At 44.2% G+C, this 127,651-nt stretch overlaps 1 protein-coding gene across 1 annotated transcript; it reads right to left on the bottom strand.

Annotated features, from left to right (window-relative positions):
• Window positions 1-7,454: 7,454 nt before the first annotated feature.
• On the bottom strand, window positions 7,455-124,990 carry LOC137352322 (hepatoma-derived growth factor-related protein 3-like). The gene is made up of 6 exons (XM_068017613.1): window positions 124,508-124,990; window positions 51,541-51,617; window positions 49,202-49,340; window positions 26,811-26,969; window positions 10,265-10,420; window positions 7,455-7,948 (listed from the first exon to the last, which is right to left on the bottom strand). The coding sequence occupies exons 1-6, from the start codon at window positions 124,589-124,591 to the stop codon at window positions 7,934-7,936; spliced, it is 630 nt and encodes a 209-aa protein (XP_067873714.1). The 5' UTR covers window positions 124,592-124,990; the 3' UTR covers window positions 7,455-7,933.
• Window positions 124,991-127,651: the final 2,661 nt, after the last annotated feature.

The raw sequence follows: 127,651 nt of genomic DNA, 5'->3' as shown, positions 1-127,651 counted from the left end.
AAACTTTACACTGTAATCCTTCCCACCATCCCAATGATATTACTTTGACCCTGCTCCCCCCACTCCCGCACTGAGACACTTACCTCCTCCCACCTCTCCACCTGTGTTACGCTTCGGTTCCCCGGATGGGGATCCGAAGGCATGGGAGTGCTGGCCACTGGCATGAATATTACACCAGAACAGACGGCGGGAATGTGAAGGTAATAAATTCATTAATTTACATTTATTTCAATATGTTAATGGAAGTCTCGTCGTTGAGCAGCAGTGGGGCCGCCACGAGGCCTCGTCGCCACCGGCAATATTGGGCCGGGCCCTTATGACGTCAAACTGCATGGTGGCCCTCTCCCGGAGGCATTTTGTAGCCCCTCCCCCCCACCATGACTCCTAACGGGGGTGTCTGTAAAACTCAGCCCAATAGTAGCCTTCATAAATACATGAAGGAGAAAAAAATTGCAGGGATAAGGGGAAAGAGTGGCAGAGTGGGACTAACAGGATAGCCCTTTGGAAGAGATGGTGCAGACTCGATGGGCTGAATGGCCTCCTTCTGTGCAGTACTGTACTACCAGTGTTGTCCCCCAGGAATCTGTACTGGAGCCTTAGCTTTTCATGATGATGAAGGATAGGAGAGCTGTATATCCAAATTTGTTGATAACACCAAGTTAGGTGCCATAGTAAATAGTGTAGATGGGAGCATAAAATTGCAAAGGGAAATTGTTAGATTAAGTGAGTGGGCAAAACTGTGGCAATGTGAGGAAGCATGAGGTCATCCCCTTTGGATCTAGATAGATCTAGTATTTTATAAATGGTGAGAAGCTAGGAACTGTGAATAAGCAGAGAGATTTGAGATCCATGTGCAGAAACCATTAAAAGCTAGTGGGCAGGCATAAAAAATAGTTAAAAAGGCTAATGGATTGCTGGCCTGTATCTTAAAGGGGGCTTGAATACCAACGGTGCAAGTTATTTTACAGTTAGATAAAAGTCTTGCAGACCCCATTTAATGTATTATGTTAAGTACTGGGCACTGCACCTGAGCAAGGATATATTGGCGCCGGAGTGGGTGCAGTGTATATTTGTCAGAATAATGCTGGGGCTAAAAGGATTAAATTATGAGGACAGGCTTCAGAGACTGGGCTTGTATTCCTTTGAGTATTAAAAAAAATTAAGGGGTGATCTAGTTGAGGTGTTTAAGATTATTAAAAGAGTTGATTAGAGAGAAACCATTTCTCTAATCTTGCGCTGCCTTTTTCATTGCTCCACCATTGGTGGCCGTGCCTTCAGGCGCTGAGGCCCTAAGCCCTGGAATTTCCTGCCTAAACCTCTCTGCCTCTCTAACTCTCTCTCCTCCTTTAAGATGCTCCTTAAAATATTTGACCAAAGTTTTGATCACCTATCCCATTATCTCTTTATGTGGCTTGGTGTCAAATTCTGTCTGATAACGCTTCTGTGACGTGCCGTGGGATGTTGTCACTACATTAAAGGTGCTATATAAATCCAAGTTGTTGTTGTCTAGTGAAGGCTAGGGGGAAGTCACGTCACAAGACTGGAATACTTGAAATTTGAAGCCAGTGATTTTATATTGGAGCAATTCCATCTGTTTCTTTTTATTGCTAAATGTTAACCTGCAAGAAGAATTATAAATGAATTTCAATATCTATTTGCTTCCCATGTTGTACTGTTGAGGTACTGACCAGATCAAGTAAATTAAAGAGCTGACTTATTAAAGCCAGAATAGCCTGGGGAGATTTACATGTTGGGTTTCAGAGCAGAATAGCCTGAATGCTCACTGGATTCATGGGTGCAGCCCCACACCAGCTGTTACAGATGGGCCATCATAAGATTTATCTGCCACTTATCCCCATCTCCCAGATAAAAATTCTTTTACAGTCTGGGAGATATGCTGTTGACGCAGCCGAATAAACTAACAACACCATTAGATCTGGCTCTGCAGATTTACAGCGAGCAATAATTAAGGCACCGTGACTCAGTATAAACATATTCTTCAGCTCCCTCGTGTGGTTCAACCCAGTTATCTTTACCATCGTGCCTTCAACATTTACATATTCTGGATTAAATCAGCAGATTCTTTAAACTGGTGGGGGTAGGGTGGGTGATGGTGATAGTTTATAGATTGGAGAAAGACAAATGAGAATAATTTCCTAATGGTGAGACACTAGGAGCTGTGGAGGAGCAAAGGAATTTAGGTGTCTGTGTACACAAGGAACTAAAAATGAGTGGGCAGGTACAAGTAAAATCATCATAAAGGCTCATGGAACGTTGGCCTTTGTTTCAAGGGGCTAGTATACAGAATGAGGAGGTGATGCTTCAGTTGTATAGAGCTTTAGACCCATCTGAAGTACTGCATTTAGTATTGAGCACAAACTAAGGCAAGATATATTGGCCTTGGAAGGAAGTGGTGCAGTGCAGATTCACCAGAATGAAACCAGGGCTTAGACCAGTTGTAATATTTCAAAGTTCGCGGATGACACAAAACTTGGTGGGAATGTGAGTTATGAGGAGGATGCAAAGAGGCTTCAAGGGGATTTGAACAGACTGAGTGAGCAGGCAAGAACATGGCAGATGGAATATAATGTGGATAACTGTAAGGTTGTCCACTTTGGTAGGCAGAATGGAGGTGCAGAGTATTTCTTAAATGGTGAGAGATTGGAAAATGTTAATGTCCAAAGGGACTTGGGTGTCCTTGTTCATAAGTCACTGAAAGCTAGCATGCAGGTGCAGCAAGAAATTTGGAAGGCAAACGGTATGTTAGCCTTTATTGCAAGCGAATTTGAGTACAGGAAGAAAGAAATCTTGCTTCAGTTGTTTAGATCATTGGTGCGGCTGCACCTGGAATATTGTGTGCAGTTCTGGTCCCCTTGCCTGAGGAAGGATATACTTGCCATAGAGGGAGTGCAGTGGAGGTTCACCAGACTGATTCCTGGGTAGGTGGGATTGTCCTATGAGAAGAGATTGAGGAGACTGGGCCTATATTCTCTGGAGTTTAGAAGAATGAGAGGCGATCTCATGGAAACTTATAAAATTCTTAAAGGGGTAGACAGGGTAGATGCAGAAAGGATATTTCCCCTGGCTGTAGGGTCTAGAACCAGGGGACACAATCTCAGAATAACGGGCAAGCTATTTAGAACTAAGATGAGGAGGGACTTCTTCTCTCAGAGGGTGGTAAATCTTTGGAATTCTTTGCCCCAGAGGGTGGTGGAAGCTCAGTCTCTGAGTAAGTTCAAGACAGAGATCGATAGATTTCTAGTTGCTAATGACATCAAGGGATATGGGGACAGAGCGGGAATATGGTGTTGAAGTAGACGATCAGTCATGATCTAGAATGGCGGAGCAGGCTCGATGGACTGAATGGCCTACTCCTGCTCCTATGTTCCTTAAAGGGTTAAATTGAGGATAGGTTGCGTAAACATGGTTTGTATTCCCTTGAGTTTAGAAGGTTGAAGGGTGATCTAATCGAGGCATTTAAAATAATAAAGGGATTTGATAAAGTAGATATAGAGAAACTATTTCCTCTGGTGGGGGAATCCTACATAAGAGGGCCCAACCTTAAAATTAGAGTGAGGTCATTTAGGAGTGAAATCAGGAAGCACCTTTTCACACGTAGGGATGTGGAAGTCTGGGACTGATTGTGGGTCAATTGAAAATTTCATGACTGAGGTTTTTTTTTTAGCAAAGGGATATGGAAGAAAAGTGGTAAAAAGAGCTGAGGTACAGATAAGCCATGATTTAATTTAATGTTGGAACAAGCTCGAGAGGCTGAATAGCCCAGTCCTGTGCCTGTGCACATACTGTATGAATGTAAAAATTATCATCTTAACCCTTGGTTTGCTGTGGATAAGTTATCTTGTTCAGATACAATTGCAGTACTGGTGTTGAATATATGGGGCCTGATTTGCAAAGGGCTGTGGGGTTGGGAACCGGAACAGACGCAATTTGAAAATCACGATCCCAGAGATTGTCTCCGGAACCTGACGCCTCCATGACGATCCACGATTTTCAATCTGGGGTGGGGGGGGAGGGGTGATGGAACAGGGAAGCTGCTTGCCTCCAATTAAAGGCCCATTCAGCTCCTTTCGGAGCTTATTAAGGGGCAGGGGAGTTCGGGAAGGTAATTTTCAATTCTGATTTCGGCAATCCTGACCAATCTTTTGCACATTAGTGCAGAGCTGACTGGGTTGCTGTGTGGCCAATGCTTAGAAAGTGTGATGGAAATAAATTTAAGGGGCCAACCAGTACTGAGTCAAGTGCTGTACCTTGACGTGGTCTCCATGGCAACTTTCCATCTTTGTCACCATCTTGGCCTTTGCATGAGCTGCCTGCAGTCCACTGCAAAGCAGCAGCAGCCCCCAACACGGCTGCCACCTGCTTCTGCTGCTGGCCCCAGGCAGGCAGCTCCCACTTCGTCGAGGTACTCGGCGCCTCTAATTGGACGCTGAGCTCATCTCCTGCCCAATTAGGGCAATTGCATTCCAAGATCGTGTCACAAGAGCGACACTGCTGAAGCATGGGGTCGGGACCCTGAAATGCTCCAGGCATCCGGTTCCTATTACCCTGGAATGAAAATCTATCCATGTGAACTTGTCTGACTCCATCCCCCTCCCTGGCCGCCATCTCAGACTAGATTTTTTTTAACCTCCGCATCCTATTTGACTCTGAGTTGCTGTTCCCATATCCTCTCCATCATAAAGTTCTCCCTAATTCCACCTCCATAATATCACCTGTCTCCACCCCTATCTTAGCCTATCTGCTGCTGAAACCCGCACCCATGTTTTTGTTACCTCCAGACTTGACTTTCCCAGTGCTCTCCGGGATGACCTCCATCTTCCATCATAAAAGTTGGCGCTCATCCAAAACTCTGCTGCTTGTATGCTAACTCGCAGCAAGTCTACTTCGCCCATCGCCCCTGTGCTTGCTGACCTACATTGGCTCCCGGTCCACCAATGCCTCAATATTAAAATTATTTTCCTCGTTCAAATTCCTCCATGGCCTTGTCCTTTCCTATATCTGTAACCTTCTGCAGCCCAACCACCCTCCAAATTCTCTGCACTCTTCTGATTCTGGCCTGTTGAGCAACCCCTACTCCCATCACTCCACAATTGGCAACTCTTCCTTCAGCCTTTTAGGTCCTAAGCTCTTTAATTCCCACCCTAAACCTCTCTGCCTCACTCGCCTCCTTTGAAATGCTCCTTAGAACTTAACTCTTTGACCAAGCTATTGGTCACATGTCCTAATGTCTCCTTCTTTGGCTTGGTGTCAATTTTTGTCTGATTACACTCCTGTGAAGCTGCTTGGGACATTCTACTACATTTCAGGTGCTATATGAATGCAAGTTGGTGTCTGGTGAGAGTGGGTCTGATGTGAGGAAATCAGGTCAATAGCAATCATTCTGGGTCCTAATATAGCTCCAAAGCTGGGCTTTAGAACATTTTTTCCAGCCCGTTAGATAGAGGGTAATGTTTGTGTGTTGGTTGCATTGTCAACATTTGACAATGCAACCTGGCAGACAAAGAAAAGAGTTTTGTTTAAAAATGGAAAAAAAAAAGCATGAGGGTGGGATAGTACAGTGGGTTAGAAACTGACCCTTCTCTGGAAGTCAAGTTAATTTCTGACAAAGATTGATGGGATAAAAGTGTTCCTTGCTGGTTGTAAGTTTCATGAGTTTGGGACAAAGTTGAGCGTACTATGTAATTTAAGTAAAAGCTGAAGGGATTAGTACTTTTTTCATCTTTGGCCTCCTTGTCTCGAGAGACAATGGGTAAGCGCCTAGAGGTGGTCAGTGGTTTGTGAAGCAGCGCCTGGAGTGGCTATAAAGGCCAATTCTACTGACAGACTCTTCCACAGGCGCTGCAGATAAAATTGGTTGTCGGGGCTGTTACACAGTTGGCTCTCTCCTTGCGCTTCTGTCTTTTTTCCTGCCAACCGCTAAGCCTTTGACTCGCCACTCTTTAGCCCTGCCCTTATGCTGTCCGCCAGCTCTGGCGATCACTGGCAACTGACTGCCATGACTTGTGGTCAATGTCACAGGACTTCATGTCGCGTTTGCAGACATCTTTAAAGCGGAGACTTGGACGACCGGTGGATCTGATACCAGTGACGAGCTTGCTCTCCAATGTGTCCTTGGGGATCCTACCATCTTCCATGCGGCTCACATGGCCAAGCCATCTCAAGCGCCGCTGACTCAGTAGGGTGTATATGCTGGGAATGTTGGCCGCGTCGAGGACTTCTGTGTTGGAGATACGGTCCTGCCACCTGATGCCAAGGATTCTCTGGAGGCAGCGAAGAATAAATGAGTTGAAACATTGCTCTTGGCTGACATATGCTGTCCAGGCCTCGCTGCCGTAGAGCAAGGTACTGAGGACACAGGCTTGAAACACTCGGACTTTTGTCAGTGCGCCATTTTCCCACACCCTCTTGGCCAGTCTGGACATAGCAGCGGACGCCTTTCCCATGCGCTTGTTGATTTCTGCATCGAGAGACAGGTTACTGGTAATAGTTGAGCCTAGGTAGGTGAACTCTTGAACCACTTCCAGAGCGTGGTCGCCGATATTGATGGATGGAGCATTTCTGACGTCCTGTCCCATGATGTTTGTTTTCTTGAGGCTGATGGTTAGGCCAAATTCATTGCAGGCAGCTGCAATCCTGTCGATGAGTCTCTGCAGACACTCTTCAGTGTGAGATGTTAATGCAGCATCATCAGCAAAGAGTATCATCACCTCATTCCATGATAATATGAAAGGCACAATTCAGCATAGTGGTGCCTCATCAGACCCCTTTCCTATCCTGAGTGGCATGAAACAGGGCTGTGTTCTCGCACCTACACTGTTTGGGATCTTCTTCTCACTGCTGCTCTCACATACGTTCAAGTCTTCAGAAGAAGGAATTTTCCTCCACACAAGATCAGATGGTAGGTTGTTCAACATAGCCCATCTTAGAGTGAAGACCAAAGTACGGAAGGTCCTCAACTGGGAACTCCTCTTTGCTGATGACGCAGCACTGACCAGTTCTCATAGATACAGGTGACCGTGCATATTTAATTCAATCATGATTGCGATTTCCGGGTAAAGTGGGGATGGAGGTAAAGGACAGTTAGTGGGCGATGAATATAATTGCTGCTCATGATGCAGCACTGGCTTCAGTATCATACTTCAGTATTACGAAGTATGTATTACTTCAGTATTCCCAGCTTATTTCAGACAGGGCTGCAGTCCTGTAATCAACTGGAGAAGACTCAGACTGCACACTTGCATCACTTTGCACTCTCTACGAGACTGCACTCGCTACATGACCTCTTCCACCTGCTTTGCTGGCGGTGACTGATTCTGCCTGGATGGTCACTTGCCTAATACTGGGAGGAACTCATTCTTTCATGCCAAGATCTGTCCCAAAGTGTCTAACCTTCCAGGCAGGAGTAAAATAAGTAACACTAAAATCTGTGCATTCCATAAATTTTATTCTACTAGACAGTCATTTCTGAACAGCAGTAGAACAGACATTTTTGTGTAAAGGTACTAAATAAATGCTTAAAAAAATCCCATAGAACAGATGGCACAGGGAAGAATAAAACTGAGCTGAGTACAAGAAGAAATGTTATTTTTCACATTTAAAGCAAGCATCAAAAATAAATATCATATCCTTTCTCAATAACAGAGCAGCAAGACGATTATAAGAATGAAGTACTGTCGAGTGTGGGTGGAATGCTGCTCCCAGCATTCCAAAAGGCGGAGAATAGAAAATAAAAGGCATTTTCATTTTGTTTTTACTGACTGGCATGTGCGCAAAACTATAATCAGTAGCATGATGAAGAAAAGCCTGCACGAACTGCAAATTGATGTTGATAGTGGCAGAAGGAATGATTGTATGTACAATATCCAATACTTGACAACCAAGGACTTTTCCCTCCATGGTTAGTGGCCAGAATTCAGATGATTGAAGTCTGAAATGAAGAATTAAAAGTAGTTAAAATATAAGCAAAATACGGCAGATGCTAGAAATCTGAAACAAAAACCAAAAATTCTGGAAACAGTAGCTTGGCAGCATCTGTGAAGTAAAAGAGTTAATAGTTCAGGTTAGTGACTGGTGAAAGGTCATCAACGTGAAACATTAACTCTCTCTTCACAGATGCTGCCTGACCTGCTGAATGTTTCCAGTTTTTAAAATTAAAAGTAGTTATTTGCTTATAGCAAGTTTTATAGGTGTGTTTCTTGTTTAAAAAAAAACCTTTCCAATGATGGAATATGATCTGTGCTTAACTCAGCGTTGCTTAAACTCAAATTATCTGCCACTTCCATTTTTGAGGGCCAATTTCCCATTTTTGTACATTATCTTAATTCAGATTATTGGATAATTCAAAAAGTAAGGTCAAAAATTGACTGAATTATCAACACTAATCAAAATTAAAATAAATTCTCCAGGACTTAAATACATCACAAATTTGATAAAGGCAACTTTTCTTTGAAAAATGAACATCAAACGGAGTAAGATGTTTCCCTTCAAAAACTGATACCAATGCCTTCACAAAACATAGAATAAAATTCTAAAGAATGCAATATCTGCAAGTCATAATATTTTTGTCATTGTGTGAATTTTCTGAAGGTGGGAGATGAACAAAAATTTAAAAAAAAAATTCTTTTGACTTTTCCCCTTGGATGATATGGACCCATCCTGACATTTTGTGGAGACTGAACTTCAGTTAGTTTAACAATTTTTCCTCTTTCAATTTCCTCCTCCTCTCCTGGACGTGGTAACTCGTGCTGGAACAGGAGTTCTCATGGGTGCCAGGAGTCATCCTTCATGTGCAAGTATAAACAGAGTCACCATATTATGCAAACATGGGGGCTGTCATAGTGAACTGGTGCTCAGGATTGGGGCTAGTGTCTGGGTTTCTGCTAAAACAAACCTCAAATCTAATTTGATTTATAGATGAGGCTTACGCTATAGCTGTTTTCTTGTCACATACATTCTATGCAGATCGTATAAAGTGTAATCAGAATAAGAATCAGAAGTACATGGGTCCTTTTTAACTAAAACCCACAGACGGTCAATTGCATCCTAAAAATCCATTCTTTTACAGCTGCACTTCCTTTTGCACATCCATAAATGGTACAAAAAATTCACATTAAGTTGTACAAAAAAATACCGTTGTATATAAAGTTGATAGAGATTGATTGCTATGATTTGCCAACAACTCAATATCATACAATTGCCAGGATTGTTGGAGGGCAAACTAGATGGACCTTGGGTCTTTTGTCATCTAGCAATTCCTATGTTCCTATACTGCAGAATGTTCCTGATGTGGGGAAAAGTGAAGGACCCACCAATGAGACTAAGGAATATATCAGGATATATTAGGTTAGAGCAGGCCAAGTCTGAGGTAGAACTGATCAATAAAATCACAGAGAAACAAACACTAATGATCCCTAAAATAAAAGCAAAATACTACGGATGCTGGAAATCTGAAATAAAAACAAGAAATGCTGGAATCACTCAGCAGGTCTGGCAGCATCTGTGGAAAGAGAAGCAGAGTTAACGTTTCGGGTCAGTGACCCTTCATCGGAACTAATGATTCCTACTCTCTCTAACATTTGGATTTGGTTTTCAGTTAACTGATATAATCCACTGACAAGGAAACTTTCCCTCTGACAGTTTGGAATGTGAATATCAAAGAAAGACCTTCTTTAAAATCAATTCAAGAAAGCTTTCGATTTTGATAATGTTGGATGCAAAACGGCTTTAAATCATGATTTGTTATTTTGCTGGAGCTCTATATTTTGTTGAGTCAGGTATCCCACAGCTTTACGAGGAGTGGGTTATTTAGGAGCTAGAAGCTTGCATGAAGACTGCAGTGCAAGATATGAAAAGGCAGTTATTATGATTTGTTATGTTGATGTTATGATCTGGAATGCATTGCCTGAAAGGGTGGTGGAAGCAGACTCAATAACCTTCAAAGGGAATTTGCTAGGTACTTGAAAATGAAAATTTTGCAGGGCTATGGGGAAAGAGAGGGGGAGTGGGACTAATTGGATAGCTCATTCAAAGGGCCAGTACAGGCACAATGCACTGAATGGCCTCCTTCTGTGCTATAAAATTCCATGGCTCTTTAAGGATGAGAATGTGCAGAGTATTTCCCATTCCCATAACCATCAGTCTCCCGTGAGAGGCAATAAACCAGCAGCCAATCCAGAAAAATCGAGGGAATTCCTCCTGAAAAATCCCTAAAGCAATTAACTGCCAATGGAACGAATTGCTTTACCTCTTCATTCGTTTTCTGATGCTCAGCAGTGTTTTTTGTATCACCGTCTGCCTCTCCTGCTTCTGAACCACTCTTGCTTTCCTCCTCCTTGAAGTCCTTATCACCTTCGTCTTTGCCTTCCTGATCGGAGGATTTCCGCAACTGCTTTGCAGATTTCTGGAAAACATAATGTCGGTGATAATAAAAGAAAGTGAATGGGTTGAGTGCGCTCCCCATCCGTCACTGCAGAAACCCGTGGACTGACACATCAATAATATTCTGCTAAAGTTATGGTGGTGATCTGGAGAAGCTCTGAGATAAGGTGATATCCAAAATGTGAAATAGCAACATCATCTACTAAAGGTCACATTTTATGCATCCTTGATAGTTCACTCCATTGGACTCTTCTGATTTCTTAAGTAACTCCAGAAAGTGAGGTTAGGGCAAATTTGTTCTCTGGTTTATTTTTTTGTTAAAATTAGTTTGTGGAAGTACATCAGAGTCATTTTTTTTTCTTGGAGAATAAAGGAAAGTATATCCCTAAAGATCAAGGCTCAGTTATGTATAAGAAATAGCCAGAAGGTAGAGAGGTTAGCGCTGTATCCCTGGGAGAACTTAATTTGCCATATGACATGGTAATTACAATATGATTTCAAGAACACGGCTTGTGAAGCAACCAAATCGGGCGGCACAGTGGCGCAGTGGTTAGCACCGCAGCCTCACAGCTCCAGCGACCCGGGTTCAATTCTGGGTACTGCCTGTGTGGAGTTTGCAAGTTCTCCCTGTGTTTGCGTGGGTTTCCTCCGGGTGCTCCGGTTTCCTCCCACATGCCAAAGACTTGCAGGTTGATAGGTAGATTGGCCATTAGCAATTGCCCCTAGTGTAGGTAGGTGGTCGGGAAATATAGGGACAGGTGGGGATGTGGTAGGAATATGGGATTAGTGTAGGATTAGTATAAATGGGTGGTTGATGGTCGGCACAGACTCGGTGGGCCGAAGGGCCTGTTTCAGTGCTGTATCTCTAAACTAAACTAAACTAAATCCTATTTAGAAATCATCAAACTTTAATGACAGGCATCGTCTAATGCGAGCATTCTGATGGCCTCTCTCAATGACTAGACTGAAAAAGTTGGCTTTGGGCATCTGGTTTACAACTGACATGGCATGTTTGTCCTTCAATGGTAACTATCTGTTTGGAGGCAAGGTAAAGAAATCCCTAACTAATTATCAGGACAGTGGACCCTAAGGACAATAGGTACATGGCTAACCATGTTCTGGCCTCAAAAGATCAAACTCTCATAACTACCTTGGATCTGCAAACAGGAATTTGACAGAAACAGCCCTTTCAAGTCAAGGGTTCCTTGTACATTGGTCCAATTACATCTGTTGTCCATGTGCAGTGATACCAATGAGTTGACACATCTAACAAGGACTAGACATTCTTGGTTCTTTTGTACAGGCAAGGAAGGGGCTTAACCCCTGAGCAGATGCAGAAAGTTTTGTGTTTCACCTATGCACATAATTATGAGTATGGGAATAAGCCAAGGTGACCAGTGGCATGCTATGCATAAGCACCAATCTAACTGATCCATACCGGAAGTTTGCTTGCAATGTGCACCCAAAGCCATCAGATACCCAGCAGATGATATAAGAACTTGCATTTATATAGTGCCTTTCACAACCTCAAAACATTCCAAAGCACTTTACAGTCAAAATATATTCACTGTTGCAATGTGGGAAACAAGGCAGCCAATTTGCGGAGCACGATCCCATAAACAGTAATGCAACAAATGACCAAATTTTGTTTTAGAGTTGGTAGAGGGATAAATATTGGCTGGCACACCAGGAAGGACTCCCCATCCCTTCTTCAAAATAGTGACATGGGATCTTTGTCTATGCTCTCTGGTGTGTGTAATTTAGTTTAACGTCTCATCCAAAAGATGGCACCCACGGCAGTGCAGCACTCCCTCAGAGCTTCACTGCACCGTCAGGCTAGAGTATGTGCTCAAAACTCTGGAGCTGGACCTGAACCACACTCAGAAGTCAATCAGATGTTTGGAAATTTCTGATCAGCCCTGTATGTTTAGACTTGAATGTTGCAATTTATAGCATCAACGAATACTTGAAAGAATTCTACATTTACAGCTTAGAAATATCTTGGTGTGGAACAGTTGTTCTCCCCCAATTCTTTGGCAAAAAATGTTGCTGGCTAGTGACGCTCCACAGCACCTGGTCTGGTCATTTATGCCAACAAATTTTTCAAGAAGTTCTTCTCTGAACTAGCACCTTTATGTTGGATATGATTTAAGACACAATTAAAACTAACATACTTCCTGATACACCTACAACTGATCTTGTTGCTTAATCCTGATTCTTAGACATGGCTTATACTTACCATCGGAGCTCCAGCAACACAGGGCTACTGGAATGCTAAAGACCAGAAGCAGCAGGCTATAGACTGAGCTGAACTGCCCAACAACCCAACAGATCAGAGCAAAGATCTGTAGTGATTGCACATCCAATCAAGAGTGATGGTGAGCAATCAGGGAACTAAAAGCAGGAGGAGGCTCCACAAGCATTGCTAGCCACAAGATTCATTAAGCCCGGCGTGTTAGTGCAAGAGATAAAGCTGAATATTTTTGCAAGCACCTTCAGTCATGTGGGCAATTCCATTCGGTGTCCTCCTGCAGACTCCAGTTGCTAATATCCAGCCAAATCATTTCATTCCACATGCCATTAAGAAGTGGTTGAGTGTACTGGGCCCTGATGACGCCTCAGCTGCAGTGCTGAAGATCAGTGAACCAAAACTAACTGCTCACACTGCCACCTCTCCCACAACCAAGATGTGCCAATACAGCTATGATATGTGCATCTGTCCAACAATGTGAAAAGTTGTCCAGGTAAATATTATCTATAGAAACCAGGACAAATGTAACTCAGCCAAATTACTGCCCTATCAGCCTCTTCCCAATTATCAGCAAATTGATGGGAAGAATCATCAATAGTAGTATCAAGTGACATCTCCTTACTAATTTTTACTGCTGTTTATCCTACATCAGTCCTGGATGAGGAGCAATTTCCTCCAAATAAATATTGGGAAAACCAAAGGCATTGTCTTCAGTCCCCACCACAAACTCCATCCCTCTCCTTGGTCACTGTCTGAGGGTGAACCACAATGTTCACAACCTTGGCGTCCTATTTAACCCTGAGATGCGCTTCTGATCCGTTATCGACACCATCGCCATGACTGCTTATTTTCACCTCCATAACATTGTCCATCTCCGACCCTGCCTCAGTTCATCTGCTGCTTAAACTCTCATCCATATTTTGTTACCTCTGTACTTGAATAGTCAAATGCTCTGCAGGCCAGTATCCCATCTTCCACCCTCCATAAACTATGTCCATCTCAAATTCTGCTGTCCGTATCCTAATTCGCACCAAATCCCAATCACCCATCACCCCTGTGTTCATTGACCTACATTGGCTCCTGGTCTGGCAATGCCCCAATTCTAAAATTCGCAACCTCATTTTCAAATCCTTCCTTGGCCTTGCCACTCCCTATCTCTGTAACCTCCTTCATCCCTACAACTCTCCAAGATCTCTCTGCTCCTCCAATTTTAGCCTCTTAATCATTCCTGATTTTAATCACTCCACCATTGGTGGTCATGCCTTCAGCTGCCTGGGCACTAAACTCTGAAATTCCCTCCCTAAACCTCTCCACCTTTTTACTTTTCTCTCCTCCTTTAAGACACTCCTTAGAACCTATCTCTTTGACCAAGTTTTTGGCTAGCTGTCCTTAAATAAATACAGAAAATGCTAGAAATATACAGCAAGTCAAGCAGTATCTCTAGAGTGAGATAAAGATAACGTTTCAGGTGGCTGACCTTTCATCAGAATAAGTGCCTCAAGTGCCAAATTTTGTTTGATAATGCTCCTTATTATAGGTGCTATATAAATGCAAGCTGTTGTTGTAATAACCTGCTCACTGAAGCTCAGTTCAGGGCCCACCAGAACTGCTCAGTACCAGACCTTGTCAAACCTTGATGAGACGTGGATGCTGGAGGAGAGGTCAGAGTTGCCCTTCACATCACTGAGTTTTACACTGAGTGTGGTGCCAATGAGACTTGGCTAAACTAACATCAATGTAGGTAAAATCAATACATAGCAGTGACACAAAAGAAGATGGTTGTGGAGCCCCAGGACATCACTGCAGGAGTTTCTCAGGGAAGTGTCCTCAGCTCAATCTTCAGCTTCTTCATCAATGACCTTCCCTCTGTTCAAAGGCCAGTAGTGGGATTGTTCACTGACAATTCTACTGTGCTCAGCTTCATTCCAGGCTGGAGCAGGATCTGGACAGCATCCAGGATTGGGTGGAGAGGCGGCATTCATGCCACATATGGGCCATTTAATGGCCATCTCTGAAATAAGAAAGCCAAACCACCTTCTCTGACCTTCAATGGTACCACCAGCATTGTGCCCCTGAACAATGCACCAAACTTTTTAGACAGCACCTTCCAAACCCACGACCTCTACCAACTAGAAGGACAAGGGCAGCAAATACATGGGAACCTGCATGTTTCCCTCCAAGTCACACACCATCCTGACTTGGAAGTATATCGCCGTTCCTTCACTGTCATTGAGCCAAAAATCTGGAACTCCCTTCCTAACAGCACTGTGGGTATACCTACCCCACATGGACTGCAGCAGTTCAAGAAGGCAGCTCACCACCACCTTCTGAAGGGCAATTAGGGATGGGCAATAAATGCTGGCCTGGTCAGCGATTCCCATATCCTATGAATGAAAAAAAAACCTCCTGAAGGTCAACACTGACCTGAACTTTAACTGGATCAACAACTTGATTGCAAGAGCAAAGACAGTGGCTGGGTACTTTGTGACCAGTGACTCATCCCTGATCCCTCAAATCCTCTCCGACATTTACACAGCTCAAGTCAGGGGTGTGATAGAATGCTCATCACTCGTCAGAGAGGGTGCATCAACACTCAAAAAGCTCAAGACCAGTCCGGACTGAGCGGCCCACACGATTGGTGACTCTACCACTGGATTCAGTATCCTCTCCCTCCAACAACAGAGCACTGTGGCTACACTAAGTACTATCTAAAGATTGCATTACAGCACTTCAAAAGCTTATCTCGATTGCACGTCCCAGCCTTGTAACCTCTACCACTATGGAGGACAAGAACCTCAAGATCGTAGGAGTGGCTGCATGTCCCCCCTCCAAGTCACACAAAGAAGGCCATCCCATATGCTTTCTTAGCAGCCTTATCTACTTGTGATGCCATCTTCCAAGATTTCTGCACATATATCCCCAGTCTCTCTGTTCCTAAACCCATTTCAAAATTGTACCGTTTAATTTATATTGCCTCTCCTTATTCTTCCTTCCAAAATGCATCACTTCATTCTTGTCTGCATTAAATTTGAGTATTGCTGAAAAGAGAGACATACTGTCAAAGCTTTTCATCTTGTACTCATCTGGATAGTTCATACCGCATGAGAAAAGGCTTGTAATATGGCTCACTTATGTTTACTAGAAGCTACATATAAGCAGGGTCCTGTCCTCTGCAGGTAAAAGGAACATGTCCAAGTCTTGTGTCTTTTTTGAATTAAACAAATGCTTGGGGACAATAGTTCCCTGGTGCATTCTCCATGGCAACACCTCGACCAATCAAAGTCGACTTGCTAACCAATCAGCATCCTTTTCTCATGCTGTATAAACTGTTGCTCCCTTTGAAATTTGGCATTCCTATGTCTGTCCTGATGAGTGCAAGATGACAAGCTTCAAGAGCATGTCTCTTCTTTCAGCAATACTCAAGCTCTGTAGTACCAAGTGACTAGAAATTTAATTTGCCACATATCTGCCCGTTTCATCAGTCTGTCCACATCCTCTTGCAGTCTGCTAGTATCTTCCTCACTGTTTACTATCTTACTGAGTTTTTTGACATGTTAAAACTTTGAAATGATGCCCTGTACACCCAGGTCCACACCATTAATATGCAGCAATAAGAGCAATCTTTCTAATGCCGACTCTTGGTGAACACTGCTGCATACTTCCCTCTGGTCTGAAAATCAACCAGTCACCACTACTCACTGCTTTCTGTCCCTTCGCCAATTTTGTATCCATGCAGTCACTGTCCCTTTAATCCCATGGGATTCAATTCAGCTAACGGGCCTATTATGTGGTACTTTATCAAAAGCCTTTTGAAAGTCCACACACATCAACTGCACTACCCTCATCAACCTTCCCCATTCCTTCATCAAAGAACTCAATTGAGTTAGTCAAACACGATTTGCATTTAACTAATCTGTACTGGCTATCATTGATTAACGCCTGTTTTTTCAAGTGACAATTAATTTGGTCCCGGATTATTGTCTCTACAAGTTTTCTAACCACTATCGTTAGGCTAACTGGCCTGTAGTTACCTGGTTTATCCTTCTCTTTTTTTAAACAAGGTTGTAACATCTGCAACCCTCCAGTTCTCTGGCGGCCCAGCTTACCTAAGGAGGATTGGAAAACTGCAGCTTGGACCTTACTTGGACAGGTACTGCTATGGAACTTACAGCCCAAAGACTTCAGTAATTCCAGGGACAGGGCCGCCAGTACTTTCTCAGAGCTTGGAGAGATGGGAAATAAATGTGACTTTGCCAGCGTTGCCCGCATCCTGAGAACAATTTGCTTTTGAAAAATTGGAGTGGGCAGGAACGTCCAGCAACCAGTGCAACTCTGTCACAGATTCCTGGGGAGGGGAAAGTGATGTATTCAGGGAAGCCGGTCAGCGCTAATGGTTACAGCGCAAAAGGAGGCCATTTGGTCCATAGTATCTGTGCCAGCTCTCTGCTGCGAACAACTCAGCTTCTCCAACTCTCCCACCTTTTCCCCATACTGGTACTGCTCACTGGGAGTCTGCCTCTGAATATTAAAGGTATTAAGTGCTGCTGTAGCCTTTCATTCCTTGCAACTGGTTAAGTGGGTAGGCCTACAGCTGGGAAAAATTGAGCTCCCCTAGTTTGACTAATGTTTGACTACCACTGCCAAAGACTGAGTGCCTCTTCAGTACTGCTGCTTTGCCCAGGAAAATGATATAAACAGTTTATTCCGTTTCCTTGGACCTTCCATCAAAGTATGTCAGACAATCTGGAAATTCAACCCCATAATACAAAAACAAAGTAAAATTGGTGGGGGAGGGCGTTTGCTTAGCTTAGAGTTAGATCACTTGACAGACTCAACAGATTAACAACTGGGGCTACTTGTAGAACCTTGTTTTTAATCACACAGTTTCTCACTTGGGGCAGTCCATTTACAATACTCTTCTTTAAAACTAGTTCAGTTCAGACCATCGATCAGATGTCACTATAATTCAGACAGGTCATTTGGATCCTCAGGCTATACTGGCTTCGGAGGGGGTACAAGGCAGATTTTGTTTTAATTCATTCATGGGATTGGGTGTTGCTGGAGGCCAGCATTTGTTGCCCATCCCGAATTGCCCTCGAGAAAGTGGTGATAGGCCACCTTCTGGAACTGCTGCAGCCCATGCAATGTAGGTACACCCACAATGCTGTTAGGGAGGGAGTTCCAGGCTTTTGACCCAGCAACAGTGATTGACCAGAATAACAGGGCTTAAAGAGTTAAATTACGAGGACAGGTTGCATAGATTAGGCTTGTATTCCCTTGAGTTTAGAAGATTGAGGGCTTATTTAATCAATGTATTTAAAACAATGGAGGGACTCGATAGGGTAGATACAGAGGAACTATTTCCTCTGGTGGGGGAATCCAGAACAAGGGGACTTAATCTTAAAATTAGAGTGAGGCCATTTGGGAGTAAAATCAGGAAACACTTTTTCACACAAAGGGTAGAGGAAATTTAGAACTCTCTTCCCCCAATAGGCTCTGGCTGCTGGGCAATTGACATTTTCAAGACTGAGATCAATAGATTTTTGTTGGGTAAAGTAATTAGTTGATATAGAGAAAGGTGGCTAAATGAAGTTGAGGTGCAACTCAGCCATGATCTAACTGAACGGCACAACAGGTTTGGGGGCTAAATTAAGTCCCAATGGAAAACGCTCCAGGTGTTTATGTCGGAAGGTGTCATGTTCTTTTCATGGCAGAGTTAATTGTGCATTTTGTTCATTGAAAAATAAGAAAATTACGCGTTAAAAGTTGCAGGAAAGTAACCACTTTGAATCTACAAAGATCAGTGCCCACCGAAACCACGCCATCTGCCAATTTTTCTTTACGATGCTGACTGTGAGATGACTGTCCCCTTTATTGATAATGGATTCAGACACAGGCTTCAACAATTTGAGGCACATCAGACGTACCAATTTATAAATATCTGTCGGTGTACATTGCCGTACAAAGTGGCTGTGTCCCTCTGATGGTTTGGCCATACGCTGGCTGATTTAATTTACTTTTCCTTCAGCTTTGGACAAGGGTGAAGAATCTTTAATGTACTACACCAAGATGGCCACCAGATAGCAGTACTATAATACATTCTCCATTGTAAAGTATGGCCCAGCATTTCCTGGACTGGGACATCTCGTTTGTCAGACTTTGTCCCACAGCTCGAAATATTTTTCCTGTACCTTACTAGAAGTGTGAGCTGGTAAAGGCAGAGTTAGAGCAACAGGGCATCTGGGACTGTGGTGAACGACGGGATCAACAGTCTATCTCCTTAACCAATGGGAATTAAGGATTAAGAAAGGAACAGGAATGGTGGAGAAGGAAATAGGATGAATTCGAGTCAAATCAAGTACAGAAAAATAAAGGCACAGAATGAAAGAAAAATGTTTGGATTATGAGAGAAAAAAAGAAACTGAAAGGAAAAGTAAGAGCTTTAACTTCTTCTGAAATCTCTAAAAACAATTTACTAGGTGCAGGAATGAGACCCCACAGTTTCATTGTTCCATTTCTGGGCTCCATTGAGTGGCATTGCAGGAATAAACATCTCTTCATTAAAAAGATACTAAAGCTGTTCACTACCAGCCCTAGTTTTCTGTGGGGAAATTAATTAGCAATTAATGTGCAAATGCAGCAACATCGCAAAACTCACGAGGAGGTTGATGGTGAGTTGCTGTTTTCGCGAGGCTAACAGTGGAGCAGCTCAAATCGTCCAGCAATTTGTGGCAATTCCAAATTCATGACGTATCTCTTCCTTGCCACAAATAGCTGGACAATTTACACATTAATAATGCTGAGCGCCATTAATTTTGCCCTTTTTTGACAGCAAACTTTGAGCTACATTCAGAAATATCAGAAGGTGTGCACTGTCAAACAAAGTGTGTCTGTCTCTCTGATGATTTGGCCAAACGCTGGTTTTATTTACTCTTGCCGAACAGGCTCTGGATTAGGAGGAAGAATTTTTCTTCTACTTACTCGGAAACAGCCACCAGATGGCAGCACTAAATATGGTGCTGATTGTAATAGTTTAATGGCTTGTTTGAGCTTTATGTCTCCCAGGTTGATAGGAAAAGCTGCTTTTTGTTGGATTTGGAAGATAGGAGAGGATCAGTTGCAGCTGGTTTCAAATGTTGCTGTTAATAAAACCTGAGTTAATAATCTCCAACATTTATCAATGTTGTTCATTCAACCAGGAACTGATGCTTTGCATTAGTAAATTAATCGATGTAAAAATGGGGATATTTTGAAAAGATCCAATTAATAACACGGTAACTCTGAGAACCTGGTTTAGGTTGATTGCTTTAGGAGTGTAACACCCTTGGCTGGATGTTTAAAGTTTCACAGTGGCGCAGTGGTTAGCACTGCAGCCTCACAGCTCCAGCGACCCGGGTTCAATTCTGGGTACTGCCTGTGTGGAGTTTGCAAGTTCTCCCTGTGTCTGCGTGGGTTTCCTCCGGGTGCTCCGGTTTCCTCCCACAAGCCAAAAGACTTGCAGGTTGATAGGTAAATTAGCCATTATAAATTGCCCCTAGTATAGGTAGGTAGTAGGGAAATATAGGGACAGGTGGGGATGTGGTAGGAATATGGGATTAGTGTAGGATTAGTATAAGTGGGTGGTTGATGGTCGGCACAGACTCGGTGGGCTGAAGGGCCTGTTTCAGTGCTGTATCTCTTAAAACTAAATTAGCATTTTGACTTTTGTGTTTTATGTTTTCTTAATTCGTTTATGGGATGTGAGCATCGCAGTTAAAGCCAGCATTTGTTGCCCATCCCTAATTGCCCTTGAGAAAGTGGTGGTAAGCTGCCTTCTTGAACTATTGCAGTCCGTGTGGGGTAGGTACACCCACAGTGCTGACAGGGAAGGAGTTCAAGGATTTTGACCCTGTGATTGTGAAGGAATGACGAGGCAGAGAGGAGCGGAGCCCGAGGAGCAGCAGGACCGGAGGTAATAAAAACGAGCCAAAAAGCTGTGTGGGAGAGAGGCAGAGAGCAGCGGAGCCCGAGGAGCAAGAAAAAAAAATCGAAAAGTGACATCAGAGTGACGTCACATTGAACAGCGAGAGCAGGGAAACAAAAAGCAGCTGGGGTCAGTATTCAGGTAATTTAATTTAATTGAATCAACATAGAGTAAGACTTGATTGATTTATAATATATAAACTAAAGACTAAAGCGGTTTAAAAAAAAACTAAAGACCAGTCGGAAATTTAAATAACAAATAAAAATTTAATTGTATAAAATAGAGATGCAGGGCCAGGCGATGTGTTGTACCTGAATGATGTGGGACCTGGTGGACCCCATTGTGGTTCCTGGTGAACACATCTGTAGCAAGTGTTGGCTGCTCGAGGAACTCTGGCTCAGAGTTGATGAGCTGGAGTCTGAGCTTCGGACACTGCGATACATCAGGGAGGGGGAGAGTTACCTGGACACTGTGTTTCAGGAGGCAGTCACACCCCTTAGATTAATGACCTTGAATTCGGCCAGTGGTCAGGGACAGGAGGGTGTGACTATGAGTGAGGCAGGTAGAGGGATCCAGGAGGTAGTGCTGCAGGAGCCTCAGCCATTGTCCTTGTCCAACAGGTTTGAGATTCTTGTTCCCTGTGTGGACGGGAGCAAGGACTGTAGGGAGGATGAGCAAACTGACCACAGCACCGTGGTACAGGGAGCTGTTCAAGTGGGGGAAGAAAAGAGAAATGTAGTCGTAATCAGGGATAGTATAGTTAGGGGCATAGACACTGTTCTCTGTGGCCAGGATCGAGAGTCCCGAAGGCTCTGTTGCCTGTCTGGTGCCAGGGTTCGGAATATCGCATCTGGGCTGCAGAGGAACTTGGAGAGGGAGCGGAAAGATCCAGTTGTTGTGGTCCACGTAGGTACCAATGATATAGGTAGAACGAGGTTAGAGGTTCTGCTGAGGGAATATGAGCAGCAAGGGGCTAAATTAAAAAGCAGAACCAAAAAGGTAATAATCTCCGGATTACTACCTGAGCCATGAGCAAATTGGCAAAGGGTCAATGAGATTAAAAAGGTAAATGCATGGCTCAAAGATTGGTGTGGGACAAAGGGTTCAAATTCGTGGGACATTGGCACCAGTACTGGGGAAGGAGGGAGCTGTTCCAATGGGACGGGCTCCACCTGAATCATGCTGGGACCAGAGTCCTGGCGAATCGTATAACTAGGGCTGTAGATAGGGCTTTAAACTAAATAGAGGGTGGTGGGGGGGGGGGGGGGTTCAGTTGCATGGAAAAACAGGAAGTTAAAGGAGAAGGTAGGAGTGCAGGTTAGTGGTGAGGTTGATTGTTACCAAACTGCAAGAGATATACTGGTTAAACCAGAAGAGAGAAATAATGAACAGGCGAATAAAGCATCAGTGCTGAGGGACAGGTTAGGGGGTATAGCCCAAATAAGTTCTATATACAAATGCATGGAGTGTAAGGAATAAATTAGATGAACTGCAGGCGCAAATTCAAATGGAAGATTATGATGTGGTGGCCATTGCGGAGACGTGGCTGCAGGATGGTCGGAACTAGGAACTAAATATACCTGGTTATAAAGTTTACAGGAGGGACAGGGAAAATGGCAGAGGGGGTGGAGTAGCCTTACTGATTAGAAATAATATCACCTCATTGGTGAGGGAGGATATAATGAGGGGAAAGCATCCTGTGAAGACCTTATGGGTGGAATTGAGGAACAGAAAAGGATCTAAAACTGGAATGGGTGTTGTGTATAGACCCCCTGGTAGCAGTTCTGAGGTGTTAGATTGTATAAATGCACAAATTAGGCAAGTGTGTAACAAAGGCAGAGTAGTATTAATGGGGGATTTTAACTTACACATCGATTGGGAGAGGCAGACTAGCACCTGTCAAAAAGGTAGTGAATTTCTGGAATGTGTCCGGGATAGTTTCCTACAGCAATATGTCCTAGATGTAACAAGGGGACAGGCAATATTAGATTTAGTTATGAGTAATGAGCCAAATTTAATTAGTAGCCTAACTGTGCGTGAACCTTTATCAAATAGTGATCACAACATGATCGAATTCAAGGTAGCGCTTGAAAGTGAAAAGCACGAAGCACAAAACCCTGGTTAGACCGCACATGGAGTACTGTGAGCAGTTCTGGGCACCACACCTTAGGAAGGATATATTGGCCTCAGAGGGAGTGCAACATAGGTTTAAAAGAATGATACCTGGACTACAGGGGTTAAGTTACGACGAGAGATTACACAAATTAGGCCTGTTTTCGTTAGAATTTGGAAGGTTAAGGTGTGATCTGATTGAAGTCTTCAAGATATTAACAGGAAACGACAGGCTAGATAAAGATAAACTATTTCCACTGGTTGGAGATTCTAAAACTAGGGGGCATAGTCTAAAAATTAGGACCAGACCATTCAGGAGAGATGTTAGGAAGCACTTCTTCCCGCAAAGGGTGGTAGAGGTTTGGAACTCTCTCCCACAAACAGCAGTTGAAGCTAGAACAGTTGTTAATTTTAAATCTGAGATAGATAGATTTTTGTTAAGCAAAGATATGAAGGGATATGGGCCAAAGGCAGGTATATGGAGTTAGGCCACGGATCAGCCATGATCTCATTGAATGGCGGAACAGGCTCGAGGGGCTGAATGGCCTACTCCTGTTCCTATCTTCCTATAGTTCCAAGGCAGGACGGTGTGTGACTTGGGGTGAACTTGGAGGTGGTGGTGTTCCCATGCGCCTGCTGCCCTTGCCCTTCTAAGTGGTAGAGGGCTTGGGTTTGGAAGGTGCTGTCGAAGGAGCATTGGTGAGTTGCTGCAGTGCATCTTGTAGATGGTACACACTGCTGCCACTGTGCGCTGGAGTGAATGTTTAAGATGGTGAATGGGCTGCCAATCAAGGGACTGTTTTGTCCTGGATAGTGTCAAGCCTTTTGAGTGTTGTTAGAGCCGCACTCATCCAAGCAAGTGGAGAGTATTCCATCCCACTCCTGACTTGTGCCTTGTAGTTGGTAGACAGGCTTTGGGGAGTTAGGAGGTGGGTTACTCGCCACAGGATTCCGAGCCTCTGACCTTCTCTTGTAGCCACATGGCTGGTCCAGTTAAGTTTCTGGTCAATGGTGACCCCCAGGATGTTGATGGTGGGAGATTCAGCAATGGTAAAGCTGTTGAACGTCAAGGGGAGACAGTTAGATTCTCTCTTGCTGGAGATGGTCTTTGCCCGGCACTTGTGTAACACGAATGTAAATATTAATGAACTGAGAGTACGACAAGAAATACTTTGTGGGCTATTTTTGGACGTTCATGTGTGTGACACTTCGGGCAGTTTTGCATGGCTCAGTATTACTCAACCCTGAACACTGCGTATTCTGATATGAAGCATTGTAACGTACCGTCAGCAGAAAGTGTCAATGAAAATCATCCTAATTTGCTGCCTTGTCCACTGAGAAAATCAGCTTGATCTATGCTAATGAATGTGACATCATGCACTGGTAAAGGATGGAAAATAGAGACCCCAACAAAAGTGTGAAAGCAACCACATTTTTCTGAAACTGATATGGGAATTTTGAGGTGAGTAAATTACCTCCTAACTCCCCGGAGCCTGTCCACCATCCACAAGCAACAATGCAGGAGTTTGATGGAATACTCTCCAATTGCCTGGATGAGTGCAGCTCCAATAACACTCAAGAAGCTCAATACAATTCAGGACAAAGCAGCCCGCTTGATCGGCACCTCATTCACCACCTCAAACACTCACTCCCTCCACCATCAGTGCACAATGGTAGCAGTGTGTACCATCTACAAGATGCACTGCAGCAACACACCAAGGCTCCTTCGACAACACATTTCAAACCGGCGACCTCGACCACCTTTAAGGACATGGGTAGCAGACGCATGGGAACGCCACCACCTGCAAGTTCCCCTCCTAGTCACACAACATCCTGACTTGGAACTATATCGCCGTTCCTTCACTGTCGCTGGGTCAAAATCCTGGAACTCCCTCCCTGTCAGCACTGTGGGTGTACCTACACCACATGGGCTGCAGTGGTTCAAAGGTAACGAGGGATAGGCAATAAATGTCAGCCATGCCAGTGATGCTCACATGCCGAGAATGAATTAAAAAATGCATCTTCTCTGGCACAAAGACTACTTTTGTAATCGCTGAAGGGTGAAAGATGGCTTGGACTGTGATAACACATTTATTCCACTGCTAAGGCGTGCACAATCCATTTCATATTGGCCTGCTCCCCTCCTTGCACTTTCACAATTGCAGACATGCGAGAAACCGCAGCTTTACTCATAGAATATCCTCCGAGTTCAGCCTTGAGGAACAACCTGTTTTACCCCTTAAAAGATGCTGTAAATATGAATAACACTCAATGCATCAGAGCATGCAGATTGCAGCAAGTGGAGAGTAAAAAGATCTGTTTTACTGAATTACGGAAGGGATATTTCAGAGTACTGTGGATTGTGTGGAGAAATGACACCTATCACCACCTAGTGAGTTGACATGGGTGGGAGGCAATTGGCTGGGAGTTCAGCGGAGTGTTGACAGCTGCTGCATGTACAAGGTGTTTGATTTGGAGCGAAGCACCAAGGCAGCCAATTCTCATGAACAATATCATGTGCTATAGATGGTGTGACTGTCAGTTTAAGCGACATTGCTATCTATGAGTATGAATGCTAAATATTGTAGACTGGTAGAAATGCCTATTTAAGGAGGCAGTAGGTATTAGTGTATTATTAACGTGAAGCACCTTGAGATGTTTTCCTAAGTTAAAGGTACTAGATAAATGTAAGTTATTGTTGTTGTAAAATGAGACAATAATACTTCAGTTTGCAAACTGTAGCTACGGGCCTTGAAAATACACAGGCCTTACAGGACATTCCCACCATAACTCTGGCAGGAGTGCAGTGTAAGGCTTGGGCAGTAAGCCAGGACCCAGATAGCAGGTCAGGATCTGGCCTGCAATGATAGCTTTCAGGGATCCTTGTCTGTTCCCAACTACTAATAGACAATCACAGCTTCCAGCAGACGTATGTTAATTCATAAACTTACCACTTTTCTTCAGAAAGCGCCAGATCAAAATCCTGTCCTATTACCTGAAGAAAATCGAAGCCTTTCTGACTCTCCCATAGCACTTTAAAAAAATGCTGCCCCTTTAATGGTGCTGGTGCCTTTAAGGCCCAGGCATCGGCCAGACATCCTCTTCTGTCTGTTCTGCAACTGAGTGCACATTTGCTTCATTATAGTGAGTTCCCAGAGAAAGTGCAGCCACTGAAGTTGTCGGCTTAGTGGAACACTTTGCACTAATTGCTCGCAGACAGCAGTGGGAGAGGGGCATTCATTTTTATTTCTCCCTCACTTTCTGTTACTCACCAACCACCCCCATTCTTACCACAGTATCCCAGACCATACAACTGTATCTAGATTATCCTTACAGCACTGACCTGGGATTTACCACTCTGCCCCAACTACCCTTACCCTATCATTGGTAGCTGTGCCTTCAGCTGTCTAGTCCCTAATTGTTTGAATTCCCTCCCTAAACTCTCCACCTCTCCTCCTTTAAAGCATAACACAGCTCATCCGCTGACTTGCCACAAGGAACTCCACAGACATTCACAGAGGATATATAAAGACGCAATGTTGCTACAAGCACACTTTCTTGAAAAGACCTCCAATGGTGAAATTCAGGATACCGGAGCCCTCCAAGATGTTGGTTCAGGAGACACAGGAAGGACATTTTTTTTTGTAAGCCACTTTGAAACCCCACACTTAAACTGGGGAACAATTTTAAATGGGATGGGGAGGAGTTACCGTATAAACAGGAGTCTTGAAGGGAAACCTGACAATAACCTGCAAAGAGCAAATGAAGAAGAATGTAAATTCTTACACAAGATGCTAAAGATAAGAGTGGGTTACTTTGTTTGCTGTGATATATTGATAAGCTGATACAGCCCAGACTGCAGCTCTGATGAGTCTAATTAAACTTAAGGTCAAAACATTTGTGTACAAAACAATTTCTATTTACTGCATGTTAAATATTTTGGGTAAGATCAACTCGAGAAGATTCATTCCTTATAATTTTCTTTCAAACAAGACATAATCTTGAGGGGGGCTTTAACCTAAAACAACACAGAAACACATACATCACAGTATACCAAGAGCATATGGAAAGATTCTATTCCTTTACCTTAAAAGCAGCTTTTTTTCGTTTGGCGCCTGCTTTTTCATTTCTGCGTTTAGCTTTTCCCTCCTCATCTATTATTTCACCCCCTTCGCCTTCGCTACTGGCTTCTGCTGTATTCCCTCCCTCTCCTTCTGCCTCTGGAGAACTCTGCTGCTGTATTGCCTGAAACAAAAACACAGCACGATAGTGAAAACATGACATATGGTATCAAACTCAACATGCTCAAAAATAACAGCAATGATTACAGGCTTAATTTGTACATACAAAACCTACATCGCACTTGGTCCATTCAAATTGGTAGAGCTGCAGCCGATTTCATTTTAGCTGTGATAGTGTCAACTCTTTCTAAAGAAAATGTCCCTAGTTGCCTTCTGCACCCTAAAGAACCGATGGTAATGTCGAAGGATGATCTCATGGATCTCTTACCACTACTCAAATAGAGACACCACCTCACCAAGCAAGCCCAAATTTTGAGATTAACCAGAATTTAAATTTTCATAAATCTGATTGCGTGTACAATATTAATAAATAAAAGGAAAGTGTTGTGAAAATGCATTCCGAAAAATATAAGGAAAGACTTGCATTTATATAGAGTCTTCACAACTTCAGGACATCCCAAAGTGCTTTACAGCCAATGAAGTACTTTTAAAAACTGTAATCTGTTGTAATGTAGGAAATGTGGCAGCCAATGAATGCACAGTAAGCTCTCACAAACAGCAATGAGATAATGACCACATAATCTGTTTTTTGGTGATGTTGGTTGAGGGATAAAGTTACAAGTCCTGACCAGTTGTGCATTCACTGAATCATATACAGCCCTACAGGCATGCACGGAGCAGATGCACATTCTTGCGGAAATGCCAGATAAACTCGCAATTCGTTTACTCGAGGAAATTCACCATGCTTACACTTTTTATCATAGAACCATAGAATGACACAGCACAGAAGGAGACCATTTGGCCCAGCGTGCCTATGCTGGCTCTTTAGTGCAGCGAGCCAACTAGTTCCACTTGCCTGCTTAGTTCAATAGTATTTTCTGGTAACTAATTCCATATAACTATTACTCTCTGTATGAAAGTTCTGTCTGACTTTTCCATTTTACCCTATTCTCCTAATTTCTAAATCAATGTTTCCTACTTTTTAAACCCTATGTCAGGAAGGACATGTGTGCATTACGTGAAGGTGCTGGGAACATATACGGGAGAGTCCCAGCTATACAACAATACCAATGTAGCAAGTATATGTCCCAAGATCACATTCCAACTTGTTCTACATTCACTGCTCACCCATGTCAAGCACAACCTTAAAGCTCTTTCACAGCAGCTCATGTATACCTCTGGGCATATCTATATCTATCTATATCAGCTGGGCACACATTCAAACTGCAAGCGACAGACCTTGCCACCCTCGCATCTTCCAAGGACTTCACCTGTCGTAACAAAAACAAGGCCACAGAACAAACCCAGGGCAAGTCTCAAAGAATTTTGCAAGGTGTTTATTTGCATTAAAATTTGGGGCCTTTATGAGGCTAAGGCATGAAATGAGAGCACGCGTTTCAAGATGGCAGTGTGCAACAGGTCATATCTGGCGTGTAAGCTCCTTTTATCCGACCTCTGCTTCTTTTCAAATGAAATGTGCAAAGTCGGTTTCAATTAAAGTTCATTTCATTGGGAGCTGAAACCATTTCTGAAATTGGTTTTTTACACTTAATATAAGGGGAAGCGAATGCAGCTCTTCAAGTGTCCCAGAGGCCTAGAAAAGGCCATTCACCCCATTGGCCTGTGCAGCTCTTTCAAAGAGCAATCCAGTTACTCCCACTCCCCCCACTCTTTCCCCATATCCCTGCTTCAAAGATTTATCTAATTTCCTTTTTGACGGCTACTATTGAATCCATATCCACCAACCTATAAAGCAGTGCATTCCAAATCCTAACCACTCATTGCATAAAGAAGGTTTTCCTCATGTCACCTCTAATAGTTGAGAAATATTGAATTAGACCTTGCAGTCTTGCCATCCTATGCTACCTCCCAGACCATATCGTCACCCATCACTACTTTCTGAAAGTAACTAAGTGATTTAAGCATCTCCCTCACTTTTGATGCATCAGTGACTGTATGGTTTGAACTTTCTGGTCTGGACTGAAAGAGGGGCGATTAGAACAGAGATGTGATGAGTGCATGCTATCATCTGCTGATATCCGATACCTTCAAAGAGATACATTTCAGCCACAGGAAAGCTTTATGCAACTCAGATGATGTCCTGGAATAGAGAAACTAGAACTGATAAGTTACCAGTGCTGGTATAACAAATGATATAAACAACAAGGGGCAGGAAGAATTAAGAATTAATATAAAAATATGGTGGGATATTATTAAACCAAAGGGTACAAATGTAGAATCACAGGGCTGGATTTGTGCTGAAGACGGAGCTCCCGGTGCCAGGCCGAAAAGGCGGGTAGAATGCCGCCTCTGCCTTTTTCTCCCCGATTGGAGTGATCCCCCTGTATTTTTGTGTCAAAGTTTTAGGAGGTGGGATCCCTGTTCCTTTAAAGACTTTATCAGGATGGGGATCCCACCTCCTAGGGAACCCTGGAGAAGAAATAGGTGAGGCGGTATCACCAGGGCCAGTCCGGAAGGCCCTGACGAGGAGGGGTGGGGGGTGGTCTTGAGGTCCAGAGGGAAGGGGTCTCGGAGGAGGTGAATTGGTTCCCAGTGGGGTCCTCTGTGAAACACAAATTGCCCACAAAGGAGGGACACCCTCCCAATCCCACAGGGAGGCACCTCGTTTTACAAGGCGTCCTCCCCGCGCCGCAGAGGCCCCACCCCCCCCACCCTTGGGAAGATCCCAGCAGCGGCGGGAAGAGGCCCTTAATAGGTCACTTAAGGCCCTCAATTTGCCTCTGGGCGGGAAGGCCGTCGTCATCCTATCACCGGGAAGATTGCTGGGTGATGGGTTGGCAACAGATCCTCTCCACCACCCCCCCCCCCCCCGTTGCGATTCTCTGTGCCTCCTCGGGGTGGGGGTGGGGGGGCGTAAAATCCCAGCCACAGAATGATATAGCACCGAAGGCAATTTGGCCCATTGTGCCTGTGCTGGCTGTTTGAAAAAACTTTTTTTTTTAGTATTCATTCACAGTATGTGGCTGTCACTGGCAAGGCCATCATTTATTGCCCATCCTTAATTGTCCTTGAGAAGGTGGTGGTGAGTCACCTTCCTGACAATTGTGTGGTTTGCTAGACCATTTCAGAGGGCAGTTAAGAGTCGACCACATTGCTGGGGTCTTGAGTCACATTTAGACCAGGTCAGGTTAGGACAGCAGATTTTCTTCCCTGAAGGACCATACAATAGTTACATGGCTTCCATTACTGATACTAGCATTTTACTCCAGAATTAATTAATTGAATTTAAATTCTCCAGCTGCTGTGATGGGATTTGTACTCATGTCTGCAGATCATTAGTATAGACCTCCGGATTATTAGTCCAGTAACATAACCCCTGTGCTACCATACCTACGCCTCTGCTTGTTCACCAGAGCCCTGAAAATTTTTCCTTTTCAATTATTTATCCAATTCCTTTTTGAAAGTTATGATTGAATCTGCTTCCACCACTCTTTCAAAGCAATGCATTCCAGATCACAACAATTCAGTACATCTTGAGTTGTTTGCAGTGTTATTTGAGGCTATGGAAAGAATCAGTGGGATATCTGACTACAATGAGTGATTACTAAAATGCTGTTAATAGGGGATAACTGAAACTTATTTAGGAACAATGGCTGCACAGAAGCAAACAGGGAGTTAAGCTGTTGGCATAAAATGTAAAAACAGTAACTGGAATTTGGAGGAGGTGAACACTTTCATCAGCACAGATTCATAAATATTTATTACTGTTACGACCGAGGCAGGAGTAATGCACTGTCAATTAAGTCCCAATACTCCACAGGTCGAAGCATATTATTAAAGTTTTCCCACCCAACTGGAAAACAGCTAAATTAAACACTCTAGTAACCCCCAGAATAAAACAGACCAAACCAGGTATCTTTAGAGAACAACAAATTAACTATTTATTAATAAACTCAACCTTTAAACATAAATTTATCTTAATAGTGTTTAAGATTGAGTTTATTAATAAATAACTTAAATAAATAAATAACCTTATAACTTCTTATTCATTCTAACTCCCCCATTCACACACATATATTCAAAAATCAATGGTTAACCGGTTTTAAAAATGGTGTTTTAAAAATTAGCTGTTTCTTAAGTATAAATAAATAACTGGGTTGTAAATCTTCATGAGTTACGTTTCTGGTTGATGAGGTGTCCAGATTAGAACTATCAGATGCCACTCAAAGTCTCCATGCGAATTTGACGAAACAGTCTTTTATTAGATTGGCATTCAAAGCACTTCGGCTGCAGCAGGCATCACACAGTTCCTCCAACAAGGAGCACAGCAACGGGTCCACTCGGATTTTAAAAAACCAGCAGTAGAAACTTTACTGAAAATTCCAGCAAACACAAACAGATGACAGAGTCAATCTTGAAGCAAAGACTTCTTAGATTGGAAGTAATGAAAAGGAATTTTGCTACCTCCAGCAATACAAATGTTCTCTTCAAAGGGGCTTTTTTCTCCTTAGGTAATTAACATGGCATGTAGCTCATTGTAGAATTTCTGATGAGAAAAATGGACAGCTCCTTGCTCCAGTAATCACGCTTCGCAGGTGTCCCTAGTTCAAACTGGTTGGAGCTGATTTTTACACAGTCAGAAGTTACAGTACACCATGTGACCTCCCCCTCCTGCTGTGGCCTAGGAACAGGTGCAGCTGGCACACTGTTTTAATCAGAAGAGGGAAAAAAATAGTTCTGTGATATTACTGATAAGAAAAAGTTGGGGTAAATAACAAAATGCAAATATTCTCAGGAGAAGTTAGAAAAGCATGAAGAATAAGTTTAGATGATATTAATGTAAGGAGCATTAGGGATGAAGGACTGAAATTAGAAGCTAAGAACATAACTGACATTATTGGTGTCACAGAACCAAGACTGTGACCAGGAGATTGACAAGATGGAGCAAAGAGTGTTGAATGTTGCTCAAAGCTACAGCCAGTAGAATTGTGACATTGTTGGTAAGGGACAGCTTAACACACACCGACAGCGGAGTTCCGGCAGTGGTAGAATTAATCTGAGTGAAAATTAGCAATAGGGCAACAAATTAAAAGTGAACATTAGAAAATAAGAAATAGGAGCAGGAGTAGACCATACAGCCGTTGAGCCTGCTCTGCCATTTAGTATCGTGGCTGGTCATCTGCCTCAACTCCATTTTCCTACCCATTTCCCATATCTCTTGATTCCCTGAGAGATCAAAAATCTATCTATCCCAGGCTTGAATATTATAGCTTGTGGTATAACCACAAGCTCAAGGTAAACCGAGCACATAAGTGAAAGAGATTGTAACAATCACAGGATAAAACAGGAATATCGGGATAACTAAAATACACAGTAGAAGCACAAGCAATGTTATCAGAGGCGATGAGTGACTGGGTCCAATATATGTGAAGCAGGGGATTAAGATTTGCTAGATTTAGAATTACACAATGATTAGTCATCTGGAAATGATCACTGTCAAGTTATAATTGACATTGCAACAAAAGTCCTGGCCAAAAATAACCATACTTATGTGTTGGTCTGTAGTGATGCAGTTGAAAGAATAGTATTTGAAATTAGGAGAAAATGCGAGGAGTGGAACAAGAAAATAGAAAATAAAAATGGAATATGTTAAGACCACCTTAAAGAGTGGATTTTATAGTATCATATTCCCAGTAGCGAATGAGTCAGTAGTGAATGATGCAGGAAATGCACAGGTACACGTCCCATGACTTTCCATTCATTAAAATTAACACATTCTTGAAATCAGCCTGGAAATGTGTGCGAGAGTCCCAATTGGAAAAGGGACAGTCAAAAACCAAAGCCAAGACCAGTGTGGCTAATTTAGGAAATCCAGAAATATCCTGAACGTTAAGAATTAATTTAAATGACAAAGAACAAAAAAAAAGTCAAATAATCACTTGAGGATACCTAAAGATGAAGATTATAAAGCAGAAGAGGAAAGCTGAATGTTGATGATAACGAAAGCAATTCAAATACATTACTTAACCATTGCAGAACTACAGTGTTAAAAGCAACACAAGGCCTTTCAGGATGAAAGTATTTTTGAGTAAATCAGGAAGTGGCATGTGTGTTCAATTGATTCTCCATGGCTGACTGCATGATTTATCATCCAATCACACTGTGGGTAATCAGAGGTAACTTTAACCTAACCCACCCAGAGTGAACAGATGGCGTTTGAGTTGAATATCTGTTTCCACCTTACCCAATTTTATGTTCCAATGAAGTCAATGAACTGTATAAACAAATGTCCGACTTGAGCCCATCCCATTCCTGCTGGGTGAGTAACATTAAAATTACTCCCTTATGCAGATACCAGTGAAAATGCTCAGACCATCAGTGAAGCAAGAAGTACATTTCACTCTGAGGCATGAAGTATTCTTTGTGTAGCTAATGTTGCTCAGTATATTATGATATTGGTTTAATTTTTTATGGTCAATTAGCAAATTAATGTCAGTAAATGTAGACAGTTGTTGGAAAGGGGGTGAATTTGGATGCATAAGTACCTCATATTACCTGATATTTCAAACTATTCCCACCTATCAGATTCCAATTTAGTTTTAATACCAGCAAAACTGTTAAATCCATAGGGTCGATTTTACTGGGATTAGCAGCTGAGAATCCTCCGTCCACCAGGTGTGAAGCACAAGAAATTGGGTGAAAAATTGGGATAAGGGATCTATACTCCTTTATATTGCTCTGAGATTTCCAAGGCTTCTCTTGTGGATGAGGAGAGGAGAGGAGAGAAGGAGGGGAGGAGAGAGTGAGGGAGGGGGAGCGGAGGGGCAGGGGAAGCAATGTGACTGCTTGTAAACACAATACATGGAATCATAGAATGGTTACAGTGCAGAAGGAGGCCATTCAGCACATCATGTCCATGCCAGCTCTCTGCTGACAGCAACTCAGCTGGTCCCATTCATCCGCCTTTTCCCTGTAGCCCTGCAAATCTTTGCCATTCAGGTAATTACCCAATTTCCTTTTGAAAGCCGCGACCGAATTTGCCTCCACCACATTCTCAGGCAGTGCATTCCGGATCCTAACCACTCACTGCATAAAAAGGATTTTCCTCATGTCACCATTGGTTATTTTGACAATCATCTTAAATCGGTGTCCTCTGATTCTCCCCCTTCTGCCAATGGGAACAGTTTCTCCCCACCTACTCTGTCCAGATTCCTCATGATTTTGAAAACCTCTGCAAATCCTCTCTCAACCTTTGCTTCTCTAAGGAGAACAGTCCCAGCTTCACCAATCTATCCACTGAACTGAACTGAAGTCTCTCATCCTGGGAACCATTTTCGTAAATCTTTTCTGCACCTTTTCCAATGCTATCAGATCCTTCCTAAGGTTCAGTGCCCAGATTGGACACAATACTCTAGTTGAGGCCAAACCAGTGTTTTATAGAGGTTCTCTATAACTTCTTTGCATTTTTACTCTATGCCTGTAGTTACAAAGCCCAGGATCCCGTATGCCTTATTAACTGCTTTCTCAACTTGCCCTGTCACCTTCAACGATTTGTGCACATATACCCTCAGGTCTCTTTGCTCCTGCACCCCTTTTAGAATTGTATCTTTATTTTATATTGCCTTTCCTCATTCTTCCTACCAAAATGTATCACTTCACACTTCTCTGCATTATATTTAATCTGCCATGTGTCCACCCATTCCACCAGCCTATCTATGTCCTTCTGAAGTCTATCACTATCTTCCTCACAGTTCACAATACTTACAAGTTTTGAGTCATAGAGTCGTACAGCATAGAAACAGGCCCTTCAGCCCACCGCGTCCATGCCGACCATAATGCCCGTCTATACTAATCCCACCTGCCTGCATTAATTCCATATCCCTCTATGCCTTTCTCATTCAAGTACCTGTCCAGATGCCTCTTAAATGCCGCTACTGTTCCTGCTTCCACCACCTCCTCAGGCAGCTCATTCCAGATACCCACTATTCTTTGTGTGAAAAATTTACCCCTTTGATCCCCTTTAAACCTCCTCCCTCTCACCTTAAATCTATGCCCTCTAGTTTTAGTCACCCCTACCATGGGAAACAGACTCTGGCTATCTACCCTATCTATGCCTCTCATAATTTTATATACCTCCATCATGTCCCCTCTCAGCCTCCTTCATTCCAGGGAAAACAGACCCAGCTTATCCAATCTCTCTTTATAACTCAAGCCCTCCAAACCAGGCAACATCCTGGTGGATCTTTTCTGCACCCACTCTAGCTTAATCACATCTTTCCTGTAGTGCAGCGACCAGAACTGCACACAGTACTCCAAGTCCGGCCTAACCAACGTTATGTACAACTGTAACATGACGTCCCAACTCTTGTACTCAATGCCTCGGCCGATGAAAGCAAGCATGCCATACGCCTTCTTCACCACCCTGTCTACCTGTGTTGCCACTTTCAGGGAACCATGTACTTGCACCCCAAGGTCTCTCTGCTCAACAACACTCCCCAGGGCCCTGCCATTCACTGTATATGTCCTGCCCTGGTTTAACTTCCCAAAATGCATCACTTCACACTTGTCTGCATTAAATTCCATTTGCCAATCCCTTACCCACTTTCCCAGTTGATCTATATCCTGTTGTAACCTTAGACAACCTTCTTCACTGTCTACTATACCACCAATTTTGGTGTCATCTGCAAACTTACTAATCATGCCCCCTACATTCACATCCAAGTCATTAATATATATGACAAACAACAGAGGGCCCAGCACCTGCAGCACACTACTGGTCACTGGCTTCCAATCTGAAAAACAACCCTCCACTACCACCCTCTGCCTCCTATCACCAAGCCAATTTTGTATCCAATTGGCTAGCTCACCCTGGATCCCATGTGTTCGAACCTTCCGGACCAGCCTACCATGCGGGACCTGTCAAAGGCCTTGCTAAAGTCCATGTAGACAACGTCCAGCACCCTGCCCTCGTCAATCCTCTTGGTCACCTCCCTAAAAAACTCAATCAAATTCGTGAGGCATGATTTCCCACGCACAAAGAAGTTTTTGTAATTGTGTAAGTTTTGAAATTGTGCCCTGCACACACAAGTGTAGGTAATTAGTATAGATCAAGAAAAGCACTGGGCCTAATACTGAAGCCCAGGGGAACCCCACTATATACCGTCCACCAGTCTGAAAAATGACTGTTCAGCATTACTGTCATTCAGCCAACTTTGTATCCATGCTGTCACAGTTCTTTTTATTCCGTGGACGTCAATTTTGCTGACAAGACTATTATGTGGCTTATGTGACTGTATCTGAACTATCTCCTTTTTAAAGGCAGCCCTTTAAGAAGTAACAGTTCTGCCTGTTACAGTTCTGCCGGTCAATCTTTGATTCCAATTTACCTGGGCTAGATCCATTCTCGCTCCATTGAAATTGGCCCTCCCCCAATTACTTGTTTTTGCTCTGGATTGCTCTTTGTTCTTTTCCAAAGCTAACCCAAACATTATGATATTATGATCATTGTTCCCTAAATGTTCCCCTACTGACACTTGACCCACATGTCCCACCTCATTCCCCAGAACCAGATCCAGCAATGCCTCCTTCCTTGTTGGACTGGCAACATACCGATCTAGAAAATTCTCAACACACTTCAGAAACTCTTCTCCAGCTCTGCCCTTTACACTGTTACTATCCCAGTCTAGATTAGGATAATTAAAGTCCCTCATTAAAACTGCTCTATAGTTTATGTATCTCTCTGTAATTTCCTTGGAAATTTATTCCTCTATAACTTTCCCAATAATTCATCACCTATAGAATACATCCAGTAGTATAACGGTACCTCAATTGTTTCTTAGCTCTAACCAAACAGATTCTGTCCTTGACCCTCCAGGACATCCTCTGTCTCCAACACTGTAATATTATCCTTAATGAATACTGCCACCCCTCCTCCTTTCTTTCCTTCCCTAAACACCTTGCATCCAGGAATATTTAGTACACAGGCCTGCCCTGTTTTGAGCCAAGTCTCTGTTATCATCACAACATCATATTTCCACGAGGCTACCTGTAGCTGCAGCTGATGAACATTATTTACCACATTCCGTGTGTTCACCTACATGCACTGAACCTAATTTAGGCTTTATTGCATTTCCTCTTTCTCTGACCCCCCCTAATATCTGACCATTTCCTACTCTATTGCTATCTTTCTCCCAGTTCTTTGTCTACCTTTGCTAAAGCTACCTCCTGGTTCCCACCCCCGCCAAGTTAGTTTAAACCCTCCCCAATAGCACCAGCAAGCTACCCCGCAGGGACACTGGTCTCTGCTCTATTCAGGTGCAATCCATCTTGCCTGCACAGGTCCCATCTGCCCGAGAACCAGTTACAATGTCTCAGGAATCTAAAGCCCTCCTTCCTGCACTGGGCACACATTCATCTTATCTATCCTCATATTTCTATACTCATCAATGTGTGGCACAGACATTACTACCTTTGAGGTCTTGCTTGCTAGTTTCTTTCCTAGCTCCCTAAAACCTGCTTGCAGGACCTCATGTTGTTGTTGGTACTGATGCGAACCAGGACTGCTGGCTGTTTACCCTCATCACTCAGAGTGCTCTGCAATCACTGACATCCTTGACCCTGGCATCAGGGAGGCAACATACCATCTGGATTCACGTCTGCGGCCGTAGAAACATCTGTCTGTTCCCCTATCAAATCCCCTATCACAATTGCTTTCCCAATCTTCCTCCTGCCCCTCTGCACAGCTGAGCCAGCCGTGGTGCTATGGACTTGACTCTGGCTACACCCCCCAGAGGTACCATCAGTCTCACCAGTATTCAGAACTGAATACTGGTTGAACAGCAAGAACCACTCAGGGGACTCCTGCACTACCTGCCAGCTCCACCTTGACTGGCTGGTGGACACCCATTCCTTTTCGTCAAAATGCAGTAGCTAGTTAGCATTAATGAAGTGGGTGTTAACTATAGCCAAAGCTCCTAATACTGTTTCTTGAAGTAAACCAGTCTAACAAAAATTTGTGCAGTGATCCAGGGTTAATTTTCTTTTACTTATTAAGCCACTGTTAATAAAAAAATGGGCAAATTTATCCAGATTTACTTAATTCACACACTATCCCAATTTACAACAACTAAAGCTGAGGTCAAAGCACCAGAGAGAGAGAGAGCAGGTGGAGTTCAAGAGCTTATGAAACTAATCAAGGACAAGTCTTTTGGTGATCAGAGCAGCACCAAGTCTCTGCTGGACAGAAGGGGCAGGAAAAACAGGTGATTATGTTCAAGAACATAGGAAACAATCTTTCAGGAACCATTCTTGACTCTGTAATATGAAAACTATAGATGTGCCACCTACTGGTCCTCTGTAAGGGATAATGTACAAGAATACTGTGCCTCAACCATGATTCAATTCCCGACCTGTGCCAGTTTCTGTAACTTCTGCAACCGTGTAGGAATATCTAGAATGCATTTTCAGTGGAAATGAAAGTGATGACCACAGCCAACTTCCTGCTGAGGGTTCCTAAACTGTTCAAGGAGACAGAAAGACTGCAAGTTTGGCTCCTGAGAGACATGGGTTACCATGCACAAATGTAGCTGGTAACAACTCTGACCCTTAAAGACCCTACAATAACCCCCTGTGGATTATCTTGCCCTGGGGTGAATTCAAGACACAGGTCATTAGCATGGGTAGAATGGTGGAGAATGCATGATAGATCTTTTGAAATGTGGTGTGCTCCCTTTCACTAGGCTTCTCCGTGATGTCCTAACCAACTTTGCTCTCCTCCAAAATGATAAAAGTGTCTTCATATAACTCCAAAAAGCTAAATGTGGAGACATGAAAGAATAGTTCCATTAGCTGATCTTGGTTAAAGCATCAACTTCAGAAATTTCTGCAATGGAAGCTTTGCAGTGGCTTGTACACCAAAAATGTACTTACTTCAAGCATCAAAAAATGAAGTTCTTTTAAAATATCTTGCATCTGCATGCACTTCACGTCAACATATTTGCCATTATAAATTCCTATGTCTGTATTTAGAATGGAAACTGTCTATGTAAACTTGTCATGTTGTAATTACACCCTCCCCTTCAGTGATGGTGCATGGTGCTGTGATACTTTAGTTTTGCATCTCCTAGCCTCTCAGTTTATACTGAAGAGAAACTCCTAATCTATTATCCAATCTATTATATTCACTGCTTCCTAAACTGCCACATGCTTAGCTATTTAGCAATAAATACTACAAAATCAAAGTATTTAATATTAGCAGAGAAGATGGCGATTGAATTGCATATGTGTTTTAGTTCAATTATCCATCACCCTCTAACTCTAGGCCTTGTCTCCCCTTGTACAATACCATGGGAGATTGACTCATACATAAGAACAGGAATAGGCCATTCAGCCCCTCGACTGTGCTCTGCTATTTAATTAGATCGTGAGTGATCTGCACCTCAACTCCATTTAACCCCCACTTTGATCCATAGACCTTGATACACTTACCCAAGTGAAATCTAGTAATCTCCTCTTGAAAGCTCCAACTGTCCTGCAATAACAGCCTTTTAGAGAAGGGAGTTTCAGATTCCTACTTCCATTTGTGTGAGAAGTTGCTTCCTCATTTCACTCCTAATGGTCTAGCTCCAATTTTAAGATTATGTCTTCTTGTTCTTGATTCCTCCGCCAGAGATAATAGTTTCCCAGTATCTAACCTATCAAATCCTTTTAACAGTTTAAACACCTCAATCAGATTCCCCCTCAATCTTCTATGTTCAGGGGAAATACTGTAAAGTTTATGCAACTTGTCCTAATATAACCCCCTTAAGCCCCTGTATCATTCTACTGGAATAAATATATGTAACACACAACATTATACATACTGACAAAATATTATTTAATATTGCTGGCAGGCCGACTGCAGAAAACTTAATGAATAAAATTATTCACTAAAAAAATTCAAAGAAAAAAATCTCTTTATAATACTTACTGGAATTGGAAGATCATGGATGGGCTGTGGCCCTCAGCCAGAAGATAAGAAAGCTTTGGAACTATGGCCATATTTCCCACTGGGTGTTAAGTTTAATGAAAAAGTAGACACTAGTAAATATTTTGTGCAGGAGAAGTAAACAGTAGTAAGCAACAGATTAACAACCTTGTAGAGTTCTCTTCAGTGCTATCACAATGTTGCAATTATGGTCTACTCCCACGTTGTGTAAAACCACAGGACTGATGCCTTAGTGGTGATTCATTTTGATCCGACACTAACAGAAACAGAGTAACAACTGGCCTATAAGATTTCCCTCCCCACCAAAGAAATTACACATGTGGAAGGATGGACTGGAGAGAGTGCTGAGGTATCATTCAAAGACTGGAGATCATCCTACAAGGTATGTAATCTCCTTCTCTTCATTAAGCATCCACCATATGAGATGGAAGCATAGCAAATCAGCATCATTCATTAGCAGGAGGTGGCCAGAATACGACAGCATAGATTTTCGGCATGGAATGAAAATCAGGTGAGCCAATAAATGGCAGCTCATCTACTCCATCAGCTTACTTGCCAGATGGTGTAGCTGAAAATTGAATCCTGGCTGTCAATATCAATCTGCCTAAGGTGTTGTCATGTGTTGTTGTTAAATCTAAACATCGATGCTTTGGAAATGTACAAGGATTTCGCCAAGTGACATTAAATAATGTTAATCAGAACTGATCCAGAGATTCACAGGTAGAAGTGGTGGAATTGATGGAGTGACTCTTCATACTATAGGAAAATACTAACTGGCAGGACTTTCAAACTTATTCTATACAAGAGACATATATCCCTTAGGGCACTGTAAATGTCTACATACTGGAGGTTAGATACCAATTCTGAGCTGTGTGGGTAAAATGATGGAGTAACAATTTCCTGACCCAAATGAAACTGCCTTTTGGATAAAAACTTCAGGTTTGTTCTCAAGCCTGTCTGGTCACAGTACCACAAATAGCTCAATGGCAAAAAAAAAAACTACAGTTCACCAGCTCTGTGAGCTGAAATAGTGCAGTGTAATTTTCCAAGTAAAATGCTAAAAAAGAAAGAACTTGCATTTATATAGTGCCTTTCACAACCTCAGGACATCCCAAAGTGCTTCATGACAGTAAAGTACTTTTGAAGAGTAGTCACTGTTACAATGTATGTAACACAGCAGCAAATTTGCACACAGCAATGAGATAATGACCAGATAATCTGTTTATTAGTGATGATAGTTGAGGGATAAATATTGGCCAGGACACCAATATCCATCCACCCGTGAGGGCAGATTGGACCTCGTTTTAACATCTCATTTGAAAGATGGCACCACCAACTGTGCAGAACTCCCTCAACACTGGCACTGAACTGTCAGCCTGGATTATGTGCACAAGCCTCTGGAGTGGGTCTTGAGTACACTAATTTGCAAAGAACTAAATCGAGGACCCCACCAGAAAAGATTTTTGAAGGACTATGTTGGTTCCTGATTTTCCCTTAAAAATAAAATATATCATGTAAAAGATGTAAAAAAAAATAGTTACTGAAAAAAATCATATACCCCAGCTCCCAACATATCCAGCAATTGTCTCTTGCATAATCGGAGACCTTGGTCTTGCCTTCCGCGTCATTCCCAGAGCTTTGATTCTTATGCTGGGATATGAGTCAGAATGTTATTTGTACCTCTGTCTACACACAACCTGAGACCCTGTGCCCTTCACTGCCACTCTTTACCCCTTCATGGTGTAGGTATGCGTAAGGTTTTTCCAGTTCTCATGAATATTTACCTCCCCATACAGATTTTGGCAAACATTTGGCGGCACCATAAAGTCTCAGAGATTTGATCCCAAAATGGAGTGATTTATTTTTGAGTTTCTGCATCCTTCTGAATGTGAGCTTTTGGTTGCAAAAAGATAAATTGGGTTATTAGCTTTTCTGAAAGAGTATGGTATTGTATTTTGTACTTTGAGCATTGTACTTTGTACTGTGACACATTTTTATTGTGTTGTATTTTAAATGCAGCCATTTAAAATCATTATTGCAGTTCATGCAGCACTCTGCATTCCTGATAACTTTAAAAACCTGGTTGACCCTTGTTGACTATGATTTCCCAGGCTGTATGACAATCACCTGCAGAAAATGTAAATTTAAATCTGATGAATTGGTTTATTGAAGCAAACTAGGCAGATTTTTTTGAGATGTGGATATATTTAATCTGGTTCTATGTGGGAGACCATTTAACAAGATAAAGCTCACAGTAGCAAGTTAATTAATGAGACAGATAATTGGCTTGACTATAGGAAGTGTAAGTGGTAACAGATAGAAAAGGCTGTGTCTGTTTTCGGTCCATTCCTGTTCATAGATAATACTGGGAAGGACAGTTGTAGTAAGGACGATTATCTGCCATTTACTGATCATTTCAAAAAAGCGTACTGGGATTACATGTTTGAATAACTGCAACAAACACCAGATTGAATAATGACTCGCTTATTACAAAAAGTAAGTTAAGCAACAGTAAACTGGAATACTTGGTGTTAACAGTACACAGATATACATACACAGGTAATGCTGTATAAGTGTTTGAAGTGCTTTCACACCCATTATACAAATGATCAGTCTCCAGATGTGAACAGAATACCTGGACCACATTAGGAGGGTTGGTGGAGGAGGTTTGGGGGGGGGGGGGGGTGGTGTTTATTCATTCAAGGGATATAGGCATCATTGGTAAAGCCAGCATTTATTGCCCCCATCCTAAATACCCTTAAGGTGGTGGTGAACTGCCTTCTTGAACTGCTTCAGTTTAAGTGGTGAAGGTACTCCCACAGTGCTGTTTGGTAGGGAGTTCCTAGATTTTGACCCAGTGATGATGAAGGAACGGCGATATATTTCCAAGCCAGGATGGTGCATGGCTTGGAGGGGAACTTAGAGATGGTGGTGTTCCCATTCGCCTGTTGCCCTTGTTTTTCTAGGTTGCAAAGGTTACAGGTTTGGGAGCACTGTCGAAGAAGCCTTGCCGAGTTGCTACAGTGCATCTTGTAGATGGTACACATACTGCAGCCACGGTGCACCAGTAAACATTTAAGTTAATGCATGAGATGGGATACATCAGAGAATCTGCAAGAAAATAGGCAAGATTGCAGTTAGTATTTCAGGAATTAGACATTTTACGAGGAGGGTGTTGGTGAACGGTAGTACAGCTAATATGACCCTGACGTTCAAAAGAGTCACAAGATGAGAATCAGTGAATTACAAAATGTATTTATAGTGGGCAAAATGCTTTGAAGTATTTTATTGAATATTATTAATGTTATATAATGACATAGCTTTCATTAGGACTATCCTGCGTAAAAGATAAAAGACTTGCATTTATATAGTGCCTTTTACCACCTCAGGAGTCCCAAGTGCTTTGCAGGCAATGAAGCACTTTTTAATGTAGTCATTGTTGTATTGTAGGGAAACGTGGCAGCCAATTTGCACACAGCAAAGCCCCACAAACAGCAATGTGATAATGGGCAAATAATCAGTGATGTTAGTTGAGGGACAAATATTGACCAGGACACTGGGGAGAACTCTCCTGCTTTATTTCAAAAGAGTGCCAGAGAGCACAGACCGGACCTCAGTTTAACGTCTCATCTGAAAGAAGGCACCTCCGACGGGGCAGCACTTCCTCACTACTGCACCGAAATGTCAGCCTAGGATTTTATGCTCAAACCCCTGGAGTGAGGCTTGAACCCACAGTCTTCTGAGAGTACTACCATTGGGCCAGAGCTGACATAATTTTAAATCTACTGGAATTCTTTGAAGAATTAAGCAAGTCTCCATAAAAATCTGTTGCCAGTCGTGCAGAGATTGACAGGGACCTAAAGTATTTGTACAAAGCACCCGCGTGAAAAAAAAGACAGATGGATTTTGATCTGGATGTAGGTATTGACCATTCACTGAAATTATTCAACAGAAAGTTGAGATCAAAGCTAGTCAAGTATTGGGATGCACAGCAAGGGCATTTTATAGCATGTTGGAACAGACTATATATATGTAAGCTATGAGACCACATTTGAAACTTTGAGCAAGATTTTAACTCATTCTAAACCCATCCCCTTACACAGAGTTAATATCGGACCCAATCCTGTGTGCAATTTTGAGCACTGTACTTTCAAATAGACATTGACACATTGAAGAGAGTTCAGAGGAGAACAAGAATGGTGATTTGGAGGCATAATTTGTTAAGTTATGAAGCAAGGCTAATAGAATTGATCTTGTTCACTGGATCAAAAGGAAGATTGAAAGGGGATATGTTCCAGGTCTTTAAAATGCTGAAAGGCATGGTTAATATAGGCGTGAGCAGATTATTTAAGTTAAACTATGATCACAGCACAAAGAGGACAGGAATACAAAATTAGCAAGCCTCAGTGAGATTAATGATCTGAAGAAATGTGGTTCCCCACCTAGAAGTAGATCTGTGGAATAAAGTCCCATCAAAAATATTTAACGCATTGTCTATCTACTCCTGTATGAATAGCTGGATGAATATCTGGGCAGAATTTTCGCCCCAATATGGGGTGGGAACGGAGGTGGGTGCATGATTTCATGCCGCCTGCTGTTGTGCCCATTCGTTATCGCCGTTCTGACTGTCAGTGACTGCTCTGGTGATGACGGGGGTGGGGAAGGTGTAACCCGGCAACCCACCTGATTTGGTTCAATGGCCAATTAAGCTTGTGAACGTTTTTGTTGTTGTCAGCTCATCAAGGGCCAGCTTGGTATTTTTGTGGTTAGGCACGGGTTACATGATGGACCTGGAACAGTGCAAGTAGAAAGAAGCAGCAACACAGTGGGGAGCCAGTCATGGCCACGCCATTCAATTTGGTGAGCCCATAAAGGGTGAATGGCTGAGAGCGGCACTCATTCATTGGCACACGGATGCCATTGGTGAGCAAAGTTAGTGGAGCAAGTGGTCTGTGCACACTTGGTCACTGGAGGGGTCGTGACCCTCCAGTGATCGCAGGGTCATAAGAGGGCAAGTACAGTAAGCATTTTGAATGTAGCTGACCAGAAGCAAGGCAACAGCTGGACATGGATTAAGGTACTTGGAGATAGGGATGAGTAGTGATGAGCATCTACATCCTCATGAGCAGATGCAGAACCCTGGGCATGAGGAGGGCAGAGAAGAGGAATGATACCCACAGCATCGAGTGTACCAAGGAAAAGCTACCTGGACATGTTGGAGAATCAGTGCTGCAGGAGACTGTGCCTATCCAGCCAGATGATAACTGAGATTTGTGCCTTTGTTGAAGAAGACCTCAGACCTTGCATTACTGCTCACCATGATTGCACCCGTGTGGCCATCAAGTCATCAGGTGAGTGGCCAGTGAGATTCATCAACAGAAAGGGCTCCAACTCCCTCAATATTCATCTGGCATACAACCACAACAGGAACTTTATACATGTGTGTGCTCGTAATCCTGGCAGCTGCCATGATTCCTTCGTCCCTAAGCAGTCCATGATGCTGCAGCTCTTCATGTCACTACAGAAACTCCAGGGATGGATTCCAGGGGACAAGGAATGGCTTGAAGAGCCACGAAGAGCCTGGAAGAGATAGCTACTCATCCCTATACACGACCCAAAGATGGAAGCACTGAGGTGCTACAACTGAAGCCATCTGCTCATGACAACCATCAAGCAGGCCATCGGTCTTCTGAACTTGTGGTTCTGCTGCCTGGTTGGCACTCTGCAGTATACTCCTGCAAGGGTCTCGCGCATTATGATGGGTTGCTCTCCATAACATGGACCTCCAGGGAGGTGTGGACCTTGAAGAGGGTGAATTGACACAGTCCATCAGAGGAGGAGGAGGAAGATGCAAAGCAGAACGGCTCCGATGTTGCACAGGGAGATGGCTGGAGCCAGCTAAGGGGTCAAAGTTCTCATCAGGATGGCGTAAAGACCAGGGAACATCTGATCCAGGCAGGTTTCATCTGAGTGCAACTCATCCAGCAGGACTGCATGGTCTGGCATGTGAGAACACATCCATTAAACACACGATCTTCAATAGATCCATACTTACCGGTAGTGCATGGTAAACATCTCCCCAGCAGTCTCAGTGTCCCTGTTCAAAGACCACTGCTTCCCTTCAGCACTTCTTCCCTCTTTTCCAGGCTTGGCATTAAAACTGGAAGCTCACATGTCTGGGATTATGGTTCAACATCTCCAGTGTTATTCATAAATTAAAACGTGCACAATCACAAGTGAAATTAACTCCAGTGGCCCATTCAGTGCTATGACTGATGCGGTGGCCTTCACTTTCAGCCAATTCTATACAGTGCTCCCCCTTGTGGCCTTGGATGAGGTGGAGGCAGCCTGCCCGCATGTGTTTGCTTGTAGCTGAGATGCATGTGGTGGTTGTCCTCGTCGTGGAGGTGCCAGTGGGGGCACCTCCAAAGGTTGCTGCACTGACATCAATGCAGGGGCAGCCTCAGTTACATGGCCCTGCTGCACAAATGTTCCCTCAGTCAGAGGGGCCAAGGAGGCCGATGATGATGATGCCAGTAAGAGGTGGCACCCTCATCCTCTTTGGTGACTGCCTCAGCCCTTTCATGGCCCTCTGGATCGCTGGAGAGCAACTGGCATCCACTTCATGTACCTGTGCATTATTAAGTGCCATTTACCTGGGTCAATGCTACAGAGCGTGGCATGAATTCTGTGCATGTCAGTGTGCTATTCCTGCACTCTGAGTGCTGCTGCATGTGGCTCTCCATGAGGTTGGCCACTCTCCTGTGGAAGAGCTCATGCAATAAAAGCCCTGAGCCATGGTGACACACATGAGCTGAATGGACTCCTCCATTCTCAGCCCATGACCCCGCACTGCCCCAGGGAATTCTGACATGTGGGCACACTTCTCACACCGCTGGTCAAAGTAGAGCCACCTTGCTTGTGACTCCTGAGGCTTTGTATCTGCTACAACTGAGCATGACTGTGTCTGTCCTCCATCCTCTGAGGGGGACTGTTTACAGCTGCCTCTGTCTCCGTTACCTCCTCCTGCTCACTCGTGAAGTGCTCCTCACCTGCTGCCACCCTTTTTCATCCAGCTTGAGGGCCCACTGATGTGAGCGTATCTGCGCTGGTGGAGGGAGCGCTTGAACGATGTGATGGCGTTGGGTCTGTTGGTTCCGTCTCATCAGAGGCCCCCAGTGGTGCTCCAGCAGTGTTGACATGCTTCCCCTCCACACCTGGCCCTGTGGGAGACATAAGAAGGCGGTCATGAGAACTCCCATGTGACAGCAGATGCCTCTGCAGTGCTGAGGCTTCCCAATGCAGCAGTGTCTTTGGCATGCTGTCGGACGGGAAGAGTGCACTCTACCCACTTCATCTACAGAGTCCAATATCTTTTCACTCTCTCCTCCAGTTATTCCCATCACTCACTTCTTCATGAGGCGCCACCCTCGCAATGTCCACTGCCGCCTCCCCCATAGAGGGAGTATGGCTAGCTGGCGCACTCCTCCTCCTGTGCCACCATCTCCCTCGCAATGTGTGCCTTTTTCTCCTGCAAGGACAAAGAGAGAGAAAGAGATAAGGCAATGCTGGCTTCTCTTGCCAATGCCAGCAGCTCATTTAAATAAGAAGCTGCATGTATCAGTGCTGCCAGGTTCTCAACAGTGCTAGGACTCTGGGCCTTGCTGAGGGGTCAGTGATTACCCTGGGCACACATTTCTCCCATGTTCAGGAGCACCATGCACCCTCAGGCTGCTCAGATGGTGTGCCTGCTACTGACTGCAGAGCTGAAGGCTTGTCATCTGGGACTCACCTTGCCAGAACGAAGAAGGTCATTAAACCTGCTGTGGCCCTGCACCCAGGTCCTCCAGATGACATGTCCTGCCACCTCCAGCCAGGCCTGCTTAGCTTGGCTGGGTGGCCTTCTCCTGCCGCCCTCCGGGAACAAGACCCATTGCCTTTCACGTACTACCTCCAACATCACCTCAAGGCTGCATCAGTAAATCATGGGTCTCTACCTCTCCACCTGCTGACTTCTGTCTTCCAATGATATGAAAGATGGCTGCCCCTATAATGGCTGCCACGATGCCTTTAAATCAGGCCCGTGCTCTTAGAGTCCCGCCTCCATCCTGCGCCCGCCACCGCTAATTGGCCGCCAAACCCGCCCTCCAGCCAATTAGCTACTGACCTTGGGGAAAATCGCGGACTGTGACTACTTCCCCCTCATCAGACCGGGGTCGGGACCTGGAAATGGCTCCGTCGTTGGGGTCCCGACCCCCAACAGAAAATCCTGCCTCTAGTTAAAAATAGGACTGCAGGTTATGACTGCAAGTGAAGGAACAGATGATTAAATACCCCATAATTCACAGTGGCCTCCATCCTTCTGGAAACATAAGTCTTTTAAAAATGTCAACTGGGCCAGTGCTAATTGGTAGTTTGGGAATATTTCCCATAGAATGTCAGCAGTGATTTTTGCAGAGCTTTCTTTGCTCGGTAATTTTAACTTTGAATACTCAACTAATTCCAATTACTAACTGTTCAAGATAGAGGCTGTAAGGGAATCAAAGGATATTGGGATAATGCAGGAAGGTGGATATGAGATAGACCAGCCATGGTCTGTTATATTAGGGCGGCACAGTGGCGCAGTGGTTAGCACCGCAGCCTCACAGCTCCGGTGACCCGGGTTCAATTCTGGGTACTGCCTGTGTGGAGTTTGCAAGTTCTCCCTGTGTCTGTGTGGGTTTCCTCCGGGTGCTCCGGTTTCCTCCCACATGCCAAAGACTTGCAGGTTGATAGGTAAATTGGCCATTATAAACTGCCCCTAGTATAGGTAGGTGGTAGGGAAATATAGGGACAGGTGGGGATTGTGGTAGGAATATGGGATTAGTGTAGGATTAGTATAAATGGGTGGTTGGTGGTCGGCACAGACTCGGTGGGCCGAAGGGCCTGTTTCAGAGCTGTATCACTAAACTAAACAAGATTTCATTGAATGGCAAAGCAGGCTCTAAGGGCTGAATGGCCTATTCCTGCTCCTATTTCTTCTGTTATTATGTTCTTAATATGTGGTGCAGTTATGAATTGTGTGTGAAATGTAACCATTAATTCACAAATATTGGCTAAATAAAAAAGTTAGGTTGAGAAGTATATATGTTCACAGTTCCGTGTTGTACTGGCATTTAAATGTCAATAATGAATTGTCAGCCTCGCTCTTTGCCTGAATTTGCTGATACGAAACTGCCAATGAACTTTGATTTGCTTAATGTGCAGTGGAACATTATTAAAATAGTGGGGCAACCAAAAATAGTCACTACCTGATATCCTGTAAATTTGACGCCAGGATTATTTTCGATCTCCCACAGGCCTTCATTGAAACCTTTTCGCTTGTTCGATTTTCCAAATTTATCTTTATATTCTTTGTAGGGTAAAAGGTCTTTTGGTCCCAGAAAGGCACTGCAATAGAAAATGTAATTGCTGATCCCAAAGAATTTCAGCCAGTTTCACAGGTTAAATAAAGTACACATCAAAGCACGATACCACAATATAACAGACTGATTCACCAACTGGTACATGTCGCAAAGCTGGGTGCTTGTTAGTTGGTTAATTGAAGGCTGATATTTCAAGATCATTCCCCCATGTTCGCTTGACCTCCCTGTGGCAAGCCACAGGGAGTGGTCTACTGGGGTACTAACAGCAATATAGGGAGGAAACCCCAAGGTGCTTCAGAGAGGTGTAAGAACAAAATTAAAACCTAGCCAAAAAAGGCGATATTAGAAAGGATGAAGAGGTGGGTTTTAAAGGGGAAAGAGTGGGGGAGAGGCAGAGGGCTTCAGGGAGGGAATTCCAGAGCATAGAGCCAAGGCAGCTGAAGGCATGACCTCCAGTGGTGGGTGAAAGGGGGAGGAGAGATGCACGGGAGACCAGAGGAAACGGAATGGGGAGTGGGGGAGGTTGTGCAAGATGTGTCAATCAGAGAATGAGCCTGTAGGGCTGGAGGAGATCAGAGAGATAGGGAGAGGCCATGCAAGGATTTAAACTCAAAGATGAGAATTTTAAAAGCAAGGCTTTGTGGGACTAGTAGCCAATGTAAGTCAATGAGAACAAGGTGATGAAAGAGTGGAAACTGATGAGGGATAGGATAAGAGCAACTGAGTTTTCGATGAGATGATATTTATAGAGTGGGGAGGATAGGAGCTGGCCCAGAGAGCATTGGGAATAGCAAAATCTGGAGGTGATAAAAGGCATGGACAAAGGCTTCAGCACATATGAGCTGGGGTTGGGGAGGAGGGCAGGGCAAAGAGGCAGGCCACGTTACAGAAGTTATTAAAATATTATCAGCCCTTAATGCATTAAATTATCCGCTGGAGAACCAAATAGAATTTGTATTTAATTAAACATAATGGTCGACATTATTGTTGGGATGTACAACGCTGTTATTTTAACAGGCATTAACTGAGTTAAAATTAATGGCCTAACGTTTCTGGTAACATAGCAACAGAAGAATGTCGCACAAGAGCATTCACAGTTTGTTCACTAATATTGCCAACAGCGGCTTCTGGCCTTTAACTGCCTTAGTTTTTAATTTCTATGTATTAATATTAAAATATTAATTGTAATTTTTATGACATTATTTGTGATTTCTGGCTCAAGCATTTTAGATTTAAAAAAAACTCAGATGTAATCAGTTTTCTTTTTTTACATTTTTTCTTACACCTCTTGCAATCGATGGCTTTCAGAAATGCTATGGAGGACCTGCATTGAATTTTATGTAGCTTTTTGCTGTTTTCTCCAAATTTCTTCCTTCTTCTCTCCTGAAAGTGCCACTGTGCACTGGGCTACAAGTGCACAGGGTGCAGCAACCGCCTCACCCCAAACAGTTGTTCTTCATACGCTAGCCCAGGCAGTGTATTGGCAGGCTACTGGACCAGGAGGGGCATCAGAGACAGACTCCATTCTGCCGTCAGCCAACACCCACAATCGAGCTGCAGTCAAGGCGAGCAAGCAAGAGTGGGAAGCTGGTCCATTCTTCTCCTCCATTGCCCATTGGTGCTCAACCAATTGCAGCACCCCTTTCCCAGCCCCACTCGTGTCAGACAAGAGATCAAAGCTGTGATTGGCCTGTATGAGTTATTTCATTTGGCAGCGCATTTACTAATGGAGCCATGTAGGCAAGCCTAGTGTAGAATTTTTAAAAGCAATATGTGAATTAATAATTAAAAAGGGTAAGTCAAACACATCTTCATGGAAGAAAATAATCACTGCACAGTATTAGCCTAGAATTTGTAGAATGACCCTTTATGGGGAAGAACATGATAAAATAAATAATTTATCCTAACAGACACATTGAAAGCGCCTGAACAGTTTTTATTACAAATATTTCTGCACTACCTATATTTCAGCACCATTTGCCCTGAAAAACATCTTCACTTAATACTAAACTGATTTAACTCAAAATCTGAAACCTCTAGCTGCACATTATTTGTTTTTAGGTTTACAGTCCTAATAGACGTGACTAGAATTTAATCAAAAAAGGCCTTCATTCAGAAATATATGGACATCTAACAGCCCAGATCCACTTTCATAACAGTCTCTGTCGTGCAACCAAATGTACAGCACTAATCCCTGTCATCCTCTTGTCTTTAAGTGCACTTACGTCTCATGAGTTCCAAAGAAGAAAATAGGATATTTATTTGCTGGTGGTTTCACAGCTCCCTCTGGGAGCTCATCGATCTGTTGGACAAGAGAAGAGGACTTAGTATGATTATTACTGTGAATAGAAACTTTCAGACTTCAGACTTCCAATATTGTACAGTTCATGAGTATCAAACAGAAACTAAAAGGAATATTTTCCCTCCTACCCCTGCCTGGTAGGAACGAGGGCAGGGGGTTTAAGACGATGGTGAGGGGGTGGGGGGGGAGCGGGGGGTTCATCTGGTTCCTGCCCGTTACAACTTTCCTGGCCTGAAATCAGGCAAGACAAGACCACTTTTCACAGAGGAGCGGGAGCCTAATTCAAACAGCAAAGTCACCTCTTGAAGTCATTGGAACGTGTACCCTGTTTTAATCCTGAGCCGCACGGTCTCAAACCCATCATGAAAGCTAGCAGGAGCTGAGATCATGGTCACAGGAGGAGCAGGGAAGTTTATTTTTTAATTTTTAAATTAATCTAAAGCTGTGCTCCTCCTTGTCCACAAGGACACCCTGGGCCTCCCCTGTCCAAGGCTCCACCCCTAATTTCCCAATCGCTCCCAGCCCCCATTCCTTACTTACCTCCCCAGGAACTGTTTCCCTGGGACCCTAGCAACAGCCTGTCCCAGCCCCTTCCCAGCCCTCCGCGCCCCCAACAGAATTCAGTCTCCCGACCGCTGGCGTTGATGTCATTCCCATCGGCTTCAGGCAGGAGTCAAAGTCAGAAAAAGTTAAAATCTCCCTGATCTCACGCTGAGGAAGTTCACTGCCCAGCTCGATTCCTGCATCCACCCCGATTCATGCCCCAAATTTAAAATCGGAGCTTGAATAATTTTCCAACAGTGGCCCAAATACTTTAAGAGCATTGCTGAGATCTGTCAGTGGCAGACAATTGTTGTGTCTAATTTTTGTTAGCACTACTTCAATCCTTGGTTAGTAAATTTGCTGCAATGATATTTTCTTTCCTCACTCACAAAGGGGTGAATTTTAACCCACCCCGCCAATGGACGGCGCTAAAATTTCAAAAAGATGGAACCTGCTAACTTCTAGTTTTAACAGAGGCGGATGACTAACCTGCTCTTGAGAGGCAGGCCTGCCATTTAAATATGCTAATAAGGCTGTGTGCTTCAAATTTTATCAGAGGTTCAAGCTTAAACTCTGTGGCCTGGGTTTCCCAGGGATTGGGAAACCCGGCAGCTGAAGGGAGGCACGAGCAGTCGGATACAGCGGCTAAGTACCTTTCCAGCATTGCTTGTGGACCAAGAGGTACAGGAATGCTTTCCTCTGGCCCCTATGTTCCTCCCCACGATTGGATGAACCAACGCACCTCCCCCCTCCCAGGATCCACAATCTCTCCTCCCTCCTCTCTGCTCCTGAGCTGCAGCCTACCAGCACAGGTCTTGCCACTCGACAGCCAGCCAGCCTGTCTCACAACCTGGCCAGGAAACAGAAGTTTTGTTTGTTAAATGAGATAAGGTATTGTGGGGAAGGTGCAAAATCTGACCTTTCTAGCCTCCCTTCAGTTGCCGGATTTTCTGAGTCCTGGGAATTTTGTGGCAGGATTTCCGCAGTAGCCACATTTCTGGGTTTCTGGTCTGTACGCGACCACCTTGCCCCTTCCACTGCTCCGTCCCCATCTCTAAATAAATATCAGGGCTAGAGTCTCAGCCAGGTTGAGGAGAAGTTGAGCCTGATAGAAGCCCAGGTACATAGAGGACTGGAAAAGATCACTGTGGTCCAATCGGTCAGCCCCAGTATTTATAAAATATCACATTCCGCATTCCTCAAACACCTCTCTATAAATTTTTTCTCCAACTAATTATCCAACTCCATTCTGAAATTGCTGATACAATTGTTCCTGTGATAGTTTGTTGCATATATTCAACAACCCTCTGCATAAAGGAATCAAATCAAACATTTTCTTTTCACCCAGGCTCTGTAAATGATCAAGCTTTACAGACTTCCTCACAGTCTCCATACGGCACAAAAGTGTGGGACAACACTCAATCCATAGATGCAATCATGGAATCCATTACTTAACGCATCTCACTCAAGGAGCACTGTGATGTGGGCCGGATTAGTTTCGATGAATGTGTGGATATGAACTTGTCAGAGCAAACAGAACAACATTAATAGATTTACTTTTCAAAGAGGAATTTCACAGTAAGGTTCAAATAGATGCATTTGGTTTAATTATAACCCACTGTCTGGGTGGGATTTGAACATGTTGAACAGCCTCCTCACTCCATGCACACCCATCCCCCCACACACTACCCCCTCCCTTCACATTCACCACAACCCCCCATACTCCCCCTCCTCCGACTCCTCCTTCCCCTTCATACTCCCCTCATACTCCCCCACTCCCTCTCCATCCCCCATACTCCCCTTCCTCTACACTCCTCCTTCCCCTTCATACCCCCCTCACACTCCCCCTATACTGCCCCCACCCCCATACTCCCTGTCCCCCACTCCCCACTTTCCCCTCACCTCCCATGTACCCCTCCTCTCACCCCTCAAAACTCTCTCATTGTTCCAGATGTTAGCACAATCCTGAATGCTCACTTCTGTCCAGTGAGAGCCACTCAATCTACCCCTGGAACCAAATGAATGCAATCAGCAAGTTCTTCAACAATTAATGGGCAATAAAAGTTCTGTAGCATCATCCTTAAGAGACTGCAAGAATCATAGAATGAAAGAAAAAATACTGAGATTTTACAAGGTAAAACTGGTATCAAACCAGTAGACGCAAGTGCCTAAGTTTATTACGTATGACTGACTCAAGTCAAATCACCGAATAAATTTCATATGTAAAAGGAGTCTGACTTTCAATATGTTTATTTTACAGACATAAAATCTAAAAGCAGCAACTGTGCAAAAGTAGTCAGTTACAACAAACTGCCAATCAAAGCTAATTATAGGTGACTCCATCTGAGGCCGTTCTCACAACTCATCAAATCCATGGAATCCACGTTAATCCTACAGCCTATTTAATATTTAACAACATTCCTATGCTTAGATCACAATATTAAACAATATTGTGATATGGGTGTTACAGTGTTACACGATGAATCTTTTACTGCAACTTAATTGCTTATTCATGTTGGTTTTTGTTTCTGCAAAAGGCAAGGCTGAAGCATTTGCAACAATCTTCAGCCAGAAGTGCCGAGTGGATGATTCATCTCGGCCTCCTCCTGAGGTCCCCAGCGTCACAGACGCCAGTCTTCAGCCAATCCAATTCACTCCACATGATATCAAGAAACGGCTGAAGGCACTGGATACTGCAAAGGCTATGGGCCCTCACAACATTCCGGCAATAGTACTGAAGACTTGTGCTCCAGAACTAGCCGCGCCCCTAGCCAAGCTGTTCCAGTACAGCTACAACACTGGCATCTACCCGGCAATGTGGAAAATTGCCCAGGTATGTCCTGTCCACAAAAAGCAGGACAAATCCAAGCCTGCCAATTACCGTCCTATCAATCTACTCTCGATCATCAGCAAAGTGATGGAATGGGTCGTCGACAGTGCTATCAAGTGGCACTTGCTCCGTAATAACCTGCTCAGTGACGCTCAGTTTCGGTTGCACCAGGGCCACTCAGCTCCTGACTTCATTACAGCTTTGGTTCAAACATGCACAAAAGAGCTGAATTCCAGGGGTGAGGTGAGAGTGACTGCCCTTGACATCAAGGCAGCATTTGACAGAGTATGGCATCAAGAAGCCCTAGCAAAACTGAAGTCAATGGAAAATCAGGGAAAACTCTCGGCTGTTTGGAGTCATACCTAGCACAAAGGAAGATGGTTGCGATTGTTGGAGGTCAATCATCTCAATCCCAGGACATCACTGCAGGAGTTCTTCAGGGTAGTGTCCTGTGCCCAGCCTTCTTCACCTGCTTCATCAATGACCCTCCCGCCATCAGAAGGACAGAAGTGGGGATGTTTGCTGATGATTGCACAATATTCAGCACCATTTGCAACTGTTCAGATACTGAAGCAGCCCGAGTCCAGATGCAGCAAGACCTGGATAACATCCAGGCTTGGGCTGATAAGTGGCAAGTAACATTTGCACCACACAAATGCCAGGCAATGACAATCTCAAACAAGTGAGAATCTAACCATCTCCCTTGATGTTCAATGGCATTACCATTGCTGAATCCCCCACTATCAACATCCTGGGGGTTACCACAGACCAGAAACTGAACTGGACCAGCTACATAAATACTGTGGCAACAAGAACAGGTCAGAGGCTGGGAATTCTGTGGCAAGTAACTCACCTCCTGACTCCCCAATGCCTGTCCACCATCTACAAGGCACAAGTCAGTAACGTGATGGACTACTCTCTACTTGCCTGGATGGGTGCAGCTCCAACAACACTCAAGAAGCTCAACACCATCCAGGACAAAACAACCAGCTTGATTGGCACCCCATCCACTACCCTCAATATTCACACCCTCCACCACCAACACATCACAATGGCAGCAGTGTATACCATCTACAAGATGCACTGCAGCAACTTACCAAGGCTCCTGAGACAGCAACTTACAAACCCATGACCTCTACCAGCTACAAGGGCAAGGGCAGCAGATGCATGGGAACACAACCAACTGCAAGTTCCCATCCAAGCCACACACCATCCTAACTTGGAACTATATCGCCGTTCCTTCACTGTTGCTGGGTCAAAATCCTGGAACTCCCTTCCTAACAGCACTGTTGGTGTACTTACACCCCAAAGACTGCAGTGGTTCACTTTCAGCACTTTCTCAATGGCAATGAGGGATGGGCAATAAATTTTGGCCCAGCCAGCGACACCCACATCCCACGAACGAATATAAAAAAAAGTGTGAGATGCTCTATTTTGGGGATTGAGCTGGTCAAAGTTCAGGATGACACGAGCTTCTACAACAGCTTTGGAGGTTCAAAAGATTATTGGTAGAAGATGCTGTTGATTCCTCCAATTACCCAATGTTTCAACTGGAGAAGGATGACAGGTTAACTGACATAGATATGATTTTCCTCATGATTAGAATGTAGCTTCAAACACCATCTATATCTTTCAACCCACAGACACTGTCTGTTTCATCCCATGCACAACCACTTTGGCCATGATATTTTGCTTACCTTTTTTTTTAATGTAAGGCCTATTTTCAAGCTTTCTTTTGCCAGAAGACAGCAAAGCCGGTGATGAATAGGGAGAAAATATGAGGTCAATCTTTGTCTTTGCCACTTGGGTGATTATCCAGCAGAGCTGAACACCTGCCCTTTATAGAACCCACCTGACTTTCATTCCATTCATATCTCCAATCGGGAGCAGGAGGTGTCTCTCTGTGGAACTCAGCTGGAAGTTGGGCTTTAAAGGGTTGTGGAGAGAGGAGTGAGGCAATTACAGGAGGCAGGCATGGGGGGAATTGGCAATGGGTGGGAAGAATTTTGTGGGTTAAGGAGGAACATATGTTGTCCAGGCCTCGCTGCTGTAGAGCAAGGCACTGAGGACACAGGCTTGATACACTCAGACTTTTGTGTTCCATGTCAGTGCGCCATTTTCCCACACTCTCTTGGCCAGTCTGGACATAGCAGCGGACGCCTTTCCCATGCGCTTGTTGATTTCTGCATCTAGAGACAGGTTACTGGAGATAGTTGAGCCTAGGTAGGTGAACTCTTGAACCACTTCCAGAGCGTGGTCGCCGATATTGATGGATGGAGCATTTCTGACGTCCTGTCCCATGATGTTTGTTTTCTTGAGGCTGATGGTTAGGCCAAATTCATTGCAGGCAGCCGCAAACCTGTCAATGAGTCTCTGCAGACACTCTTCAGTGTGGGATGTTAATGCAGCATCGTCAGCAAAGAGGAGTTCCCTGATGAGGACTTTCCGTACTTAGGACTTCGCTCTTAGACGGGTTGAACAACCTGCCATCTGATCTTGTGTGGAGGAAAGTTTCTTCTTCTGAAGACTTGAACTCATGTGAGAGCAGCAGGGAGAAGAAGATCCCAAACAGTGTAGGTGCGAGAACACAGCCCTGTTTCACGCCACTCAGGATAGAAAAGGGGTCTGATGAGGCACCGCTGTGCTGAATTGGGCCTTTCATATTGTCATGGAATGAAGTGATGATACTTAGTCGCTTTGGTGGACATCTGATCTTTGCTAGTAGTCTGAAGAGACCACGTCTGCTGATGTGGTCAAAGGCTTTGGTGAGATCTATGAAAGCAACATAGAGGGGTGTCTGTTGTTCACGGCATTTCTCCTGTAGCTGGCGAAGGGAGCACTGCATGTCAATGGTGGATCTCTCTGCTCGAAAACCACACTGTGCCTCAGGGTAGATATGCTCAGCCAGCTTCTGGAGCCTGTTTGAAATGACTCGAGCAAAGACTTTCCCCACTATGCTGAGCAGGGAGATTTCACAGTAGTTGTTGCAATCACCACAGTCACCCTTGTTCTTATAGAGGGTGATGATACTGGCATCACACATATCCTGTGGTATTGCTCCCTCATCCCAGCACAGGCAAAGCAATTCATGGAGTGCTGAAAGTATAGCAGGCTTGGCACTCTTGATTATTTCAGGGGTAATGCCGTCCTTCCCAGGGGCTTTTCCACTGGCCAGAGAATCAATGGCATCACTGAGTTCTGATTTTGTTGGCTGTTCGTCCAGCTCATCCATGACTGGCAGAGACTGGGCTGCATTGAGGGTGGTCTCAGTGACAACATCCTCCCTGGAGTACAATTCTAGGTAGTGCTCCACCCAGCGGTCCATTTGCTTGCTACGACAGTGAGGCCTGGACAATTTATGTCAGCCAAGAGCGACGTCTCAATTCATTCCATCTTCGCTGCCTCCGGAGAATCCTTGGCATTAAGTGGCAGGACCGTATCTCCAATGCAGAAGTCCTCGAGGCGGCCAACATCCCCAGCATATACATCTTACTGAGCCAGCGGCGCTTGAGATGGCTTGGCCATGTCAGCCGCATGGAAGATGGCAGGATCCCCAAGGACCCATTGTATAGCAAGCTCGTCACTGGTATCAGACTCACCGGCCGTCCATGTCTCCGCTTTAAAGACGTCTGCAAACGCGACATGAAGTCCTGTGACATTGACCAGAAGTCGTGGGAGTCAGTTGCCAGTGATCATCAGAGCTGGCGGACAGCCATAAAGGCGGGGCTAAAGAGTGGTGAGTCAAAGACTTAGCTGTTGGCAGGAAAAAGACAGAAGCACAAGGAGAGAGCCAACTATGTAACAGCCCCGACAACCAATTTTATCTGCAGCGCCTGTGGAAGAGTCTGTCACTCTAGAATTGGCCATTATAGCCACTCCAGACGCTGCTTCACAAACCAATGACCACCTCCAGGCGCTTACCCATTGTCTCTTGAGACAAGGAGGCCAAAGAAGAAAGAGGAACATTCGTGCTCATTCTGACCCTTAAGAAAATCATTAAAACTACAGAATCTTACCATTTGGAAAATGGGGCGTTCAGTAGTTGGAAACGGAAAGAAATTCCTTGCCCATTAGCCGCCTGATGAAACTTTCAGGCAAGCTGCAAATGGGCAGCCACTACTCCAGCCTATAACAGGTATGAGCCAAGCTGAATATGCAAAGAGTGGTTCTGCTCCAGCTGTAGGACACTGTTTGCAATTTTCAGCACCAATTCATAGATCATCGGCTACACACACTCTTCCCAGTGGCACCAGGCCTTCAGTGGCCTAACTAAACAGCTATTATTCATTTACACCTCCTCCAGACCCATCTTTTATTTCTTTACTCATCCCATTACCATCTTCTTTGGCTTTCTACAATCATCCCTTTTATCACAAACCTTATGTTCGTTCCTCACCTCTCCCTTTTCCTTGCCTGTGTACTTGCTTAAAACCATTTACATCTTAGATGTTTTTCCACTTTTGATGAAAGATTATTGACCTGAAACGTTTAACTTTGTTTTTCTCCCCACAGATGCTGCCTGACCTGCTGAGCATTTCCAGCATTTTTTTGTTTACATTTCAGAACTCCAGCATCTGTAGTATCATGCTTATGTATTTGCTGTTGTAGCCACTCATAATTTTTCTGTGTATGTTTGCGGAGCAGTAATGCTCCTCTGCGTTCTGTTGGCGGCCTCTCTGTGGGCCCTCCCATTCTGCCCCCTTCCCTTTTTCCAGCTTGCTTCCAGCTGCTGGATTGCCCAGATCCCTCTACCGCCCCCCACCCTCAGATCAGGAGAACCTCATCAGTGTTCACTGAACCCTTGGTAGCTCAATGGCTCAGTAAAAATGAGGGCGAAACTGAAAGATGGTTCACGCCTCGTTCTCCTGATAACAGTCTAGAGATGTGATGGTTCCTCTCCACCCACCCTGCAATAATAGCCAAGGCTGAAAGTTGCTCTTCTGGCATTTCAATATCTTTCGATCAGGCGCTGTGATATTTGAGCTCCTGTCTTCTGATACCATCAGTTTTGCTCTTTGAATGAATGATTTTTGTCTCTACAACTATTTTTTTCCCCATTTGAGCCTGCATCTTTTGCTTCCATTCTGACATTGATTCTCATCAATTTCACCTTGTAGTTTGTCAGAGGATCAGCAGTTTATGTAAAAAGAAACTAATGTGAAATATGCTGACAGATCTATTTTAAAAACAGGATACACCTTGCCTTATTTTCCGTTTATCACACAATACAATTAATTAAACAATTTAACAATGATGTCCAACTACAATCACAATTTATTGTTGAAAGTTGCACACTGGTTTTTGGTTTTGGTTGCTTGCTGAAAATCTCGATGTGTCTTGCAATACCTTTTATTTGCCAATTAAAATGGGCCATTACTTCCCCAAAGGACATTTAGCAAGTATCTGCTTTCTGCAAATCTGCATAGCATTGTTTAGAATTCTATTTATTCACCTATCGAAACTGTGGGGAAAAAAAATTAAAGAAATAATTCAACTGAATGAAGATGCAAGGAAGTAAATGGCCTGACATCATTCTCTGGGACGCAGCCTGTGAATCATGACAGCAGCCCTGCTGGCTGTGCTTCAACAAGAGTTTAATTGTACCTACATCAGTAAGCAGTAGTAATTTTTAAAGTGGCATGCAACAGATTATATTAAACTGTGTCAAGTTCCCTCATGCACAGTTCCAACAATGTGAAAGAGTTGACAAAAAGTCTGGATTCCTTGAGCACTGTATGTCTGGGGAGAAAATAACGACTTTATGCAACAATGAAAAATGGGCATAAGCGAGGTGGCAGCCCATTTTACATCTCTCTTGATTTTGGGAGACCAGTTTTACACTATCAACAACAACTTGCATTTATATAGTGCCTTTAACAAAGTAAAAATGTCCCGAGGCACTTAACAGGCACATCATCAGATAAAATTTGACGCCGAGCCACATAAAGAGATATCAGGGCAGATAATTAAAAGGATCGGTTTAAACCGAAAAACATAAGAAATAAGAGCAGAAGTAGGCCATTTGGTACCTCGAGTATGCTCCGGCATTCAATTAGATCATGGCTGATCTTCCATCTTAGCTACACCTTCCGGCACTATCCCCATATCCCTCGACTCCCTTAGTATGCAAATATTTATTGACCTGTGACTTGAATATATTCAAGGACTGAGCATCCACAGCTCTCTGAAGTAGAGAATTCCAAAGGTTCACAACCCTCTGAGTGAAGAAATTTCTTGTTATCTCAGTCCTAAATGGTCGACTCCTTATTCTGAGACTGGGACCCTAGGGGAAACATCCTCCCAGCATCTACCCTGTCAAGCCCTCTCAGAATTTTAGATGTTTCATGATGCCACTTCTCATTCTTCTAAATCTTTCCTGTTAGGACAATCCCCTCATCCCAGGAATCAGTCTGATGAACCTTCATTGCATTCCCTCTAAGGCAAATGCATCCTTCCTTAAGTGAGGAGATCATAACTGTACACAGTGCTCTTGGTGGGGTCTCATCAAGGCCCTGTAAAATTGCAGCAAGACTTCTTTCTGTCTATACTCAAATCCCCTTGTAATAAAGACCAACATCACACTTGCTCGCTGTACCTGCATCTTAACTGTGTGTGATTCAGGTACAAGGGTACCCACATCCGTCTGAATACCAATATTTCCCAATTTCTCACCATTCAAAAAATATTTTGCTTATCTATTTTTCTTACCAAAGTGGATAATTTCACATTTCTCCACATTATATTCCATCTGTCATGTTCTTACCCACTCATTTAACCTGTCTAAATCCTTTTGCAGTCTTTGTGCCCTCCTCACAGCCTACTTTCTCACCTAACTTTGTATTGTCAGCAAACTTGGATACATTACATTTGTCCCCTCGTCTAAGTCATTGATATAGATTGTAAATAACTGAGGTGCAAGCACTGATTGACCAGCTACAGCCTGCCAACCTGAAAATGATCTGGTTATTCCTACTCTGTTTTGTCTATTAACCAATCTGCAATCCATGCTAATAGTTTACCCTTACTCCCATGAGCCCTAATTTTGCATAATAACCTTGAGTGGCACCTTATCAAATGCTTTTTGAAAATCCAAATATACTGGTTCTTCTTTATCCAACCTATGAGTCACAACCTCAAGAAACTCTAACAGATTTGTCAAACACAACTTCCCTTTCATAAATTTGTGTTGATTCTGCCCAAACATATTACAATTTTCTAAGTGCCCCATTATCACATCTCTAATAGATTCTAGCATTTTCCCCACCAAAGAAGTCAGGCAAACTGGTCTACAGTTCCCTGTTTCCCCTTCTCATTCTTTCTTCAATAGTGAGATTAGGTTTGCTACCTTTCAATTCACTGGGACCATTTTAGAATCTAGGGAGTTCTGGAAAAATCATCGACTATCTCTGTGGACTCCTCTTTCAATATGCTAGGTTGTAGGCCATTAGCTACCAGGGATTTGACACCTTTTAATCCCATTAGTTTCTCCAGTACTATTTTAAGGAGGCCCAAAAGAAGAAGAAGAAGAATTTTTGTACTAATACTAATATCCCCAAGTTCCTCATTTTCACTAGACCTTTGGTCTCCAACTACTTCTGGAATGTATTTTGTGTCTTATTCCATGAAGACAGATGCCAAGTGTTCATTTAATGTCTCTGCCATTTCCCCCAAAAAATCTCTCCCGTAAGGGCCCCTCTTGCTAATTTCTTCCTTTGGATTTACCTTTAGAGGTTTTTAACCATCTGCTTTTATGTCTCTTGCTCATTTATCCTCATATGCGTTTCTCTTTCTTTATCAATTTCTTGGTCATTCTTCATTGAATTTAAAAATCCTCCCAATTGTCAATATTATAAGCTTCTTCCTTTAATCTAATGCTATCCTTAACTTTTCCTGCTCGCCATGGTTGGACCATTTTCCTGTGGGATAATCGTCACAGCTTATGAATTCATTCTTTAAATGTTTGCCATTGCCTAGCTGCCATCATATCTTTTCAATGTAGTTTCCCAATCCACCTTAGTCAAGTCGTCCCTCATACCTATGTAAAATGCTTTATTCAGATTTAAGACCCTAGTTTTGCCCTTAACTAAATCACTCTCAAACGCAACATAAAATTCTATCATATTATGATCACTCTTCCTCAGAGTCTCCTTTACTGCAAGGTTATTACAGGGTGTCTCATTACACAATATTAGATCTAAAGCAGCCTGTTCCTTAGTTTGTTCCTTGACATACTGATCTAGAAAACTATCTTGTATGCATTTCATGAACTCATCCTCCACACTATTTGGTTTGCCCAGTCTTTTTTTTCATTCATTCATGGGATGTGGGTGTCACTGGCTAGGCCAGCATTTATTGCCCGTCCCTAATTGCCCTTCAGAAGGTGGTGGTGAGCTGCCTTCTTGAACCGCTGCAGTCCATGGGAGGTAGGTACACCCACAGTGCTGTTAGAAAGGGAGTTCCAGGATTTTGACCCAGCGACAGTGAAGGATCGGCGATATAGTTCCAAGTCAGGATGGTGTGTGACTTGGAGGGGAAATTGCAAGTGGTGGTGTTCACATGCATTTGCTGCCCTTGTCCTTCCAGTTGGTAGAGGTCGCGGGTTTGGAAGTTGCTGTCTAAGAGGCCTCGGTGTGTTGCTGCAGTACATCTTGTAGATGGTACACACTGCTGCCACAGTGCATCGGTGGTGGAGGGAATGAATATTTGTGGATGGGGTGCCAATCAAGCGGGCTGCTTTGTCTCGGATGGTGTCGAGCTTCTTGAGTGTTGTTGGAGCTGCACCCATCCAGGCAAGTGGAGAGTATTCCATCATACTCCTGACTTGTGCCTTGTAGATGGTGGATAGGCTTTGGGGAGTCAGGAGGTGAGTTACTTGCCACAGGATTCCTAGCCTCTGACCTGCTTTTATATGCACGGTATTTATATGGCTACTCCAGTTCAGTTTCTGGTCAATGGTAACCCCCAGGATGTTGATAGTGGGGGATTCAGCGATGGTAATGCCATTGAATGTCAAAGGGAGATGGTTAGATTCTTTCCTGTTGGAGATGGTCATTGTCTGGCACTTGTGTGGCGCGAATATTACTTGCCACTTATCAGCCCAAGCCTGGATGTTGTCCAGGTCTTGCTGCATTTTTACACGGACTGCTTCAGTATCTGAGGAGTTGCAAATGGTGCTGAACATTGTACAATCATCAGCGAACATCCCCACTTCTGACCTTATGATTGAAGGAAGGCCATTGATGAAGCAGCTGAAGATGGTTTGGCCTAGGACACTACCCTGAGGAGCTGCTGCAGTGATGTCCTGGAGCTGAGATAATTGACCTCCAACAACCACAACCATCTTCCTTTGCGCTAGGTATGACTCCAACCAGCAGAGCGTTTTCCCCCGATTCCTATTGACTCCAGTTTTGTTAGGGCTCCTTGATGCCATACTCGGTCAAATGCTGCTTTGATGTCAAGGGCAGTCACTCTCACCTAAACTCTTGAGTTCAGCTCTTTTGTCCATGTTTGAACCAAGGCTGTAATGAGGTCAGGAGCTGAGTGGCCCTGGTGGAACCCAAACTGAGCGTCACTGAGCAGGTTATTGCTAAGCAAGTGCCGCTTGATGGCACTGTTGATGACACCTTCCATCACTTTCCTGATGATTGAGAGTAGGCTGATGGGGCGGTAATTGGCCGGGTTGGACTTGTCTTACTTTTTGTGTATAGGACATAGCTGGGCAATTTTCCACATTGCCGGGTAAATGCTAGTGTTGTACTGGAACAGCTTGGCTAGGGGCGCAGCAAGTTCTGGAGCACAGGTCTTCAGTACTATTGCCGCAATATTTTCAGGGCCCATAGCCTTTGCAGTATCCAGTGCCTGCAGTCGTTTCTTGATGTCACGCAGAGTGAATCGAATTGGCTGAAGATTATATGAAGATTCAAGCTCCCATGATTACTGCCTTACCCTTGTTTAAGTTCAGATCCTTTTTATTTACTGTGTTTATCCCATCCTTAACTATCAGGGGAATCCCTCTATCTTTTCTAAGAGTTAAGTATCACAGAATATTTAATTCTCAATCTTGGTCACACTGTAACAACGTCTCCATAATGGCTATTAGATGAGGTCCCTTACTTTCTATCTGTGCTATTAGTTTATCTATTTTGTTGTGAATGCCTTTAGCTTTATTTGTTTTCTGCTTTTCCCTGATGTTATCCCAGTCACTAATGCGCCAGTACCTTTGTAAAGGTCTCTGTCCCTTCCTAACTCTGCTTATTTTTTCATCAAATTGCTACTCTACTGTATCAACATTTCTCTTATAATTTTTTTAATTTACCCTTTCCTGAATCCTCCCACTCCACCTTCATTAGCTTAAACCCTTATCTACTGCCGTCATTATTCAATTTGCCAGGACACTGCTCTCAGCTTGGTTTAAGTGGAGCCCATTCCAACAGAACAGCTCCCTCTTTCCCCAGTACTGGTGCCAGTTCCGCATGAATCAAAACCACTGCCTCCCACACGCTACTCTTTTAGTCACACATTTAACCTTCTAATCTGTTCCTATGCATGTGGCTCAGGTAACAATCCAGAGATTATTACCTGTGAGGTCCTGCATTTTAATTTTGACCTCAGCTCCTCAAACTCCCTCAGCAGAAGCTATGTTCTACCTCTATCATTGTCTCTATCTGTGTCAGGATTCCCCTGATAGTAAAGGATGGGATAAAGACAGTAAAGAAAAAGGATCTGAGCTTAAACAAGGGTAAGGCAGTAATCATGGGAGCTTTAATCTTCATATAGACAGGGAAAACCATCCTCCTCCTCTCACTCCAAGTGTTTCTCCAGCAAGATGATGTCCTTAATCCTGGTACCAGGAAGGCAACACAACCTTTGGAATTCCCAGTCGCAGCTGAGAGAACAGTATCTATCCCCCTAACTATACTGTCACCTATCATGATCACATTCCCTTTTGCTCCCTCCACTTGAATGGCCTCCTGTACCATGCTGCCATGGATAGTCTGCTCATCCACCCTGCAGACTTTGCCCTCATCCACACTGGCAGCAGGAACCTCATACCCGTTGGATAAGAGCAAAGCTCGCGGCTCTTCTAGCACCGCACCTGGAATCCCCTTACCTGCCTGACTCGCAGTTACACCATCCAGTCCCTGACCACTAACCAGACCTGCACCACTGCCTAAGCTAACGGATGTGACTGTCTTCTGCATGAAAGTGTTTAGGTAACACTCCCCCTTTCCCGATGTCCCACAATGTCTGCACCTCGGATTCCAGCTCAACAATTCTGAGCCGAAGTTCCATGAGATGCAGACACTTACTGCAGATGTGATTGTCTGGGATCACAATGCTCTCCACAAACTCCCACATGCTGCAGTTGCAGCACACCACCTGCACTGTCATCTCTATCTAACTAATTAAATAAATAAACTAAAGTTTATATATTTAATCAACTTAGCTTATTTTTAGTTTTTAACCACGCCATCCTCCTCCATTGTCTCTCCACTGTCGTCCAGCTGGGTGGGTTTGCACTCACCTGGATCTGTTCTTATCCATTTAATTGTAGCCAGAGTATCACTTACAATGGCTTCTCTTTCTGCTCCATTACCTCTGATGCCCCCAAGGATCTGTCTTTGGCCCCCCTCCTGTTTCTCATCTACACGCTTCCCCTCCGCAACATCATCCAAAAGCACAGCATTAGTTTTCAAATGTACGTTGACCGCACCCAGCTCTACCTCACCAGCACCTCTCTCGACTCCTCCACTGTTGTTAACTTATCAGACTGCTTATCTGACATCCAGTGCTGGATAAGCAAAAATTTCCTCCAATTAAATATTGGGAAGACTGAAGCTATTGTTTTCAGTCCCCACTCTAAACTTCGTTCCCTAGCTACCGATTCTATCCCTCTCCCTGGCAACTGTCTCAGACCAAAACAAGCTTTTTGCAATGTTGGTGTCATATTTGACCTCAAGATGTTACCTCTAGACATGGCTATTCCAATCCACTCCTGGCTGGTGTTCCACATTCTACTCTCTGTAAATTTGAGGTCATCTAAAACTCTGCTGCCTGTGTCCTTACTCACACCAAGTCCCATTCACTTATTACCCCTTTGTTCGCTGACCTACATTATCTGCCGGTCAAGCAATGCTTGAATTTAAATTCTCATCCTTGCTTTCAAATTTTTACATGGCCTTGCCCTCCCTATCTCTGTAATCTTCTCCAGCCCCACAACCCTCTGAGATATCTGCACTCATCTAATTCTGGACTCTTGAGCATCCTTGATTTTAATTTGCTCCACTAGTGGTGGCCGTGACTCCAGCAGCAAGGCCCGAAGCTCTGGAATTCCCTCCTTACACCTCTCTGCCAACCTACCTCTCGTTCTTTCTTTAAGACCAAGCTTTTGACCATCTTCCCCAATATCACCTTATCTGGCTCGGTGTCTAATTTTGCTTTATAACTCTCCTGTGAGGACCTTGGGATGTCTTATTACGTTAAAGGCACGATATGAATATAAGTCATTGTTGTTTGATCTAGTTTTAGTTATAGTTGGTTAACCTAAGCCTTTACCAGTAAACATACCCCCTCTGCCCCTTCTTGTGCTATGATGTCACTTTGTGATTTTTTTTCTCTTGTGTAGTTCACCTCTATGAGCTTCTGTGAGCTTCTATTTAAATTCTTGGGGCCACTCCCATGGTGCTCCTCACTCTTCCGACTCTCTCCATTTTTGCCCTGCTGCACTTCTGTTTAAATGCTTCAGGATGCTCCTGGGGAGAAAGAGCTACAGAGACAAAGAGGTTTGATGAGAGACTTCCATACTTCAGGCCTAGACAGCTGAAGGCATGGCCACAAATGGTGCAGTGATGAAAATCGGGGCTGCAAAAAAAGAGGCCAGAATTGGAGGAGTGCAGAGATCCTGGAGGGTTGTAGGACTGGAGGTGGTTACAGAAATAGGGAAGGGTGAAACCATGAAGGGATTTAAAAACAAGGATGAGAGGGGTAGGGGGAAAAGGAAGCAAAAACATTTCAGACTGTTTACTTATTATTCTTCAATAGTGCCCCATATCTTCCTCTGAGATCAACGGACTGTGGGCCTCTGCACAAAATCCATCATTGATGCCATAAAGCAAACAACCCAAAGCAAGGCAATCCAGTCGGGTTTCTTTTGTACCGGCACACTACAGTTCACCTGATGACTCAAGAGTCTAATGCTCTCTCCAGTCCCTAATGCGTTGGTCTGAAATTTGGCTGTGTGGTAACGCATTAATAAGATGGTTCAAACTGCGATTCTAAAAATAGGGATATCCAGAAATATATGACCTGATAGTGCTTCCTGTTTCCATGGTGCAGCACTGACAAATATATTTATATCAAGGCTAAAAAGTCCATTATAACTTGGGACTCAAACTTCCTCTGTTCACTAAATTCGGCACAAGAGTAGACATAAGTATAAAATAGCAAACACTGCATTAGATAATTGCATTTATTCACAAATGTAGTGAAGAGAGAAAAATATATCTTTTTGAAGGCTAAACAATGTATAAAACTCTATTACCAATATAAAAGAATTTATGAATTTTTGTGTGGTCAAGGGCTGTAAATTCCATGATGTGTTACAACTCATACTCAGAATATTTCTTCTCATGCCCAATGCAAAGACCATTAATACAATAAAGCCCATGCCTTCTATGAACTGAAATGTGACTGTATGCATAAACTGATCTTGGAAAGAAAGACCTGTGTTTATATAGTGCCTTTCACAATTTCAGGAAGTCTCAATTAAGCACTTTTGAAGTCTCAAAACCGTTGTAATATAGGAAACACAGCAGTCAGCTTGCATACTGCAAGCTCCCACAAACAGTAAAGAGATTAGTGACCACATCATCTGTTTCAGGTGTTGGTTGATAGATAAATATTGGCCAGAACACTGGGGAGAACTCCCCTGTTGTTCTTCAAATAATATTGTGGGATTTCTTTACACCCACCTGAGAAGGCAGAGCCAATTATAGTGTAACATCTCACAACAAATTCCAAAGATTATTGCAGTTTGCAAACCAAATGTTACAACATTCACCTAAAATGTCCCAGAAGATGCCACTTTAAGTGAATCTAGACATTTAGAAACCATTGTTGTCAAACCCATGCTGTTGGTATCTTTCTACATCACACTATAGCCATCTAGCCAACTGAGCTAAGTAACACCCAATTACGAAACCATATAGCCTACTAATAGTATAATGTTTTATACACATTCCATGGGCGGCACAGTGGCGCAGTGGTTAGCACTGCAGCCTCACAGCTCCAGCGACCCAGGTTCAATTCTGGGTACTGCCTGTGTGGAGTTTGCAAGTTCTCCCTGTGTCTGCGTGGGTTTTCTCCGGGTGCTCCGGTTTCCTCCCACAAGCCAAAAGACTTGCAGGTTGGTAGGTAAATTGGCCATTATAAACTGCCCCTAGTATAGGTAGGCGGTAGGGAAATATAGGGACAGGTGGGGATGTGGTAGGAATATGGGATTAGTGTAGGATTAGTATATATGGGTGGTTGATGGTCGGCATAGACTCGGTGGGCCGAAGGGCCTGTTTCAGTGCTGTATCTCTAAACTAAACTAATACTGGGGGAGCACACAGTGAACAGTAACTGGAACCAATTACACCATATCTTTATAACCAACTGACAAATAATTGTGTGGCTACCAAGTATGAATCAGGTTTATAAAGAAGTAAAATAAACCAGAAACAAATGCCAAGTAGCAACAATCACATGAATCACAGATGTTGACTTCACTTTCAAAAAGCTGTTGCAGAACAGTAAAACATCACAGAGCTTGCACAGATTTCAGGAAAAACACTCTGACCAACATTCATGAGGCAAACTTCATACATGATCTTGGATATTCGCTGGTCCCAATTATCGCCATTTGACGACCGGTAGTGGAACTTTCAGTCCTCCACATCCCTGTACTCTAGAATTATCTTTTGAAACCTTTTCAGCTCTTAAAGCCTTTTGAAGCCTTTCATTCAGTTATCTCCCTTACTTTTTGCTTGTCATCCACCACTTCTGTAAAGTGCCTCAAGAGGTTTTATGTGAACGCACTATTGGGGTAATATTGTGACATTCAACAGCATGCAAAGTGAACCCCTTATATAAACACAAGTTGATGTCATTTACATGGTGTGGGGTATATTCAGGTTTCATTATTATTTGCTGCACTCATCATTCCGGATTGGATTTTAGCACATTTTTAAATTGGTGGTGAGGCTCCACATGCTCTTTCTCTCCATGGTTGATGAGACACATTTGGGGGCAATAAAATGTTCCAGTTGTGACTCAATGAAAGCATGTCACTGAACATAAGTGACAATGAAACATGACACATTTGGTGTGTACATTTTAACCACACATCAGTCACGACAGATATCTTTCATAACCAGTGGCAAATCTCAGCCATCTGGAGAGATACCAAAGGAAGCCAAGATGCTTCCCTTGAGGGACAGAGGAGAAACTTTAAGGAACAACCAAGTCATCTCCTACTGAACAGTTATGTACCGACCGAGGATTTTGTTGATGTGGAAAATAGGTATTGCTGACAATAAAAGATCAAGGATGGGCGGCACAGTGGCGCAGTGGTTAGCACTGCAGCCTCACAGCTCCAGGGACCCGGGTTCGATTCTGGGTACTGCCTGTGCGGAGTTTGCAAGTTCTCCCTGTGTCTGCGTGGGTTTCCTCCGGGTGCTCCGGTTTCCTCCCACATGCCAAAGACTTGCAGGTTGATAGGTTAATTGGCCATTATAAATTGACCCTAGTATAGGTAGGTGGTAGGGAAATATACAGGGACAGGTGGGGATGTGATAGGAATACGGGATTAGTGTAGGATTAGTATAAATGGGTGGTTGATGGTCGGCACAGACTCGGTGGGCCGAAGGGCCTGTTTCAGTGCTGTATCTCTAAACTAAACTAAGGTCCATTTAGTTTGTCTTCAAACATACTGGTAGTCACATGACACAATGCTAATGGAGTTGTTGACTAAACATAGCAATATGTCGGAAGATATTTAAAAACTAAGCCTCTCCCCCCCCACCCCCCCAAAAAAAAGTCAGTATTCAATTTTAGCTGTTGGAACAATATGGTGGAATTTCCTTTTTCATCACTTTTTGAGTTAATGTGCAAAACAGAAAATGCATATTATGGGAAATCTGCAGTTGGCAATTACTGATATAGGATTATATGCAACATATGGCACTGGGCCACAAAGATTACACTTCCTATTTTTCTAAATTAGGACCTGATGTTAAGGAGATATGACAGACACATTTTTCCATCCGTTTCTGATTACTAACACGCTATTTGCTTGTTTGAATAGGATTTTAGACAATTTAGACAAAATTTAAGGATGCAATCACAGTTGGATCATGTCTTCAGTGTCAAGTGGTTTTGTTTTGCACCAGCACTGCAGTTATAGTACAAATCCAGAGTTGGGTCTTGTCTTGATAGCAGAGCAAAGATTCTTGGATGAAAAGCTCTCTGTTTGGACCTTCACACCCGACTTACTTTGCACTGATGCTGAGCTTATGTGACTGCACCTTTAGAATTGGAGCTAGATCTGTGCTGCTAATACAGCTGATACACAGAGCTCAGTAGCAATGCAGTTTTAGTCAATCAGTGCAGTTTGATAGCTCATCAAGGAGGAGCCAGCAGATAGCGCAGTGGGGGCGGCACAGTGGCGCAGTGGTTAGCACCGCAGCCTCACAGCTCCAGGGACCCGGGCTCGATTCTGGGTACTGCATGTGCGGAGTTTGCAAGTTCTCCCTGTGTCTGTGTGGGTTTTCGCCGGGTGCTCCGGTTTCCTCCCACATCCAAAGACTTGCAGGTGATAGGTAAATTGGCCGTTGTAAATTGCCCCTAGTGTAGGGAGGTGATAGGGAATATGGGATTACTGTAGGGTTAGTATAAACGGGTAGTTGTTGGTTGGCACAGATTCGGTGGGCCGAAGGGCCTGTTTCAGTGCTGTATCTCTAAATGAATAAAAAATAAATAAATAAACAGCACCAATCTCTATGAACAAGAGCACAGCCAACCACTGAAGGCAAGAAAATGTTGGCCTCTTCAAATAGTGACTGAGTTCTTTAACATTTATCTGAAGAGGCAGATTGAAAGGAGCTCAATTTAACAAAGCAGACCCACAATACAGCGACATCAAGTACCTTGATCCTTTATTGTGCACTGCCCCAGGGTCAGCTACATAGGTCTCAGAGGAGCAGTGCCTTAGGAGGCTAAGTAGGGAAAGAGTCATTGTCATACCTCACCTGTTAGAAGAGAGCCTCAAGTTACAGTCAGCTATTAGGGTCTTTCCAGTACACAGAGCATATCTCTAGATTTAGCCAATTTACAGTTTGCCAAACTATTAGGGATGTAACATATACCTTGTTTAAATACATAGATACTTCAGTTCAATTCCCAGCACAGAAGCAGGGAATGCAATAACAGGATTTTTTCATCAAAGGTGGGATTTATAATGTGGAAGGTATTAGCGACTATTGTAACACCAACCCCCACATACCCTACTTGCACGTAGAAACCTAGGATGTAGGAGCAGGAGTAGGACATTCAGCCCTTCGAGCCTGCTCCGCCATTCGATAAGATCATGGCTGATCGGGCTGTGGTCCCGGCTCCACTTTCCTGTCTGCCCACCATAACCCTTGAAATCTATCTAACTCAGCCTTCAATAAATTCAATGACCCAGCCTCCACTACTTTATGTGGAAGAGAATTCCACACACTGAGAAAAGGAATTTCTCCTCATCTCTGTCTTGAAAGGGAGACCTCTTATTCTTAAACTATGTCCCCTAGTTCTAATCTCCCCCACAAGGGGAAACATCCTCCCAGTATTCACTCTATCAAGTTCCCTCAGGATCTTATATGCTTCAATAAGATCATCTCTCATTCTTCTAAACTCTAATGGGTATAGGCCCAAATGGTTCAACTTTTCTCCATAAGATAAGCCCTTTATCCCTGGAATTAGTCGACTGAACCTTCTCTGAATTGCTTCTAATGCAATTATATTCTTTTTCAAATAAGGAGATGAAAACTGTACACAGTACTCCAGATGTGGTCTCACCACGGTCCATTTGCTTTCCTAATCACTTGCTGTACCTGCCAACTAGCCTTTTGTGATTCATGTACCAGGACACCCAGATCCCTCTGTACCACTGAGTTCTGCAATCTCTCTCCATTTAAATAGTATACAGCTCATCTATTCTTCCTGCCAAAGTGGACAAGTTCACATTTTCCCACATTATACTCCATCTGCAATTTTTTGCCCACTCACTTAACCTATCTATATTCTTTGTAGACACTTTACCTCCTCTTGACAACTTACTTTCCATCCTATCTTGGTGTCATTGGCAAAGTTAGCTACCATACATTCAGTTCCTTCATCCAAGTGATTGATATAAATTGTTAGCAGTTGGGGCCCCAGCACTGATCCCTGTTACTCCACTGGTGAACTCCACTAGTTACAGCTTGCCAATCTGAAAAAGACCCATTTATCCCTACTCTCTGCTTCCTGTTAGTTAACCATCCTTTATCCATGGTAATATGTTATCTTGTGCAGTAATCTTTGATGTAGCACCTTATCAAATGCCCTTTGGAAATCTAAGTCCACCACATCTACAGGTTCCCCTTTATCCACCTTGCTTGTTACTTCCTCGAAGCACTCTAATAAATTAGTTAAACATGATCTCCCTTTCACAAAACAATGTTGACTCTGTCTGATTCCATTATGATTTTCTAAGTATCTTGCTATAACCTCCTTAATAATGGATTCTAGTAATTTCCCTATGACTGATGTAAGGCTAGCTGGCCTATAGTTGCCTGCTTTCTGTCTCCCTCCTTTCTTGAATAAAGGTGTTACATTTGCTATTTTCCAATCTGCTGGAACCCTTGCAGAATCTTAAAAAATTTGGAAGATTATAACCAAAGCCTCTACTATCTCTGCAGCCACTTCTTTTAAGACCCTAGGATGCAGGCCATCTGGTCCTGGGGACTTGTCAGCCTTTAGATCTAATAGTTTTCCCAGCACATTTTCCCTGGTGATGCTAATTGTTCTAAGTTCCGTCCTCCCTTTCACCTCTTGATATTCAAGTATCTTTGGCAAGTTTTCTAAGTCTTCTATAGTGAAAACAGACACATTTACATTACTAGCTAGTTTATTCTCATACTCTACCTTCTCCCTCTTAATTGTTTTTGTCATTCCTTTGCTGGTTCTTAAAATCTGTCCAATCTTGTGACCTACCACGAATCCTTGCAGATTTGTACAGCGTTTCATTTAATTGATATTATCCTTAACTTCCTTATTTAGCCATGGATGATGCATCTTTCTCTAAGAGTCTTTCTCACTGGAATAAATCTTTGCTGAGAGTTATTAAATATCTCCTTAAAGTCTGCCACTGCATCTCTACTGTCCTACCTTTTAGCCTAGTTTCCCCAGATCATTTTAGCCAGCTCTAACTTGTATTTACCTTTATTTAGGTTTAAAACACTAATCTTAGACCCACACTTCCCTCCTTCAAACTGAACATGAAATTCTATTATGTTATGATTGCTGTTGCCTAGAGGCTCCTTTACCATGAGATTATTGATTAATCCTGTCTCATTGCGCATTACCAGGTCTAGAATAGCCTGCTCCCTAGTTGGCTCTAGAATGTTGGCTCTAAGAAATTGTCCCTAATACACTATGAGTTCATTTTCCAGGCTACCTTTGCCAAACTGATTCGCCGAATTTACATGTAGATTTAAGTCACCCATGACAATTGAGGTACCTTTCTTACACACCCCATTTATTTCTTCCTGTATACGCTGTCCTACAGTGTAGCAACTGTCAGGGGGCCTATAAGCTACTCCCACAAGTGACCTCTTACCTTTCCTATTTCTTACTTCTACCCAAACTGAATTTTAAATCTTGCTCTTCCAAGTTAAGGTCATCTCTCGCTACTGTACTAATGACATCCTTAATTAAAAAAGCTACTCACCACCTTTTCCTAGCTTCCTGTCTTTTCAAAATGTTGAATACCCTTCAATATTCAGGTCCCAGCTTTGGTCACCTTGCAACCATGTTTCTGTAATGGCTATCAGGTCATACATATTTATTTCTATCTGTGCTAATAATTCATCCATATTGTTATGAATGCTTTTTATAATTTCTGCAATCTTTGGCCTTATCTGCGGGTGCAGTCTTACATTTGTACGCTCTGTCCTTTCTTGCCACACTCTGGTTATCATTACCCAAATCGTTACTCTGCTCTATTACCTCGTTGTTTCCCTTTGATTTACCACATCTCCTCGAACATAATCCCTTCCCCCCATTGTTTAGTTTAAAGCCCTTTCTACCACCCTAGTTATACGACTCTCCAGAACATTGGTCCCAGCATGGTTCAAGTGATGACCATCCCAACGGTACAGCTCCCACTTTCCCCAGTACTGGTCCTAGTGCCCCAAGAATCAAAACCCATTTTTACCACACCAGTCTTTGAGCCATGCATTCACCTCTCTAACCTTATTTACTCCATGCCAATTTGCTCATGGCTCAAGTAATAATAGAAATTATTACCTTTGAAGTTCTGCTTTTTAATTTAGCCCCTAGCTGCTCATACTCCCTATGCAGAATGTCTTTCCTAGTCCTAACTATGTTGTTAGTACCCACGTGGACCATGACAACTGGCTCCTCCCCCTTCCACTGCAAGTTCCTGTCCAGCCCCGAGCAGGTATCCTGAACCCTGGCACCAGGCAGGCAACACAGCTGTCTGGACTCTTGCTCTTGACTGCACAGAACTGTGTCTATCCCCCTGATTATACTATCTCCTACTACTACTGCATTATTATTTATTCCCCCACTTGAATGGCTTCCTGTACCACAGTGCCATGGTCAGTTTTCTCATCCACCCTGCATCCATACAAGCTGAAAGAACTTCAAACCTGTTGGACAATTGAAAGGGCTGAGGCTCCTCCACGTCAGCCTTCTCGATCCCCTTACCTGCCTCACTTGCAGTCACACCCTACCCCACCGCCCCCCATCCCTGACAACTGACCAAACCAGAAGACGTTATCCTATGGGGTGTGACTGCCATCTGCAACAAAGTCTCCAGGTAACTTTCCCCCTCTGTGATGCATCACAGTGTCTGTAACTCAGCCTCCAGCTCATCTACTCTGAGCTGAAAGTCTTCGAGCAGTAGACACTGCCGACATTGCCATGGATCACATTGGTGTCCACGAGCTCCCACATACTGCAGCTGCAACACATCACTTGCCCTGCCATCCTGATTGCATTTTAATTAACTAATTAATTTTTCTTTAATTAATGCATTTCCTCACTAGCACTACTGTCCTAATTTAAACCTTGGTAATACAATAAACCTAAAGCGTAGAAGGATGAGAGGTGACTTGATAGAGGGGTACAAGATGATGAGAGGCATAGATAGAGTGGATAGTCAGAGACTTTTTCCCAGGGTGGAAAGGGCTATCACCAGGGGGCATAATTTTAAGGTGATTGGAGGAAGATTTCGGGGAGATGTCAGAGGTAGGTTCTTTACACAGAGAGTGGTGGGTGCGTGGAATGCGCTGCCAGCGGTGGTAGTAGAAGCAGATACATTAGGGGCATTTAAGCGACTCTTGGATAGGTACATGGATGATAGTAGAATGAAGGGTAGGTAGTTAGTTTGATATTCGAGTTGGTTAAATGTTCGACACAACATCGTGGGCCGAAGGGCCTGTACTGTGCTGTACTGTTCTATGTTCTATGTTCTAGACTCACCAGCTTCTTACTTCTGCTTGCATGTCTTAATTAATTATAAGGTAGCTATTTAACTTTTATTTTACGTTTTTCTGATTTCCAGCTATTAACACACACACACTAACAGCAGTGTACTAACCTATCTATTTATAGATACTCCCAAACAGTAGTTACCAAGCAATCACTTTACAGCTTTCCTGTGATGTCACTGTCTCTAGGTTACCCTCCATTTCTGGGAAGCAACTTGCGTCTACAGCTACTGGAGGCTGTGAAAGGATCATCGAATTCCCAAATGAACCATATTCCCACCTTCACACTCTATGTCTCAATCAGGCAAAGTCTCCTCTCCACGCGGCTGATGTGAACCATTCACTATCGCAAAACATTAATCTTACATAAGACCATCAGTGTTAACATGCAGGACAGAACATTAAGAAATGCAGATTCATGCTCAAGAATCAATTCAGCATTTAATTACAGGCTCCTGAAAATTTGCTAAATAACGTACAAATTCCTCATTTTCCATGTTAAACTTTCATGCTCATACTCCCAGCCAAACACAGTTACCTTGTCCCAAAGCACAAAAATCCATATCCTGATTTCCCTGCGACTGCAATCAATGATAGGCCAACAGTAAAGACTGCTCAGGGTGTACAGCTTGCATTATTTCTTTAGATATATGGTAGCAGTAGTTAATTTGCCTGTGATCCGAATGAATAACATATGTATAATCCACTTCCTTATTCCCAGCTCTGCATGCCTGTCCCTCCCTAATTACTCTAAATTGAATGAAAAGCAATTGATAACTCTAACTTTAAAAAGCAAACCACTGTGCAAAGCAAAACAAAGCCTCACAAAGCAAGGAACACTCTGACATACGCAACGGCAATGTAAGTGCGCTCATGAAGAAATTCTTTACTTGGTATTTCTAGCAGGATTGCAAATATACCCAAGGAAATTCAAAAATGCATTTACACTCTTGTTACACAGTGAGCAGAGCAGTTTATTCTCTCAACAGTAGGCTAAAAATTACAGAGTCAAAGAATAATAGTTCTTGACTTCATGCGGTCGTTTCAAAATTGCATTTGTTGTTTGAGAATTAAAAGATTGGCCTTTATTTAGCACTATCACATCTTTCAAAATTATCTAAAGTATCTCACATTCAATAAACTACAGTAACTGTCGCTATGTATGCAGAGAATGCAGCCATTTTGCCCATAGCCAACATGTGATGAAGATCAGTTAATTTGCTTTGGTAAGTTTTATTGAGGAGCAAAATGTTGGCCTCTTCAATTGGTAGTTGAGATCTTTAACACCTATGTGAACAGGTAGACAGGGCCTTGATTTAACATACTTTGGCAATGCACCTTTCCCTCAGTGCTGCATTCTGATGACAGTTTGAGATGATCTTGGTGTGACCCAGAACGCTGCTAACTGATCCCCAGCATAAAGTCTTGAATAAATCCTACAAATTGATATTTCGCTTGTTCACTATTCCTGTATTTGAGCTCTGGGACCTATTACTCCAGACCCATTAAATTACCAGTGCACTGATTAAACAATTGTCAACTTTGGGGACTGCTCAGCTCTAGTGGCACTTTCGCTGTTAACAACTCCTGTATTACGATTGCAACATTCATTCACAAACTCATTCGTACAATTATTAGGGGCCCACTGCATACCTTTAAAAGCTTTTCCCATAATGCAATGAAAACCTGTTATGAACACCTTGGCATAACACAATAAACCTATTCTTCACACTGTGGAAATCTGGAAGTCACTCCCCCAAAAAACTGTGGCGTCTGGGCATCAATTAAAAATTTCAGAGCTGAGATTGATCGATTTTTGATCAGCAAGAGTATTAACCATTATGGAACCAAGGCACATGGATGGAGTTAAGATACAGATCAGCCATGATCTAAGGGAATGGTGGAACAGGCCTGAGGGACTGAATGTCCAACTCCTGTTGCTATGTTCCTATATTAGTAACAAAATGTGATTTTTAAAGATTATTTGTTTTCAGAATGTGAGCATTGTTGGCTAGGCTGCATTTATTACCCATGCCTCGTCGGCCTGGGAGGTGGTGGTGGGCCTTCTCCTTAAACTGCTGCATTTCTTGGGTTGGCCCCATGAATGTTACACAGGGAATTCCACGATATTGACCCAGTGGTAAAGTTAGGATGGTGCGCAACTTGATGGAGATCTTGTAGGTGCTCCCAGAAAATTGGACAAGGTTTGGCCAATTGTTGCAGCGCGAACTCTACATTGTACCTTCTGCAGCGCTGGAATGGTAGGGACACGGATGAAGCCAACTGTACAATCGGTTTATTTACCCATTCCACTAACTGGGTGGAGATTAAGCTTTAGATTATGTACCTTTGGTACAGTCATTCATTGAAATCTTCAATTGTCACATAAATCTTCTTGAAAGATGGAATCGGAGGGAGTCCATGAGGGGATTCTACAGAGTCAGTCATGTCACCAGATTTTTATCCATCTGAGAACAGGCATGGTGAGTACCATTCTAAGAATTTTTTTGTATCTGTTGATATTTGCATTTTATTTCTAAAAAATAAAAAAAATGTTTGCTGCACAGCTTTCCTTTTGAGTAAAAGCAAAATACTGCAGATGCTGGAAATCTGAAATAAAAACAAGAAATGCTGGAAATATTCAGCAGGTCTGGCAGCATCTGTGGAGAGAGAAGCAGAGTTAACGTTTCAGGTCAGTGACCCTTCATCAGAACTGGCAGATATTAGAAATGTAAAAGATTTTAAGCAAGTAGAGCAGGGGGTGGGGCAAGAGATAACAAAAGAGGTGTTGATAGGACAAGGTCACAGAGAATAACTGACCAGAAGGTCACAGGACAAAGGCAAACGGTATGTTAATGGTGTGCTGAAAGACAAAGTGTTAATACAGAGAGGGTGTGATTAGACTGTAAAGGACAAAGCATTCCAAGGACAAACATTTAAAAAAATTTTAAAAACCGAAACAGTGGGTAGGCACAGTAAAAACAAACTATACACACTAAAAAACTTAAAATAAAATAACTAAAAAGAAAAAAGAACAAAAGAAAAAATAACTAAACATAAAAAGGGAGGGGGGGCTGACATGCTCTGAAATTATTGGATTCAATGTTCAGTCCGGCAGGCTGTAGAGTGCCAAATCGGTAAATGAGATGCTATTCCACAAGCTTGGGTCAATGTTCGCTGGAACACTACAGCAATCCCAGGACAGAGATGTGAGCATAAGAGCGGGGGGGTGGGGGTGGGGGGTGGGGGGGTGGTGTTGAAATGGCTAGCAACCGGAAGCTCGGGGTCATGCTTACGGACTGAATGGAGGTGTTCCGCAAAGCGGTCACCCAATCTGCGTTTGGTCTCCCCATTGTAGAGGAGACCACAATTTCAATTTAATATACTGTATTCGCTGCTCACAATGTGGTCTCCTCTACATTGGGGAGACCAAATGCAGATTGAGTGGCTGCTTTGCGGAACACCTCCGCTCAGTCCGAAAGCATGACCCCGAGCTTCCGGTTGCTTGCCATTTCAACATTCACCCCTGCTCTCATGCTCACATCTCTGTCCTGGGATTGCTACAGTATTCCAGTGAACATTAACGCAAGCTCGAGGAACAGCATCTCATTTACCGATTAGGCACTCTACAGTCTGCCGGACTGAACATTGAATTCAATAATTTCAGAGCATGACGGGGCCCCCCCTTTTTATGTTTAGTTGTTTTTTCTTTTTTTCTGTTTTATTTGGTTATTTTATTTTAGGTTTTTTAGTGTGTTTGTTTCTACTGTGCCTACCCACTGTTTCTGTTTTTTAAATTTCTTTTTAATGTTTGTGCTTGGACTGCTTCGTCCTTTACAGTCTATTCACACCCTCTCTGTACTAATGCTTTGTCTTTCAGCACACCATTAACATACCATTTGCCTTTGTTCCATGACCTTCTGGTCAGTTATTCTCTGTGACCTTGTCCTATCTACACCTTCTCTTTTGTTATCTCTTGCCCCACCCCCTGCTTTACTTGCTTAAAACCTTTTACATTTCTCATATTTATCAGTTCTGATGAAGGGTCACTGACCAGAAACGTAAACTCTGCTTCTCTCTCCACAGATGCTGCCAGACCTGCTAAGTATTTCCAGCATTTCTTGTTTTCCTTTTGAGTAGCTGGTACTAAATTTCGGAAAACACAACAAAGAGTTCAAGGGAGGCTCTAAATATTGTCAGAGGGGTACCCACACAGATAGCTCAACTGGCATTAAATTCTGGTAGCACACAGAGGCCAGGATGGGTGTGGTTCAACCCCAGATCCTCCTCTACTTGTAAGGATTGACTCTGCTATCACACCTGAACCTTCTAAAGGAGGCAGTGACAAAGAAACTGCCTTAAAGAAACAAGGCAAAAACACAACATGAAATGGGATGCTTCGAGGAAAGGAGGAAGGTTTGCATGGGGAGGCTGAATTACATTCAGTGAACAGAGATGATCATAGCGCATTCTTTCTCCTTCATTCAACTTTCATTACATAGAAATGAATTATGCAATAGTGCCAGAGGGAAGCTCGATTACTTCAATATTAAGTAAGCTTATAGCATTGAAGAGTCATAGTGTTACAGAAAATCTGCAGCACAGAAACAGGCCATTCATCCCAACTGGTCTCTGCCAGTCTTTATACTCCACATGAGCCTCCTCCCACTCTAATAATCACTGCAACCAGGGAGTGGATGTTTAAGGAGAGATGTCTTGGGGAAGGGGTGTTGGCGAAGTGTCGGAGCAGTATTGGGAATTTCTGGGATTTGGCCGTATTATAGGGGAGCAGGGGCCTGGATTTGATCCAGGCGACAGGGGTCTCGACCACCAGCAAAAGCGTCGGCGAGAGCCCCGCGCCACCTCCTCTGGGGAAGGCTCACTGGATCACGTGCCAATTAGGTACTTAAATGGACAGCAGCAGGCCTTCCCCAGGATCAAGGACTTTGGCGGTGGAAGTCCCACCTGCTGAGAGCTGTCAGCCAATCAGAGCCCGGCAGCTCTTTAAATGAACAGCGCCACACTGTGGCGGCAGTGGCTGCTGCCGGTACTGGACTCACGCACGGCCCTGGAATCAGGCCACAGGTAAGTTAGGGCAGGAGGGGTTTTGTGGGTGGGAGGCTGCAGCAAAGGCAGGGAGTTGGCTCTCAGAGAGTTCCCCACTTCCTGATGCCAGATCCCTCAATCAGGCACTAAGTGCCTTTTAACGAGACCCCACCCCTCCACCAAAGCCAGCAAGCAACCCGCAGGGATTTTCTTGGCGTGCTCCCTGTGTGGCAACAAGCCCGCCTGCTGCTGGGCTAATTCCAGCGGTGGGTTAAGGCCCTTAATTGGGCATTAATTGCCCACTTAAGGGCCTCAATTAATGGCGGGGTGAGAAAGCAGATCACAAGGTCTTCCTAATCCAGACTTAATTTGGGTGTAGGATCCCTTGCCACCATCCCACCTGATTATATGCTCTACCTGCTTCCAAACCTGACGCACAGGGGCTTGGGGAGGGAGAGGGACTCAGGAGAATGGGATTCAACTGCCCTTGGTTCTTTCAGATCATTGGTCACTAGTCATCCTCCCTCTGTGTCCCTGCCCATCAGTCTTCTTCCCTTACCCTTCCTTTTGCACTATTTGCCCATCCTTGCAGGTTTTAGTGTTTACATTCCTTCCTTGAAGCATTTAACATAAATTTTCTATTTCTTAAAATGGATGAAAATTCACAGACTGGGATTCACTATTTCCCAATATGTACTCAGCAAATGTCAGCAGCATAGCAGTGCAAACTTTAACCTCACTATCAATGAGATTGCCAACTTATACAATCTTGAATAACCACAAACTTGAATAAACCAATAAAAAAAACCTCATACAGTCAAAAGTTCACCATTTGCACAGCTTCCAAATTTATATTAAAAATTCCTTAAGCCTCAAAAATATTTCCTAGAAGAGAAATTTTAACTGAAATTTCAATAGAGGTGGATGACTGAAAAGAAATACACTCTCAATAAACAATGTCAGGCAAGCCCCCCACCTGCCAAGAGTGAGGAAAACTAATTTCACCACATGAACATTGATTTTGGACTGTTGTTAGTGAAGAAAGAACTTGCTTTAAAAAACAATTGGAGACTTTGGCTGGCGTATCAACAGACAGTACTTCAAAGGACAAAGGGGCTATTCCCTGCTCCAATTTAATCCACAATGGACTTTTGATTACCAGATGTTGAAGCATTCAAGGTTAACTACTAAGATGGCCGAATACACAAACAGACGTGGTCAGTCCAGTTTAGTCACATGGCTAACTGACTGTTGGAGTTTTTTAAATTTTAACTGGCCGCAGGGTTAGAACTCAGAAAGGCTGTTCATTCCTGGACTAGAAAAGACCTCTCTCCCGTCTGCTCTCATCTCACTCTCACCAGCTTCGGAAACCATTGAAGACATATGAACCCCAAGAGAGAAAAGTCTCCTACAGCAAACAAGGTTTAGGAAGAATACTGGGCCCCAACGAAAAGCAAGACCACATCTTCAATCTAGGAGTACAGTGAGCTCGAAACACAGTAACAAGATAATGCCTTAAACTGTTATACTTATCTTTTTTCCTCTGCTCTTTTCTGTCTCTATTAGCATGTGCGTATTGTGTATGCATGCTAGCATGGGCGCGGCATGTATCCCCATAGGCATTAACCGAATTAGAGTTTTTAGTTTAAGTTTTAATAAATTACACTTTTCTTCTTTAAACCTAAGGAAGCCTGTTTATGCTAATTTATTTGCCTTATAATTGGAAAGCTGTGAACAAGGATTCACCAAGGGGGAGCTCAAAACAAAATTAAACCCTGTTACAATAAGACTGGGTGAAGACAGTAAAAGACCCCTCGACACCTTTCTCACCTAGTCGTATCAACAACCTTTGGTTTTGTTTCCAACAGTAAATGGAAATAAAATAACATAGAGGCTAAATCTATCCTTTTATATGAGTACACGCAAACACAAAGCCAACTGCCTCGTACTGCAGCCATTTGGGTTCACTGAGGTGCTCACTAATGGTGGAGAGCTGAGCCACACTCTTCAGCAGCCGAGAAGGTCGAAGTCTCATTATTTCTAATTGCATTGCTGATAACGTACTCTTGCTGTTGCATGATTCAGTTTCAATTGTATGCTAGCTACTGCTATATATCTGTATTTATCACCATTTGACATTGTTACAACTTTTATTAAGATCTATTGAAAACTAAAATGATTGGGCTCATACCATAATTAGCACCAATCTGCCCCATCATTTAAAATGCTCTCACTCGGCACACTAATTGCAAACTGCTCTTGTTAGCATCCAGCCACAATATGAGAGAGAAAAAACTCTCGGCTTGTATGAGGCATTTGACATAGCTCATATACCCTGAATGTAGTTTAGCACTGCTGCATGTACTGGAATATAGATCTGGAAGGGTCTCTGGGGAGAATTTTCGAGGCTCACCTGAAATCGGGAACCGAGGCGGGGGAGGGCCCCAAAAATACCGGCGCTGGGCAGTGAGTCAATTTCAAGGCATTGATCCTGGCACTGGCAATAATCATCAAAGTTGGGGGGAGGGCAGGACAGAAATGCCACTCTCCTCCCAAATGAGGCCAATTAAGACAGTTTAAAAGCTCGTTATGAGCTTGTAAGGGTTTGGAGTTCTAATTTTTAAAGGGGCCAGATAGGTTACCCGCACCTTCAGAAACAGATCAACTGAAGGGAGGTGGGTACAGAGTGGGACGTCAACCATGGCTGCCTCAGGGTATCACCCCAGCCTGCTAAGAGGGTCAGAGGGGCAAACAGGAACTGGGCACATGATACTTGCACAGGTGGCAGGGAGAGTGGGCACTCAGCACCTGGGATTTGAACAGGGTCAGCACCACCACCTCCCCTCCCACCCCCCCCCCCCCCCCCATCCCCACCATATCACAGAAGCAGAAAGGTAGGGGGCAAGAGCTGCCAAGGAAATCTGGGTGGCCACCTTCCCAGAAGGAAGGCTCCAGCTGGCAATGGGGGCATGACTGTCAGATTTTGAGCCCAGTGATGATGAGAGGCAATACCCTCTGTAGAAAGGCAGAACCCTGGGCATCAGGAGGGCACGGGAGAGGAAAGAAGGGCAGGAAGTCAACAGAGGCCTAACCTGCAACATCGGATCAACCACCAAAAAATCTGTGGACATACACCCCAAGGTCCCTCACTTCCTCTACACGTCTCAGTATTCTCCCATTAATCGTGTATTCCTTTGCCTTGTTTGACCTCCCCAAATGCATCATCTCACAATTCTCCAGGTTGAATTCCATTTGCCCCTTTTCTGCCCACCTGACCAGTCCATCGATATCTTCCTGTAGCCTACAGCTATCCTCCTCGTTATCAACCACATGGTCAATCTTTGTGTCGTCTACAAACTTCTTGATCATGCCCCTTACATTTATGTCCAAATCATTAATATATACCACACAAAGCAGGGGACCCAGTACTGTGCCCAGTGGAATGCCACTGGAAACAGCCCTCCAGTTGAAAAAAACCCGGCAACAATTACCCTTTGTTTCCTGCCACTGAACCAATTTTGTACCCACTTTACGACATTTCCCTGAATCCCATGGGCTTTTATTTTTTTAACCAGTCTGCCATATGGGACTTTGTCAAAAGCCTTGCTAAAATCCTTGCAGACTACATCAACTACACTACCATCATCAATCTTCCTTGTTACTTCTTCAAAAAATTCTTGCTGCAGTCTTAACATGACAAGTGTTCACTCATTGCTGTTATATCACAAATGACCTGAAGCAATGGCCGGAATTTTCTCAGAACCAGGTAAGTCCTGATGCTGGGACTATATGCGGGTGCTGAGCCCATGCCAGCAGCCCAGGAAGATGCCCCTCAATTGGGCCTTTAATTGGCCTCTGGTAGACAGCTGGTCAAGTCACTGCCGTTCCCGCCACTGGTAAAATGGCCCGGTGGTGGGACTGTGTCAGGAAGCCATCCTGACACAGCACTCCGGAATGTTAGTGGCCCCCTCGCCTCCTAGCCCACCACCCGGGGGCCAGTAAACTTTTGCCCACGACATCAACTCACTAACACATAATTGTACCCAGGACCTTTACTGCTTCATGATTCCACAACTGCAGAAATTGTTGTCGGATTTAGTGCCCACTAAAGAATATATATTGTTGCCCTTGTTTTCATTCCCCATATAATTTTCCCCACAGAAAACATTTGGTCTATCAATACTGAATCCCGGTGATACTGATTCCAAATGGTCTCGGGTAACTTTCACTCTTCAACCTCCATTGAAACATGGCTCCTTAATCACCATGGGGTAGATTGTCCGCTCGGTTGTGCTGGTGATTCTCAGTGCAATTCGATGTAACCCGCACAAAACATTGCGGAATTTCAGGTGCAAATTACAATGAGCACAACTCAAGTTAGTGCAATCTTTTGTGCTAGTTTAAAAAAACATCACATTTGAAGCTGGCCCTGCCCCCAGATGAATTCATCACCAAATACAGATTTCCGCTAATTGCGCTTATTTGCAGGCCTTCAAGCAGCCATTAAAAATTAAACTGGTAGTTTTGGGCACAAGGACACTAATAGACACAATTTAAAATATTTTATAGGCCGGTGAGCCTTACGTCAGTGGTAGGGAAACTATTAGAGAGGATTCTTCAGGACAGGATTTACTCCCATTTGGAAACAAACAATCTTATTAGCGAGAGACAGCATGGTTTTGTGAAGGGGAGGTCGTGTCTTACTAATTTGATTGAGTTTTTTGAGGAAGTGACGAAGATGATTGATGAGGGAAGGGCGGTGGATGTTGTCTATATGGACTTTAGTAAAGCCTTTGACAAGGTCCCGCATGGCAGACTGGTGCAAAAGGTGAAGTCACACGGGATCAGAGGTGAGCTGGCAAGATGGATACAGAACTGGTTCAGTCACAGAAGACAGAGGGTAACAGTGGATGGGTGTTTTTCTGAATGGAGGGATGTGACTAGTGGTGTTCCGCAGGGATCAGTGCTGGGACCTTTGCTGTTTGTAGTATATATAAATGATTTGGAGGAAAATGTAGCTGGTCTGATTAGTAAGTTTGCGGACAACACAAAGGTTGGTGGAGTTGCGGATAATGATGAGGATTGTCAGAGGATACAGCAGGATATAGATCGGTTGGAGACTTGGGCGGAGAAATGGCAGATGGAGTTTAATCCGGACAAATGTGAGGTAATGCATTTTGGAAGGTCTAATGCAGGTGGGAGGTATACAGTAAACGGCAGAACCCTTAGCAGTATTGACAGGCAGAGAGATCTGGGCATACAGGTCCACAGGTCACTGAAAGTGGCAACGCAGGTGGATAAGGTAGTCAAGAAGGCATACGGCATGCTTGCCTTCATCGGTCGGGGCATAGTGTATAAAAATTGGCAAGTCATGTTGCAGCTGTACAGAACCTTAGTTAGGCCACACTTGGAATACTGCGTACAATTCTGGTCGCCACACTACCGGAAGGACGTGGAGGCTTTGGAGAGGGTACAGAGGAGGTTTACCAGGATGTTGCCTGGTCTGGAGGGCATTAGCTATGAGGAGAGGTTGGAAAAACTCGGATTGTTTTCACTGGAACGACGGAGGTGGAGGGGCGACATGATAGAGGTTTACAAAGTTATGAGCGGCATGGACAGAGTGGATAGTCAGAAGCTTTTTCCCAGGGTGGAAGAGTCAGTTACTAGGGGACATAGGTTTAAGGTGCGAGGGACAAAGTTTAGAGGGGATGTGCGAGGCAAGTTTTTTACGCAGAGGGTGGTGAGTGCCTGGAACTTGCTGCCAGGGGAGGTGGTGGAAGCAGATACGATAGCGACGTTTAAGAGACATCTTGACAAATATATGAATAGGAAGGGAATAGAGGGATATGGGCCCCCGAAGTGCAGAAGGTGTTAGTTTCGGCAGGCATCAAGATCGGCGCAAGCTTGGAGGGCCGAATGGCCTGTTCCTGTGCTGTACTGTTCTTTGTTCTTTTTTTAAAATTTGCTCATAAACTGAAATATAGTGAGCAAATGGTTCTGTTCATTTATTAAAAGACATTTTCAGTAGTTTAAATCGGTTTGCTCACAGGCAGTGGATTTATATTTTGGAATAAACCATTTTCAGTTGTATTATTCAAACTGCACCAAGTTACCACTCTTAAATATATCAAGGAATATTTTTAAAGCCTCTTTTTAAAATTAAAGTTTAAAATGCTGCCTAATTGCATCACCAATCGCGCCCAAAGCAGAGAGTCTACCTCCATGCGTTTCACATCCTGCAAATAAACTGAGCAAGCTTTGAAATTCATCAGGACTACTCGATCCAACTGATTTCAGGTCTTTAGTTGGATTCTCAAGATTTTTTTAGCAGGCAATTGTGCAAAGAATGATATGCATAAGAATTAACAAGCAGAAAAATCAATGGGGATTAGAAAACTGGTATCCACCAACACCACTCCAAATCGGGTATCAGTTACTAGGTATTACTGGTACTTAACATTTGGTTACCATTTGTTACGACCAGGTGAGAAAGAGGACTAGGGTTCCATTTCAGCTTTCACCTAGTTTTATTGTAACAAGGTTTAATTTTTACATACACCGTGTTTTTAGCTCCCCCTTAGTGAATCCTTTTTCACCGCTTTACAATTATAAGGCAAAGAAATGAGCACAAACAGGTTTTCTTAGGTTTAAAGAAGAAAAGTGAAATTTTATTAAACTCTAATTTGGTTGGCGCCTACGGATAGACGCGCACCCAGGCTAGCATGCATACGGGATACACACATGCAACTAGAGACAGAAAAGAGCAGAAGAAAAATAAAGTGGAAAGGTTTGAGGCAATATCTGAAAGTTTTTGGTTACGGGTCTTCGAGCTCACTGTAGAGTCCTTGTTTGCAGGTAGATCTTGCTTTTTGTTGGGGCCCAGTATTCTTTTTAAACCTTGTTCACTGTAGGAGACTTTTCTCTCTTGGGGTTCATGTGTCTTCAGTGGGTTTCAGTTCCGTGAGAAAGAGATAGGAGCAGACAAGCAGAGAGGAGGTCTTTTCAATCCAGGAACCAAGAGCTTTCTCCCAGTTCAAACCCTGCCTCTACAATTTAAAACTCCCCAAGTTGGCCAGCAGGGTAGTCACATAACTGGTATAACCACTTCTGGCTTTGTGTATTGGGTGGGTCAGGGAATGGTCCTTTGTCTACAAGCCTGTCTGTTAATATGCAAAAATGTCTTTCCAGCCAGGGACCTGACAACCCATTGTATCAGGCCTTCTCTTCTTCCCAGCAACAATTTGAAATTTAATGTCCATGTGCCCTATTCTTGGCAGGTAGGGGCCTGTACGACATCTCCACACCCAGCGGAATGAAATGCAATTTGGAAGAAAGGTGCATTTCATTAAAAGGGTTGAGAGAATATATATATATAAGATACAGAAAACCATGTATTTCTCTCATTCATTTATGAAACCTAAAACTTACTAAAACTGTCTTTTCTTGGTGGCAGTGCTGCTTTTAATTTTCCCCTTTTTGGCATCCCAGTAACCAGGTGGTTCTTTGGGGAAGTTTTCCTTCAGTTTGCCCATTGTCATGACTGCCTAGGGTCTTTGTTCCTGTTCAGGTCTGCCAAAGGGGGGCCGGGGGGGGGGGGGGGGGGGGGCGGGGGGGTGGGAGGGGGGGTGGCGGGGGGAGTTAGATTTAATTAGGCCTAATCTGGAATTTTTTCCCGAGAGTCAGTCGTGGGCGGGTATATCCTGAACTCTCTTTCAGTGCTTTGCTGAGTCATGCAAAGGCTTTTGACTTCAGGGGATTGATGGTTCTCTTTTTCTCTGACTGTGGGGGAGGATTCTTTGTTAATCTCCCCTTTGTTCTCTGGGACACTCCTGCCTGCAGGTATTTGTGCAGACTCTGCTGCACTCGTCTGGGGCACTTCAACTCGGTGAGGCATCGCCCTCACAGTTTCTCTGCCCCCCTAGAAGTCTTTCTTTGTCTCTGCAGTTTCCTATAAATGCTATTAGCAACTCTGGTGGGGTGCTTCTTGTGTCTGCATTTATGTAGGAGGATGTGGGGTCTAAATTTTCACATTTCTCAGGGTTGGCTGGCCGGACAGGAGGGGTTTTCATTCGGAATTCCTCCCGGACTTCCTTTAACCTGCGCTCTTGGTCACTTCTTTCCGTTCCCTGTCTAACTTTTTGTCAGCCGTGTGCCTGCCCGTCCCCTTTTGTTCTCGGCGGGGGTCCCTCACAGTTCACCAGCCCTCTGTTGGAGGCTCCTCCTAACACTGGTACAGGACTTAGGGGTGCAGATTTCACTGCAGGTTTCCCCTCAACCTGGCACATGTGGCAACTCTTGCAGTACTCCACCACATCTTTTTGGAGCTTTGGCCAGTCAAACCGCTGTCTTATAGGCCTGTATCGGTCATAATTTCAGTAGCCCTGATTTTTGCACGTCTTATTGATGCTGAATGATAAAGGGCTTCATGGATAAATTTTATGACTCCATAAATTTGTGATACTGTTTCCTTATCAGTTTATAAAACTTCTTTGAGATGCATCAGACTTTTGTTCTTCCCTCCTTGAAACCACTTACATTATAAAATTTATTTTTTCGTCAGCTCCCTTTCTGATGTTGCACAATGTCTTTTAGATGCAAGTACTTTCTTCATCTGTTTAGTCTTCCTGCCACCTTCCCAAAACCTGACTTTGGTTTCCCAATTATCTACTTGCTTTTTCTCCCCTTTAGGTCTTATTGAAGCTATCATTAACAGGATAGTTGCATTTTATTCTTTATGGGCTGAATTTTGCCCTTGTCGGACGGGAGCTGTCCACCGACTGAAAAGTTGGTGGCGATCCTGTCTCCGTCTGGCCTGGGGATCCGGACTGCATTTTACAGTCCCCAGACCTTTAATTGGTCTGAGGCTGAACTTCCACCTCATTGAGGCAGGAAGTCCTGCCCATTGAGCTACTGGCAAATCAGTGGGCTGGCAGCTCTTAGTCCCAGCAGCGCCATTGGGAGTGGTGGCCACTGCTGGGACTGCAACCCAGCTGAAGAAGGAAAATTCTGGGGAGCCCCGGAGAATGGGTAAGTTTCTGGGGCCTCACCGGGGGCAATTGGTCAGCCCCAGCGAGGCAAGGGAGGCCGATTGGGGGGGATGGGAGGCGTGTTGGGTGTGGTTGGGGGCATTGGGGGCAGCCCTCCGTCGGGCACAGCGTGCCTGACCAGTAGGCTCCCCCCACCGCCCCCGCGAGGCTGTCAGAAAGCCGCCTAGTTTTTATAGGCTTTTCTCGGACCTGGGCCACCTGCCAGCCAAGGGTAATATCCCCGTGGCAGCAGGCAGAGACCCTTAAGTGGCCATTAACTGGCCACTTAAGGACCTTGATCGATCTAGGGCAGACGGGCCATTTTTCGCCACTGCCGCTCTGGATAAAGTGGCGGCGGAGGTGGGAGCAGGTCAGGAAGGGCTCCCCCCCGAGCCTCCCGTTACATTTTACACACCCCCTCCCCACCCCCGCCACCATCCCGCTCTTTGGTGGGGGTGGGGGGGGGGTAAAATTCTGGCCTATGTCTTTTTCACCACGAAGTCTATGGGCTGAATTTTACCCCCCCCCCCCACCCCCACCAAGTCACTTAAGTGGCCAATTTAATGGTCTCTTCCTGCCTCCGTGGGTATTTTGTCAGTGTCGGGAGGGCCCACCACCTTTTGGGTACTCTTTAGCCCACAGAGGGGCCCCCCCCAAAGGCAAAGGCCACCCTTGCGGCAATGGCGCCACCTGTTCTCAGTGACCACACCCACGCTGGGGCCTGCCTAATTGGTCCTGGCACCCCAGAACCCACGTACCTGACTTTGAGGGTACACGGCCACCAATGAGCTCTCATCCTCCAGGTGCAGCCCCAGCAATGGCCACCTCTCCCAGTGATGCTGTTGAGACTGCTGAGCTTCCAGCCCTCTGATTGGGCTGACGGCTCTTGAGGACAGGCCGCTGTTCAATACAGAATGGCAGCCACTTAATTTGCTGCCTCTGGCAAAATGTGGCCCTAGGTCCTGCTGCCCTGGCAGTGTGACTTCTGCTGCCTCTGCAGAATTCCAGCCTATCTCTCACTCTAGCACTTAATGCCACAACAGTCTCCCTATGTTAGGCTATACATTGGTTTCTTTACTACTGGATACATTACACACAGGGTTAATTTCAACTTCTGCTAGCTGGTTCTGCAAGTACAGTATTGCAAACTGGGATGAAAAAGGGGTCACTTCAAATGCATTGCTCCTTAGAAACCTTTCGTGACAGCTTTCTATCCAGATGCCTTTTTAAAAAATTAATTCTCGGGATGTGGGCATCGCTGGCAAGGCTGGCATTATTGCCCATCCCGAATTGCCTTTGAGAAGGCAGTGGTGAGTCTTCTTCTTGAATCTTTGCAGTCCATGTGGTAAAGATGTTTGCACCAAATCGTTAGGCAGTGAGTTCCAGGATTTTGACCCGGTGTTGATGGAGGATGGTGATATATGTTGAAGTTGGGATGGCTTGTGATTTAACGGAGTACTTGGAAGAGATGGTGTTCCCATGCACTGCCCTGCACGTTCCCCCTCCAAGTCACATACCATCCAGGCTTGGCCAAATATCGAAAAAAAATACAAAATGTCATCCAAACAGAAAGCTATCAAGAAATGTTTTATGGAATATTCAACTTGTGTTCAGCCAAACTGAGAGATTTCATTATACTTGAATGGGCATCCATCTAACAGTATTGCTTGATAACTACGATTAAATGACCGAAATATTCAAGTAAACTCTACAGACCCAGAGGAGATTCTAACTTGGTTCACAAACATTGTCTGTGCTGAAAATGGGAGTGAATCTAGTTAGAGAGTTAGAGGGGGTAAAATTGGTCTATGCCAGCAGTGTGAAACAGGCTCATAGCAAATCGGCGGCTGATTTTTCACTGTGCCAGTTTTTATTTTCCATTGACTTTGGAAAATATTGCCAAGATTTTTAATTTCAAACCACATAAAAGTGACGGTGAGACTTGGAAACGAGTTGCCAAAAAGAGTTCAATCTATCATTTTGATCTTCAGTGGAAAGGGATGGGGTAAGTGAAAAATTAGCTGCCAATTTGCTATAAACCGGTTTCATGTTGCTGGCATAGACCAATTGCACCCCCTATATGTCTTCAAAGGGTCTTAATTAATGCATTTATGGCTGGCTTTATTTCAGTCGGTAGTCAGTCTGATGCCAGCAGAAGGACCAAGGTGAGTTACCATGTGAGAAGTCAGTGGCTGCATTTCAAAGATCGATTTGATGTTAAGACATGGCACAGGAGAATCATTGTTGTCGTTTAGACTTTTCAACGAAGACAGTAAGAGTTGTAACAGCTGTGAATATACTATTGGTACTGAATACTGTACATTCACCCGTTTATTGTTTAATTTATTTCTGAGACAGTCTGAGGGAAGGAAAATTCATTCACTTACTCATGATCCATGGTGCCATGTGATATAATTCAGTGGGTCGCAATTCAGTACCAAGACTTTTCCGCTGGATCCTAGGGTCACAGCACATTTATCCAGATATTGGGCAGATGAGGACTAAACAGAATCCATGACCTTGGTTCCAACAATCTCCCAGCCCGTCCCTCATCCACTAACAGATGACAGGCCCTGTTTATCTGCTGGGCATTTCTTGTGGCCCACTCTCTCTGTGCTCCATGTGTTTTTTACCATAAATCCACGGGTTGCTTTTTCTGTGGGATCTTTGCTGATTTAGCTTTCAGCAAATTAGCAGGTGAAAGTTGTTTCTATCAGCCAATAGTGGCAGACTACTTTTTTCTGCTTCAGACAGACTTAAATGTGTTGCTGTACATATTTAATGAGCGATGCGCAATAGGCAAGATATTTAATTTTATCATATGCTTAATAAATCAGAACACTGTGACTCATGCAATTTCTGTGTCAGATAAACCAATCAGATGGTGGAAATTAGGATCAAGATGATTGTGTGACCTACTACAAAAATGGTACGGCTGCATTTCCTTGCGGTCTATCATATGCCTTGTGTTGCAAGTAGCTTATTCTAGACAAACTTCTTGCAGATCACATGTAAATTTCTTCCAGCAATTTAAAAAAACCCAATCATAGAATGATACAGCCATTCAGCCCATTGTGTCGATGCCAGTCATTTGGAATATATGAAGAAACCACAACCCCCTCCCCCAACCAAAATATCATTAATAAATAAAAAATGAACTTAGCAGTCACATTCAGAAAAAGACAAAGAACGCCAGACATTATACCCTGTATTCTAACTTGCATCCTGAAAAGCTACGAAACTCTGAGTAACCTCACCCTGTATCATTTCCTCGTCAAACAATTAAAGACTGATCAACCAGAAGCTCTGTTCTATTCACATAGTTAGATGTCGTGCACTTAGAATGATGCAATTCAACCTTAGCAGCAAAATAACACATTCCACTTTCCATGGAGTAGCAATACTGCCTTTACAACACTACAAGTCATCTGACTTATTGTGAGCAATGCCACAGGAGATCCAACAAATATATTGGTACACATCTAGCTACAATGTCATATATATGGTCTAGCACACATTTGCTGTCTGTCACACCTTTAAGTGCCATACTAAAATTCCTATGTTGCTTTTTTAAAAAAAAGCATTAAAACAACAAAAGAATTAATTTGACACTCGAGTCAGAATGTCTGAGTGACTTTAGAAATCACACTTGAAAACAATGAAAGCCAAGCTGTCATCTTAAGCCTCAGAAGCAATTAAACCGTTAACTCAATCTGCATTTACTTAGTAGCATTAAAGTTTATGGTCCTAATTTGTACGTTCGTATTACCAGACTGATGCCTGGAATGGGCGGGTTATCTTATGAGGAAAGGTTGGACAGGCTAGGCTTGTATCCACTGGAGTTTAGAAGAATAAGAGGTGACTTGATTGAACATATAAGATCCTGAGGGGTCTTAACAGGGTGGATGCGGAAAGGATGGTTCCACTTGTGGGAGAATCTAGAACTATGGGTCACTATTTAAAAATGAGGGGTACCCCATTTAAGACTGAGAGGAGGAGAAAGTTTTTTTCTAAGAGGGTCGGGAGTCTTTGGAATTCTCTTCCTCAAAAGGCAGTGGATGCAGAGTCTTTGAATATTTTTAAGGCAGAGGTAGATAGATTCTTGATAAGCAAGGGGGTGAAAGGTTATCGGGGGTAGGCAGGAATGTGGGGTTGAGGTTACAATCGGATCAGCCATGATCTTATTGAATGGTGCAGCAGGCTCGAGGGGCTGAGTGGCCTACTCCTGCTCCTAATTCGTATGTTCGTATCAACAAGACTAGCTGCTCTATTGAATCTGTCACCCTACAGTCACGATGCAACTGAGCATTAGGATCCCTAATCCCCTGCCCCTACCATCAGCCACCTAATCCCTAGAGAGAGGAAAAGGGGAAGATAAGATCCGAGAAACTCCCCTCCCACTTGAGGGAGTTCAAAACAAGCCTCAGGAAACCACAGTGAACATGAAACACTGCTCTACCTACCTTTTGTATGCTGTAATATCAGTGAGATGATATTGGCATCGCACATGTCTTGTGGTACTGCTCCCTCACCCCAGCACAGGCATAGCAGTTCATGGAGTGCTGACAGTATAGCAGGCTTGGCACTCTTGATTATTTCAGGGGTAATGCCGTCCTTCCCAGGGGCTTTTCCACTGGCTAGAGAATCAATGGCATCACCGAGTTCCGATTTTGTTGGCTGTTCGTCCAGCTCATCCATGACTGGCAGAGACTGGGCTGCATTGAGAGCAGTCTCAGTTGCAACATTTTCCCTGGAGTACAGTTCTAGGTAGTGCTCCACCCAGCGGTCCATTTGCTTGCGTTGGTCAGTGATCGTGTTCCCTGATTTAGACTTGAGGGGAGCAATCTTCCTGATGGTTGGCCCAAAAGCTCTCTTAATGCCATCATACATTCCTCTGATGTTTCCGGTGTCGGAGGCCAGCTGAATACGACTGCATAGGTGTTGCCAGTAGTCATTTGTGCAGCGCCTGGCTGTTCTTTATGCAGCGCTTCTGGCTACTTGAAGTGCTATGGATGTTAACTCACTGGGGGCCTTCTTGTAGTTCAACAGTGCAATGCGCTTAGCGGTTATGACAGGTTCCAGCTCTTCAAAGTGAGATTGAAACCAGTCTGCATTCCGCTTCACACGTTTGCCATAGGTGGTCATTGCTGAGTCATGGATGGTGTCTCTGTTGTGGGCCCACTTGGTCTCTGCATCCCCTGTAGGAGTGTTTTAAAGGGCTTTTTCAAGTGCATTTAGAAACTTATGTAACAGCTGTGGATAAGAAATTCTGTTAGTGTTGATGCGTGGGCGGCCCTTCTGCTTGGAGTGATGCAGTTTCTTTGGTTTGAGTCTAACCTTGCTGCACACCAGGGAGTGGTCGGTGTCGCAGTCCGCACTGTGGAAGCTATGTGTGATTTGAACGTTGTTTAAAGAGGCTTGCCTTGTGACGATGAGGTCCAGCTGGTGCCAACGATATGATCTTGGGTGCCTCCATGAAACCTGGTGACAGGGCTTAGTATGAAAGAATGAGTTGGTGATGCAGAGGCTGTGATAAGTACACAACTCCAGCAGTCTCTGTCCATTCTCATTCATCCTTCCAATGCCATAGTGCCCGAGGCAGGAGGGCCATGAGTCATGGTCGGCCCCAACCCTGACGTTAAAGTCCCCCAGCAGGAACAAATGTCCGGCATTGGGAATGCTACTAATGATATTATGGAGTTCCTCATACAATGTTGGAGCATAGATGCTGAGCAGTGGTCCAGAGGTGGTGAGCAATCGGATGGACAGTATGCATTGCGAGCCATTTGCAGGTGGCTCTATCATGCTGAGCAAAGAGTTTCTAATGGCGAAGCCCACTCTATGCTGTCTTGGTTCTTCAGGATCCCTAACCCTGCCAGGAGAAGGTGTAGTCTTGCTCGCTTAGAGATCCGCTCGCAGGAAGGCGTGTCTCCTGAAGTGCTGCAATGTCCACATTGAGTCTACTGAGTTGTTAATGATGGCGGTTACTCTACTGAGCCAGCGGCGCATGAGATGGCTTGGCCATGTCAGCCGCATGAAAGTTGGCAGGATCCCCAAGGACACATTGTACAGCGAGCTCGTCACTGGTATCAGATCCACCGGCCGTCCATGTCTCCACTTTAAAGACGTCTGCAAACTCGACATGACGTCCTGTGACATTGACCACAAGTCGTGGAAGTCAGTTGCCAGTGATCATCAGAGCTGGCGGACAGCCATAAAGGTGGGGCTAAAGAGTAGCGAGTTGAAGAGACTTAGCTGTTGGAAGGAAAAAAGACAGAAGCGCAAAGGGAGAGCCAGCTGCGTAACAGCCCCGACAACCAATTTTATCTGCAGCGCCTGTGGAAGAGTCTGTCACTCTAGAATTGGCCTTTATAGCCACTCCAGGCGCTGCTTCACAAACCACTGACCACCTCCAGGTGCTTACCCATTGTCTCTCGAGACAAGGAGGCCAAAGAAAGAAATATCAGCGAGAAATAGGAAGTCATCCATCTCCCTTTTGAACACTTATCAGGAATCCTCACTCACTGTATGAGCTGACATGTTTCGAAGGTCGATAACTCTCTAAATTGGAAAGCCTCCTGACATCTGAGCTAATTCTATGCTTACATAACTGATGAATTAATGTCCTCTGGTTCTCTCAAACTGATCTAATTAAAATTGTCTTTCCACAAATATACAGTCCAGTCCCTTTGTTGTTTTAAAGATCTCAATTAAATCTCCCCAATGTCTACCTTTTTCTGAATAAAAAGATCCAGCTCGCAAAATCTATCCTCGTAACTAAGGTGTTTAAAGTAGGCATCAGTCAACTGACTCTTATTTGGACATTTTCTCACCCAATATCACCCAATATGTGAAGGGGGCCAAAACTGCACACAATATTCTAACATGGCATCACCTTAACAGCAGAATAATATAGTCTGTATCAGATGGTTTTACATGGTTCTTATAAAACAAGACATCATGTGAGTTACCATGATCAATGGCACTATATTATAGAGAATCAAACACTATGATGTGAATTCCAAGACAGGGACATATCTCAGGATTGAAACAGCACTGATAAAGCTTTGTTCTCAAACTTTATCATTTCAACTGCTTAGCATATAACTTCCTTGTAACACACCATAGACTGTTTTTTTATCTGCATGAACTGATTGTTGTTTTAAGACATAACTGGGTTGTTTCAAAGACTTTCACCAAAAAAGTATTTTACGAAAAGTGGATACGTAATTTAGCAATGAGGTTTCCTCCCTTGATCTAGGACTTTTCCCGAGGCCATTTCCATGATGGTAAGGAGATATTGGAAACCTGTCCTATTTTTGGGTAGAGGTCCCACACAATTGACCAGAACTCTGCTGAAGGGTTCCTCGAAAGCAGGGATGGGGATCAGTGGAGCAGGTTTGATTATAGGTTGTGGTTTCCTAACAGCCTGGCAGGCGTGGCAGGTCCTACAAAATTTAACCACATCTTTGTGGATTTGAGGCCAGTAAAAGTGCCGGCTTATCCAGGCCTGGGTCTTTCTGAGACTCACATGCTTAGCCATTGGGATTTCATGGGCAATCCTCAAAATCTCCCTCAGATATTTAGGGGGGACTACAATTTGGTGGACCACTGTCCACTCCTCCTCTGCAGATCACTGCGGAGGTCTCCATTTCCTCATTACTACCCCATTTTTAAAGTAGTAGCATTCAGGCACTTGCTCTGTCTCTGCCTCAGAACAGGCGGTCTGAGCTATTCTTTTTAAATCAGGGTCTGCCTGCAGGGCTTCAATCAGGAAGGACCCACTGTGCACCTCCTTCTCCTCTCTGAAATTACCGAAACAAGTTTCAGCCATCCAGACCAGACGGTCATCTGGCTGAATTACTGGCTCAGCTCGCTCTGGTAGAGCTTGCTTAGCCATGGACCTGTTTACTACACAGTCAGGGAATATTCCTGAGACTTCCTCCTGTATTTGTTCTGTCTCCTTGGCCTCCTTTGGCTGGTCTAAGACCACCGGGGCTGCTACCATGCAACCTCCAGCCAATCATCGCCTTGCAACAAATCTATTCCAGCCACAGGCAGACTAGGAACAATCCCTACTGTAACTGGTCTGGAGATCAGGTCACACTGCAGGTGGAACCAATATAGGGGCACGGACATGTATCTGCCTTCAATGCCTTTTACCAGAACCTTCGACTTTAGCGAGCTCTCTGGTGGAAAGGTCATGCCTTTATCCAGCATTAAAGATTGAGTGGTGCCTGTATCTCTGAGCAGGACAATGGACTTGCCTGTCTCATTAGAGGGTATAGGGACACCTTTCCATTTAAAACAAATTCATGGTAACCCTCAGGAATTTTCTTCTGTTTCTGCCACACCTGTGGCAGTATTCTTTGAGGGGTCCATCACTGTGCTTAGGGCCACAGGCTTGTCTACCTTGCTATCTGCTAGGACACCCTTTTCTAGGCTAGTCTTGTGAACTCCCATAAAACTCACTGGCCTCCCCCTCAATTTCCAGAAGCTGGCTTTCATGTGCACTGCTTTGCTACAATGGGAACATGCGAGTCTGTGGAAAACATTCCTACCCTCTGCACTTTCATTCCTGACTTGTGGAGGGCTCCCGACATTCTCACTTTTAGTTTCCCTTTCACTAGCATGCCACCTTTTCTCACTATCCCATTTTCTGTCCTTCCCAGACCTCTAGGGTTGGTAAAGCACATTGGATCTTGGGCTTTATAAATAGAGGTACTGAGTACAAAAGCAGGGAAGTTATGCTGAACCTTTATAAAGCTCTGGTTAAGTACCAACTAGAGTATTGCGTCTAGTTCTGGTCACCACACTTTAGGAAGGATGTGAGGGTCCTTGAGAGGGTGCAGAGGAGATTTACCAGAAAGGTTCCAGGGAGAAGCTGTGGTTGTTCTCCTTAGAGCAAAGGAGATTGAGGGGAGATTAAATAGAAGTGTACAAGATTATGACAGGCTTAGATAAATTAGACAAGAATAAGTGAGAAAATGGGACTGACTGGATTGCTCCATGGAGAGCTGGCAAGGCCTCCTTTTGTGCCATAAATGACTCGTGACTATGTTGGGAGATCCGAGTCTCTCGCTGTAGAGAGGCAGGATGCTTATTAACAGAATTAAACTGATCTCCTGCAGTGCAGTCCCACTTCACAGATCGATCCCCGTAAACCTTACAAGTCTATTTCTCTCAGGTGGCCATCCAACTTCCTCTTGAAATCAGTGATTGTCTCTGCTTCCACCATCCTTGTGGGCAGTGAGTTCCAGGTCATTACAAACTGCTGCATAAAAAAGTGCTTCCTCATACTCCCCTGCATCTTTTGCCCAAAACTTTCAATCTGTGTCCACTAGTCCTTGTACCATTTGTTATAGGAATAGTTTTTCCTTGTCTAACTTATCTAAACAAGCTATAGGGCGGCACAGTGGCGCAGTGGTCAGCACTGCAGCCTCACAGCTCCAGGGACCCAGGTTCGATTCTGGGTACTGCCTGTGCGGAGTTTGCAAGTTCTCCCTGTGACTGCGTGGGTTTTTGCCGGGTGCTCCAGTTTCCTCCCACCGCCAAAGACTTGCAGGTTGATAGGTAAATTGGCTATTACAAATTGGCCCTAGTGTTGGTAGCTGGTAGGGAATATGGGATTACTGTAGGGTTAGTATAAATGGGTGGTTCTTGGTCGGCACAGACTCGGTGGGCCGAAGGGCCTGTTTCAGTGCTGTATAAATAAATAATCTTATATACTTTCATTAAATCTCCCCTCAATCTCCTTTGTTCTGAGGAGAACAAACCCAGTCTTCCCAACCTAACCTCATAGCTAAAATCCCCCATCCCTGGGACCATTCTGGTAAATCTCCTCTGCACCCTCTCAAGACCGTCACATCCTTCCTGAAGTGAGCAGAACTGGATGCAATACTCCAGTTGGGGCCTAACCAGAGCTTTATAAATGTCCAGCATAACTTCCCTGCTTTTGTACTTAATGCCTCTATTTATAAAGACCAGGATCTCCGATGTCTTTTTAATCACTTTCTTAACCTGCCCTGATACCTTCAACAATTTGTGCACAATAATCCCCAGGTCCCTCTGCTCCTGCACCTCCTTTAGAATTGAACCCTTTATTTTAAATTGCTGCTCCTTTTTCTTCCCACCAAAATGTATCACTCACACTTCTCTGCATTAAATTTCATCCGCCATGTGTCTTCCCATTCCACCAGCCTATCTATGCCCTCTTGAAGTCTATCCTCCTCACATTTCATAATAATCCACAAATTTTGAAATTGTGCCCTGTAAACCCAAGTCTAGGTCATTAATATAGATCAAGAAAAGAAAAAGTATTAGTATTGACCCCTGGGGAACCCCACTGTATACCTTTCTCCAGTCTAAAAAACAACCATTTACAACTACTCTTTGTTTCCTGTCACTCAACCAACTTTGTATTCATGCTGCCACTGTTCCTTTTATTCCATGGGATTCAACTTTGCTGGCAAGCCTATTATGTGGCACTTTGACAAACGCCTTTTGTAAGTCCGTGTACACCACATCAATGGCATTACCCGCATCAATCCTCTCTGTTACCTCATTAAAAAAGTCAATCAGGTTCGTTAAACATGATTTGCCCTTAACAAATCCATGCTTGCTTTCCTTAATTAATCCACACTTGTCCAAAATTAACAGTTAATTTTGGACTGAATTATTGTTTTGAAAAACTTTCCCAACACCGAGGTTAAACTGGCTGGCCTGTAGTTGCTGGATTATGGCCAGTATCCACACAATTTCCTCTCTTACTTCCCTCAGTATCCTCAGATGCACCTGATCCAGTCCTGGTGACTTATCAACTTCAAGTACAGTCAGCCTTTCTAATATCAATTATTCTTTATCAATTTTTAGCCCATTCAGTGTCTCAACTAGCTTCTCTTTCATTGTGATGTGACCCTTCTCTTATTACCTATTTACTATCCATATGCCTATTGAAGACTTTTGGATTCCCTCTATGTTAGCTGCCAATCTCTTCTCATACACTCTTTTCGCCTCTCTTGCTTCCTTTTTCATTTCCCCTTTGAACTTTCTATATTCAGCCTAGTTCTCATTTGAGTTATCAACTTGACATCTGTCATAAACACCCTTTTCCTGTTTCATCTTACTCTCTATCTCTTTCGTCACACAGGAAGCTCTGGCTTTGGTTGTCCTACTTTCCCCTTCATGGGAATGTACCTCGACTGTACCCAAACCATCTCTTCTTTAAAGGCAACCCATTGTTCCATTACAGTTTTGCCTGCTAATGTTTGAATCCAATTTACCTGGACCAGATCTGTTCTTACCTCACTCAAATTAGCTACCCTGCAATTAAGTGTTTTTACTCTAGACTGCTCCTTGTCCTTTTCCATAGCTAACCTAAACCTTATGATACTATAATGCAAATAGAAAATTTTGGAAACACTCAGCAGGTCTGGCAGCATCTGTGGAAAAAGAAACAGAGTTAACGTTTCAGGTCTGTGACCTTTAATCAGTTCTTAATCAGGTATAAATGCAAAACTCCTATGCCTGTATCTAGAATATTGCAGCTGGGACTCCAGTTAGCACTGGAAATTTCCCTCAATGCTCTTGAGTGAATTGGGGAATAATCAGCCAAGTGTCTGCTGGTACACAATCAACTAAGGACGTGATGTGATTTGCTAATCCTTTTCATGATAAAATAGTCTCCGATACTCAGGGACTACACGCACACAGGAAGAAATGCTATTCAGCTATTTGACAACAGTGCAGAACCAATGGTATCAGTTCAGTGTTTGATAGTTTTTCATATTAGTCACAAGACTAAATTGAAAGTCTAGACATTACCGTGTTTACAATAGTGAGGGGTTGAATCTTTCTGGGCATTAAGCACGCTTATTAATCCTTCATTCAATGATAATAAAACATGCATTGTAACTCAGATAGCAGACAATGCAGTATCAGACTCAATACACTTGGCCCGCACCAGTTGATAGTACCAAGTAGCCATTCAACACTTCCCCGAGCTCCCTCCCCACCCCCAGGGATACCAAGTCAGCAGTTTACTTGGCAATGTTCTACTACTATGGAGTCTTTCTGACAGTCAAAAAGACAGATTCTGCTACAAGGAGTGAGAGAAAGAAGAGGCAGAAATGGGAGGAAATAGCACAGAGGGTCACTGCTGCATGCTTGAACAAATGAGGCCTGGAAGAGTATAGGGAAGATATCAAGACCTCAAACAACCAGTGAAGGTAAGAATTATCAGTACTTTATGTACTCGCAATATCGCAATATTAGTCTTTTACTTGAAGGCTAAGATGGTTTATAGCTAGCAGCAATAGTGCCATATTGGTGCTGCAGTGATCTTAGATAGTTCAAGGACTCCATTCAAGGAAGCTGCTCATGGCATGATGGGACAGAAGAGCATCCAGCGAGTAGAGGATGGCAAAACTGGAGACTTTCCACCAGCACACAGTGAATATCAGTGAATCTTAACTCCCAAAAATGGGTGGGTTGGGGTCAGGTTAGAAGTTAAGATTGAAAAAATCTGAAACAGGAACTGAACCCAGCCACATCCAGTTTTAACTGAGACAGGATGGCGGAGGGCGATGGTGGGCAAACAATCTGCTCATGGGAGGCAGATTGGTCATTTAAATATTAGAATGAAGCTGCTTGCCTTCATTTTAACAGTCATTCTATTTTTAACTCATGTCAACCTGGTTTCCCAGGCCTCAGGAAACCCGTCAGGTGAAAGGAAGCGAGTAGGGCTGAATTCATGACATAAGTGCCTTGCCGCACTGCTTGTGAATCAATGCCTAGGCTATCAGTTTTCTTTGCTGTACTGGTGGTGCAGCAGTTAACTCCTTATCATCACGTTCACCCTCTTGCTATGTTATGGCCTCACCATCCTGGCTCTTTGACCGCCATGGTAAGGCCACTTACAGGAAAAGTTATGAAGCGTCCAGCAGATAATTATTCTGAAGACCCTGTTGAGGATGTTGTACTGTACAACACCCCCTGATTGACCAAGAGATCTAAACTACTGTCCAAGTGTCCCATTATGTGTTCAACAGACATTCTGGTGGCAGTGCGAAGCTCCACGTTGAGCCATCTTTGCAGAGTACAGTTATGGCATATGCAATCTGCTTTTGTCCATATTGATGTGAAGGGTCATAAGTTGTGACTGGAGAGAGTAGCCTTGGTCTCCTAAGAGCCATCCTTCTGTTGTCCTTCCTGCTTCAGAAAAGGGTTAAATCGAACACATCATGGCAACTCCTGGGAGAGCAGGCATTCTGTAACTGCATTCTTCTGTGCTGCTGGTTACGCATTAGCTGAAAACAGAGAAGAACATCCCTGGCTGTTTATATTGGGCATGTCAACTGTGCACAGCAGCCTTGAATGGCAATGTGAGAGCAATCAATGAATTTTGGACTCTTAGAAAATTAGCAAAGCTGTAAAATTGAGGTGCCCCATTGGCCAGTGTCTAAGTGATGAAGTTGTTGGCCATACTGAATAATGCAATTATGATCTCCTTGATATATCTGTAGATGGCACATTGGCCAACACTGCCGATATCATTGGTGCTAGTCTGGAAGGACCAACACAAATATTAAGAGCCATGGCAATTCTGATAATCTGTGACAACAACAACTTGTATTTATCTAGTGCCTTTAACATACTTAAATGTCCCAAGGCACTTCACAGAGGCATTATAAAACAAAATATGACACTGAGCCACATAAGAAGATTTGAGAGCCAGATGACCAAATGTTTGGTCAAAGAGTTAGGTTATAAGGAGTGTCTTAAAGGAGGAAAGTGAGGTAGCGAGGCAGATAAGTTTAGGATAGGAATTCCAGAGCTTAGAGCCTAGGCAGCTGAAGGCATAGCCGCCAATGGTGGAGCAATTATAATCGGAATGCCCAAGAAACTGGAACTTGAGATGCGTAGATGTCTCGGAGAGTTGAAGAGCTGGAGGAGATTACACAGATCGGCAGGGACGAGACTATGGAGGGATCTGAAAACCAGGAAGAGACTTGTAAAATCGAGGCATTATTTAACCGGGAGCCAATATAGGTCAATGAGTACAGGGGTGATGGGTGAAAGATATTTGGTGGGAGTTAAAACACGGTTGGCAGAGTTTTAGATGACCTCAAGTTTACAAAGGTGAGCATGTGGGAGGCCAGCCAGGAATGCATTAGAATAGTCAAGTCTGGAGGGAACAAAGGCATGGAGGAGGGTTTCGGCAGCAGAAGAGCTGAGGTGGGGCAGAGACATATGATGTTGTGGAAGTGGTCAGAGGCAGTCTTAGCTATGGCTCAGTAGGTAGCCCTCTTATTTCTAAGTCAGAAGGTTTTGGGTTCAAGTCCCACTGCAGGGCTAGAGCATAACAATCAAGGTTGACACTCCATTCCAGTTCAGTACTGAGGGAGTGCTGCACTGTCTTTTAGATGAGATGCTAAACTGAGGCCAATGTCAGCCCTCTCAGGTGGATGTAAAGGATCTGATTGTACTATTGTGGAAGCATAATGGTTGTTTAACTGGATAAACAATCCAGAGGCTTTGATTAATGATCCAAAGGCATGAATTCAAATTGAAATTCCACTGGGGAATTTAAATTTAATTAATAAATCTGGAATTAAAAAGCCATCTGGCTGGAAACTACTGGATTGCCATAAAAACCCACTAATGCCCTTATAAGGGAAGTTGAAATCTGCTCCCTTTACCTAGTTTGGACTCTATGTGATTCCAGACCCACAGCATTGTGGTTGACTCTGAACTGCCCCTCTGACATGGCCTAGCAAGCCACTCAGCTGCATTCAAGAAGGTGGATCACTACCGCCTTCCCAAGGGGCAATAAATGGTGGCCTTGCCAGCGATGCCCAAATCCTGTGAATGAATGAAATAAAAGTGGTGGGCGGATACGTGGTTGAAAGCTCATCTTATCTTGAGGGTCAAATATGACACTGAGGTTGCAAACCGTCTGGTTCTGCCTCAGACGGTGGAATGGAATTAATGGCGAGGGAACAGAGTTTGTGGCGGGGACCAAACACAATGGCTTCAGCCTTCCCAGTCTTTAATTGGGAGGAAATTTCTGTAAATCCAGTCTAACAATTTCGAGACAGTGGAGGAATCGAGAGAGGTGGTGGTGAGGTAGAGCTGGGTGTTGTCAGCATACGTGCAGAAACTGACATGCTTTCGAATGATGTCGCCAAGGGGCAACATGTAGCTGAGAAATAGGAGGGAGTGAAGGCGAGATCCTTGAGGGATCCAGAAGTAACTGTGCAGGAATGGGAAGAGAAGCTATTGATAGCCATTCTCTGAATACAACTGAATAGATAAGAATGGAACCAAACAAGTCGAGTCCCACCCAGGTTGGCGATGGTGGAGAGGTGTTGGAGGAGAATGATGTGATCACCATGTCAAAGGCTGCAGACAGGTCGAGAAAGACGAGGAGGGAAAGTTTGCCTTTGTCAAAGTCACATAGGGGAAGTCATTTATGACTTTGATATGAGCTGTCGATACTGTGGCAGGGACGGAAACCTGATTGGAGGGATTCAAACATGGAATTCTGGGAAAGATGGGCTTGAATTTGGGAGGTGACAACATGTTCAAGGACTTTGGGGAGGAAAGGGAGGTTTGAGATGGGGGCAGTAGTTTGCAAAGACAGAGGGGTCAAGGGCTGTTTTTTTGAGGAGTAGGATGACGACGACAGATTTAAAGGAGGGACAGAACCTGAGGAGAGAAAACTGTTAACAATGTGACAATGTGAGCTAATCATGACATGGCAGTTGGGAAGTTGGGTGGTCAGTAGTTTAGTGGGAATAGGGTCGAGAGCAGGTTCTGGGTCTAATGGAGAAGATGAGCTCAGAGAGGACAAGAGGGGTGATAGGAGAGAAATTAGAGAAGGAAACAAGTTCAGGGCTAGGGCAGGGGGGAGCCTTAGAGGAAGTTTGTCCTGGTGGGCTAAGGCAAAGCAGGGAAGTGGCAGAGGCAATTGATCGGAAGGTCTCAATCTTGGTGACAAGAAAATCCAGGAGCTCCTCATGCTTGTCATTTGAGGTGGGAGGAGACGGGGAGAGGGGCTTAAGAAGCCAGCTTGCAGTAGAGAAAAGAACCTATACATTCCAGGATGGTCCTGAAATAGTGAGCAGTTTTGACAGACAAGAGCAAGACCAGACAGAACTTTACATGGTCCAGCCAGTACTGGCAGTGAGTGGCTAAACCATATCGATTCAAGTCTGCGCCCCTTGGACTTAAGGGAATGGAGATGTGGGCCGTACCAAGGGAATTGGCCAGGGTGAGAGAGAATAATTATTTTATTGGGGACTCGGGCATCAAAGGTGAGGGTGAGGGTATGGTTGAGCAGATCAGTAGCTGCAGAAATGTCGTGGTGAACGGAGGGCCAAAGGCTAGAGAATCGGGAATTTGAGAATGCAGTTCTAAGTGAAATAGAGGAGAGTTTTTTTGCAGGGGCAGATACAGTAGGAAGTAGGGTTTAGAGGGGGAAATGGGACATGAGTGGAGAGCAATGCAAGCAAGTGATCAGAGATGGCTTTATCGGTGATTGATACAATGGGGTAGCGAGGCCATGTGAGATGGCAAGGTCAATCAGGGGGCTGCGAACATGGGTTGGGGAGTTTACCAGGAAGGTGATATTTAGGCAGGATAGGAGGACAGTGAACTCAGAGGAGAAAGAACATGATGAAGTGAGATGGAGGTGAAAATCACCTAGGATGAGAAGCCACTTTGTGCAGAGTCTGAGGGAACAAAGCAGTGAAGAGAGCTCTTTAAGAAAATTGGCATGGTATTGAGCGGGCTGTAGAGAACCAGGATTTCAAGTGACAGCTGAGAGGGGTGGAACAAAGTGAGATGCTCAAAGGCAATCATATATCATTCTCTGGTAGCCAGTCTGTAGATGGTAGATCCAAAGCGTTGCATAGTGGCGGGTGCTCACAGTAAGCTGCGCATATCACCTCATGTCATGGCAGTCCTTTCCTGCTCTGGTCTTTTCTCCTCAATGTGAGTGGAGCACTAATCCAAAGTTATTGTACACAGGGAACGTCTGCGGCATAGCAATGTGGCAGTTCACCTGACAGTGCAGGCTAACAGTCTGTAGCCTCTGGTAGAATACATGTTTTGCATGGAAGTAGGAATACATTACACAAGCAACTTGCATGCTTGCATTATGATTCCCCTCAAACTCACCACCTTCAAAGAATGCCCAGTTTGCTGGGACAAAAAGCTCAGGGATGTGGATCGAAGCAGGTTAATTGAAGTTGAGGCATAGATCAGCCATTATTTAACTGAATGGCGGAAGAGGCTCAAGGGATTGAATGGCCTTCTCCTGTTCCTACGTTCCTATGTACAAAGGGGCAAAGATCCCATTCATTACGTTTCTCTTGTCCCAGGATTTATGGGCTTTCCGATGGGGTTGTGGGCATTGTGGAGGGGGGGGGGGGGGGAATCTTGTACTTGCTGTAGGAAAATGGAGAACCTGAGTAGTTGACATCTCTGCTGTGTCTGCACTTTATGCGTTTAGCATGAGCAAGATATATGACACCACTTCCACTTGCTTTCGTTTAGCATGCTTTGTATTTTGTACAATAGCACATTTGTACTTTGTGTGCTAAACCAGTTGTCTGCCATGAATGTTCAAGTCTGTCTCTTGGACTTAAGGAAGTGGAGAGGAAGGCCACACCAGGGAGAAATGACAATTGAATCAAGCTTCTTTTTAGGATGATAATTTTATCCAAACTAAATTATACATTGCTCCCCATGGATCTTGCTGTTGACACAACAGCCTTCAAAAAGAAATACTCAATATCTTCCTATTGGCAGGAAAGAAACCCTGCATGACCCTTTCTCATACATTCACAAGCTCTATTCGTGGTTTTGAGTTCCTTGACCAAAAGTGTCAAGTCTATGGTGGCTCTTCCCTAGTAGAGATGGAGCTCTCTCCCCACTGCCAAGCTTTGTGGAACTATGTCACATTCTCAGTGTGTGATCCCTTCACCTCATGCCTCTGCCTTGCTGGAAAACTTCTGCTACTCAACAAAAAATTGGTCATTGCAGTAGTATAACCGGCTCTTAAAGCTACTAATAAGACCCAACTTCTTTCTCCTCTATCATTTGCCATCTTCTGAAGGTGAACATGTGCCAGTCTGCCTTATTGTAGTTAAAAGGAAAGTCACTGAAATAAGAGAATTGAAAAAAAAGTCTGGTCTAAAAGTGACCCAAGATACTTATCCTTTGTGATTTTTAAAAAATGTATTAGCAGCAACTGTGAGATGTGGACCAAGCTCTTTTTGTCAGTTCTTTTTGAGGCTAAAACAGGGCATTAATATTCTCCATCTATATTGTACCCATTTCTAGGACTGGCTTGACCAAGTGACACATTTAGGTCTTCGTGCAAACCACTTTATAAAACCATAAAATCTCAATCATATTACATGATCTCAAACCACATATTCTGATCTCTAACTATTGGAGGTATGGATTACAGGGGGGCTTCTTCCTGTTTACTGCAGGAATTCCTGAGTGAAATGTCCTTATTGAGCGATATGGTTGTTTCTCTGCATCAATTCTTCACGTGATATCACTACAAACGCAACTTTATGAATCACAGTGGACCTTTCAATCATCCGTGCCTTAAATAATAAAGCTGAATGCAGTTTAGATTGGTTTTTGAGCACAGAAGTAACAGTCCTAAGTTGTTGGAAGAAACTTCTCTGTCCGTGATTTTTGAGGACATTATTTTAAATGTGTACTTTTGAAAAAACGCGACATGAAGTCCTGTGACATTGATCACGAGTCGTGGGAGTCAGTTGCCAGTGATCATCAGAGCTGGCGGACTGCCATAAAGGCGGGGCTAAAGAGTGGCGAGTCGAAGAGACTTAGCTGTTGGCAAGAAAAAAGACAGAAGCGCAAGGGGAGAGCGAACTGTGTAACAGCCCCGACAACCAATTTTATCTGCAGCACCTGTGGAAGAGTCTGTCACTCTAGAATTGGCCTTTATAGCCACTCCATGCGCTGCTTCACAAACCACTGACCACCTCCAGGCGCTTACCCATTGTCTCTCGAGACAAGGAGGCCAAAGAAGAAGAAGCTATAGATATAAAGTTAAAACACCTTTGAATCAGCAATTTGTCTTTCCTGAGTTTCTCTGAATGGAGTTGGACGAAAGCTCCTACCAAAAGCTGCTGGACTTTCACTGTGGCAGAAAGGTCTCTCTCTCTCTCTCTCGAGCACACCCCTCATCTGATACCTGAGAACACACAAATTTGTCTTGGCTGATAGTTTGAAATGGGCATTCTCAAGCCTGCCACTTATACTTTTCGCCTGCTATTCAGTTCCATGAGCTTCAGTCCAACTAAATATCAGGTGGCCCAAGTAATACCGATAATTCTATCCGACTGACCAAGTTGAATTTCATCTGTCTTTACACTACTTAGTGCTGCATGTAGAATGGAAAGCAGGATTTCTGCTGTCATTGCCTCTACTTAAGGCTACGGTAGCCATTTCAAAGGAAGAGATGCCATTTAAGTAAATTTTGCACCTAAGGGCCAACAAATGCTTGTTGGGCACAAATGAATATTTGGCCAAGTGATCAAGTTGGGCACCAGAAGAATATAGAAACAGAAAATGCTGGAAATACTCAGCTGGTCTGGAGAGAGAAACAGAGAGGCGAATTTTACTGGCCCCCCGCGTCGATGGTTGTGGTGGGGGGGGGGGGGAAATGCCTCCGGGAGAGGCCCGCCACAGGCCTCAATGCCAGGAAAGCCCTGCCCCATATTACCAGCGGCGGCAAGGCCTCGTGGCGGCCCCCCACCCACCACCCCCAACACTGCTCGGCAATGGGAGCGTGATTTAAATATTTAAATGAATGTAAGTTAATGAATTAATGCCATACTCTGGTCGGTTGCCGGGACTCCTGCGCCTTCGGATCTCCGTCCAGAGATCCGAGGTGGAACACTGGTGGGGAGGGGAGAGGAAGTACGTTTTCAGGGTAGGGGTTGAGGTGGAGCGGAGTGAAACCTTTTTGATTAGTCTGGGGGTGGTGGGGAGGGGTAAAGTTCATAGTGGGGGGAGATTGGGATTGCAGGGTAAGTTTTTTTTGGGGGGGGAAGAGGGCAATTAATAAATTGGTTAATGATTGGGCGGGGGGGGGGGGATGGGAGATGGGCTTGAAATTTTTATTAATGTTTTTACTTTAAATGTATAATGCCTCTCACTTTAAAAATTCAAATTCAATGGAAGGGCTTGAAGCCCTTTTAAAAATGGCGCCGCTGCCTGCGCAGTGGGACGGACGCCATTGCTGGGGACGGATCACCCATTCCCTCTCACGTCATTGGAGGGGGCGGTCCACCCTGGCCATGTAAATGAGCTGCCATGTTTAATATGCAGCGGCACGGAGCAAATCCAGCGCGTGCGGGCGCCATCTTAGAAACTTGCCGCCGTAGTAAAATTCAGCCAAGAGTTAACGTTTCAGGTTGATGACCTTTCGGCAGAACTGAAATGCTGAGTTGAATATTTTCACTAGGGGCAGGAAACAGATGTCGGGATTGTTTTCGGGTCCCGTCCCCGCCCCCAGAGGGAAGCAGATTATAGACACGATTTTTGAGGGGGTCAACCCTTATTTGGTATGGAGTCCACTTTGGTGGTCAATTAGCAGCCACGTGGGGGCGGGAACAGAGGCGGGCCAGATGAAATGCAGGCCTGATTTAAACTCCCCACAGCAGCTATTCCTGTGGCTGCCATGTGAGTGTTGAATCAGCAAGCAATAGATTGCCGTTGAGCCTTGCCCTGGACTGCAGTGTCCCATGACTTTGCTGGAACGACGAAGGCCTGGCAACTGGGGCAAGGCAGCCCTTGGGTTCTCAGACAACGACCTTGAGGCTGTGAGGGAGAGGAGGGAGGTCCTTGTTCCAGAGGGTGGCAGGATGAAGCCAACCATACAGACAAAGCAGCCACTGTCAGCGGCAGAATTGTCATCAGAAGATCTTGGATTCAGTGCCGCAAAAAGTTCAATGACCTCCTTGGCTCTGGCAAGATGAGTGCAAACCCCAACCCTCAAGACAGGCCTCTGGGTTTGCACCCTCCAGCCGACACAGTGGCTGAGGAGCTTCAGGGCACTTGCTGCCCGTGAAGCCCAGGGCACATACCCCTCAGATGGCTCATAGCCATAGTGCTGCTAAGGATTTGTCACCCTGAAACATGCAGCTTCTAATGGATAGAGGCAGATGCGATTGGCCATGGAGAACAGCAGTGCTCTCTTGCTCTCTTTTGTCCTTGCAGGAGAAACGGCCTCATAACGCCTGGAAAAGAGCGCAACCCAGGCAGAGGGGTGTCATACTTCCACAGGATCACACTGATGGAAGACCGAGCGATGGAGATAGCCAGAGGAGGAGGAAACCGCCCCTGACAAAGCAGGAAGTCATGGTGGAGGTGGTAATTAAAGAGGGAAACGTGCAGATCTGGGAGGTGCATTGGAGGCCACCCTGTCCAATAGCATGCCAAGCAATGAGTTGCATTGGGTCGCCTCAGCATTGCAGTGGCTTCTGCTCTTCTAGGCTAACTCTTATGAGCTCTTCTTGTGTTTCCCACAGGTGCAGGCTTCCACCCAACAACACCCTCTCCCTTACCCCCCACGGCCCCAGAAGAACTTCACAGAACCAAAGATGCACCATCACACCTTACAAGTGCACCTTCCACCAGCGCAAATATTCTTACCTCGGTGAGTCCTGACGTGCCTTTAGTGAGGGTGGCAGTGGGTGAGGAGCACAGCACTAGTGTGCAGGAGTAGGTGCCAGGGGCAGAGGCAGCTGTGGGCAGTTCCCCTCAGAGGAGGTAGGACAGATATAGACCGTCTTAGCTGGGCACAGAGGAAGGGCCTCAAGAGTCACAAGAAGGCTCTACCTAGAACAGCAGCAGAAGATGTGCTGCCACATGTGAGAGTTCCCTGACGCAGTGCAGGGCCATGGGCAGAATATGGAGGAGTCCATTCAGCTCATGTGCGCCACAGTGGCTCGGGGCTTTGAGCGCATGAGCTCCTTCATAGAGAGAGTGGCCAATCTCATGGAGATTCATATGCAGAAACACTTGGAGTGCATGCAGGAAATTCTCCCTGACGTACACAGGACACATGACACACTGTGTAGCCCGAAGCAGTCAGTGGCGCAGAGATGTTTGGAGTGATTGCCAGTTGCGCCCCAGCTGGTGTCCCCATCCAGCCATGCGGTGCATCCGCCAAGGGCTGAGGATGTCACAGTGGAGGCACCTTCATCGCCCGCAGCCTCCTTGGCTCCTCTGACCGTGGGAGCATCTGTGCAACAAGGCCAAGTGATGGGAGCTGCCCCTGCAATGATGCAGATGCAGGTCACCACGTGCACCTCCACGACAAGGACAACCACAACATGCATCTCAGCGACAGGCAGAGACAAGTGAGTAGGCTGCCTCCACCTCCTCCGAGGCCAAAAGCAACGCACCGCAGGGCAGTGAGTGGGTCATTAGAGTGTCTTCTTACTGTCTCTGTGCACTGTTCCCCTTTCTTCTCACAGTATAAATAATGACATGTCAAGCCACACATCTGAGACTCCTTTTAATGCTGGCATAACAAGAAAACTGGAATGAGGTGGTGAAAGGTTCCTACACAGTGAGGGCAAAGGCTCTGGGCAGATGTGCATCCTTTATTGGCCTTATATCGCCTCTGTGCCCCTATCTCGGGCTCTTGTAGAGGGGTGAGTGACGATCTCTTCAAGGGATATTCTTTGTCCCCTAGGAAGACTTGCGAGATGCAGTGGTGTGCTGCCATTTGCAAGATGCCACCAAGGTCTGCAGCAGATCCTTGGAAGGAGGCAGAGATGAAGAGGTTCAAGGTCGCAGTGACTTTGACGGCTACTGGCAGCGCATGGCGAGCAGTGCTGCGAGGGCTGAGCTCTTCGGCGACTATGTCAGAGATGTCTGTGACTATCTACCTGGAGAGCCACAGTTTCCTGCAGCACTGGGTCTCGGTCATCTCTAGGTAGCTTCTTCCTTGGCGGTAGATCCTGTGCAGAGGGTATGGCCTCCGAGTCCTTCTTCCCCCTCGTCCCTCTTCTCTGCCCCCTGAGGCTCAGGGCTTTGCCCTTCCTGCTGAGGGTGCTGCTCCTCACTTGCTCTGCCCCAGATGGCATGTGTAGCCCGTGCACCCCTGTGAAACTATCAACTGCCCCCATTAACAAGCTCTTAACGAGCTCTTTAAGTACCTTAATTGCCTTTAATCGGGAATCAGGCAGGATCGCTATCCCACCCTCCTCCTGACCTGGTGAAGATGACCGGTGCAGGCTGGTATTTTCGGGCCCCATCCACCTTGGTTCCCGAAAATTCAGCCCGTTAGCCCTGTTTTTCTCTCCACAGATGGTGCCTGACCTGCTGAGTATTTCCAGGTTTCCTGTTTTCAGATTTCCAGCATCCTCCATATTTTGCTTTTGTACCAGAATAATATCTTGCTTTAATGATACCACAGTGGACATGCTGCAGTAGAAAGTGCGTAAAGTGCGTAAAAGATTTCATGTTACCAGATTTTCAACCGTTTTGCCTCGGAGGTATTTCGGATTTACATAAATTTTAAAAAAAACTCATTTGGTTCAATAATGTCCCTTATGGATGGAAATCTGCCATCCTTACCCATTCTGGCCTGTTTGTAACTGCAGACCCAAAGCAATGTGGTTGACTCTTAACTGCCCTCTGAAATGGTCTAGCAAACTACACTTCTGTATCAAAGCTCTACAAAAAAGAATAATAGAAGTGGGCGAACCACCCGCTATTAATCTAAGCATCGGATTCAGACATGACAAAGTCCTCCTCACTAAGATCAGGGGCCAGAATTGGAAGAGCTGACCCACAGACTAGTCAAGCAACAACCTGACATAGTCATCCTCACGGAACCAGACCTTACAGCCAATGACCCATACTCCGCCATTGTCATATTTGGGTATGCCCTGTCACATCTGCAGGACAGACCCAAAAGAGGTAGCGGCAGAGTGTGATATACAGTCGGGAGGTTGTAACCCTGGGAGTGCTCAACATTGCCTCAGGACTGGATGAAGTCTCAAGGTATTAGGTGAAACATGGGAAAGGAAACCTCCTACTGATTACTACCTACCGTCCTTCCTCAGCTGATGAATCAGTACTCCTCCATGCTTAACACCATTTGGAAGAAGGACAGAGGGTAGCAAGGGCACAGAATGTACTCTGGGTGGGGGACTTCAATGTCTATCACCAAGACTGGCTCGATAGCAGCACGACTGACTGAACTGGCCAAGTCCTGAAGGACATATCTGCCAAACTGGACCTGTGGCAGGTGGCGAGAGAACCAACAAGAAGGAAAAACCTACATGACCTCATCCTCACCAATTAGCTGTCACAAATGCATTTGTTCAAGACAGTATTGGTCGGAGTGGCCACCACACAGTCCTTGTGGAGCCGTAGCGCTGAAGATTTGTGCTCTAGAATCAGCCATGCCCCGAGCCAAGCTTTTCCAGTCCAGTTCCAACATAGGCATCTACTCAACAACGTGGAAAATTGCCCAGGTATATCCTGTCCACAAAAAGCAGGTCAAATTCAATCCAACAAATTATCAACCATTCAGTCTACTCTCGATCATCAGCAAAGTGATGTAAGGTGTTGTTGGCAGTGCTACCAAATGGTGCTCACTCACCCTTAACCTGCTTACTGATGTGCAGCTTGGCTACTGCCAGGACCACTTTGCTCCAGAATTCATTACAGCCTTGGTCCAAACATGAACAAAAGAGCTGGATTCCAGAGGTGAGTTAGGAGTGACTGCCTTTGACAGCAAGGCAGCATTTGACTGAGTGTGGTATCAAAGAGCCTAGCAACAAAGACAACAACCGTTAACGTAGTAAAATGTCCCAAGGTGCTTCACAGGAGAGTCTTGGATAGCCTCAAGTTTACAGAGGCTGGACTGTGGGTGGCTGGCCAGCAGCACATTGGAATAGTCAAGTCCAAAGGTAGCAAAGGCATGGATGAGGGTTTCAGCAGCAGATGAACTAGGCAAGGGTGAAGTCAGGCAATGTTACAGAAGGTAAAATAGGTGGTGTTAGTGGTTGTAAGCTCTTCACAGGGTCAAAAACAACACCAAGGTTGCAAGCTGGCTGCAGTCATACCTCGCACAAAGGAAGATGGTTTTGGTTGTCAGAGGCCAATCATCTCCATCCCAGGACCTCACTGCAGGAGTTCCTCAGGGCAGTGTCCTGGGTGCAATCATCTTCAGCTACTTCATCAATGACCTTTCCTCCAGCATATGGTCAGAAGTGGGGACGTTCACTGATAATTGTAGAGTGTTCAGTTACATTTGCAACTTCTCAGATAATGAAGCAGTCTCTGTACACATGCCGCAAGACCAGGACAACATTCAGGCTTGAGCTGGTATAAGTAGCAAGTAACATTCACGTCAAAGAAGTGCCCGGCAGTGACCATCTCCAACAGGAGAGAATCTAACCACTTCCTCTTGACATTCAATGGCATGACCATCACCAAATCCACCACCATCAACATTCTAGGAATCACCATTGTCCAGAAATTGAACCAAATCAATCAGATAAATATTGTGGCTATCAGAGCAGGTCAGAAGCTAGGTGTTCTGTAGAGAGTAACTCAGTTCCCGACTCCCCAAAGCCTTTCCACCATTTACAAGGCATAAGTTTGGAGTCTTTTGAAATACTGTCCACTTGCCTGGATGAATGAAACTCCAACAAAACTCAAGAATCTTGACATCATCCAGGACAAAGCAGCCCCCACTAGACTGGCATGCATTCCACCACTTGCACAACATGGCTGCAGTGTGTACCATCTACAAGATGCACTGCAGCAACTCACCAGGTTTCCTTCGACAGCACCTTCCAAACCCGCAATCTCTACGACCTAAAAGGACAAGGGCAACAGGTGCATGGGAACACCACCACCTGCAAGTTCCCCTCCAAGTCACACACCATCCTGACTTGGAAATATACTGCCGTTCCCTCATCGTCGCTGGGTCAAAATCCTGGAACTCCTTATCTAACTGCACTGTACGAGTAACACATTTGACAAGGTCCCACATGGCAGACTGGTCAGAAAAATAAAAGCCAATGGAATATACGGGAATGTGGCAAGTTGGATCCAAAATTGGCTCAGTGACAGGAAACAAAGGGTAATGGTCAACAGATGTTTTTGCGAATGGAAAGTGGTACCAGTGGCATTCCACAGGGCTCATTGTTGGGGCCCTTGCTCTTTGTGGCATATATTAATGATTTGGACTTAAATGTGGGAGGCATGATTGGGAAATTTGCAGATGACACAAAAACTGGCCATGTTGTTGATAGTGAAGAGGATAGCTGTAGACTCCAGAATGATATCAATGGTTTGGTTGAATGAGCGGAAATGTGGCAAATGGAATTCAATCCGCAGAAGTGTGAGGTAATGCATTTGGGGAGGGCAAATAAATTGAGGGAATACACAATAAATGGGAGGATATTAAGAGGGGTAGAAGAAGTGTGACATCTTGGAGTGCATGTCCACAGGTCCCTGAAGTTGGCAGGACAGGTAGATAAAGTGGTGAAGAAGGCATATGGAATGCTTTCCTTTATTGGCTGAGGTACAGAATTCAAAAGCAGGGATGTAATGCTGAAACTGTATAAAAGGCTGGTTAGGCCACAACTGGAGTATTGCATACAGTTCTGGTCACCACATTACATGAAGGACATAATTGCTCTAGAGAGAGTAGAGAGGAGATTTACAAGAATGTTGCCAGGGCTCGAAGGTTGCAGCTGTGTGGAAAGATTGGATTGGCTAGAGTTGTTTTCCTTCGAAGAGGAGGCTGAGGGGTGACTTAATTGAGGTCTACAAAATTATGAGGGGGCTAGATAGAGTAGACAGGAAAGACCTGTTTCCCCTAGCAGAGAGGTCAATTACCAGGGTGCACATATTTAATGTGATTTGTAGAAGGATTAGAGAGTACATGAGGAAAACTTTTTTCACCCAGAGGGTGATGACTGTCTGGAATTCATTGTCCGGATCGGTGGTGGAGGCAGAGACCCTCAACTCAGTTAAAAGGTACCTGGACCTGCACCTGAAGTGCTGTAACCTGCGGGGCTATGGAACAAAAGCTGGAAGGTGGGATTAGTTTGAGCTAGTTTTTTCAGCCAGTGCAGACACGATGGGCTGAATGGCCTTTTTCTGTGCCGTAACTTTTTTATGGCTCTATGGTATGAGTACCTCCATCATATGGACTGCAGCAGTTTATGAAGAAGGCTGATCACTATCTTCCCAATGGCAATTAGGAATGGGCAATCGAAGCTGACTTTGCCAGTAATGCCCACATCCCATGAATGAAACATAATAATAATAAAGATGCTCTTATTGAGTTAAATGTAGCTCACAAGAGGTTAACTCCACAAGCCACCATGAAAACAGACTAGTTTCAGATAAGCATCCATCAGAATGGTGCTTCTCACAAATCACATCAGTTTGAGACACTGAGGTTCATTAATATATTTGAGTAACATTCACATGTGGTATGTTGGGATGGTCCCACTCATTTCAGTCCAATGACAGAGTAGATACCAGGGGAGCCCACATCGAGGAAGGCAGCGACAGGTTTCAATAGTAGCTCAATTGGTCAATCCACTGATTGTGCAAAACAGCCACAGCAGCAGCTAACTCCATTCCCAAGTTTAGAACCAACTAGTTTCAGGAATGTTGCTCGTCTGTAATGTTGAATTTAGCCCATCGACAGTGGTAGACAGGAGCACCTTTGTTATTTTCTGTTCTAAGGAACATTATGAAATGGATTGAAATTCACTGAAATCGCATTCTGTTTGGTTATATACTATATGTAAAATAAACAAGTTTATGGGTTTACAATTGGCCTTGGCTCACTAGAGTGCTGATCAGGTCATCTTCCAAATGATAGAATAAATGAGGATATGCAAGATTACACTGTGCACTTTGAGAGGGTTCATTGCTATTGCATGACTCAATATCGTGCAACAAAGATCATGATCACTGGGGACATGGGATCCATTTGGTGCAAGAACGCTAACACTGAATCTAAGAGTATATTTAGTGTAGTCCTGGAACTTGTGACTCATTGGTTACCCTGTTTGGCACCTCATTACGCACTCCTCTCAGGACTTCAGTGCAGCAAACCTGGGAAGAATGTGTGGCAAAAGTAAATGCCATCTGCACCATCCAAGAAACACAGGAGCAAAACAGTTTATCGACCTAAAAAAAATCTATCATAGTAAAAAGAATGACTTGCATTTACATAATGCCTTTCATGACCTCAGGGCGCTTTACAGCCAATGCAGTACTTTGGAAGTATAGTCACTGTTGTAATGTAGAAAACGCAGCTGCCAATTTGCATTCAGCAAGCTCCCACAAACACCAATGTGATAAATGACTAGATTATCTGTTTTTTGTGATGTTGGTTGAGGGACAAATATTAGCCAGGACACTGGGAGAACTCCCTTGCTCTTCTTCGAAATAGTGTCATCCATGTCAGAGGGCAAATGGGGCTCAGTTTAACGTCATGTTCAAAAGATGCACGTTGAGCCAAAATTTCCGTCAAGTAGATGAGCAAAGTATACATAACATATGGCGTTTCCTCTCGGCCTGTTACAGACTGACTTCTGCCCTCAGCAATGCAGTCAGCTGACCTTAAAGCTCTATGACTGCTTACCAAGCAAGGGCATATACAGTAGGGCACATACTTCACACACAACTTGAACTAATGTCACACTGGAAAGAGCTCGACATTTAAAAAAAAAAATGCTTTTATTACAATTTATCAGCAGGATCTCTGTTCCTTTACTCACACATGCTGTGAAGCAGGATGAATACCTGTGTGTCACGACACCACTTAGAACAACTCAAAACTATTTTGCTTGGCTTGCACGACAAGGCAATTCAGTTGGTAGCACTCTCACCTGTGAGTCAGAAGGTTATAGGTTATAGGCTCCAGGACTTGAGCACAAAAATCAAAGACAACATTCCTGTGCAATATAGAGGGAGTGCTGCACTGTTGGAGGCAACATCTTTCGGATGAGATGTTAAACCAAGGCCCTGTCTGCCCTCCCAGGTGGACATAAAAGAGCCCATGGCACTATTTTGAATAAAAGCAGGTGAGTTATCCCCAGTGTCCTGGTTAATATTCATCCCTCAAATCAAGATCACAAAACAGATTGTCTGGTCATTATCATATTGCTGCTTGTGGGAGCTTGCTGTGCACAAATTGGCTGCCACGCTTCCTTTGCAACGGGGATTACACTTCAAAAAGCATTTATTGGCTGTAAAGCGCTTTGGAGCATTCCATGATTGTGAAAGGTGCTATATCAATGCAAGTCTTTCTTTTAACCAAAGGGAGCAAGCCCACATAGGAGGAGGCCCTGGAAATTTCAGGCTGCTGACTCTGTTCTAGAATGCCATATTGCAAATCATTGGAACAGAGAACTTAAAGGGAGTAGGCAGGAAGCAAGAAAGAGCCAGTGCTGCTCTTCTCCTGTATTTCTTCTGCCCTTCCTAACTTACTCACTTACTGTCAAACAGGCACGACTTCAAGCATTGTGCCACAGCATGCAGCATTATTATATGAGTGGATGTGCAGCATTCTAATATAGGTTGTTCTTCTGCAGGTGACCCAGGCAGAAGTCAGGAAGACCCTGAACAAGAAAGCACCTTAGAACAGCACCACTTCCACCCTCGGGATATGAAGAAGAAGGATTGGGTGAATCACTAAACTTGAGTGAAGTGCAACTAGTGATGGAGTCGGAGGAGCAGCGTTCTTCCTTAGGGGCAGATCTCCTTGGGGAATTCAGGCCTCCAAGGATCTCCTTCTAAAAGGAGATTGTTGTCTGAGCATTATCATCTGCTGGAGTCACTGTCTAGCAGATCCTGCAAAAATGTGGCTATGAGTGTGAAGTCCACTAATTACTTTTGTACAGTAGTGCAGAAAGGCAACACCAACTTGCATTTATATACATTGCAACTATGTACTATTTCCCAAGTACGTCATTGGCTATAAAGTGCTTTTGGGATGTCTCGATGTTGGGAAAGGCACTATACAATAAGTTCTTTCTTATGTAGTGCCCTTAAAGTTAAAAAAAATCCCAAGGCACTTTGCAGTAGAATCTCTAAACTCCAGTCCCCCATTCAATGTGCTGCAATCTCACAGGCATCAGGAGTACAGCCCCCAGCAGGAGAGATCATACGCACAAATGCAGCATCACTCATGAGTGTTCAGATTGCTGGCATGAAGCCATGGACTCTTACCTACAATTATATAGTGTCTTTAACCATATCCAGATTCAACATGTTGACAAGTCGAATGGAGGGAGCCATAACATAGGGCATCACAGTCCTTGTCGCTGCCTGATGGGTTCCTCCTACACACCACTAATAGACACGCTGAGGGAATGCCCAGCATCGGGACAATGCAGGAGTCGGTACAAATAAGACTGCATCCCTCAAGGTAAATCCATCCCTGATGGTTGAGTAGATTAGGATTATTTTCATTAGAAAGACGGAGGTTGAGGGGGGACCTGATTGAGGTGTACAAAATCATGAGAGGTATAGACAGGGTGGATAGCAAGAAGCTTTTTCCCAGAGTGGGGGATTCAATTACTAGGGGACACGAGTTCAAAGTGAAAGGGGAAAAGTTTAGGGGGGATATGCGTGGAAAGTTCTTTACGCAGAGGGTGGTGGGTGCCTGGAACGCGTTGCCAGCGGAGGTGGTAGACGCGGGCACGATAGCGTCTTTTAAGATGTATCTAGACAGATACATGAATGGGCAGGAAGCAAAGAGATACAGACCCTTAGGAAATAGGCGACAGGTTTAGATAGAGGATCTGGATCGGCGCAGGCTTGGAGGGCCGAAGGGCCTGTTCCTGTGCTGTAATTTTCTTTGTTCTCTTTGTTCTTTGTTCCCATAAATGCTCCTTTCATTCTCCACTTAGCCCCAGCCACTGAAATAAGAGTAGACATGCCTTTGGTGTAGTAAAACGTTCCGGACAGGAGCATTAACAGGAACAAAATTTGACACTGAGCTACATAAGCAAATTTAGGGCACATGACCAAAAATTTGTTCAAAGAGGTACATTTTAAGGAATCTCTTAAAGGAGGAAAGTGAAATAAAGAGGTGGAGCTATTTAGGGGGAATTCCAGAACTTAGTTCAATATGTAAATCTTTAGCTAAATGAATAAAAACATATCAGTAAATGTCAAAACAGGCAGCAGAAGGCACGGCCACCAATGATGGATGATTAAAATCGGGGATGTGCAAGAGGCCTGAAGAGGAGCAGCGCATATACCTCAGAGGGTTCTAGGGTTGGAGCAGAATACAAAGATCGGGAGCTGCAAGGCCATGGATGGATTTGTAAACAAGGATGAGAATGTTAAAATTGAGGCATTGTTCAACTGGAAGCCAATGAGCATGAGGTGATGGATGAACAGGACTTGTTTATAGAGTGTTCCTCTCACAGTATTCCTGATCATTAACTGATGGGCAATGATGTGAACTCCCCCGCCTCCTTGGGACTATATATGCACGAAACATAGTCCAGCGGTCTGGATTAAAGCCTGGCTCAGGTATAAAATTAAAACCCAACCTGGGCCCGACCTGACCACAGCCAACCCGAGCCTGACCCGAGCCCATGCCCTTTAATTTTTTCCACGCACGACCCCACCCGACCCAACACGAATCTCCTTCATCTGATCCGGCAGCAGGCTATTCCTGCAGCTGGAGTTGTAGGGAATCATGGGTAAGCCTGATCCCGTGACTTCCCGGAAGCAGTGTCCATCCCGATCCGACCCGAGCCTGAATGCTGGACTCGGAATTTCGACCCGATCCAAACCCGACACATGTAGTCAGGTATGGTCGGGTAGCCAGGCTTTAATCTGGATGGCCACATGATGCATTTGGTGAGCCCTTAATCTTTGCAGAATTGAGCAATGTGATGATATTGGCAAAAGAGCCAAGCTCCTGCTATTCAGAGGGAAAGGAAATGCAACTTTTGACCCCGTCTGGTACATATGTGGACATCAAGTTGTGTGATATCGCACATGTCCCCTTGGAAGGTGGAAGGATTTAGAGGCCTAAAAATTACACAGAGAGATCACCTGGACACCACAGGAAGTGTCATCCCTGTGGTCAAGGTTATCCATTGATATGCTCATAGCAAATAGCATAATTTCACAACTGCCTAGCAGCCTACAGAGGTAGTTGTATTATTACTGCCAGCTAGATGCACCAAGGCCTGAAGATAGGGTTAGGTCCTAATGTTGGGTGTGAGTGCTCCAGAGTGGTCCTTGCTGTTGTGCTTGGCATTCCTTCTTTCATTCAGCATCATTTCAAGCATAAACATCTGTGGTTTGGTCACGTTAAAAGCAAACACCATCATTATTGCTAAATTATCTTGATTATTAATATCACTTTAAGAACTCTCTTCCCTACATGCAAAAATTCAAATGGCCTTTAATGGTCACTTTGAACAGGTAGCATTAATGCAGGGTGAGACTGACATCTTCACATGCATGATGAAACATACACAATCAAGTCCTCACACATTCTGTGCAAGTGTGTTATACACCAGTGACTGGCTGGCAAGTTGTATGTCAGTCAGACCTGGAAAAATGTGTAAAAGGCAAAATTTCCTCGCTCCCGTTGCAGGATCAATGCTGGTGGAAAACCTCCATCCACATCGGGAAAATCTGGCCTCAAAGATCCTGTTTGCCAGATTGATGTTGGCTTTTCATTCAAAGGCTGCACATTTCCAAGCCACCTTGTCAACAACACCTGACTGCAAACACTTTGTGTGACAACATGAGTCATGGCAACGTGATATTGATTTAAGAATGATGAATATCATTCCTTGCTTCTTGTTTACCACTTGTCAAAGCAGAACAAAAACACACACACAGCAAAACACAATGCACTTTTACTCATCATGTTCCAAAACATTACTATATCACCAAACGCGACAACGTTTAATCACCATCTTTATTTTCCTAGGGCCAATGAAAATATTTGGCAACCACAATATGATTGTAGTGCAATAAAAATTGGGACCAGGCCAAGAAATATTCCCTGACTGGGAACACCAACAAACCTGTAACACTAGCTTCCCCTACTAGCATAATTTTATTTATGACCTTAGTGATCCTTTACAACAATAATCATCCTGTGTGAGAATGAGTCACATCAATCGATACATCTATTAGGGTCCACACATTCTCTGCTCCCTTTGTCATTCCCATTTGCAGCAGGTTTTCGATCCTTTTATTAGGATGAACTCAGATTGATGCTCTCTCTCGATAAAAACAACACAGTATAACGACCCCAATACGTTTCAATCGGCCTTTCCCTCTTGTTGCAGGCGATCATTTAGTGGACTCCAGATGCTGGAGGGATTCGACAATCATTTGTATAAGCGGCCCTTTGCCATATTTACACACATACCAGGTACTTGCCTATTTTTTAAAAAATTCTCGCCACGAACACAACAACAACAACAAAAAACATGTCAACCGAGTAGCCGGAACGAGAAGCTGACGGCTCTTGGCCGATGTCTCCGCTTCTCTGCTGGCCGCCTCCAGCAGCTCCTCTCCCTCTCCCTCTCCCCCAGCTCCTGCTTTACTCACCCTCGCCGGCCAGTGCGGGTAGCCTTTCATCTTGGCAAAGACCAGATCGCCAGCCTTGTAGTCTCTCGGCCTCGGTCGAGCCATCTCTCTCTCTCTCTGCCCCCCACCCCCCACCCCACCCCCGGCCCGACCACCACCACCACCACCTTCGACTTAAAACCAGGGGCTTCACACGAAGCGAGATCAACCTCCAAGGAGGAAGGCAAGCCGGCTGGATGAGGAGGACAAGGTGGAAGGGGGGGGGGGGGGGGGGGGAGGAGGGAGATATTGGGGAGTGGGGGGGCTGGTTCAACAGCTCCCTTCCACCTTTTTTCCTCTTTATATATATATAAAAAAAAGTCTCCCCCCTCCCCCCCGCCTAGCCTTAATTTCCACTTCGAAAACAAACTCTCCCCCTGGAATGCGGAAAGCTCCCGCGGTCTCGGTGCCCTTGACGGCGAAATGCTACAGTCAGCGCTCGCTACAGCTGAAGCCAAGGTACAGGCGGCCGGGCTGTGGCTCCCTCTCCCTCTCCCACCAGCCTCACTCACTTCAAACGCCTGCCTTTTTTTTTTGTCGTGCGTTCAAAATACATCAAATAAAATTCACACACGAGGCTAATATTTTAGGGGCAAAGAGTTACTTTTATTTTCCTATTTGTTACATGTTTGGTTACAGTGTTGCCATGTTTCGACCCAGGAAGTTTGCTCACCCTCCTAAAAAAAAAATATACGGTGACTGTTCAAAGTGAAATGCTAAGAGACGGGGGATTTTTTATTTTCTTCTCTCCCCTCTCACGCTGAAGGAAATCTTTTGTGGATCGTAATTATTATTGACTGGGGAGGCAGGAAGAAAAGGGGAAGCTTGTACTTGCGCATAAACAAATATTGTTTATTCATGTTCTGTGGTTCAAGGAAGTGATGTTTACACAAGCACTGAAATGAATAAAAAAGACAGTAAAGGGATAGCTTGTTAAAGACTCAAGGATCAGGATAATCCATTTAATCCTGCTCTTTCAGGGGTCTAATTGAATGAAGTACACATCTAGCACATCCCTCATCAATACAGCGAACTCTTGATGATTCTAAGTCGGCTTTGCACTAAAATAATTTGAATTAAGGAAGGTAAATATTACAGTTAGGTGGGAATTTTGAGTCAGAATTGACTATTAACAAATTCGAATTAAGCAAATGTATTTTTTAAAAACGGCTCTGATGAAAGGGCATCGACCTGAAACGTTAACTTGGTTTCTCTCATTCCAGCATTTTCTGTTTTTATTTCACATTTCCAGCTTTTGCAGTTTCTTTTTAAAACAGCAGATTTTAAAGTCACGCTGCAGCAGCTATAATTTGATGCATTATTCCTGCACATGATTTGGTTGAGTGGTTCCGCCATCTCATTGCTTACTATGTTGAATCATAATACCAGCAAAGCTAAATTCTCTACCTGAGAAGGGAAATATCATAAAGTTATCAGCCCAAGAAAAGGAAAGGAAACTGCTGATGGAAATTGAGAATAAAGTATTTATCTTGTGTATTTAGTGCTGGATCCATTTTCAAGCATTTTAATGCTATCCCTTTTCATTTCTGATATTACAACAATTAACAATAAAAGGCCTGTGTTACCACCAGGTGAGAAAGGGTCTAAGGGTTCCCTCTCAGCCTTTGCCTGGTTTAACCATAACAGGGTTTAATTTTAGAAATACCGTGTTTTTAGCTCCCCTAGTGAATCCTTGTTCACTGCTCCAATTGTAAGGCAAAGAAATCAGACAGGTTTCCTTAGATTTAAACAAGAAAGGTGCAAGTTTATTAATCTTAAACTCCAATCCGGTTAACGACTACGAATATGCGACACGACCATGCTAGCATGCATATGCAATAAACACACATGTAGATAGAGACAGAAGAAGTAGAAGGAATAAAGGGGAAAAGTTTGAGGCAATATCTGATAGTTACAGTCCTTTCAGTTCAATGTGGAGTCTTTGGTTGCCGGTAAGTTTTGCAATTTGTTGGGGCCCAGTTTACTTGTTCCGATGTAGGAGTCTTTTCTCTCTTGAGGCTTGCCATGGGACTATCTCCTTATTCGGAACAGTCTTTCCTGCAAGGTTTGTGGATTGTATTACCTTAGCAGTCTCTGGAATGCACTTCCTTACACCTTCAATTTCCGGTGATCAAAATCCATTTGGGTTAATTGGAGCAGGGAATAGTCCTTTGTCTCCACAAGCAGCATCTCTTAGTTTGCAAATGTCCTTCCAGCCCAGTGTCTGGTGATCTACAAACAAGTCATTTCTTCACTCCAGCAACAGTTTAAAATCAATGTTCATAAAATTAATATGCCTCATTCTTGGCAGGTGGGGCTCTGCATGACACCAGTATTAACTTCCTGTATCTTAATCTCTAAACAAAGTTTGGAGCCCTGATCGCCCACAAATATGGCTTCAGATTATTTTTTGGTTATTACAACATCCAGAAGATTTTATACATTTTATTAGCATGAATCAGAACAGTTGTTTTATAAATTAATTACACTTCACAAAATAAAACTGAGGATAGACAAGAAACTCAGATCTGATACAGCTGTTTAACCCAGAAATACCACACAAATTTTGTAATTATTTAAAAATAGAAATTACCTTCACCTTTCTGAGAATATTAAAGAATTAGGAACAGCAGTAGGCTATTCAGCCCTTGGAGACTGTTTCCCCATTAATATGAAAGTTTATAACACACCTTTAACTTGTTCTGTACCACTTCTTCCTCTCTGCTTCCCCATAAAACAGTGAAGCCATTGGGGTAGCGTTTCCATTTGTTTCTGCTAGGTCAATGCCACTTACATTGTGTTTTCTTGCAATCTTTTATGTTGGTTCAAGATTCAATTCACCTGGATCGCATTCTGCCCAAAAAGCTGGTCATACCCCAGGTTGAAATTGTGAGATTTGACCAAGTACATTGGTTCAGTAAAGCTCTTCAAATTGCCCTAATTTTTTCTTAGATGCACAAGCACTGGCAGGTACATTTAAAAATTTTTTCATATCAAAAAGTATTTAATTTCGTAAGAAACTGACAACATCAATGAAACTATTAAATTGTTCAGTATTTTTGTCATTTTCAGTGGTTTTAAATCAGGTTACTTACAGATGGTGGACTGGACTCCCTTATTGAAAAT

This window comes from Heterodontus francisci, chromosome 38 (assembly GCF_036365525.1).
Source record: "Heterodontus francisci isolate sHetFra1 chromosome 38, sHetFra1.hap1, whole genome shotgun sequence".
Classification (NCBI taxonomy): domain Eukaryota; kingdom Metazoa; phylum Chordata; class Chondrichthyes; order Heterodontiformes; family Heterodontidae; genus Heterodontus; species Heterodontus francisci.
This window is presented reverse-complemented; position numbering and strand designations above follow the sequence as displayed.

Excerpts from the sequence above, each read along its gene's own strand:
- LOC137352322 (XM_068017613.1), bottom strand. The coding sequence starts at position 124,591 with ATGGCTCGACCGAGGCCGAGAGACTACAAGGCTGGCGATCTGGTCTTT. Across the intron at positions 51,618-124,507 it reads ACCCGCACTGGCCGGCGAGG|ATCGATGAGCTCCCAGAGGG; the intron begins GTGAGTAAAGCA and ends CTTGTCCAACAG. Across the intron at positions 10,421-26,810 it reads GAAAAAAAGCTGCTTTTAAG|AAATCTGCAAAGCAGTTGCG; the intron begins GTAAAGGAATAG and ends TATGTTTTCCAG.